General features: G+C 41.9%; 2 protein-coding genes across 4 annotated transcripts; both read right to left on the reverse strand.

The window, feature by feature from the left end:
- Positions 1–29937: 29937 nt before the first annotated feature.
- On the reverse strand, positions 29938–116498 carry elfn2b (extracellular leucine-rich repeat and fibronectin type III domain containing 2b). 3 transcript variants are annotated; one of them, XR_012596819.1, is made up of 5 exons: positions 116376–116498; positions 88512–88754; positions 40839–41541; positions 33892–38651; positions 29938–33753 (listed from the first exon to the last, which is right to left on the reverse strand). XR_012596819.1 is itself a non-coding variant. In XM_074656965.1 (4 exons), the coding sequence occupies exons 3-4, from the start codon at positions 41178–41180 to the stop codon at positions 36138–36140; spliced, it is 2856 nt and encodes a 951-aa protein (XP_074513066.1). In that variant the 5' UTR covers positions 41181–41541; positions 88512–88754; positions 94554–94723; the 3' UTR covers positions 29938–36137. The 3 variants fall into 3 exon arrangements, 2 of the variants coding, with proteins under 2 accessions (XP_074513066.1, XP_074513067.1); XM_074656965.1 differs by lacking the exon at positions 116376–116498 and adding an exon at positions 94554–94723 and having other exon boundaries at positions 29938–38651; XM_074656966.1 differs by lacking the exons at positions 88512–88754; positions 116376–116498 and adding an exon at positions 74733–75412 and having other exon boundaries at positions 29938–38651.
- Positions 116499–129516: 13018 nt separating this feature from the next.
- On the reverse strand, positions 129517–142703 carry LOC141781564 (adhesion G protein-coupled receptor E3-like). Its single transcript, XM_074657379.1, has 16 exons — positions 142683–142703; positions 137631–137709; positions 136362–136505; positions 135735–135881; positions 135518–135639; positions 134764–134932; positions 134560–134673; positions 134304–134479; positions 133999–134211; positions 132931–133134; positions 132602–132843; positions 132445–132511; positions 131156–131247; positions 130914–131073; positions 130694–130750; positions 129517–130577 (listed from the first exon to the last, which is right to left on the reverse strand). Exons 1-16 carry the CDS (start codon positions 142701–142703, stop codon positions 130497–130499), a joined length of 2088 nt encoding a protein of 695 aa, XP_074513480.1. The 3' UTR covers positions 129517–130496.
- Positions 142704–144179: the final 1476 nt, after the last annotated feature.

The raw sequence follows: 144179 nt of genomic DNA on the forward strand, positions 1-144179 counted from the left end.
ACCTCCAGACATGTGAATGAAAATGGGTTCTATGGGTACCCACGAGTCTCCCCTTTACAGACATGCCCAATTTATGATAATCACATGCAGTGACTTGAGCCCAACTGTGTTCATGTGTGATGATATTAGTCCCCATAGGAGACATTTCATTGTAGTGAGACCATTTTTTTTTTTTAAACTTGACCTCTCTGTATAAAATGACCTGTGGTGACCTCTAGGATAATCACAGCCTCATGAAACTTTACAGCCACAAAATAGAGACCTAGAGCATTCCGAGGATGGATGGATCAGACTAGAGACCTAGAGCATTCAGAGGATGGATGGATCAGACTAGAGACCTAGAGCATTCAGAGGATGGATGGTTTTCCTAGCTAGATTGACAATAAGGGGGTTTCTGAGCAGTTTTACAAAACAGAAGTGCTCGCCATCCAAATCGCCGAAAAATGCAATTCTTGCAGAAATCTCTAAAATTCAAATAGTTTTTGATCCCAAATCACAGCATGGCTTTTTCTATGGTGTTCCTCAAGGTCTTGGTGTCTTAATGTGGTATTTTGGAGGGATTATTGATCATTTTTATCAATTCTCCAGTGGTAAAAAAAAATGGTTAAATTTAGCACCAAATCTGTGTAACAAATGGTATCAACCCAAAAAATGCTGCAACAATTTATGAGACATAATAGAGCATGAGGATGGACATCATATACTTCTATCATAACGTTCTAAACCCCTATACACTTTTAAAATTCATTTTAAATTATTAATTAATTCATGTTTATTTCTGATGCATGACACACAGTGCTGAGCAGCATCTCAAATTAGTTTTCATGTTCCCAGCTTTCAGATGATGTACACCACTTCTATGAAACACACATTCCCCGCAATGTTTGGTTATTTTTATTGAGCATCTAAATTAAATATTAAGAAAATCTAATAAGAAAATGTAACATTTTCATAATATAAATAAATTATATAAAAGTCCCTCATTGCAAAACTTAATATCTCCCATTTGATTTATTAAAAGGTGTATGAATACAGCTCTACTTTGTTTGTGACTCTGATGCATATTTTCTATTTGTAGTGAAACTGTTGAGAGCTAAAATGCATAAAAAGGATTTAGTTAGAAAGAGGATTATTTTTTTTAAACACCTTCATGTCCTTCTAAGAGGACAGCGAGGTCTGCGGCCACGACAGCCTGTCAGCTGGGGTCCGTGGCGTGATGAGCCTCAAGTGGAGCATGACAGGCCTGGCGGTGGGCTGATGGTGCACGGCCTTCTGGGAAGGTCAGTTCTCCAGGCAGGGGGAGAGAGGTAAAGGTTAGTCACGATGCAACAGGGAGCAGTAGCGCCAGGACGGGGAGGTTAAATCAGCCCGTGTGATGCATAATACATAACTACTGAATCCTGGGTAGTAAGTTAAGAACATCAGGAACTAACTACTAATTAATGAAGGAGCATTTCAACTCTTAATTAATGAATATATTCGATAATTTAAGTTACTTTGGTTCTACAATAAGATTAGTACTGAGATATCTGTAAAGACTACTTTCTTCATGAATCGTTCCTGATTATTTTTAATATAATATTAATAATATTGACATAACTTGATTAAAGCTGAATTTGTTGCTATGGCTCTTTAAGTCCTCGTACTGAAATATTTATAACTTTCCAAGAAAATCATTATTTAAAGTGGCAGTAGGCAGTATATATTTTTGGCATAATTGGGCAAACAATTCCTTAATAACCTTTCAATGTATTGTGATTCAAGTGTTCTGAGAGATAACTAGACTTCTGCACCTCCTCATGGCTCTGTTTTCAGGCTGATTTTTGACTAGAACAACTTGACACACAGTGCTGAGCAGTATCTCATATTAATCTTCAGGTTCTCAGCTTTCAGATGATGTACACCACTTCTATGTGACATCTACTGTTGACCTGCTATCTCCCCCTAAAGACCCACTGTACCCCCCTAAAAACGGGTGTATTGTGGGTCTAAGAGGGTTAAAGAGTGAATTTCCCCATTAATTCCCATAAATATTACACAGGTAGATCATAGCTTGGTATCATACGCCACCACCTTAGTTTAATGGCTGTAATAGGATTTATTTAATGGTTTTCAACAACGTGGTAATGGCTGAAGCACTTTTTTTTTTTTTTTTGCGCACGTCATTGAACTTAATCCGGTGTTGTGCTACAACCTGATGACCACCAAGAAAGTGCAGACATCCATCAACATTCCCCAGGATTGGTAAAAGGCCTAAGTAAAGTAAGTAAGTGCTACAACCTCTTATCGGTGTGGAGGGGGTTGGGAAAAAAGTCCAGCAGTGGATGCAGCCAAAGGCTGACAGAGAGGGACATTTTTGTCCTCAAATTTACGGTTGTTAATGTAAACATGGCCTGTTATATACGGAGCACAACTCAGAGAAGCGGGTACAATATAAGGCCTACCGAGGACTTGTTGAAAGCATCCTCACCAGCGGCATCACGGTGTGGTTTGGGAACGCTGCAGCGAGTCATAAAAACTGCAGAGAAAATCATCGGCTCTAACCTCCCCCTCCACGGACACGATATCCACCCAGCGCTACAGGAGGAGGGCACAGAGACACCACCCAGCTCTCTCTCTCTGTTCAGGTGGAGGGAATCAGGATACAACCTGAGGCACCGCAGGCCAGAGAGCATCTCCACTCACAGAGCACCTCTGCTTTCACAACAGCTTCTTCCCAGCTACAAAGAGACTGCAAAGGACATTAAAGAGGGACACAAATACCCCACACCTCACCTCCATACCATTACTGACACGCAGTGAACCAAAATGGACTGAAATGCAGTGCAATATGCTGCATTCCACTGTGCAATCCTCTCTATTATCTTTAAAAAATATATATTTTTATGAGAGCTACAAGTTCTTTTTAATATGGTCATGGAGCATATATATATATATATATATTTTTATTCTGGGGGTATCGTTCCTATGCAGAGGTTAGTTTAGTTTATTTACTGACTACACTGAGAGCGTTTTATGCTTTAATTAATTATTTATTTATTGTGTTGAGTTGAATGTGCTACTTATTTTACTGTAATTACCTTCTACTTTTTCTTTTCTTAAAGCTGACTCGGTGTAAACTGCTCAGAATTCCCGATATACTTGCTGTCGGTGCAAATGGCAAATAAAACTCTTGAATCTTGATGGTCACATGCACGCGCACACGCACACACGCGCACGCGCACACACAAACACACACACACACACACACACACACACACACACACACACACACACACACACAACCAGGAAGACAGTAAACTGGCTGTACAAAATGATCTATCCACACAAGTAAAAAGACATTAAACCTTCAATTCTTAACACGTTATGAAATAAATCTTTCAGCACCGCCACAATACTCTGCAGTATTACAGATCAGTGGTTTGTTACGTGCATTTGTGTTCCATAGCGGCATAAAAATGACATGAAATCAACAGTCCACAAAGCCAGTTTCTCCTGTTGATATCTCACACGTCTATGAGTGAAGTAATGCTGCACACAATACTTTTAATAAAATCTAAACATACATTCTTCACATGTGCAAATAAACATGCATGCACAAACAAACACATAGCCTACACACAGTAGCACACACACGGACAATGTAATGGATCAACTGCAGCTGGAGGATGTTTCACACAACGATAACCCATGTGGGGATTAATGGTATCAGATAGATCAGATCTGGCAGTATAGTGGTGTGTTGTGTGAGTATATTAGCTTACTTGACTGCACATATATATAAAAGAATGCATGAAAGAAAATGATGTAAAGAAAGTAAAAATCCAATAAAGGCGAGTGAGTGAAAGGGGAGATGAAAAACTCATGCAAATATTTGGAGTCTGATTTTAATGCAAATCACCCTTCGAATTAACATCCATCTCTGTTTGAGTTCTGGAGCAGACGAGCTCAAAAAGAGAGATTTGAAACCACAATAACACATTATATTACTGTTTAATACTTGAGTGTGATTTGCATTATTTGTATTTTATGAAATTACACTTAAATATGAATAAAACTGCTCCAGTGTTTGGTTTATTTATACCTAATTTGAGATGTTACCGGTGTCGGGAGGATTGTTGTTATTGCTCGGCAGAGAATCATTGCAGGGTCAGAGGTGAAATGTGTTTTAGTGGATATGTAATTATAGCAGAGGCACGCAAAGGCGCCTTACTGTCAGAGAGAAGAAAGTCACTGACTGATGTTAATGTTTTTTTATTTTTAACACTGGCAGCTCGATAGAGTCGACGTTCTATATTTGGAGAATGCATCATCTTCTTGCCATTGTTGTTGTTGATGTTGTTGTTGTGTGCGTCTTGATTTTGTTTGAACGAGAAAATGATCAAAACCAGTAAATGTTTCAGAGACAAAGTCAAGTAAGACCGCTCACGACCCAAAACGTGTTTCTGTAATGTTGAAAAATGTCTCACTGAAGTGCACAAAAACCAGGTTGTTGTTGAAAAAAAAAAACTCACAGGGACGAATGCAGACTTTGATCTCTTACATCTTTTATATCATTACAGGAATCTACTCATTATTACATCATCACACAGCAGGTGCTAGGTTTAAGGGTCAGTTCATCCAACTCATCTAAGTATGAAGCACGGACCAGAATGTGATGCAATGTGACCAGATGGTGGCGTTATAACAAGGAGCTTTACGTTTTGGCCTGTAACTTTTTAACCAGAAGTGTCAGAAACAAAATTCTTGTATTTTTCCTGGATGTTGTGGATCCAATCTATCCATATAAGCCACGCCCATTTGCGTCAAGATTGATTTTCCGCCATGTTGAATCGGGTCCAAATGTTACGCTCTGTCCACACGTGGAATGTCAGCAGAGCGTGCATGGCGGCTGCCTCGCTGAACGGCTGCGTGTTTCACAAGCGGCAGCGTTTCTGCTGCTGCCAGCTCTTTCTTTCTACATAGAGTTTGTCTTTCATGATGGCCATTTCATTATAAATGTATTTTATATTTATTTTAGACAGAGAAAGGTTAAGAAGCGTACGTGTGCTCTATTATTGTAAATAATAGTAATAATTCACAATTAAAAACCCCCGTACTTTATTCATTCATGGAGCCCTGCAAGTCACTGCATGTTCTACAAAACTGTCCTGCAAATATTTCAGAATAAAAGCCTCGGGTTTACAAAATTAAATGAAAGCAGGAAGTGTTGATTTAACAATAAATCTTTACTTTTTTTCATGTCCGTGACATATTCTACAGATACAGACATTGAAACTGTAGTAATGTTGCTGGTATGATGTCAATATATTGTCAATAGATCACTGACATGCAGCCGAGCCATGCTGTGTGGCTGCTCTAACCTGTCGACATCGACGCTGAAATAAAAAAACAACAGGTTCTGCCACCAGCTGCTGACGTTCCCAGTGTGGACAGAGCGTTATTTTTTTGCTATTTCTCCCACACATTTTGAGCAATGGACACAAAATTTGGTACAAAACATCTCTGGAGCAAGCTAGGTGTTCCATACAGTTTTGCTATAGCTGGCCCTCAAAGTTTGCTTAAGTGCTATGGGCAAGGCTACAAAAAATGTCATATCTCCTGAACGCTTTGTTCTATTGGAAGCACATTTGGTGGACTTGTGTAGATATGATGCTTGAGTGACCATGGCAAATTTGGTGCCATTTGGCCAATAGGTGGCGCTGTAGCAGCATCATCTAACTAGAACTTGAACTATATGCCCTTCACATATCTCGAGAACCGTTCATCCAATCAACTTCACAGTTGGCGGGTGACAAGCAGCCATACCGCGGTCCTCCGCAACGCTGCGAGCAGCACTCCTGGGGGTCAAGAAATCGGCCTTTCGGGATGGGCATGTGCTCCGAACTCTGGATAATCACAGAGGTCCTGTGAACACATTTTTAGAAGTAGATCCAGTTAAATGTGTTGTGTATCTGTCTTTAGATCAAATACAGTATAGCAATGAAAATTAAGACCTACAAGCATTACTGGTTTGCACAAAATACTTTAAATATGCAAAATAAGTTGAAGCGGTACAAAAACCACTATAACATTCAGGTACCGCTGACTCTAAGCTTGCTTTTCACACACTATAGTGCTGCTTGTAGCTCCCTGCTGGTGGCAAAGAGACTAATGCCCGAATCATTACTTCCTGCTCATGGCTGAAATTACTTTTAATGTGCATTATATTATTATGGTGTGACAATTCGCCCAAAGGTTTGACATGAAATGCACTTAAGTGAGCAGATATCTGCAGAACGCCGGGTTCCTCTGAGCATCAAAGAGGTTGTGCTATAGTGGATATATATGTGTTAAGCTCTGCAGTATTGATCTAGTATTTTCTTAGTCCTGAGAGCCAGCGCTGAAGATTACTTGTTAAGGATCTCACAGGTACAATTATGTGCTTGCCTTTGCTAATGGCCTCCGAGTGCATCGCTGTAACAACAACAGCTGCTACTGGCTAAACATAAACAAGGTTTCAAGCAAAGCTCCTGGGTATGTGAAAGGCTTTTGGTTATTACTTAGGGCCCCAGTGTTCATAAGCCTGGTTGTTTAGAGGCTGAGCTGAGGTCTGACACCGCTACGCTTGAGTTAACACCTCTGATATATGTTTGTGTATGTGTGCTTTTTATGCGCTTGCTCATATTCTGTGGCTACAATAAAAAGCGACCGTGTAGGCACTGACAGAGAGTGCGACTGCAGTTATTTGGCCTCCGAATCTGATGGATCACTGCGGAACAATAATGTCACTGAAGCCGGGGGTGAACAGGTCTCCAACCACCAAAACACACAAACACCCACATGCTGAATCATACTGTAGTCCCCCTCTCTTCCATTCATCCCCTTTTGTGCTCCTCATCCTCTCTCTCATCCACACGGGAGTTCAGCAAATGTTATTTCAGAAAAGTAGGAAGCCGAGGAGCTCATGCTTTTATTCTCTCATAACGTAACTGCAGGCTACAGCGAGGGTTGTCATATAAAAAGTACCGTATTAAATAGTTTTACTCTCCCTCAGAGCAACCTGTAATATAATTCAAATACACATAGACGTGCTGGAGCTCACAGAAAATGATGCCTGAACCATAGACTGCATAAAAGAAGTGGATTTACAGTATGGTCACCATGATGTCACCTATTGGTTTGTGGACTTTTTTTTTGCAACCAGAAGTGTCGCGAGAGAGTGGAGATTCAGTAAGTACAATCCAACACTGAATGAGACAGTTTTAGGTGACCAAAATGTTAACTTTCATGACCTGAAAACACACGTTCGAGGTCAAAAACCCAGACTGGACAAAGCCGTGGTAGCAACCTGTCAATCACAAGGTAGCCCCGCCCTAAAGTATCCCCTGCTTTATGGTCTATCTGACTCTACATGGGACCATAATTTACTAAATGAACATCATGCTGTATTGAAGAAGACTTGAAACTAGAGATTGAGACCATAAACTCATGTTTACAATGTTTACTGAGGTAATAAATCAAGAGAGAAGTAGGATCATTTTCTCATAGACTTCTATACAATCAGACTTCTTTTAGCAACCAGAGGAGTCGCCCCCTGCTGGCTGGTAGAAAGAATGCAGGTTTAAGGTACTTTGGCTTCAGGAGGTTGCCGCTTGGCCTGGACATACAGTATTTTACCGTGCATGTCAAATAACACGAGAGTCACAGGCTCATCCTGCACTACTGTTCTGTTTTCATATCAGTGTTGGTAGACCAGCCTTTAAGGCCTTTACCAAGGCATCAACCAATCAAGTTGTGCAGAACAGGTTGAGTTGCGCCTATATTTATGAAACAACAACACGAAGGCTCCGTACTCCTTTCAACCTCGACAAAGGCAGCGCAGACCAGATCCATTTCTTCTGTTCTGACCTATCACAATAAAAGCCCCCAGACATATAATATCCGCAGGCGTGTATTTTGCATTTTGGTGTATAGTTTATTCGTCACATCCCCGGTGTGTAAAGGCCTTTACTGTATCACGAGACAAGAAAGTTCACTTAGGACAATTCTGCCTGCCAGCTGCTGTCAATCAAACACAGACACCGACAGATCCCTCCGGCTGGCTGATAAAAACTAATAACAATTTAAAAAAACACGTTGACATTATTTTTAACAACAAAAAGGGATGACTAAATTTGATTTTAGATGGACTTTAAGGTTAGGCAACGACTGTAGTTGTTGCAAATAAACTATGTTAGGGGTTAGACAACTAAAACCCAACGTCATGGACGGATCATGGTTTAAATTTCAGGTCTGTGACAGACGCCAACTCTGATCTCCTGCAGGACAGGTTGATGCATGATATGCCGTAAGTTCTGACCCTTACACACTATATACTGGGCACAGGATACTGGGCCGGGTACACCCACTACTGGTTTGTGCTATACGGATGGTCAGCCTGCTCCTGACTGCCAATATCAATGCAGGTATTCGTCAGAATCACAATAAAAGTGGAGTTGAAAGGCTTCAGTTAGTTGGCTTCATCGTCTACTTTGTACTTTTCACCAGTCAAATCATTTGGAAAATGGAAAGCTAACGATAAAAAGCAGATAAATAATTATATAACACTGACATTCATTAACGGGAGGCTAAGGGTAATATCAAAAGAAATCCTAAGAAAGTTTTATCCCCGAATGAATTATGACTCCCAGTGTCCTTACTAATGTTAATACCAGTGAGTGCATTAGCTCACTATTTGAAAAGCAGCCAACTCTAGTGGAAATCTGGCACAGAAACACACGTGCAGGCACACACAGTATATTAACTTCCTCATGCCTTACTACGTCCTATCCATCTGTGCACACACACACACGTGCACATTACTCTTGCATAATCAACGGAGCAAATACGTCTAGAAACACATTCAACATTCATTACTGTGCCATTTATATTTAAGCACAATGAATAAAACATCTGGCAGAATCCTGAATGCTCACTCTGCATTAAAAATGCAGAGGAGCCCTTCCAACAGGTTTTTAATGAGCCTGATTGGTCGGAGGAGCCGAGTGAGTGAGTGAGTGAGTGAGTGAGTGAGTGAGTGAGCGAGTTAGCGGCGTTCGTCTCTTCTGTGATGTTGTGATTACACCTTGGCTCTATTTCATGATTTTATTCAAGCACTGCCTCCACCGCTGCACAGTTCATACCTTTGTTGCTCCGATAATTACAATAAGTAGAGCCGTAGAATTGAAGCTGCTATTCTTGCTCGTATGAATAAAGTGACACAGCTGTATAGATTGGTGATTATCTCTGGTTGTACATTTCTTATTAATATATTTTAAAATTGTATGCTTAAGTAGACTTAGTACTTAACTAAGTAGTTCAGCAACACCTATACCTGGAGCGGTCGTCATGTAGGCTACTAGACATCCACACATTAGAGGGTGAAACCACTTCGAGGGGGATTTACTTGTGCAGTGAGTGCATATGGAATTGCTTGCATTGGAAAAACAGCAGAATGTAATGTTAAGATAGAGTACATGAGATGGTGGTTGACTGGTTGACTCCAGTTCCCTGAGGGAGTTTCCACACCAATCTAAAACCAGATGGATCGTAATGTTAGGTCATGTAGAGAGAGAGAGAGAGAGAGAGAGAGAGCGAGAGAGAGAGGCTGAGCAAGGTCAAGTCCCAGGCTGACGCTGTCGACGCTGGTGAGATTGAAACATGACTAAGAGTCTACGGCCATGTGGGGTGAGTGTGAGGCTGTACTTGTAGATGCAGCAGCAGCGCTATGAGCTAAACATCAACAATCTGACATACAATGTTACCCAGCAGACATGTGACGGCAGGAAGACATTCAGATCATGACTGTATAACATCCGTCAGTCCAGACCCCTTTTGGACATCTGGTGGACGAGCAAAACAGGTTCAATATCTAGACGTCTGACTAGGACACCTTTTGGACGTCTGTGGACGTGCGACTCAGGTTGACATCAATAGTTGAACGTTAAAAAGACGTTTAAAAAAAGACGTCACAAAAACTTTGATTCTGGCTCCTCAGTGGACATCTTTTGGACGGTCGACAGAGACGTTAAATTGATGTCTTTTGGACGTGTCTTTGCTCAGTGGGTAAGATAACAATAATATGACCTTAGCTTTGACCTTATGCAGCATTTTTGAGTTTGTTCCATTTACGGTTTTATCTCCCGACTTCTGCCAGGGACGTCAAGTGAAAATATACCTTTCTGGTTCACAGCCGACTAATCTTTACTTTTTAATTTTATTTTTGAGGGGGTCTTATGGCTTGACATCATCACATCCACTACAGATATTGGATTAAAAGGACGATCATATTAGTGTGTAGCTGGAGAGGTGCCGGTTCACCTCCTGGGCACTACCGACGTGCCCTTTAGGAAGGCACAAACCCCCCCAACTGCTCGGGCCTGTCCATGGGTATCCCCCCCATGTGTACAGGTCCTGTTGGTGCATGTGTGTATGTATTTTGGGCCAGTGAAAAATGTATTTTCCCCTCGGGGATCAATAAAGTATGTCTTCTTCTGTAATTTGTAATAATTAGCTGACTGCAGTGTAACGTCGTGACTAAAACCAAATGAGTCTCCGCTGCCCGCTGGGTTTTGGATGAATTCATATTGTATTAGCACATGTCTTGAATGGCAATACTCAGACAACTTCTGTTATATCATATTGCTAAATGCACATAATAATAATAAAAATACAAATGCAAACAAATTCTGACCACCAGTCTGTCTCCATGCCTATAACACATCTGGGGGTGACATTTGACAGCTGTTTGAAATTTGATAAACAGATTGACTGCAGCTTCGTCTTCTGGCTGAAGTAAAAATCTTTACTCAAACGGCACGATCTCGAGAACGCAATAATTCATGCCTTTCTTAGCTCCAGACTTGACTATTGTAATGCACTGTATGTTGGTCTCAACCAGTCTTCCCTCACGCTTCCAACTTGTGCAAAATGCTGCTGTTCACCTTTTTAACTAACACTTCCAGAAAGGAATACATTACCCACCGTACTTTACTCACTCCGTTGGCTTCCAGTTCGCTTTAGAATCCATTTTATGCTCTTGATGTTTGTTTTTAAAACCATTAACGGCCTCCTTATCGGTCCGAGATTTTAACTCTCCACGAGCATAACGGGGCTTTGCGGTCATCTGATGTCGAGGTGTAAGCTGTGGGGTGATCGTGCTTTTGCTGTCGCTGCTCCTAAACTATGGAACAGGTTCCCCCTGATATACGCACCATCACTGACCTAGTACTTTTTAAATCTAAGCTCAAGACATTTTTATTTAGATTGGCTTTTAATACCTCGTAGCGCTGTGACATTTTCCTTATGCTTTTAATGATATGTTGTGTTTTTATTCCTGTTATTTCTTGATGTTAATGTAAAGCACTTTGGGTACCTCTTGGTTGTTTTAAAGGGCTATACAAAGAAATGTTGATTGATTGGTTGATAACAGTGAGATGACCAGCTGACAGCGGACATAAAGTGACACGGGAAGCTGAAAGACAAGAACATGGAGTTGGAGCACTTCCTTCTCACTTAAATGCATAAAGTCAATAACATTTACCATGTTCACAATCTTTAGTGAAGCTTGTTTTGCAGAGTTCAGACAATGTTTTTGTCTGTTACGATTTGTCAATTTGATAGGACACGAGGTGCTCTATAGGAACCGACTTCCAGGAACAACAGTGTAAACGAACAATGATGGTGTGTATGATGCTCATGATGCAAAAATAACCAACTCCTGCTAGTGTTTCTGTCGGGACGTTGTGAGGCGTCCCAGATGCGGTGTCGGCTGGCGTCCACTATGACGCACTACACTGGATAAAACAATTGATTGTCGTGCCCAACGACCACCGCCGCTCCCTATCCAGCCCTACACCCTACGTATGCCGGGTCGGGCTGTAATCGGGCTGATATTGTGTCATCTAAACACAAAGGCACTGGACACAAAATACAGATGAGACTGATGGGAAAATGAATATTTGACCCGATGATAGTGTGAGATGAAAAAGTAATTTATCTTGCAACCATGAATGTCCAAACTATCCCAATCCAGCTGCTAGATGTTGAGATATTTCGCAGCATTAAAACAGCATGAAAAGAGACAAACTCACTTATGATGGCATGGATCCCCCCCCCATTAGCTGCACGTTGCTCAACAGCCGAACGTATGGAGACCGAACAAGGAGTGATGAACTAAAAGAGAGATAAGAAAGGATTATGGGATGCGGGAAGGTTTAAAAACGTAAAAAAGAGGGTGGAAAGGAGGGATGAAGAGAGACATTCAAATGAGCGTTAATAGTTTTATAACTGCACAGGGTGACTCCTGACATGCTTTTAATGCCGGAGTTAGGATGACACGTAATATTCAGAGTAATTACATGGTGCCATGGTGGGCTTTTAAATCCTTACCAGCGGTAGCTGCCAGTGCTGTATGTGTGTTAGAAGAGCTAGATAGGCCTGCTGTTAATCTACACTCTTTACTACAGGAAAGGAGGAGTAGCAGGATTTTAACAGTTTGTGTGCAGTTGAATTATAAAAAAAAAAAAGGTATTTCAAGGTCTCAGGAGATGCAGATCAACAGATGAGGAGGCAGCAGGAAGAGCTCAATGACTTACTGACAAAGAAACAGGAAGTCCAGTAGGTAGGTAAATCCAAAACCAGGTAGCAGGGAATAAATACCAGGAACACCAAGCACTAACTTACTAGACACTAGGCCAACTCCAGGAAGACGGGCTGGAACGCAACAGGAACAAAGTGGGCAGCTGGTATATGTAGTGAATGACTGATTGGGGAAGTGAGAGCAGGTGAGCAGGAAGTGAGGTGACAGCAGCACCAAACGAGGGACAGGTTCAACTATTCAGGGCGGGAAAACACCCAAAGGCAGGAAGTGAAGTGATCTGAAGCAAAGAAAAGCCACAAGAGCGGGCTGGATCAGGACAAGGTCTGCATTAAAGCAGCAGTGGGTGGAATTGGAGAAAATATGATTCAAATAGAAAAGTTATTTTTCCCAGCCCCACTGCCTCAGCCTGCGCTGAGGCAGGAAAAGCCAACACTAGGATCAGCATTGATTCATGGAGAGACCTTGGTCTGGTCAGCTAACATTACTGCCAAGCAGCTGAAATATAGAGTGATATTGTGCTTTTAGCTGACGTGTGTCGCCTCACTGTTTTGAGCGATGCTCGTTCATGTCTATTTAGAGCGAGCAAGCGCGAGCCCGACGCTGACTTTCATTGACTTCACAGCCACAGGTGTCGCTGTTAACAAGCATTTCTGAAAGTTACAAATAGTCACTATATCCTGACAGTAGAGCACGAGAAAGGAAATGTGATTGCTGGAGAGTGTGCCCCAAAGCTGGTGTTTGTATCCTCTCCCTCCTTTATACCGTTCTATGTAAACACTTATGTTACTGACTAAGATTTATTAAGATGCACGTTTCATTCTGAAATTCATCACTGTGTGATAGAGGAACACGATGCACTGTACAGTCTGCCAGCACAAAGACGACTCGATCAGTGAACGCAGCCACTGATCCTGGATCATCAAAGGGTTGGAGATATTTATAGCACCACTTTCCCCCACACAACCTTTTGTGTTCTTTGAAGCTGTATTATCATCAGTCTCTCGGTAATAAGTAACGTATGAAGCACGTTTAGTTCTCACCGAACAAAACGTCATATTCATTATAGGGAAATATTTAGTGTATATAATCCTACAGGCAGTTTATTTGGTGAGATGTGGCGACGTTTAGCGGATTAGACTGTTGTTATAAGCCCCATAGATGTGGGTCAGTAGGGGCCTACTACACAGAATAGTAGGTTTTATCATCTATTCACATGGTAGCTCACCGAAAGAAGGTATAAAAGAACACAACAGTGACCTCTAGCGACCGTATTAAATATGACAGGAGCAGAAGAGGAAGTCAGGTGCTTTTTTTTCAAGTTGTTGTTTTGTTGACTAAACATAAAGAAACCTTTTTGTTTGTGTTCAAAACGTACCGTAGACCCCTACTGACCCACATCTACGGTGCTCATAGCGACTGATAACGCCTATTTAATGGCCTGATAACAGTTAAATCGGGTGCGATGTTGATGCTAATAACTAATGCTAATATCCATATAGAGATATCCTCAATATTTACAGCCACATCTAATGAAACTTCCTCTTCTTCTATTTGCATATACCTCTGACATTTCACTGTGATGGATGTGTGAGCAACAGAAAAGGTGACAGCACTCTGAATCTTCGGTGTGAGTTCAGGGTTGCTGACATCGCCAGTAAGCCCGGCAGCAAGGACCCTGCTCATGTTCTCCTCCCGGCTGTCATCACAGAGCCTTCGCTGCTTTCTCTAAAAGATACTTCAAGGGAGTGAACATTTTCCACACACCTGCAAGATTTCTCATCGTCACCCATCACAAGAACTCTTCTAAAACAGAAAGACAAATTGCTTGATGAACTACTGATGCAGAGTGTTTTAGATTTTAGGAATCCAGGAAGATGTACAGTATGGGCTCTTCTTGTAAACATGGAAAACACAACATGCTAGAGTTGTTCTGATACCGATACCAGTATCGGAAACGCGTCCGATACTGCCCAAAATCCAGGATCAGCGAGTACGCCAGTCTGTGCACCGATCTGATAAACCCATAAATTATTAACCTAGAAAAAAAATCTACTTGTTTAACCGAAAATACGTTTTTCTTTGCCACTCCAAAACAGTAGGGCCTCGTCCGAAATTACATACTCAATAGGTGTACTATCGTTCAACATGCTTTTGTGTGTATAAACAATAGTTCGCATCTTTTCGGATGCACTGAGCAGTAATTGTCGTCATCACTTCCTGAGAGCATTCTCGTCGGAGAGAGACGTGTAACCATGGTAACCCGTACCAACCTCATGTGACCAAAACGATGGTTTGGGAGAATCAAAGTTTGAACTGATTTAAATAATACAGTATATTACGCCTAGCAAAGTGAAATCTTATACTTACAGTTAAAGTGTCATATCCACCATTGTCTGTTACTACCGCATTGCATTGTGGGATATTTATGCCGCTGTAATGTTTAGTGTTGCATACTGTAATATTTCACCGTAAACAGTATGCAATTTGCGTACTAATGGTTTCATACTAAGGTTTCGGACATTTGAAAATATCTCACATAGTGTCTTAGCGTACTAAATAGCATGTTAGGACGGAATTTAGGACGCAACCAAGCCTTCACTGTGCTGTCACCCTGGAGGTATCATGGCACTAGTGTTTCCAAGTTCTATTGCATTCATTCTCTGTATGTATTAGTTCATGTTTTACATCCATACATGGTCAGTAATAAACAGATGTCAAATTAATAATGAAATTGATAACTATATACACTCACCGGCCACTTTATTAGGTACACCTTGCTAGTACCGGGTGGTCTTCATCTGCTTCAAGGTTGGACGTGTTGTGCGTTCAGAGATGGTATTCTGCATACCTTGGTTGTAACGAGTGGTTATTTGAGTTACTGTTGCCTTTCTATCATCTCCAAGCACTCTGCCCATTCTCCTCTGACCTCTGACATCAACAAGGCATTTCCGTCCACACAACTGCCGCTCACTGGATCTGTTCTCTTGTTGGGACCATTCTCTGTAAACCCTAGAGATGGTTGTGCGTGAAAATCCCAGTAGATCAGCAGTTTAATACTCAGACCAGCCCGTCTGGCACCAACAACCATGCCATGTTCAAAGTCACTTAAATCCCCTTTCTTCCCCATTCTGATGCTCGGTTTGAACTTCAGCAAGTCGTCTTCACCACGTCTAGATGCCTAAATGCATTGAGTTGCTGCCATGTGATTGGCTGATTAGCTATTTGTGTTAACAAGCAATTGAACAGGTGTGCCTAATAAAGTGGCCGGTGAGTGTATATATTCTTTATCACGCAAAATGGTATTGGAACATCTCTATTAATTGCACTCATTAATTATTTCTCATGCAAAACCAATTCTGTTATGAAGTCTGAGGCCGTGCACTGAAAACTGTTCCCATTTTGCAAACATTAAAGCAGCAGAAAAACAAAGCAATGTGCCAGTTCCCTTCTGAGAGAAGTCTTTGTTCTAAATTACACAACCAATTTCACTTTGGCATTCTTTGAGTTCAGATAAATAAACAGAAGGAAATAGCTGTTAAACTGCTTTTAAAGGCTCTTTGAAGCGAGCACTGAGAGGAAAAATTTAATCTCATACTTTCTTTTCCAAACCTCCGTCTCTCCAACCTTTGGAAGGAACCGTCTGAGACTCCAAATACAGAGAGGTTCCCAGGGAAAGAGCAATGGATAGAATGAATTATTAATAAGTCTTTTTTTGCTTATTGTTTGTGCACACACCTCATGCCTTGTTTACATGTGCAATGCATAAAACTTTCAAAGGCAGTAGGACGGTATTTGCAGAGATTTTGATGTGCCTGGAGAACATGTTTCGGCTCTCAGTGTAGCCGTGGTTGTATCTTCCTCTGTTGTTATTCCATTAGAATAATGCACCTTGAATCCAAACATCATTTAGTGGATGACCTAAATAACTACTTTAGGTGTCTCTACCTCTGGACTCAAGCAGCGTTGGATAGTTTATGAGCACAATTATTATTTTGTATACAGTATTGATTTGCCGTTGTTATCTAAATGAAATGATTTTTCCTAAAGTGAGATTCGCTTTATGTCTTTAATTCAAACCACCTTTTATTTCCTCCTCTAAGAAACTAAAATCAGTCTCAGACTGTCAGACTCGTGGACTCCCTGCAGCGTTTTAGTTTTCGGAGAAGATAGTTTTGCTGTTTGAAGTCATTTTCTGATCAATTCGGGCTTTTTGAAACTCCATAGAACACATGCAGCTCCCAGTCACTTCTGTTATTTTGGGGAAGGCTGCTCGTTTTCTGTGACTATTGACCTCCAAACTTCACCTTCAGTGTTCCACCTGACACAGAGATGTATAATTAAATATTGTTAAAGGTCCCATATTGTAAAAAGTGAGATTTTCAGGTCTTTTTTTATTATATTTTATATTTATATTTTATATTAAAGCCGGTTTAAGTGCTATATAAATACTGTTAAACTATGAAAACGCTCAATACACGGAGAAATACACACAGCCCGTATTCAGAAATTGTGCGTTTAAAACAAGCCGTTAGAATTTCTGTTCATTTGTGATGTCACAAATTTACAATATTTAGACCATTACGCGGTTTTAAACGTAAACATTCTAAATGTGTCCCAGTTTATTTCCTGTTGCAGTGTATGTAAATAACATAAGCTGACAGAAAGTAAACATGGACCCAAACTGTTGCATAGCAACGCAATTCCGTTGAAATGCACTAAAACGGAGCGTTTCAGACAGAGGGTAAATAAAATTCAGGCAGACAGTATGAGGAAAATAAATGTTTTTTTGAACATTACAGCATGTAAACATGTTCTAGTAGAAACACAAAATGCAAGTGTGAACCTGAAAATGATATGGGACCTTTAAAGGGACTGTATGTACGTTTTAAAAACATTTTTTATCAGGTTTCAGGTGACTTTATTTGTACCAGTAGGTAGATTTGTTTTGCAGCAAAAATAGAGGATGACATCCGCATTGATAATAAATTAAGCAGTAGAGCACAGACAAAAGACAGACACACAAAAAAACATGACAAAGAGTACTCAAAGGCTTACTGGGATCAGGACCCAGCAAAAAGGAGGGCACAAGAACAATATAAAAAAAACAGTGAAATATTAGGACAAAAGACGATAGGAGAAACTTTCCATAAATATGTGCAAATGTTGCTAAGACTTATTTAAATTAACATTTGCAGCTGGAACAAAGCTGTAGCGCTTTGTTCTACACCTTGCAGGGACCCTAAACCTCCGACCATTAACTGTATAAGACCACAGTGCCACATTAGAAGATTTAAATGATTAATGACGTTACCTCTGCTGGGCCACCTGCTGCTGTGTGATCGGCCACAGCTATTCAACAAAGTCAAAGAAAAAGGAGCAAAACATTAGTTTGGTCAGCAGGAGACGGCGTCAGACTATTTTTATATACTGGAAAGTAGCTGTAAATTACAGCGGAGTTACATCACTTATTCCCAATAAGCTCCCCTTTAATAAAGAAGGAACTTTAATATGTTGAACTTCAACTCTCACTTAACCCCCGTAACATTCAATATGTGCTGATTAAAGCTCGGTGGGTTTTGAAGAGTCCAATTAAAACAGACTAATAACTAGAAGTCTCTCATAAAGATGAATATCACTAAAGATACTATAATGTGACACACACACTCTCACACACACACGTTTCTGTTCATCCTCTTAACTTTGATTGATCACTTTGGATTCACAGCGTTCTGACGCTCATATTCTTGTGGACTTTGAGTTCCTTGCATCGAGGGGGTTACGGACATTTTCTCCCAGCAGTGAGACTGTGTGTGAGTGAGAGAGGTCAAAGGGAGATTATAGTAAGTCTCACATTCTCTGGTCAATAAAAGTTGTGGAGTTCCCACCGAATTTTGGAGGTCAACGTCTGCTCTTTTATTTCCTTTGTGTCCGTCTCTTTTTAACAAAAACACAATAAGAGATATGGGCATGAAAGAGCACTCACAAATACATAGCAGTCAGGATTTACTGTTATAGTTTAAAATGCAGAATGGATAGTCAAGGGTTAAACCTTCTAATCCTCAGGCGATAAAGAGCTTAACATGGATGGTTGGGGAGTTATGGATATTTAGAAATATAAATGTGGGATATTTTTCTATAGCTGCTGAGTTTGGCTTACACAACTCAGCGGGGAGGTTTGAGGCAACAATGGGAAGAGGAGGACGTCAGTGTGGGGAGGAAGAACAGGGTCAGAGGGAGGGAGGGAGGGAGGGAGCGAATGATGTAAAAACAGAAGGCTACCAGACACAGAGGGGACTTGTTAAATCTGAGATGGACACACTGAGAGAGAGAAGTAAGATACAGAAGGAAAAGATGATGAATGACGTCAAAAATAGAGACGGATATCCAGGAATATTTGAAAGGTGCGAGACTTTCTGCGTCTAAAGTGAGATTTTATTGGATTAATCACGTCAAATTTACATAATAAATGTATCTCCACTTGTATTGACAATTTTTATTTTTCAATAGAGGCACTTCTATCTTTTCAGATGCACACTAAATATTTCACATACGATGGATGGAACTCTTGGATGGAAACCCAGCTGTCATGATGGCACATCCATTTTTAATAATTTCACCTGCGTCAGGTTAGAAAAGTAGAGCAGACAGGCAGCCTTCCTTCTGCCGGCTCACACTGTCCTTGTTGAAACAGAAAGACAGACAAGAGACAAGACATTCACTGACCTTGTCCTCTCAAGGAGGTGTCGAATGCGCAGATATGTAAACATAAATGAACACTTACAGAATAGTTTTTAAGTCATATTTAGTACTGTATATCTTAAATAAAGTTACCTTTTTTTGTTTAGAAAACGGTGGGATACGAAACAACATTCATTGCTACTCTCACCTCTGGTCATGAGGGTTGGGTCATGACCGAAAGAACAAGATCGCGGGTACAAGCGGCTGAAATGGGTTTCCTCAGGAGGGTGGCTGGCGTCTCCCTTAGAGATAGGGTGAGAAGCTCAGTCATCTGTGAGGGACTCGGAGTAGAGCCGCTGCTCCTTTGCGTCGAAAGGAGCCAGTTGAGGTGGTTCGGGCATCTAGTACGGATGCCCCCTGAGCGCCTCCCTAGGGAGGTGTTCCAGGCACGACAAGCTGGGAGGAGGCCACGGGGAAGACCCAGGACTAGATGGAGAGATTATATCTCCACACTGGCCTGGGAACACCTCGGGATCCCCCAGTCAGAGCTGGTTAATGTGGCCCGGGAAAGGGAAGTTTGGGGTCCCCTGCTGGAGCTGTTGCCCCCGCGACCCGACCCCGGATAAGCGGTTGAAGATGCATGGATGGATGGGATACGAAACAAAATGTTGACTGTTATTGAGGCACATTTTGCCCAACGCGACTAATCTACATATGCACAATTCAAACTTTACCAACATTCGCTGCAAACTAGTTTCGCCCAATTAAGGCCCGAGCACTGACCGACGGTCGGCGAGGCCCTTTTGTAATGCTTCGTTTCTTCTTCTTCTTATTTTTAGAACAATGTAATCACATTTTTAAGAGGCTTCAGGTGCTCAGAAACCGAGCAAATTTTGCACATGTACCAGGACTGGTGACAAATTTGATATTTTCTGCGTCTCTTGCTCGGATGTGACAAAATGGTTCGATAGCGCCCCCCTAAAAAACTTGCTAAAATTTAGCCCCTCATTGTGGTTTCACCTAGAAGTATGAAATTTGGCAGGTATACGCAACATATTGAGACGTACAAAAAAGCCTTTTAGAGGTATACCGTAAACCCAACAGGAAGTTGGCCATTTCGAATTAAATGTGTTATTTTAGGTATTTTTTTTGCCATTTCCAGGCACTATACTTTAACGAACTCCTCCTAGAGATTTAACCCGATCGACTTCAAATTTGGTCAGTACAGTCTTAAGACTTTTGTGATGAAAAGTTGTTCAAAGCTTCCATTTTTATTTGCATGTTTTTTTTTTTTTTTTTTACGACATTTCAAAACGTTGCATAAAATTCTCCTGATAATTGAAAGGAACCACGGCTAGTGGGAGGGAATAGCAGCGTGATTGAAAGTTTCCACCTCTAATCATAGAACTACAGTTACAACGACTGTTATCTTTCACTTTAAATTGGGCAAAGTCAAATGACTACACTCCCTCTCATGACACGCAGACATGACTAACAGTTTAACCCCTTATGTAACAGGTTCCCCTGAGAGAACCAACCACCCTTCCCTCCCGTTCCGGTTTCCCGTGTTGTGGAGTTTAGCTGAGCTGATGCCACAGTCTGCAACACGCTGGAGAGACTGCGACGGGTCACCGCTGAATCACGAACAAATCCCCACAAGTCCTTTCTTTGCAAAGCAGAAGGTGGGAGTAGCATAATCAACTGATCCATAAATAGCAGAGCTTATACAATCTCACACAATATGTCTGATAATTTGTGAAGAGCCACACGATTTGTAGGGATGTGTTTTTGGGGGTTTGAGTGAGTCAGCGGTAAGGATTTTTGTGTGTGTCATTACAACAGAAAAAAAACGTGACGAGAATTTTAGCGAGCAAAAACTGTGCATGGCCATTTTCAAAGGGGTACCTTGACCTCTGACCTCCAGATTATGTGACTAAAAATGGGTTCTCTGGGTACCCACGAGTCTCCCCTTTACAGACATGCCCACTTTATGATAATCACATGCAGTTTTTCGCCTATTCTAAAATGGTGTGTTTGAATATTTCTGCATTCTGGGGTCCCTAAACAGTCTTGAATTACATAAATTGGGTCTCACTGTAAAGCTGAGACTCTGGTGGATCCAATGAGCCCAACTGTATTCATGTGTGATGATGTTAGTCCCCATAGGAGACATTTCATTGTAGTGAGACCATTTTTTTTAAAACTTGACCTCACTGTATAAAATGACCTGTGGTGACCTCTAGGATAATCACAGCCTCATGAAACTTTACAGCCACAAACTAGAGACCTAGAGCATTCAGAGGATGGATGGATCAAACCAGAGACCTAGAGCATTCAGAGGATGGATGGATCAAACTAGAGACCTAGAGCATTCAGAGGATGGATGGATCAAACTAGAGACTTAGAGCATTCAGAGGATGGATGGCTTTCCTAACTAGATTGACAATAAGGGGGTTTCTGAGCAGTTTACACAACACAAGTGCTCGCCATCCAATCGCCGAAAAATGCAGAAATCTCCAAATGTCAGCATGGCTTTTTCTATGGTGTTCCTCAAGGTCTTGGTGTCTTAATGTGGTATTTTGGAAGGATAATTGATCATTTTTATTAATTCTCCAGTGGTAAAAAAATTGTTAAATTTAGCACCAAATCTGTGTAACAAATGGTATCAACCCCAAAACTGCTGCAACAACTTATGAGACATTATAGAGCATGGGGATGGACATCATATACTTCTATCATAATGTTCTAAGCTGAAATTAATCTTAATTTTCCAGCTTTCAGATGATGTACACCACTTCTATGTGACATCTACTGGTGACCTGCTATCTCCCCCTAAAGACCCCCTGGACCCCCCCTAAAAACGACTAAAACAGCTCTACTGTGGGTCTCAGAGGGTAAAGATAATCAGTGTATATCTTCATTTTCTGTCTGGTTTAAAACATCTTTAAAAAAAGACCTCTTTCCCGCCTTTGTACGTCAAATTTAGATATTTTGCAGAGTAAATCCTGACGATTCGTCTGTAGTCAAAACGTGTCCGAGCAGCACTTTGAAAGCTACCAGCAGAGCTGCTCCCCCCCCCTCTCAGCCTTAGGTTGTTCTCTGTCATCCAACTCATTAAATTTGTATGTTCAGCAAAGCGTTTCCTCACACTAGACTTAAACATCCGAGTCTCTATGGAACCGTGACTGAGGTGGACATGTTTGTCATTTCCATGAGTCATCAAGTTTCGATTTTTTTTGTTTTGTTTCTCCTCCTCCTCTTCGAGTACCCATCTGTGCCCGTGTACCAGGGCCCTGAATACACTGAGAGGTTCTAATGGAGGGAACAAGTGGCCGCTGGTATGTGTGTGTGTGTTTGTGTATGTGTTGTAATTCCCACAATAGACAGTCCAGGTGCTTTGCAGCCCTCAATGCATAAATAATTGAATTACAGTCAGGACTCAGTCAAGGGTGGAGAAGCACATACTGTATATACAGTAGTATAGTAGTACACCAGGCAGACACACAGTGCTACGTGTCTTGGCAAACTAGTGAATCAAGAGTGATAATTATTTATAATTAAAGCAGCAGCGGGTAGAAATGGAGAAAATCTGATTGAAAAAAAAGTTATTTTTATAAAGCGGTCACTATATCCTGACAATAGTGCATGAGACAGGTAATCTGAAATCTGAATCCGGTGTCCTCCGGTGCTCCTAATAGCATCTGCAAGATTTCACAGACCGGAGGAAAACAACCACTCAGAGCCGAACTGGAGCCTTGCCGTCTCTGAGCAGCTGTCAATCACTCGCCAACTCTGACCAAACGGTCAAACTAGGCAGCACTGATCAAATATGAATCAATATTCTGTTACTGTAATGTCTATTTCTCTCCTCAGATGTTCTCAGAATCATCTTTTAGTGTGCTGTTTAGCTGTGAAATGAGAAAGTTTGTGACCCGGCAGCCAAGTTGAGGAAATACTAAGCAGCGCCCACCAATCGGAGCACAGCCAATAGGAACGCTCTCTCTCTCTGAAATGACCTGTGATTGGTCAAAGTCTCCCGTCATGGGCTAGATATTTTTAAAGCCTGAAAACAGAGCCATGAGGAGGTGCAGAAGTCTTTTTACTCAGAAGTCCTTCTTCATCGTGGAGTTAACTGTTGCCATGGGAGGCAGCAGATGATGGAGCGTAAAACAACGCGGCTGGAGTACCCGGGTGCTCCCGGTAAGAGGTATAGGGTGTCGAGGGTTTGTAGACAACCAGGCTTCTGAAGGGGATGGGAGTATGAGGTCGTTATCAGAAGCTGCCGAGCGAAGCGGCGACTGGATTTGGCTGAAGGGAAAGGATCCCTGCTGGGCTGCAAAATGACAAGCAAGAGGGTATTTGTGGAGGGGAGCAACACCTGGGACGCCGGGATGAAGGAGGGTGCACACCTGATTACCCCTATCCCCACTCACGACATCAAGAAAAGTGCCGATTAAACTTGGGATTGTAATATCAAGTCCTACAAGCTCAACTAGTTTTGTCTCAGAACTCTTGAATTATAACATGCTGAAAGTGTTATTATGGAACTTTTGTCCAATGATGCCAAAAATATATACTGCCTACTGCAGTTTTAAAAGAAAGAAATATTCCAGTTAATCAAAGAGACACATTTTTCATTTTTAATTACAAATTTATTGCAAATATAGAAATAGATCTTTTGTACAGGGAAAAAAAAAATGTCAATATCAGCAACAAATAATTAAAGAAAGAAAGAAAGAAAGAAAAAAGCCAAGAATTGTTCATCCATCATCCAAACCTTTGTTTTGTCTTTCCCTTTTGGTCTCGAAACGTTTAGTGAAGCAGAGCTGAAACCAGAGGGGAGAGTCACGTTGGATTTGAATAGAATATGACTGCGGGACATTTGATTTGATTAACAGTGACGGTCAAAAGACCCCCCCCCACCCTTGATACTGTCAACCTGGCACGAGCCCTGTATATTGACACACATGTCACATAAATGGCCCAATAGGAACTAAAATCACATGATGCTGAATTATCTCTGGCCCCTTGGCCTTATGGGGGATCACACAGATGGTGGTTATAGCACTTCAGTGATTATATTGTATATTAGATGGTTGTGTTGTTATTTTTTAAGGGGCTATTCATACTATTTATACCTATTTTCACCTGTAAGAAAACCTCTACTCTCAGCTCCTTTTGAGTAATGAAAAACATGCTTTTGCAAAGGGAAAAGAATATGCCACTAAAATGGCACTACAGCAAAATAAATGCAATGGTTCAACCACTGAAACGCTTTCTGGTACGTCTGACCGGGCAGTGACGTGTGTGTGAAGTTGTATTCGAGCTGACGGACTGAATAGTTTGATTTGAGTTCTGCATCGTGTCCATTTAAAAAGGTCTTATTGATAACATTTTTTATTCAGACGAATATTTTTCAAAAAAAATGTATTCATACACCTTTAGAAAGGTGCTGAATAATAGTGTGGCATTTCCTGAGAAAAAAAACAAACTATTATGATGATGGTGAATTAATCATCATCATTAATGAATGTTTTGTTTATCTCTGTGGGAGATATCAGACGTTTGGTTCCCACTGCTAACAAGGCTTGTGAGCCAATAGTTTAACGACGTTGGGATCATCTCTGGGTCGTCGGTTAGTGCGGAAAAAACGGATAAAAGACTGAGATTGACGGTAAGTGTCTGGCAACGACTTGTTGTGAAGTGATTGCAATAGAACGGGGAGGCAGAATGTGGCTGAATGTTATCAACATACTTGCCACAAAAATGAGAGCTTCAGAGACTTTGTCTCCTGCATTCTGGTGACTTTAAAAGAGTGAAAATAACAAAATAATAAGAACACTGCAGCAGCAAAATTCTCCCAGGAAGGAAAACTGAATAATTCGTCCCTCTGGTGTGAACTTGGCGAGTGAATCTCTGGCATGAATTCATCCGTTTGCTCCTGCTTGAGTATTTCTTTCTCTTAGTAATCTCCATTTCTCTCTCCTTCTCTCACTAACTGAAGGTCCGTTCAGACACAACGGGAAAACGCCACCACTGCGCTCTGAAACCCGTTATTACCAACGGCTTTGCGCCGCGCCACGACGGCTTTGCACTGCGTTGAGCAAAGCTCAACTTTTGGGCGCTGCACACTGTGGCGAGCGCAGTTTTAAAATGAGCTCAAACTGCGCTGTGACTGCTCTCGACAGTCGGCGTAGCATTATTGTCGTCCGGGTGGAAACAGTAGGGATTATACACGCTGTTTAGTTCCAGAAACAGGCTGAGATGACGAAAAGGAAATAACGTGTGCCATAAATCGGGAGAAATACGGGAGAGTTGTGACCCCGGGAGGAAACAGGGAGAGCGCGATGAAAAACGGGAGCCTCCAGGTAAATTCAATGTTATCAATAGCACCTTTAATAGGACACGTTTCTGCATCACGTGTACATAAACATTGAATACTTTTGACACTATTAGCTTTTGAAGCGATCAATCCACAGACATTTAATGTCCTCGATGAGTGGAGTGCCTTCTCTCTGGGAACTGACAGACATTTTTTTTGGGAAGCCGCTGAGTTTTCAACCTCTGGTGCTGACAAGGCCGATCATTCTGACTCTGGGAGTACCATGGCACTGGACTGTGTGTGTTCGGAATAGCAAATGAGTGCCCATGGCCTCTGCTGAAAACATTAACGCTGATCAGAGCGACAGGCGTTTGACACTGACACTGCTCTCACTGCGACGGGAACCTTAAGTTTCACCGCTCTGGTGAGAAACCGGAGTTACAGATTAGCCTCCAGTACCAATAAAACCAACCCCCATCAGATTACACTGCAATTAAAACATCACTCTACAAAATAATAATGTGACACGGCGTCGCCATGTTGACAAGCTGAGGGGAAGACTTAGCTCGGAGGTTAATAATGCATCTCATCTCTCTCTGTAATTGCCGCGTGGAGGCCTCTTTAGGTTCTGGCTGAGGACGCCATACATCTCATCCCAGAGAGTCTGCAGAATGTAAACATGGCTATGACTTATGGCTTGCTGTCATTGCAGGGACTCTTATGCAATAAGTAATGTATCAGCGGAGCCGCGGTAGGTGTTACCGACGTGTTACTGGAAGGGTGCCAAATGAGATGTACTCATCAAGTCTCCTTTAAAGGCTCGACTTTGTCCACTGGAACCAATTAGATACTTCATTTGTTTCTCTCCTGAATTTAATTTCTCTGATAACAGATGAATATTGGATGGTTGTTTTTTAGTGCTGTGGAATATAAATGTTCATCTTGACTATATTCATGTTTATAAGGACTTCACTGTAAGACGTGACATAGCTTTTAGTTTCTACGGCGGCAACAGCAGCAGCTATCGATTCTTTATGAATCAAGTCGAGACTCTTCCGCGCACACGAAAAGCTATTCAGCAGACGAGAGAGAGAGTATAATAATATAGCGTATAATAAAAATGATAAAAGGCTGATTTACAACTGGCCGGATAGAAGAAAAATTCAATTAACTAGTTGGATAGAAAAGCAGCAGGCTGTGAGAGCAGAGGACGGGGGAATGAGAATCAACCGATTTAGCGAACAGCGAGTGGGCCGAGGGCCGACGGGGAAGCTGCTGATGCTGCATTGATTTGCCGGTGACTTCTAACTGATGGATCGGGATTAGGTTACGACTATTAGACGATCACAGTGTGTGAGCGAGCTTGCGTCACACACACTCTTTTTTTTTTTTACATATATTTAGTTTTTTAACTGGAAAACTTTAACGCAGACGGCTGAGTTAAAACACAACCACAGACTGTGACGGGGCCTCGCCTCCAGCCAAACACTTTGCACGTCTGCCGTGGAGAATAATCTTTGTAATGTAGAAGAACAAGAAGTGCAGTTTCTCAGAACAGATGGATGTAAACACCCAGACATTTTACCCACCAGCCTGTGGCTAAAAGAGAAGTAATGGTAACCGCAGTGTCAGCATATCATACAATCCACCCCAAATCAAAACCGACAGGTAAGAAAGTAAAAAGAAAACGTCACAGAGAATCAAAAAAAACCTAAATGTTCAAATCAAAATGTACTTGACAATATTTCAGCCCCTATAGTTTTTGTTTTCAATGTACGTCCACTCATTGTACACAACAATATATTTTTGTCTCTCAAAAAAATACAGGGAATCATGCAAATATAACAACTTGTTCTTTTATGTAGTACACTATGTTAAGCTTTCTCTGCTCTTAAACCTTTAGAACATATATCATTGCAAAAGTCAATCCCCTTGGTTCCCGATAACCCCCCACCCCCCACCAACCGGAAAAAAACCCTTAAACAAAATAAACAAAGACAAAACTGAAAATAGAGAAACACACAGACATATCAAGAGATCAGGCCGAGTAGAAAACATCCATAGAAGCAGTTTTTTTTTTTTTTTTAAACCTTAACATTTTTTTTTATCTAGTGTACAAAATTCACAGATATTTCACAGATTCTTTAAGTCCTTTTGTCCGTCTCTTTGGAAACTAAACCTTGCAGAGTTAATGCATAAGTGTAACTAAATGTGTTTTTGTGTGTGTGAGTGTAAAAAGTGTTGAAAAACGGGGTCCGGTCAGGATCTCAAATGCTCTTCTGCTCAGAAAACTTTTTTTTGTTAAGAATCACCAGAGGTTTCTCGATAGGGATGCACCGATACTGAATACAGTATCGGGTCCGATACGGTGCTCATTTACTCGTACTCGCAAAACGGCACCGATACCACTTTACGGCGGCGTGACGTTAACCTCTCGCCACCATCTTTCGGGTCCTATCCCATGGCTCACGCTCCACCTCCCCGACGGTGCGGGCGAGACGGGCCAGTGGTGCGCCCAACACCGCGGGGCCGGGATCCCACTTCAGGCGGCGCGCGCCGGCCCTCACTTTCTTTGCGCCACGGGGTTTTGCTTGCACCCTCTGACTCACACGTGCGTTAGACTCCTTGGTCCGTGTTTCAAGATGGGTCAGGTGGGTTGCAGACATCGCCGCAGACAACTGGCGCCTTTTACGTGGGCCGATCCCCGCCCTGGTGGCACGACGCGGTCGGACACTGAGGACAGTCTGCCCCGGTGACGCTTTGACCACGGCCGCGGGAAGCACCTTCGCCGCGAGGCTAGAGCCGGTCGCGGTGCACCGCCTCGTATGCGGGACTCCCCAGCCTGCCGTGTGTCGCTCACACCCTCCAGCTGGCTGTTAACGAGGGTCTTTTGGCACAGAGAAGTACTCGTATCGGTACTCGGTATCAGCGATTACCCAAAATGTAAGTACTTGTACTCGGTCTGAAAAAAAGTGGCATCGGTGCGTCCCTACTTCTCAACCTTAACAAAGCCAACAAAGAAATTAAAAATCCATCTCTGTGAGTGTTTGTGTTTAGAATAGCTCGCAGCTTCAGCAGCACGGATGTTAAATTAGAGATGAGTTGGACATGTGTAGTCTGATGAAGACTTGTCAGTGAATGCTTTCAACATAATAAAACTGGTTTTCAGAGTGCTTGGCAGTTGAAAAGGCAGCGTTGGCAGTGCTCAGCCCGTCGGAGCCGCCTCGTTGGAAGAGTGACCGAGAAATCGGTCACGCCGAGACATATTTCATTTGTCTCAACTGACTTTTAGTACAATTAGAGCGACATTTAAAAAATGGCATGCGTTTAATGTTTATCACATTGGGCCTTCTGTGGCTATCATGACGGGGGACACACTTTCCCATTTATCAGAATTTGGCACATTATCCAGACACAGGCTACATCTCCCCCACACAGTCAGCTAATGATCTTAATAGACTATTAGACAAAAAGAAAGGTGTAAAGAAATGAAAGGATTTGCAAACCGCTGTCAGTGTTACGGGTAATACCTGTCTGTCACCTGCCGTGAAATTAAGCTGTTCCCCCTCGTGGCTTTAAAGGTTGTGTAAAGCAAAAAATAAATATGCATTCTGGGTTTGTAACACCACAGAAACATGTGTTACTAATCGCCAAGTATATAAAATTAGCTTTCAAAATCTTGTAAAAATCAGCAGTATTCTCTGCTCTGAGAGGCTGGGGGCGTGAAACCTCAAACCTCTCTTCATACATCCATGGCTGAAACCACACCCACAAGCGGGGAAGGTGCAGCCTGTCAGGATTCCCTCAGTAGCAGCGAGCGAAGAGGGAAGAACGCAGAGCCGAATCGCCGTCCGAGTGGGGAAATGTGGCGTACGGAAGAGCTCTTGCCCGGTGTTGCTCGGAGGGCCTGAGTCCTTCTGATCGAGACTCAGCCCGTGGACGGTGTGAGGCCGGTAACGGCCCCCGTCGCGCAGTCTGCTCGGGGGATTCAACTCGGCTCGGTGTGGGAGGATTTCCTCGTCGGACCTCTCCCCCAGCGCAGGGTGGCCCCCGAAGGGCGCATTTCATCCGAGGCGTTCAGTCGGAAAGGCCAAATCCACGACCCTGGGAGTATAGGTTTCATGCTCTACCGACTGAGCTAACCAAGATAACGCGTGATGTTATCACGGGTTTCTGTTTTGTCTCTGCAAAACCAGGTCTGTGAAGACGGGTGGGGTCATGTTAAGTCATTATTTTCCAACATTTATAACGTGTTTAGAAACAGATCTCTTCCTTTACACGGCCTTTAAGTTGTCCGAATTGCTGAAGTTTCTGAATATTTTGTCAGACCTGTTCCCACAATATGCTTCTGTTATGTCTGTGTGTGTGTGTGTGTGTCTGTGCGTGTGTGTGTGTGTATGTGTGTGCGTTATGGTTGATTTGCAGCAGCACGCTGAATCATGCACGGTGAGCTCTCGTGCTTCCACATCTTTTATCCCAGATGTCGGCCTGCATTCAGCCAGAGCCGCTTTCTCTTTATTGCTCTCTTCTCTTTGAAGACCTTGCCCATTACCTGCCTTTCAGTCATTCTAGTTGAGTCAGACTGTGACTCATTCTGACTCACTTTTCTTTTTGTTTTTTTTGTTTGTGCCATGTACTCTTGTTGTGTGTATGTGTTGGAGAGGGGACGGGGTCAGAGAAAGAAAATTGTTTCAAAATCACTCCAATATGCCACGTCGAAATGAAAAGAATAAGGTTGCTGTTGATGTGAACGAGTCGACGGAGTTATACAACGTAATTATTCAGCATAACACTTCATTTTAAAAGGTCCGCAAATTTCACGGTAATTAGGTGATAATTAGTAAGTATTTTAAATGTCTTTGGAATTACTGCCAAATTACCCCACTCAAAAATTACTTTATTATAAACATGATTTAATATTTAGCATATGTTTTTTTCTGTAATGTGGTAATAAGAATAATGTGCATTATCAGGATTTTTTCAAACACTACTCGTAGCTATACTCTACCTTCAACAAGTAATGCACTATAATGTTTTGTATAAGCGACAAACACCATGCAAGGAGGTCGAGGAGGATGGGTGGGTCCAAAACCACCAGACTTTCGCCAAGGAAACTGTTTTTCGTACCCCGTGAGAAACCAGAAGATAATTTATTTGTCACGTATAACTTCCGTACTTAAAGGAACGGTGTGTAGGACGCAAGTCGTCGACGCAAAAACAGGAATGTCCGTCTCTAAAGACGGTCGTTGTGTAACAAGTTATTTGGAGCAGAGCCAGTGCTTATAGAGTGTATGTGGGAAATGAGTGGTGAAGCAAGAGAGAGAGAGCGGCGGCGACAGAAGTGAATAACGTTATCGACTCCGGCCCAAGCAGGAAAAGTTAACAGAGTTTGGTTGTCCGTTCTGGGCTACTGTAGAAACATGGCGGTGCAACATAGCGGACTCAGATAAACAGATATGAACGACAGGTTGATTACACACTAAAGAAAACATACCTATTAATATTATATTCCATTTCTGCCAATAGATCCCCTTAACTGTTACGCACTGGTCCTTTAAATTTTCTTTTCCTAAACCTAACAAAGTAGTTTTGTAGCCTAAACCTAACCAAGTTGCTTCCTGTGAAGACGGAAGTTTATTTTGAAAAGACTGTATGCATGTAATGAACGGAAACTGACACGTGTTGTTGGACATTTGTAGGAAAACGCATACAAAATTAGGCATAACTTTTTGTAAAATAAGATGAAGATGATCCAGTGAATGATCAAGCAAAGGTTTAGTAATTAGTATTGCCCCCTCAGATTAATGATGATGATCGCTCATAAAAGCAATGAGATTGCTTCAATGACGGAGCACACGGGTAAAAAGCGCACCGTGCCGAGGGAGGACTGAAGTGTGCTCTTTGATAATGGAAGCATTTAATCAATTTTGGGTTCCGATTCATTATTAAAGATAGCAGTTTAATTGGAGGCCGGGCTTTATATATAAAGAGAGCATCAAAGGATGAACATGTTAGGAAGTGAAAGCATCTTTTTCTGGTGGTATACACAGATGGGGGAGGAGGGGGAGCAACCGAGAGAGCCAGCCTCTCCCACACACAAAAAAAAGGATTAAACATTAATAGCACATTAGATGTCTTTCTCACGTCTGGCTGTCCTGTGGCTCCGAGACAAACAACAAGGACGGTGCTACAAAAAGGACCATTGATCACTGAGTGAGCCACCCTGCAGGCGCTCAACGAGGATATGAGCAGCATGAGAAGGAAGAGAAGGGTTTTTTGTTTGCTGCTGGCTTTAAGGTGAAAAAAACAACAGGTACATGGTTAATATTTAGAGAAATATTTGCTTGAGATTTTAATAATTGAGCTGGTAAGGTGTTTGAGCTGGCTAAGAGTGTTTTATGAAAAGATCCAATCCTGGAGAATCGTAAATATAATCAAATTAGAATTATGTGTGAACTTGTCTTCATTTCCTTTTACATGACGATCTTTTTTGGCAGCAGGCTTTCAAGTAATTATTAATGATGAGAAACACAATATCGCCTCCAACGATAACGGTGAAAACTAAATCATTAGAAACGATTGGCACTTCTTCTCCCTCCAGCATTGACTATATTATGTTCTCTGTTGACTGAAATGTGAGCAGAAGAGCACTTGAACATACATCTGTCCCCCCCCCCACCATTGGTGTGTTAAATATGTTCATTAAAATAGAAAAATGTATAAAATAAAAATAAAAAATCATCCATGAAAACAGTAATAATCAGGATTTTTCTGTCACATTACATCTCGTCAGATAGATGAACGTTACATGGCAGCTAAAACGATGAGCAATCCTGATGTTTACTGCTGTTATCCTCAGTGTCCATTTCTGTAAACTTGTTATGGCAGTTGAGGATCTTGGGGAGTTAAAAACCCACCATGTTCCTTCTGTGGGAAAGAAAGAAAGAAAGAAAGAAAATCCTTTCCTCTCGTTGGTCTCAGTCCATCACAGTAACAAGTTCCTTTGGAAACGTACTCATGTCAGATAATAGGGGATCATTTCCAAGACTGTATATGTTCATCACATGGTGCTTTATCATATAAAGAAGGCGGATGAGGCGGTGCATCCAGAACTATTACTAAAAAGGTGACAGTGAGGTCCATTCACTTGTAAACACTCGCTGCAGATCACTGCCTCCGATGGCAATGACCTCTGACCCCAACTGTATGCACACATCTTAATAAAACAAGCCCAAGGAGACAGAGAGAGAGATGAGAGGAAGAAACATATAGATCAATATGGAGACACCATTACACAACCACCCTCTCATATTTGCATACTCAGTCCTGTTCAACCTGCATTTATTCAGAGCAGTCAGGTGCATGCTAAAAAACAAAACAACTGAAGAAGAAAAGCAGTGTTGATATGTGTTGTGCAGACTCAATAAGTCCAACCCGCAAGAACAGCCCTGACTCCGAAAAATGACGTTCCCATACAACTAAAATTAATTCTTAATTACGTTTGGAGGGAATTGTATTTTGACGCGTGAGATAACAAAACGTGTCGTTATGTGTGGTTCTCTCTCACATTTCCAACATCTGTTAAGATTTGAAAAATCTTTTCGTATTGGCCAACCTTAAAGGGACTATTTGTAACTTTCTAAGCGTATAAATGTACCGGGTCGGGACACATGCGCGCTCTCATGTGCGCACTCGCGTGTGGCCGGAGCCTCGTCTCCGCTGCCTGCTCTCCTTCACTCAGACAGAGCGCGCGTTCTTGCGTACTCGCTCCACCTCTAGACGTGAACGCACGCTCACTCCACACTGCAGAAGAGTTAGTTTAGCTCTGAGAATATCTAGTGACGTTTGGGCAGAAATAACTGCTGCAGCTCCTCCAGACAGAAACGTTACCGTCTCCCTCCTGCGCCCGCAGGGAGACACCGGGTGCCGGTGTCACGGTTTACGTCTCTCTCTGTGGAGCCCCGTCACTTCACAAGACAAGGAAAACCTCTGTTGGTGCGCGCTGTGTCAGTGAAGGCAAGCAGGCAGCGGAGGAGAGGCTCCGGTTGCCGGTGTCTCCCTGCGGGCGCAGGAGGGTGAGGCAGGAAAAGCCAACACTGGGATCAGATCTAAATCATGTTCATGGAGAGACCTTCGTCTGGTCAGCTAACATTACTGCCAAGCAGCTGAAATATAGAGTGATATTGTGGTTTTAGCTGACGTGTGTCGCCTCACTGTTTTGAGCGATGCTCGTTCAGGTATATTTAGAGCGAGCAAGCGCGAGCTCGACGCTGACTTTCGCTGACTTCACGGCCACAGGTGTCGCTGTTAAGCAGCAATTCTGAAAGTTACAAATAGTCCCTTTAAATCTAACAAAGTAGTTTTGTTGTATATTTTGTTTTGTTTCAATTTACAACGTTAACCACGTGATTAAAACTGTTTAAAACTGCGACCGTGATCCGGGAGAAGTAAGGTTTCCCTCAAAACATAATTGAGAATGCAGTTTAGTTGTATGGGAATGTAATTTTTGTAGGACACTGGGTTGGCGAGAAAGGCAATTTCTCACTTTTCTCATTTAATAAAACATGACAGGACATGTTCACGTCTCATGCCAAACCCATAACCCATTGGACCTGTGGGAGCTGGGAAGGTAGTGGGCAAAATGAACATCATCCACAGTAAAGAAGAGAGGATCAAAAGAGAGATAGAAATGTTCCTAAAATTGAACTTGTCACTAGAACTTCTTTTCTCTCCAATATATAGCCCTGAACAAAAAAAAAAAAAATGTGGAGCAAGGACCACTGATTCAGTTTTCACATTTTAAGGGTAGGGGTGTCTCAGATTGTGGATGTTATAGCTGATGATGCAAAAAAAAGAAATTCAAAGGCTACACAGCACTTTGGGTAAGCAGGATGCCTTTTGTCAGAATGCCACGACACTTTCATTTAGGAAAATCATTTCAATAGAAAAGGCCAGGTGGACGGATAATACTATACAAGAATGGGGATTAGATTATGGCTGTGTTAGCAAGAGGCACTGCACTACTGTGGTACATCATGTGATGCATGTCTGGGAAAACACAATGAACATCGTTGATATTTGTACATTTTTGTCCATGCCATTAATAATCTAGTATTGTTTTAGACTCAAACAACCAGCCAATGGGAAAGATATGACAACTATTCATAATTAAAAGTCGATTTTGGGCACATACAAATATAATCTGACAAGGCATGCCAACACCCACTTACACTGACCACTGTGTACCACACAGCCACACAACAATCATGAGGCGTAAAGTGCAAGCGAACATGCCCGTCACAAGTCGGCTAATTAAGTTATCAATAGACAACAACAGCAATAATTTCCAGAGCAGAACAGACATGTTGGCAGTAATTAGAAGTGTCCTTTCCCTCTCTGTGCCTCGTCCCGTTTTTAATGTTAAGAGAAAGGATTTAGGAATGTACTGTGGTGCTCACATTGAATGACGCAAATAGATTTCACCGTAACCTGCTTGTAATCTACTTACATTCACAGTGGCTGCAGGAAAAACAGATTTATATCCTCTTCCCTTATTTCTTCTTCTAACGCTTTCAATTTCTCTTGGTGTCTTGTCACATCTCTCATGCCTTTTTGTAAGGGGGATTGTGAGGGCTCATCTTGCACATTAAATTTCCCCTTTTGTGCAGGTAAGTAGCATCTAATTGCCTTCACCAAGGGAACATTAATTTGCCCTCTGTACTCAAATTACGCTCACAATTCTGATCATTACTTGGACATCTATGGGATAACGTTCTTCACTCACTGAACCATGCACGAGTGTTAGTTTGGAAAGATCAGGGTGCAATCGCAGCAATATTTACGGCCACTTTAATCTCTCTCTCTCTCGTGACCTTCAAGCCCACTTGAACGTTTTCTCATTTGTTCATTTCTTTCCAATTTCTCCTTTCGGTCTGTGTGACAGAGGCTATTGACATGCAAATACTTCAGCTGCGTGAATGATATCATGGAAGAGAGATAAGGTCTGTGTTGTCACAGATCTCCGTCCGTCATAGTCTCCCTTCACTTCACTGCAAATTGACACGGCACCCAACACCAAACAGCAAAAATCTTGGATCACACATTTGCCTCCTGTGATTACCCATAGATGAAAACATGGCACTGATAAAGACGGTCCATATGATCACAAAACATGATCAACTCGAACAGTACTAAATTACACGGTTGGCATTTGATCCCTGTGCTATAAATAAAACACTAAATGAGAATGATCCAGAAATGGTGCTACAATGACGTGTAAAATAAAACACCATAATGACTCTCATATCCCAGGCACAGTTTCACAGTCCTCGCTTTAGCACAATATTCTATACACCTAGCATGCCAAAAAAAACGAAAAACAAAACCCAAAGGCAAAATTTTGTCCTACATTTTTCTCCCCGTGATCTTCAAATCGTTTCTCTGGCCCACGGGCCAATCAGGAAAAGAAAGTCTTCAAAACTCTTCTTCCCACAATGCCCTTGCCTGGTCCCCGAGTCACAGCTTCTGCTGTGCTGACACCCCCTTCCAGTAATCAAGGATGTCATGCAGGTCCTCGCCTTTAGCGAACTGCACCTTTTTTCTAAGGGCGTTCCCGGCCGTCACATAACACGCCTCGTCGCGCTGGCCTTTCCGGTAGGGACGAAAGCGCTCCCAGATCCGCAGTGAGCTCTCCGAGGAGTACTCTGGGCTGGAGGAGTAGCCGGAGTAACTGGAATGGTGGCGGGCAGGCGAAAGCTGGGAGTAAGAGGCTGCATCCCTGCGGGAGCGCGTCAGGGGCTTCAGGAAGGAAACCCTCTGGGCAGGGGAGCCTTGGTGGGAGCCTTCATAATACAGAGCTGGGACGGAGTGGCGGTGCTCCGAGCAGTGGTAGTCCTGCTGCACCTCCAGCTGCTGCTGCTGCTGCTGCTGCTGCTGCTGCTGCTGTTGCATTTGTTGCTGTTGATGGTAATGGTGCTGCTTCTGGCTGTCCTGATGTTGGGCACCAACACCACCACTGTCGCAACCACCACCACCCCCTCCACCGCAGCTCCCACTCCCCACTAAAGGCAGCCTCTCTAGGGGCTCCCCACAGCCCACGGGACTGGCCCGGTCTGGGTACTGCTGCTGCTGTTGTTGATTACAGCCATCTGGGCTCCGTGGCTCAGAAACATCCAGGCTATACACCCTCGCTCCTCCACGATCCCTGTCCCGACCCATGGAGCCGCAAGAGGTGGTGCTGCACTGTTTCTTGACAGCATTTACAATAACCACAGCCGCGTCAGCACTCATCTGCCGCTGGATGGGACGTACAGCGGTGGCTGGCGGAGGGGGCCTGTAGGGGGGAGAGATGACGAAGCCACCACCACTGATCCCCGGGCGCTCAGAGAGAGGGGTGTTCAAGGCAGGGAGTGGAGGCGGAGGGGGTATTTTGTTGGGAGCCATGATTTGGCATGTCTCTGTCACCCCTGGGGAGAGTGGGATTAGGCCACGAGTAAGGGCGGACGCGCTGGTGGGGGGAGGGGAGGTGTGATTGGAGCAGGATGTAGGGTTATTAGAGGCCCCTGAAGCAGCAACTGCTGCTGCATCCAGTTTCAGAGCATCAATGCAGTTGTTAATGATCTGGTTAACCTTGTCCACCTCCATGGCGATGGTGGAAATCTCTGACGCGGAGCCGTGTCCGTCATCATCGGAGTCATCCCCGACATCGGTCCCATCGTCGTCCCTTAAGTCCATCCCTCCTAGCCCACCATCTCCCATCCTCTCCATCCCTGCCCCTCCAGTTCTGACATCCATGTAGTTTCCCTTACTCGTAGACATGGCCTCTGAAAAGGCGGTGGCCATCTTTTCCACTTGTGGGATAGAGGAAAGCCTGGAGGAACTGGTGTTGGCCGAGTGGAGCATTCCCAAGCTCGAGGATGCGGACATGGGAAGTTTTCCTCCGTGGTGGTGCTGATACTGGTGATGCTCTCTGGACTGCTCCTGAAGCTTGTGGACCGCCATCGGATCATTCGCCACCGCTGCCGCCACCTCCGGTCCATAGCGCATTTCCAGTATAGTTTTCTTGACGCAGATGGACTTCCTCTTCTCATCGTGCATCCGTTTCTTGCGTAGACAATAGTAGACAATGCCTAACACAATGAGCATGCCGAAAAGGCAGCCCACGATGGTCATTATGTAGTGACTAGTGGTGGAAGGTGTGGGGAGCATGTCGTCTTGGTCTTGAGCCCGAGTGGCAAACTGGAGGCAGGTGTGGTTGTAACGTTGAGAGTTACGGATGGATGCTACGCAGAAGGTGTAATTGGTGTGCGGCTTGAGCTTGTTGAGGGTGATCATCTCCTTCTTGTTCTTCAGATTCATGACATCAGACACGAACGTGTGGTTGTATTGTGTTAGAATATACATCTTGCTGTAGGGCCTTGGGATCTGCACAAGGAGAGAGGCTGAGGACAAAGAGACGTGATGGAGCTTGATGCTGGGAATGAAGCTGTGCTCAGTGGATGAGGAGGAGGTGGTGGGCTGGTGGTACGGCCCAAACATCTCCGGTCCGATCCCTGAGGGACCGTCCAGATCTGGCGGGAGGGACGTTATTCCCGGCATCATCACTCCATCTCGGCAGTGATGGTACAAAATGCTTTTGGCGTTCCGACCGGCGTGACCAGCAGCGATAAGCAACGGGTAGCCAAACATCTCCCGCGGCGTCTCACACTGGAGGCGGTCGTAGGTGTGCGTCACGTTGTTGAAGGACTCCAACCAGGCAATGAAGCTGTAAAGATCGCAGCCGCAGTGGAACGGATTCGCCGCCAGTTCACACACCATCAGCCGACTGAGAACCTGGAAAGTGGACGGATCGATGCGGCCGAGTTTGTTGGACGACAGGTCGATGCTGCTGAGGCTGGGGCACTCCCAAAATGCATTGCTGGAAATGACCTCGATGAGGTTGTGCTGGAGGAAGAGGCATTGCATGCGGCCGAGCCCTCTCATCATACCCTCAGTCAAGTTCATCAACTTGTTGTAGCCCAGCTGAAGAACCTGAGGAAAAGACAAAAGTAGGCATTTTGGGCATTTTTTATTTCTTTTTACACTGCGGGCCAGTTTTAGTCATAATTTGTACTCATTATAATACAATTTGAATTAATGAGATTCAGTCATGCTGCAGCATTTTCTAGAACAGAGTTCATAATACTATTTAATTGATTTAATTATGGTCTAACATAGAGAAATACAACTGAAATGTAGTTCAGTGGCAAGAATTAAGCATTGAAGTACCTTTTCATAATAAATCTAAATCTTAGCTGTCGCCAAATGAAAGTCCTAGGCTGTATCCGAGAGCTCATACTATACTAGTAGTACAACCTCATTCTATACTAGTAGTACAACCTCCTACTATACTAGTAGTACAACCTCATACTATACTAGTAGTACTACCTCATACTATACTAGTAGTACTACCTCATACTATACTAGTAGTACAACCTCATACTAGACTAGTAGTACAACCTCATACTATACTAGTAGTACTACCTCATTCTATACTAGTAGTACAACCTCATACTATACTAGTAGTACAACCTCATTCTATACTAGTAGTACAACCTCATACTATACTAGTAGTACTACCTCATACTATACTAGTAGTACAACCTCATACTAGACTAGTAGTACTACCTCATACTATACTAGTAGTACAACCTCATACTAGACTAGTAGTACTACCTCATACTATACTAGTAGTACAACCTCATTCTATACTAGTAGTACAACCTCATTCTATACTAGTAGTACAACCTCATACTATACTAGTAGTACTACCTCATACTATACTAGTAGTACAACCTCATACTAGACTAGTAGTACTACCTCATACTATACTAGTAGTACAACCTCATACTAGACTAGTAGTACTACCTCATACTATACTAGTAGTACAACCTCATTCTATACTAGTAGTACAACCTCATTCTATACTAGTAGTACAACCTCATACTATACTAGTAGTACAACCTCATTCTATACTAGTAGTACAACCTCATTCTATACTAGTAGTACAACCTCATACTATACTAGTAGTACAACCTCATTCTATACTAGTAGTACTACCTCATACTATACTAGTAGTACAACCTCATACTAGACTAGTAGTACTACCTCATACTATACTAGTAGTACAACCTCATACTATACTAGTAGTACAACCTCATTCTATACTAGTAGTACAACCTCATACTATACTAGTAGTACTACCTCATACTATACTAGTAGTACAACCTCATTCTATACTAGTAGTACAACCTCATACTATACTAGTAGTACAACCTCATTCTATACTAGTAGTACAACCTCATACTATACTAGTAGTACTACCTCATACTATACTAGTAGTACAACCTCATTCTATACTAGTAGTACAACCTCATACTATACTAGTAGTACAACCTCATTCTATACTAGTAGTACAACCTCATACTATACTAGTAGTATAACCTCATACTATACTAGTAGTATAACCTCATACTATACTAGTAGTACTACCTCATACTATACTAGTAGTACAACCTCATTCTATACTAGTAGTACAACCTCATACTATACTATTAGTACAACCTCATTCTATACTAGTAGTACAACCTCATACTATACTAGTAGTACAACCTCATACTATACTAGTAGTACAACCTCATACTATACTAGTAGTACAACCTCATTCTATACTAGTAGTACTACCTCATACTATACTAGTAGTACAACCTCATTCTATACTAGTAGTACAACCTCATACTATACTAGTAGTACAACCTCATTCTATACTAGTAGTACAACCTCATACTATACTAGTAGTACTACCTCATACTATACTAGTAGTACAACCTCATTCTATACTAGTAGTACAACCTCATACTATACTAGTAGTACAACCTCATACTATACTAGTAGTACAACCTCATTCTATACTAGTAGTACAACCTCATACTATACTAGTAGTACAACCTCGTGGTTTTTGTATTTTTCAGTAATATTGTAATAGTGTTACCAGTAGTTTGTCCAGTGCTTTAAGAGCTGGTTTAAAGGCTAAAGCCTGGTCTAACATACTGTTAAATACATCACTTTAACTGTTTTGTAGTGTATACTGCATACTCACACTAATGTCTAATGCATTGTGAACTATATTATTGTGTTAAGTTCAAAGCTTTTTTTTTTATCATCCATTCCCCCTTTCACCTGTAGGTTGGCTTGTCCTGCAAAGGCTCCATCCTCGACATAGCTGATTTCGTTCTTAGTGAGGTTGAGGTCCGTCAGGTTGGTGAAGCGATACATGGAGCTGAAGAGCACAGCCTTCAGCTTGTTCTCATTCAACCTCAAGTCGTGGACGGTGTTGTTGATGTGCTGGGGGATCGTCTCGTACGGCGGCTGGTTCTGACTGCAGATAGCCAGCCACACATAGCCTTTGTCCCCCTCAATGAGCCAGCAGTCCCCATTTACCATGCCGGGGAAGTAGGAGAAGAATAGCAGGGAGGGGAGAATAAGAAAAAGGAGAGCGGAGGTGGTAGAAGCACCCTGCATGATGCACGTTGAAAAAGGAATTTAGAAAGAGGGGAAGCTGTAATTATTAAGGAGAAAAACGTCGGGACAGGCAGGAGAGGAGGTTGTGTTTGCAGGAGAAAGGGAAGCAACACGGGGCGCTGTAGGAAGGATCTCCAAAGAGGAGAAGGGTCTGAGAGGGTTGGGTGCTGAAAAAAGGGGGTGAAGGCTTCACAATGCCAGTCACAGCTTTATGGTCATCATGGTGATTAGCAGGGGACCCGTGTGAATTCATATCTCGTTGGGCTGCAATGCGGGGTGACACAGCTCGTCTTCATAATCTCTCCTTTGGCGTCAGCTGGGACTCGCTCAAATGGATGGATCCCTCGGAATAATGGAGAATCTGTAGAGGAGAATACAAAAAAGAAACATTATTTGTATCGCAGTGTTATATATATATATGCACTGTATATATATTATATTGCCTGTACTCTGCCTCTATTGCCTACACTTTTTTTGCACAATGCACTGAAGCATGCATGAATAAACAATCTTGAATCATGAATCTAAATGAACGGTAAATTAATTCAGACTCCACAAAAATATCCTGTAACATTTCATTGTCTCAGAACGATTCTATTCGGGGAAGCTGCAGGCATCCCAAAAATCAATCTCAATTTTCCTCGGGGCTTTTTCCACACTTTTTTTTTTCTTTCCTTCAGCTGGTGTTCTTTCTCATCATGTTAATATACGCATGCTGCATTGCCCCAGCAGCTCCCCTTGTAGCCATCTGCACTTAGTCATCCCCCCCTCTTGCCCCCACACCTTGTAAGGCTATGAGGTCATCAGGCTTTATCCGATACCTACGTGCACGCACCTGCCAATCTCTCCCCGGTCCCTCCAGGGAGGAGATCTTTTTTTAAACGCAAAGTGCAGCATTAATCACCCAAATGTGTACGACAGCACATTGTCTCCACAGACATTCCTTGTTATGACACTATCCTGCCAAAACCTAAGCTCTCTATCCCATCTGCATGTCATTTGAATAGCAGTCAAGCGTTTACATAAGGAGGGGATTAGCTGCCTGTTGCATCATGACAGACATTGTCCTCTTGCCGGCTCCATCGGCAGCTGGGGAAAACATACTTAGAATTACACACACATTAAACAAACACTGGAAATGCACACACATGGCCTCAGACGTACATGTGCATGCGTGTTCTCATGTAATAGTATGCGTGCATGCTACAAGTCCAAACCCTCCAGATGGTTTCAATACAAACACACTAATGGTATGCTGTCTGTGACATTATACAGTCGGTCCGTCTCCGTGTAGTTTCTCTCTCATCTGACGCCTTTCATCCCACATCTCCTCTGTTTTATATTCTCTCGATTTCCATCATTATTCCAAGAAAACAACAAAGAAAAGCCTCCCTCTCTCTCTCTCTATCTCTCTGAGGAACAGGCAGATTTCTTCCTCGCGCTCCAAATTCAGACTTCTTTCTAATTCCGACAGAGAATTGAACTCATTCCAGTCTATTCCGGTGCATGATCCCCGGAGGTGCTACAGCAGAGAATCAGGTCCATCCTCTTTTTTACATCAGAAAATGGTCATACCTAAACCACGTGTGACATGGCACATTATCATGTAGCTCTATAATGATCTACTAGATTACATGTCTCCTCTTATTAATGCAGACAGCGCAAAGGAGATACAACACGTGTTTGTCAGATTGATATAACAGATGAATAGAAAGACCAAGCTGCATCAAAATACGGTCACAAGTAGACAGGTAGAAAACAGGTGTGAGTACACCCTCAAATCACTATGGATGCGTTAAGTTTCCATCACTCAAGCCACCCTCAACAGTGATCTATTTCATTTGAGTTGAACAAGGGCTGTCAATCGATTAGAATATTCAATCGCAAATTTATTTGTCAAGTATTTCATTTTCTTATCAACATGGGAGTGGACATATAAGCTGATTTATGCAAATGTATGTATATATTTATTATTGGAAATCAATTAACAACACAAAACAATGAAAGATATTGATCCAGAAACCCTCACAGGTACTGCATTTAGCATAAAACAATATGCTCCAATCATAACATGGCAAACTGCAGCCCAACAGGCAACAACAGCTGTCAGTGTGTCAGTGTGCTGACTTGACTATGACTTGCCCCAAACTGCATGTGATTATCATAAAGTGGGCATGTCTGTAAAGGGGAGACTCGTGGTAACTTTCGCAGCGTAACTTCGCAGTGCTTCGTAGCGTTATTTAGACTCCTTCTCAACAAGCTAGTATAAAGTGGTTGATACCGATTCCTTAGGTTCTCTAGTTTCATATGATGCCAGTATCTTTCTCTCTCGCTGAGCCCACTACAACCTCTGGAAGATCGATTGCGTTGATGCGGTAGTGGCATTGAAACGAATTATCGTTAACGTGTTATTATTGCATTAACTTTGAAATCCCGAATTTGAACACACATTTGTCCCTCATTGTGCTAAAAGGACCACTTCAGTCAACTTTGTAGTAAGTCATAGCACAACAAGCATCCCAATCACGGTTGATTTTCCTTGGTTAAACAAGGTGTCAAATAGTTGTTCTCTTTTAGCTGTTCAGGGCAGTTGTGAGAATTTAGCCTAAACATTACAAATCAGAATAAAACTTTGCTAGTTCAGTCGGGACAGATGTGTTTCTCACCTGCACACATTATAGATATTCCAATTTTGCACAGTGCTATTCCTGTACGAGTCTCTATACACATGCATGCATTGGGACACTCCCCTTGCAATTGATTGTTTCGCTCTCGCTCTGTTGTCTGAGGCTTATCCCCCCCGACACGAGACGTGATCTCATTTTGGTGCTCCACATTGGGAAGCCCAGAGGGTTCACATGAGGGAGGCAGGAAGCACAGCAGGACTGTGTGTGTGTGTGTGTGTGTGTGTGTGTGTGTGTGTGTGTGTGTGTGTGTGTGTGTGTGTGTTTGGGGATACGATTATATAATTAGGAATATGGGACATGCAGAACACCTGTCTCGAAGGGAAAGGGCATGACTCAGAACACTGATCCATTTGTGACTATATGGAAATGTAGGACAGATCAAACTTTTTCCTTCACTGCTGCTGCGGGTTGTAAGATTATGCATCCACATTATACGGCTTCTTTTCATGCCGGTTATTTTTGACTTGTGGAGCACAGTGTTATCTGGCTGAATAGGTCACAGCGGCAGCAGAAACGAAGGGAAGTAACAGGTGAACAGGTGGTACGAGGGTAGCTGCAGGTGTCTCTGACTGTCCTACTTCCTACCTTTTCCAGAAAAAAAACATCTGATAACACAAATCCTCTTTTTTTTTCATCTTGTTATTGAATTACTGCCAAAGAGGATACAATTTATACAGTTACTAATGAGTGATACAACTGGAGTTAATTAAATATTGAACATCATTCATTGGCATACTGTAACCACCGACTGTAAGTAGAGGTCTGTAAACTGGCAGTCCCAGACTCAAAGCAAGCACATTCAAGTGCTCAGACAGTGTGTATCACATAGAGCTAAAGTGCAGAGGCAGACAAACCATTTCACCATCTTTCTTTCCTCAACCCCTTGTTGGAAACACTGCACTTAAGCCTAATAGATTATCTAAGGCAGAACTCAGAGATTGCTTTACATTCAACAGATTTAGCATATTCCATTTTCCCAAAGAGCAGTTTTCTTCCGTCTTCGGAACAAAGTTTTTGAAACAAAATTGATTGTGTGAAGGACAAGATTTCCGATGAGGCTGCGAGAGGGTCACAGATTCAAACACGGCTGTGTGGAGTTTGCATGTTCTCCCCGTGTTAGTGTGGGTTTTCTCCGGGTTCTCAGGTTCCCTCCCACAGTCAAAAGACATGCAGGTTCATTGTTGACTCTAAATGTCCCGTAGGTGTGAATGTGAGCGAGAATGGTTGTCTGTCTCTATGTGTCAGCCCTGTGATAGTCTGGAGACCAGTCCAGGGGTGTACCCCGCCTTTGCCCAATCAATCAATCAATCAATCAATCAATCAATCAAACTTTATTTATATAGCACCTTTCAAACAAGTCAAATGCAATTCAAAGTGCTGGACAGATGATTGACAAGATAAAAGTTAATTGAATAAGAAAGCAATAAGAGATGGGTATTTAAGATAATAAAAGATAAATAAAATACAAATGAGATAAAAACAATAAAATTAAATAAATAAAAATTATGAAACTACACAAAATAAGTATTAAAAATAATACAATTTTAATAAAATGAAATAGAATAAAAGAGATAATGATCAGCAATAAAATGTTGATTAAATTAAATAGAGTAAAATAAACACTAAAATAAGTATTAAAAATAAAACGCATACAATTATAAAACACTACATAAATAGATGTTTTTTTTTAGTTTACATTTCAAAATATCAATGTGAGCTGGGTTCAGCTCCAGCGCCCCTGAACAGGATAAGCGGTTACAGATAATGGAAGGATGGATGGAAGGTTTCCGATGCCATACAGTTTAAACACATACATCATACTTCATCAGATCCATCCTCCTCATGTGATACAGAATCTGGGTTACTCAATGCTCATATTGATCCTCGCTGTTGCCACGGAAACACACACTTATGATTGACAGTAGCAATTAAGCCCGATGCTAACAGAATAGGATGTTGTTGGCATTCGCATCAAATCAGCGCGTCTCTTCCGCTTCATTAACCCCAACGATGAATTCTAACAGCAATCCAACAAGCGCCGCCTGTGACAGGTGGTGTTGGAGATGGAGAGGATTTCTATTAACCAACATTGGAGCCGGGCCACCGTCAGTCCAAATGTAAATGTATTTACTGGAACCCCCCCCCCACCCTCCTTGTGTGCCGCTCGCTGGCTGCATCTGATGCTGTCATTTTGAGTTGTGTCACCTGGCTGTGAATTATATATACACTGTAGTATGTACCCATTGAGCTGACACGCCAAAGCAAAGAGAGAGGCAGATTTATGCATATGAAAGTGCGGGGGCAAATTTGCAGTGCACCTTTCATTCAATTTGTGCTCACAATCTGTGTGTAATTAGCGTCAGGCAGCAGCTCATTACGCAATAGACCTTTTTCGAAGGCAGACAGTTTGACGTGTCAGGAGGAGGAAAAGCACAGGTGTATTTAATAATGTTCATGATAGCTGGATTCCACTTAGGGGGAGAACCTGGCTCACTGGAGTAGCTCGCTGGGACACTTAATGGAACTGAGCCATTGTTAATGTGATCAATTTCACCTGTGCTTTACCTTCTATAACAAGTCAAACATGTGGGCTGTCATAAAGGTCCATTGGAGGTCCCTCTAGGTGCATTCTGAGAGCAGCTTTGTGGTGGTGTCATTAATAAAATAATGACATTACTGCTCAAATTATGATAATATCCGTTCACAGAGAAGCTTGTAACACTAATGTGGTGGGACTGAACAGTGTAGTGTCAAACTGCTGATGGCAGACTGAATTATACAACAATTTTATGAAGCATTACATACAAATAAACTGGACATATTTCTATATGTTCTTTTGGAGAATGGGAACTCATGTTTTATTTGCGAGTGTTCACACTCTGCACACAAGCGCAGTGACATTTCCCCAGGCGGTGGCAGCCACAGCATCCCAGTGTTTTTTTCTGTCGCTGGTGTTTGATTTAGAAAAAACTAAATAAAAAACATACACAGGGCTGGAATATTGTAACTAAAAAAAAAGAGGAAAGAAAGGAAAGACACGATAGCGTTACACCTGTTGCTAAACTGGGGAAACTAAGTTAGTTTAATCACTTTGTAGCTCTCAACACTGAGTTCCTGCCAGGGAATCTTACATAATGTTTGACTCTCTCATTGGACTAAATGATAATAAATATAGCTGTTGAAGATTGATATAGTTTTTCATCAATGCCAGTATGCAAATGATTATTTTGGCAGGTACTGGGGATCTTATTCTCCACCCATTACTCTGCGACTGACTGCAGTGGGATGTTTAAAACCATAGACTGTATGTCAAAAGTGGACATAGTCATGGTGACGTCACCCTTTGGTTTGTGGACTGTCATTTTGAAGCCTCAATTTCAGCATTTTGGCCGTTGCCATCTTGGTTCTTTGCAACCAGAAGTGACAGAAGAGGGTGGAGCTAAGTACAACCAAACTGGGTTTTAAAGGCAACAAAAAAGGTTATAATTAACTTCCATGAAGTGAAAACACAGACTGTGAAAGGGTTAAAGTTGTAAGACGAAAACACGGACAATGCCGTGGTAGCGACCTGTCAATCACACAGTAGCCCCGCCCTAAAGCGTCCCCTGCTTTATGGTCTGTTTGACTCTAAATGGGACCATAATTTAGTGATTGAGAACATAAACTCATGTTTACAATGTTTACTGAGGTAATAAATCAAGTGAGAAGTAGGCTCATTTTCTCATAGACTTCTATACAATCAGACTTCTTTTAGCAACCAGAGGAGTCGCCCCCTGCTGGCTGTTAGAGAGAATGCAGGTTCAGCATTGGCTTCACTTTTCAGACCGGGAGGTTGCCAAAAGAATGAAGCATAGAAACAATCACAGCATAGTGCCTGAAAGGAAATGTTCCATTACACATGTAAACCTTTTTTTGTGTACGTTTGGAGCGTTTTTAGCCTCCCTCTCCAACCTAAAAATTGCAAGTTGAGTTAATGCGTTAAAGAAATTAATGGCGTTAAAATGAATTTGCGTTAATTTTGACAGCCCTAATTCCACCATGAGTCAGAAGACCTCATGCAGACTTAAAAGACTGATTTAATGCAGGTGCAGCTCGCTATTCAAGTGCTGATTCCATGCAAAGGAAAGCAAAAAGGAAGATAAAAAAAATAAACATGTCTATGAGCACACAGTTATTCACACCCAGCATGTTTCTATTGTAAGGCCAGACCTTTCTTCAACCTACTGAAGTCAGAGATATAACCCCTCTGAGTGTCCACAGCAGGCTGATGTCATCAATGAATTCAATGAATCCTATTTTTACACAGTGATTTGGGGCAGGCTCAGGTCACTATGGTAACGGTTATGCCAAAGTAGCATAATGGGGTCTTTAGCTAATGGCTCAATGATTTTTATGACAGAGGAAGAATACGGTATGTAGCTGTCAATCAACCGCCTGCACACACACACACACACACACACACACACACACACGCACACACATATACACACACACACACACACACACACACACACACATATACACACACACACACACATATACACACACACACACACGGCCTTTATCTAACCCCTGCTCTCCACCATCTGTAACCACAACATCAGATCCCTGTTCAGCACTTCTTGGGCAGATTTACTACGTGATGTAAGCTATAAATAGGTGGTAGTACACACACAGAAACACATGGGCTGTGTTCGAAACCTTATACTATACTAGTAGTACAACCTCATACTATACTAGTAGTACAACCTCATACTATACTAGTAGTACAACCTCATACTATACTAGTAGTACAACCTCATACTATACTAGTAGTACAACCTCATACTATACTAGTAGTACAACCTCATACTATACTAGTAGTATGTACTGATTTGGCCAAATAGTAGCATGTAGTATGCAGTATGTGAACAAAAGCAAAATCTATAGTATGCCAAAAATACCCGGATGTCGTACTGATTTGGAAAAAATCTCCAGTCTGCATCGGACCAGTCTACCTCGCCTACTGTATCCCACAATGCAAAGCGCTGGAACGCTACAGGCTACGGGTAAAACAACAACTGCAGCCAAAAACAGCTCGTTTTTTTACATTTTTCGTATCTATTTCATCACTAAATTCACTTCTGAAAGTTTTTGAGGCGAGTAATTAACTGTGTAGATTTAGAAAATTGACAGTTTTACGGTATTAGATGTTGAACCGAACATTTGCTCCGACGTTTTCAGAGTTTAGAAGCTTCACAAACTGCCGTGACAGCTAGCTATAGCGCCTGCCGGGGTCGCTACCTCTCCAGCCAGCCGGGCGGTCACGCTCACAGACCGCTATGAGCTGGAGCTCTCTAGAGACCGGTCTGTAGACGAGGGGCTTTTATTTCCTTGATAGTTTGTTTAAATATCACAACACTAATGTTCCATTATAAATGAACAGGAACCTGTTTATCTGCCTTTATGGAGTTGAAAAGCTCCACATCGCCCGCGGGCGTAGCTCGCTCGCCAGCCGGCCGGTGACGCTCACAGAGCGGCTACAGAGCAGCAGAGTGGCGAGGAGAGAGGAGAGAGGAGAGGTAAAGAGCAGCCTCTGACGGGGCAGAGAGATACCTGCTGAGACAACATATTACTCTAATATCTGGAGGAGATCAGTCCACTGTTTATTTGCTGGAACTGAAAAAGCAGTTCGAGTAAATGTTGTGGATCAATGTTTTATATTTCCCGTCTCCCCTCGTTGATGATCCTGTTTGTCTGACTTCACTATGAGCTGTCAGAATAAATAGTTTAAACCTGCAGTATCTTATAAAGTAAACTAACAGAACATAAAAAAACATCAAAGTTGTATTGTTAGATAATATTGTAATAGTGGTACGAGTTTGTTTTTTTGTCCAGTGCTTTAAGAGCTGGTTTAAAGGCTAAAGTCTGGTCTAGCATACTGCTAAATACATCACTTTAACTGTTTCTTACTGAGGAACGCAGTCTGCAGTATGTTCTGTACATTGCATACTGTGTTCGCCAGTAGTATGTAGGCGGTTTCGAATACAGCCTAGATCTCTCTGTCAACTCCTCTAATCCCTCCACTAGCCTTGATATTTGTTCCCATCTCTCCAGTTTGTCTCTTTTTCACCTCTTCCTGTATCGCTCTCTCTCTCTATCTATCTATCAGTCTGCACCGTTGTTATGCTTCCTCCTCGTCCATGCAGGCCGGTTCCCCACGGAGTACAGTCGGTGTGGTGCGGAGAAGTTGGGTCTGCGAGCAAAACACTCTTTCCTCTCCACTTCACACGGGGCATAGAGATGAGACAAACACAACTACAGACAGATGAGGCTCCTCTGAGAGCTCCGCCATGTGTACGTGTGAGTGGAACAGATCATTCCTCAGTGGCCATAAGAGGAACCCGCTAAAAGCAGCAGTTCTACTTTGTTAAGCACCGCTGAACAAAACGCTGCTTGTTCTCTCTCGGTAGGGCTTAAAGATATGCATATACAATACTGTACCTTGTCTATACATCCACATAAATCAATGTTTGGACCCTCTCGCCCTTTATTCACATATATTGAGCAGCTATTCATTGCTCAAGTAGGATAGATATAAATAAATGAGGACGCTGAGAAAGAAAAAGGCAGAAATAGAGGAGGGAGGGAGAAGAGAGAGAGAGAGGGCAGTGAGCGATGAGACGCTCGCGTTTGATCTTTGATTCCTCTGCAATCTTATTTTTCACAGCCGCAAAGAACAGAGACAAAGTCACAGACGCTGAAACACAAATCACCTTGTGTCACTGTGTTATGATGAAGATGATCCAGGCTGCAAAAAAAGCCCAAATTTGGAGAGCGAGGCAGCAGCAGAGGCACTCAGAGAGGAGGAAAGGGAAGAAATGGGATAGTAGGCTTCTACCTCCCTGAGGTTTGATCTATAATTCATCGTCATGTACGCCTTGAGAAGATCTTTTTAAACTTCCCTCTAAGCCCGTCTCACTTTTTCCCTCCGTCCTTCCTGACCTTCTCCGTGTGTTTGTGTCTTTATCTGTTTGCCTGTGTTTGACTTTTAGACCACTGTCATCTATGGCCGCTCATGCATGACATCATATCCATTTCCTGGATGCCTCACAGGAAGAAGAACAGGCGCAACGGAGCGTGACAGAAAAAAAGGCCCAAAGGTCTGGGGCTAAATGGAGCGGAGCACCTAAGCCCCCCCAACTGACCACTATTTCACCACCTCCCCCACCTATAGTCTATTTTCTACCCCAAACGACTGGGCACGAGGCCAGGGGACGTGGTCGCACGGGGAGGCTTGGACGCCGTGTGAGACGACGGGGGGGCGCTTGAAGAGTTTCTAGTAGAGAATCAGGCACCACCCAGAGCTGAGGTTAAAGCCAGAGAGAGTCAGGGTTGAAACTCAAGAGCGGTTCTTGCGACCATGCGGAAAGAAGCAGATTGTTTTTTTGCTAGAAGTCAGGGCAGGATATTTGGGGAATAGCAGCGGAGAGAAGCAGGACATGTGGCTTGGACCCAGGCAACACAGGCAGGCGACGAGGGAAAACAGAAATTGGATGATGTGAACTACAAAGGGTAGTGGGGATAACTCAGTGATTGAGGTCAGTGAAATGTCAGATTGCAGCCTGGGCAATAATGCCATTGAGGGCAGAATGGAATCACGGTCCTGCGGTGGAAAATGATAAAATGTTCCACCGTATAAACATGTATATTGACATGCAGGTGTGGGTTATGGTGAGGAAAGGCCTTTCAGAAGCCTCCTATAGCTGGCTCTCAAAACCAGCAGAGGTGAATGCAGCCTGAATGTTGGGGATTTACTAAGATTTAAACTTGTCTGTTACGGATTCAAACCTTCAAATCAACAGGTTCAAATCCATCAAAATCATAGTCAGAAAAGTGAATAAATAATCGGCAATGATCAGAGTCCAATGATGTTGACAATAGAAGAAGAGGTTGTATGCCTCCGCCAACCAGTTTATGATGCAGTTTACATCCATCTCTGTCCAAATTGTCATCGCTACATTATTTTATCCTATTTGACATCTCTGTGAAATGTCATAATTATTAGTAAATTAATTCTTGAGTTATGGCCAAAAAACGTGTTTTCGGCGTTCCTGAGATATCATAAGAATGGGACGGACGCAAGGTCACAGTGACCTTTAATCACCAAAATCTAATCAGTTCATCTGTGATTACAAGTGAACGTTTGTACCAAATATGAAGAAATTTCCTCCAGGCGTTCCTCAGATGTTTTGTTGGACCGGAGAATGGACCGGACGGATGGACGGACAACACAATAATGGTGCTAGTTTGACCCACGATTGACTCAAATTGGGTTAAAATTGACACAGTATTTTTTTCATTACTTATCTCAGTGAGACTACATATACTGTAGAGCAATAAAAAAAACAATCTGGTAATAGTTAACCAGCATCGATTGACAGAAAGTCCAATAAGTCCATATATCTCAATGTGGTTTCAGTGAATATAATCGACAAACAGCCATTAAGGTACAGTAAGCCAAAGGGGTTTGAATTCCATGACACATTTATATGACTACAGGGTCAATAGAGATGATGAAATGAATCAATAGGAAACTCAATGCTTTTCTTCTCTGGCTCAATTTCTGGATCAACAAATCAAACAACAGCTAACTAAAGAGGGCGGGGCTTAAAATGGATGAAGTAAAGCCCCAATCAGACAGGATTTGTGTCTCCAGGGGAGGTTGGAACGATTTCAATATTGCATGTGCTGATCAGTAATCCCATAAGAATCCCATAGACGTGCATAATGTGTGTGATTGTCTCTCCCTATACCATGGTATTAATTACAGTGTGTCTTGAGGGTTTAAGAGCCCCCCGCTGATAAAAGGAGGGGTCACTCTGCTGCAGAATATTCTTGTGTATTACAAACCGCCATGGGTATTTTAAGTTGTCAAGGTTTTCTGGCAAATATTCCAACTGGTTTGTTTTACCCAGCGAGTAACCTCCAGGGTCTGAGAAGTGAAGCCAATGCTGAAGTGCCTTAAACCTGCATTCTTTCTAACAGCCAGCAGGGGGCGACTCCTCTGGTTGTAATCACAGCCACCTGCGCCGTTCATCTCCGGCAGCTCTTTTATCCGGTTCAAATGCCTTTTACCATTTTATATCTACAGACGGAGCGGGTCCTCTTCACGGATCCGGCCGCCATGTTTTTAAAGAAGCCCAGAATGGACAAACCAAACACTGGCTCTAGATAGGGACATTTGCATTTTCACGTTGGCCACCGTAGTTCTCCTACACGCTTGGCAGACGGGAGAAGTTTCAGTTGGTTGCAATCTGCAACCTCAACGGTAGATACGGCCAAATCCTACCCACTGTACCTCTAACTTAATCTTATCCACCCAGTGGGCAACCTTCGGGTCTAAAAAGTGAAGCCAATGCTGAAGTGCCTTAAACCTGCATTCTTTCTAACAGCCAGCAGGGGGCGACTCCTCTGGTTGTAATCACAGATAATCACACAAATAAATAAATTGATTAATTAATTAAATGTAGAATAAAAGAAAAAGCACAGAAAATAATAATTATTAATTAAATACATAAAATAGAAAGGTTATGTTAAGTAGATTCTATTTAAGTAATCCATGGATCCCATATCCTATAGAACAACGGTGGGCCACCTCTTATAGCATAGGTTATTTTTTCCCAAGGTAGCACATGAATTTACCTCATTAATCCACTAAGTAATATTGGGGGCATCATCTCCACTTGTTATATACAGTCTATTATTTTACTTCTTTTTATTTACAATGAAAATTCAGCAAGTATGTGTTGGACAGAATTTGAGAGGCTACAATGACATATTAGAAAAGTTGCAATTATTTAATTGTATTTTATTAATGATCTTTTTGTTTGCACAGAGAAAAAAAATGAACATTCTAGCAATTTTCTTTGCAAAATTCAAACATTGAGGGAGATGTTACTCAGAATAAAATGAAACGTAGAGAAACAAATGCACTGCATACTGCAGCTCTGAGCTCATACTAATCAGAAAGCGTCTGTTATTGATCATAACTCACCTCTCTGAGCTTTATGTACAGTAATATAGTGCCTTGGCATCATATACCTATTGGTTACAGCTTATAGAGAGTCTATTGATTTCCCTGTGGCTAGAATGTCTTGGAGGTTTTTCATTTGTGTAAACTTAATAGATTCATGTTTCTAACATGAACTCTGACAAACACTCTCAGAATCTACTACATCAATAGCACACATGCATATATTGTGGGGGCAGCTGTGGGTTTAACATTTACTGCTCCTCACATACGAGAGAGACCGCAAGTTGAGCTCGATCAAAGCACAATACATTCTGCCGCTATCAATGCATCCGTTATCCTTCGACCTACACGCTCGCACCGATGCTGTCAATGCTGGAGGCGCGGAAGGTACAATCACTTCCCGATCACAGAGCGGCATGGGGAGCCAACGATGCATAAAACATGGCAGAGGGAGAGAAATGAGGGCCAGATATAGAGATATTAGTAAGTTTGAAGTTTAGAATAGAGTGATAAAAAGATGGTACGGAGAGCAAAAGCACCACAGGAGAGATGGATGTGCAGAGAGAATAAATGGGTAATAAACAGGGAACATGGGGTGTCAAGAGGAAGGCTGAAGGATGACGGCGCTGGCGGTGATGAATCAGCAGTATAACCTGCATGCAGCGAACTGCTGCGCTCACAAAATATCAGCCTCACAATCATATTCATATCTCTTTCTGCGGTGATTCTCACAACCCGGAGATGGAGGCAGTAATTATTTGGCACACGCTCCTCAGGACTTGATATGGGTGGAGTGGTGCGGCGCTGCCATTGAGATGTGCGAGTGCACCGCCAGGCATAATGTGTTCAATAACTTCTGATATTAGATTTTGATTAGTTTGGCCTTCCCCGTGATAAACTGGCGCCCCTTCAGCTAGGGTGTACCCCGCCTCTTGTCCAATGTGTGCTGGGATAGACTCCAGCCCTCCCCACAGCCCTGAACAGGATTAGTAGTTTGGAAAATGGATGGATGGATGGTGATCAGTTTTGCTTCCACAAATCAAAGAAGGGCTGGAATTATTCTGCCTGAAGGGACACGAAAAAAGGTCACCAACTGTGTTCGTAATCACAGAAATCATTCTTGATTTTTGTGTGGCTGTAATGATATGGCAGCTCATAGGGATGAACAAGACAAGGTTATTTCTGGTATATAACACCCTCATCAGGATGCACTTTCTACGTGCATGTGTGTGCATTTCCATGAAGGCGAACTCGCTTGGGAGACGAATGTGCTGCGCTGACTATTTATGTGCGAGTCATAAATATTCTAGATGCCTAATCGCATCTCTTGTTGAGGGATTCCGTCGGCAAGCCTGAAGGTAAACCGCCACGCTGAAAGAAATTCAGAGAAAGAGAGAGAGAGATAGAGAGAGGGAGGAAGAGTGGGGATGCAGTTTGTACTTTCCAACAAATAAAAAAAATTGCTTTGTTTTTGGAGAAGCTTAACAACCTCCCCTTTCCTCTTGCACCGCTCTGCAGATGTGAATTATTGGGTTGACTTGTTTAGCCCTGTGGGTTGAAAATGCGGCACTTTGCATTGCCAAGGCTGGAATTTTGTGGAAATTGGATGCTCTCGATGAGCTCCAACATCGCATTCACCAAATGGCACACTGTGGCATCACTTCATGTTATATTCAAATTAAGAGGCGCAGGCGAATCAAAGAGCTGATGTCGCTCTTCTCGTCTTACAGCCCTCCACAATTCTCTGATCACTCGTTTTCAGTCGGAGGCACTTATGTTGAGGAACTGAGCATTTATTGCAAATGGTTAAACAGTTACATCCAGTGCAAAAAAGGCTCCACTCTGAAAGGATGCGAGCAGCAACAAGGATTCTGCGGGGAGCACTAATCCCCCAGAATAATAAGCACATTCACTTTAGTATGCAGGAATCAGAGATAGCTGTAAACAGATATCAGATCTTTGCAAAGTCAACAATATTTAAAAAGCTTTAACACAAAAAGGGAGGAGGAAGAGGAGGAGGAGGAGGAGGAGGAGGAGGAGGCGGTTAGGGTGGTGGAAGGTGCTGCAGAAGCAGGAATGAGACGTGAGGATAAAGGAAACACCCAAAACATGGAGCAAAATGACATTACAAAAGAGCATTCCTACAATAACTTATAGCTTATTCATGTATTAAACTCTGCTTGCATAATGACCACGTTACACGCTGTAGCACCATGTGTACCTGCTGCTTCTTGTATATGTCTGCTCCTGTATGAGTTTATGTTCTCCTACACCGTTCATAGCTATATCTACGAAATGTAATGCACTGTAATTCGTATGTATCCCACTAATCAATGTGTATGTAATGCACGGAATTGTGAACCAGGAAGTATAAAGAGCCACAAATGCCATTTAGGGAGGAGGTCAGGTTGGATGGGTGGGTCAAAAAATACCGGACTTTCGCCCAGGAGACCGGTGTTCGTACTCCGTGTGAAACCAGAGGTCAACGTTGATTTGTTTTTGTCACCTAACCTCCGTACATACAGTATGTTATGCCACTTCTGCAGTTCTTTTAACCCAAACCACATCTTTTCCTAAACCTAACTAAGCAGTTTTGTAATGCAACTTCCATACTTAAGTTACGTCACTCCCAGAGTTATTTGAACCCAAACCACGATCTTTTCCTAAACCTAACTAATGCCGGGTACACACTATACAAGAATCAAGTCGATTTCGGGCCCCATTCCCCCCTCCCGACAATTGTCATTAAAGTCCCGATCTTTCCAGATGTTCCTGTGGTGTTAGGTATGTTAAGAGCGTTTTTAAATCTACCGATCGCCTCGTAAGTCCATCCTGGCCGCACCGATTTCAAATATTAAATATTAAACATGTTCAGTATTTACGATCGGATATCCTGTTTTCCGATGATGCAGTCACGTGGGAAAGAACGACAGCCAATAGAGAACCAAGCTGACTGAAGAAGGAAGGACAACCACCGTCGTCTGTGGCCAATGCACGAGCTAATGCTAAACGTGAAGCATAAAGTAGTAGTAAGATGGAGCTCAGAAATGGAGGACAGACTTGTTGATTAGTGTTTATTTAACGTGTCTCCATGACTTCATCCATCCGTCCTTCATGAATTTTCAGTACAAAGTAAAAGCTAACATCACTAATTCTTCCTGCCTGTCGTCCGTCATGTTTGTTTACACTAAAGTCACGTTTGATTACAAGAGACTTTGTGAGATTTCAGTTGTTTTTTTTAGTCATGTGTGGTGTGCTGTTTTGGCTAAAAACATTGCTCAACACACACTACAGGAACAAAACTGATAAATTTACATAACATGTCGTTATGTGTGGGCTCTCTCACATATTGAAAATCTGCTAAGATTTCAAAATCTATTAGTGTGGGCCAGCCTTAAATATCTTCCATACTTAGTTATGTCACTTCCGGAGTTAGTTAAATCTAAACCACAACCTTTTCCTAAATCTAACTAAGTAGTTTTGTTGCTTAAACCTAACCAAGTTGTCTCCTTGGAAGTTTATTTTGAGAAGACTGGAGCGGAATGTGTTGCTGGACAATCGTAAGAAAATGCACGAAAAATAAGGAATCATTTCCATAAGATATCATACAAACCAATGTATGAGGATACGTTGTTTATGTTCATGCATGTGTGCATGTATGTAACAGTCTGTCATAAATTAAAAGGGGAAGAGAGACTGAGAGGGTTAAAACAGTTCTGTGTTTACAGATAAATCGAGGCTTGATTCCCAACGGAGCTTCATATGATTAAAATACAGAAAGAAAAGTAAGAACAGAGCAGAACTGGATGGAACATAATGTAATGACGATGGCTTTAGTTCAGCTGGTCAAAACCCCACTCCGCGCCATTCAGATTAAAAACATTGATCATTTTAATGTTGATAAAATGCTTTCCAGTCATATTTTCCAATTCAAATGAAAAAGGGTATAAACAGTGAGACGCGTTTAACCAGAATAACTCAACTTGACCCGGTTCTTTCCAAGCTTTTGCAGCGCTCCTTTGCTGTATTACTTTTGGGAGCTTTCACAACGTACTGTAGTCTAATGTTATGAAGCCCCTCCAGTGGAACATAACTTGTATTATTATGCCTTTTAAAATCATTTTAATTCTTCAGCACCGCAGTGGCTGATTTCCTGCGGTAGGCAAAGTGGGAGGTGAAATTTGCTGCGCTGCCTGAATGGGATACAACCACTACTACGAGATCCCAAAGTTGCTCCGGGGGGGCACTGAGAGTACAAGACAGTTTCTGCCATCAAATATTCAATTTGACATCGTGAGGAACAGCACTTTGTATGTTTTTTTTCTCCACTCGTCGTTACTCTGACAGACACGGTAACCACACAGAAACTTTTGCAGGCCTACTTTTGGTTTTTACGGATAAAAGAAAAAAACAAAACCCCGTTCTTTCACTCTTCTTAGACACAGATATTGAAATGCACGCCTCAAGGTCTGTAAAACATTACAATTAAATGTCTCTATATTTGATTCATTTCCTTCTCTTGAATTGTTTGCTCACGGAGGAACATGTTTTCAGGGTGGCCCTTTTTCTCATAGTAACTCAAATATGTCAGAATCATCATCTGGTTGTTAATGTTGGGATATTAGAAGCCTTGAGCTTAAAGAGGAGGAATATTAAATGTTATGTTTAATACATCCTATAGCGCTATATTGCTTAATGCAATATGTGTTTCAATAAAAAGGGCCGTTTATTACTATTGTTCTATTGTTGACAACACCAATAATGATGATAAGAAGCAATGCAATATCAAATAAAACATTAAAAAATGGATTAAAGTTTTAGTGTGTGGCTTGACGGCTGCAAATCTGCTACTGGCACTACTTACTTCTACGTTTTCCCTCATATTTCTCCTCTGTGATTGTTCATTGGTCTTACTGTATAATACACAAGTGTGTATGATTATTTTTTTTCATGGGAAGATAGTTGAGCATTGTATAAAGTTGGGGTAGGCAGTATTCTTTTGGCACAATAATAACCTTTCAGCATATTGTATTTCAAGTGTTCTGAGAGATAACTAGACTCCTGCTCCTCCTCATGGCTCTGTTTTCAGGCTTTAAACAATGATGGGAGTCTTTCACAGGTCATTTCAGAGAGGGAACGTTTTCCTGTTCTACGAATACAAACGTGCACGTCCCTTTGGTGAAAGCCAGATTTAACGGCGAAATATCCTGCAGGAAAAGCTGCTATTCCAGCATTGCCAACAACTGCCTACACTGCAAAGCAACCCAAAGAAGGAAGACAGACTTATCAAAAAGAGTCTTGACAGCATCGGAGAAGTGTTTCAGAGACGGAGAGAAAATGTTTGCCCAACGATGCCAAAAATATGCCGCTTTAAGTATTGACACGGAGGTTCACAACTGGCCCCATCCAATGAGAGGTCCCTGTAGATGACTCCGGGTGTTGCAGTTAAAGGACTAGTCCACCGTCCCCTTGTATCCAGTGTGCTCATACTGTATGGTGGGTGGAGTACAACTAAGGCTGATCGAGGGTGGAGGGGTTCTGAGTCGTTGTGCCGTTTTTCCATCGCCCTCTCCAGGTTTCCTCCCGGGGTCACAATTATCCCGTATTTCTCCCGATTTATGACAAATTTTCACACTTTTTTTCCCTTTCGTTATCTTAGCCTGTTTCAGGAACTGAACAGTGAGTATAATCCCTACTGTTTTCAGAGCGTAGTGGTGGCTTTGTCGCGTTGTGTCTGAAAGGACCTTCGGTGAGTGAGAGACGGAGAGAGAAATGGAGAGAACTAAGAGAAAGAAATACTCAAACAGGAGCAAAAAATAAATAAAAAAAAATGCATATTAGTTTATACCAGAGATTCACACCAGAAGAGAGAATTATTCAGTTGTCTTTCCTGGGAGTTAAAGGTAAAATCAAACATTTAACATAAAAATGCTGCTGCAGTGTACTTCTTATCATGTTATTTTAACTCTTTTAAAGTCACCAGAATGCAGGAAACAAATTCTCTGAAACTCTAATTTTTAAGGTCTCAAGGTTGGCAAGTTGTGCTAAGCTAAGCTAACCGGCTGCTGGGTGTAAATATAAAGATATTTACCGTACAGACATGAGAGGAGCATCAATCATTTTCTCATTTCAATCTGGGTAAGGAAACAAACTAATGTAAATATGAAAAGGTCAATCTATTCATTTAAAGGGACTGTGTGTGAGATTTTACACGTATATCCGTGGAGTTTGTGTTGGAGTCGGAGTTGTGGTGGGGACTTGTCGTTAGCGGACTCTATTTCTAACCAAACGTTAGCTATAGTTGCAAACTGTTAGCCCTGTAAGCGGAGCTGAAATTAAAAGGCACTCACGAGAGTGCATGACGTCACATCCGTTGAATTTTACAGGAAAAAAAAATATCCCCCATTCTTCACATTAAAAGCCGTCGACAGGCTGACGGAGGAAACTCAGACGGTTGAGTTACAACCTGTTCACACATTATGCCAATATGGCAATGGCATTCAGTCCTGTAATTGCACTCTCCATGTCATACATTATCAACACACTGGATGTAAGGGGAACAGTTTAATCTTTAATATCAGTGGGCACAATAATCACGTCCAAAGATAATAACCAACCAACCACTCATCTGGATAGTTATGGGGGCATGAAGTATACAGTATATCGTGTTATTCTCATTATATTGAATCATTTCATTAACTCTGAGTCAACAGTGAATCCAGGCAATGAGTCATGGTTATTAATAATAATAATGGAGATGGCAATGACTGTCTGTGTGTCTGTCTGTCTAGGGCCCCAGATGGATGGCCTCTCATACTGTACAATATAGCCTGCGGGCCAGCATCCTACACTGACTGCAACAGATCACAACACGGTTCAACTGAAGCCCAACACTGGTTCACAGACAACACGTGCTCACACATGTGACACATGTTAACGTATACAAATAAGGACATTTTCATTTCTTTTCTTCCCTCTAACTGTATTTACATATATATATCCGCCCTTCTACTGTTACAATAAATGAGATAAGTCTAATTGGGAGAGGATGATTTGATGAAACGATGAGCCAAAGATACTTTTTTTCAAATTTTTTTCTTCATTTATCAGATTTAAAGTTTGATTCAAAGGATATGAATGTGATTTTTACACATAACAAACACACTTCCTTTTTCCATTTGCTCCGCTTTCCTCACTCCCTCTGATTTAGTACAATTCACTTCATTGTAACTTGCTACACAAACGATTGTTTACACTGATGGCGGTCAAAAAGCCTTTGTTTTTAACCACAATATGGTGAGGCTACTTCTTACCTTGGTGAATGTACAGTATGTCAGTGGCTTATTCTCATAAGTGTACAGTAAGCAAGCAGCATCCTCTGTGTCAGGGAGCAGGTGTGCTTTCCTCAAAGCCAAATGTTATATATATGCTCCAAAGAGAATAAACTGTCGGTCATGCAACGATGCCAGAGAAGCAGTGTGCATGTGTGTGTGCATGTGTGTGAGTGGGGGTGTATTTGTGCATGTGTTTGTTCTCCTAAACAGTATGCATGAGCATCTGAGCATCTGCACAACATCTAAATGGAGGCATATATGCAGTATATGTGTCCGTGTGTGGTGCATAGATTTCAAACCCCTCCGTGTTTCTCCATTCATTCTACATTATTTTTTGTTTCGTTGTTTTGGGGGGTTGGGGAGGTGATGCTAACAAACCTTCTGCACTGCTAAACTAGGCCACTGCCTGGCTGCCGGCAAAAAAAAAAAAGATGGAGAGACAGAGAAGGGGAGAGAAATGGAGAGAGAGTGAGAGGAGAAAAGGAGGTAATGAAGAAATTACATAACAGCGTAAAATAGCGCGGATAGCGAGTCATTCTCTGTCCTTGCCTAAACGGAGCTCCTTACGTGTCACGGTGACCCGCAGATTGCTGGTGTCGTCACGACACATCAGACGGGGACAGCAGGTTGGACGACAAAATACAAAAACGGATGGATGGATGGATGGATGGATGGAAAGATAGATAGATAGACAGGCTAGGAAAGGATGACATATGAATGTTTTTGTACTCGTAAGCTGCTAACAGTTAAGAACATCAGCTCAGTGTCTGAGAATCTGAAATGTAATGATCTTAACGCTAAAAGACATAAGAGGCTTTCATCCATTGTTTCATGTTAGTAGCTGCAGATACAACTTAAATCCTTCTTTATTTTGACCCTGGCGCTGATTAAATTAATGATGTTCTTTGATACTGTGGGCTCTAGCGTGTACCAGGGCTGTAGTCAAGTCCAACTTAATCCAGTCCAAGACCAAGTCCCAAGGCAGAGTCCAGAGCAATACGAGGTCTGTTCAAGACCACAATAGTGACATAGAGTGTGACATGAAGCAGTGACTGTCACTAAATGCTGTCCGTCATTTAAATGAAGGTAAAACTGAATGCATTATGTTTGGTACTTCGTGCATGACTAATGTCGCAGTCTCAAGCTTCTTATTTCAAACCAACTGTAAGACAGCTGTTTGAAATTTGATAAACAAATCGACAAAACAAGCTTTTTCCAGCTTCGTCTTCTGGCTGAAGTAAAGCCCTTTACTCAATCGGCACGATCTGGAGAAGGCACTAATTCACGTCTTTATTAGCTCCAGACTTGACTATTGTAATGCACTGTATGTTGGTCTCAACCAGTCTTCCCTCGCGCGCCTCCAACTGGTGCAAAAATGCTGCTGCTCGCTTTTTAACTAACACTTCCAGATGTGAACACATCACCCACCGTACTTTACTCACTCTGTTGGCTTCCAGATCGCTTTAGAATCCATTTTAAGCTCTTGATGTTTGTTTTTAAAGACATTAACGGCCTCGCTCCACCTGATTTGTCTGAGATTTTAACTCTCCGTGAGCATAACGGGGCTTCGCGGTCATCTGGTCAACTTTTTTTTAGAAGTCCCGAGGTCGAGGTATAAGCTTTGGGGTGATCGTGCTAAACTATGGAATAAGTTCCCCCTGATATACGCACCATCACTGACATAGTACTCTTTAAATCTAAGCTCAAGACTTTTTTATTTAGATTGGCTTTTAATACCTAGTAGCGCTGTGATTGTTGTAAAGGGCTATACAAATAAATGTTGATTGTTGATTGATAATAGGCAATAGTGTCTTTCCAATGCTAGTATGGCGATTAATGAGTTAGGATGGACGTCAAACTAATCAGACTTTAGGTTTAAGGATCATTACAGTCTAACGTTACACTCATAAACCTTCAATTAGAGCCGGTATTTGCTACTGACGTTTTGTAGCTCGGGACCGACCCCAATTTGCCCACAAGCAGGGACATTTTCATTACATTTTCAGTTTATTTATTTATGCAAATAACATGGATGAGGAAGTCTGTGTGCTGCAGCAGCTCCTACAGCAACCATCAATTGATAAAGTTTAAACTTTAAACGTGTTTTCCCCTTTCTTCCTGGAATGTGCAGTACACGAGTAGGCTATTAGTGGTGGGAAAGAGGATTGTTTTTTATCTGTTTGTCATCATATGCATTAGTCCATTATTCCTTGTGATGCAGACTGCAGAATGAGGGAACGTTCTGTACAACTGATCTTAAATCAGCAGCCAGGAGCAGCTTGACCAGTTCTCAACAGCCGAGTCCAACAAGGCACGAGTCCAAGACAAGTGCAAGACTTCAAGTCGAGACCGAGTCCAGACTTGAGTACTACAGCCCTGGCATGTACAGCTTATTGCTGGGACTTTATAGCATCCGTCCCTTATCTGTAACCAGGGGTCACGGTGGGGGGCGGGGGGCTGAAGCCAATCCCAACTGTCATTGGATGAAGGCGGGGTACACCCTGGACAGGTCACCAGACTATCACAGAGACAGGCAACCATTCACACTCACACCTACGGGCACTTTAGAGTCAACAATGAACCTAAACTGCATGTCTTTGGACTGTGGGAGGAAACCTGAGAACCCGGAGAAAACCCACGCAAACACGGGGAGAACATGCAAACTCCAAGCCGGGTTTGAACCTGCAACCCTCTTGCTGTGAGGCGACGGTGCTAACCACTGCATTATTCTTGTTTTTATTTCAGACCTAAAGAAGGGCGAGGAACCTCAAACAAATCCACACTAGCTGTTCTAGTAAGACCAGAGTGGAAACATTCCCATGAAAAGAAGATGAAGTCCCTGCTGCTGCTGTTTTGCAGGGAGCAGCCGAGGTGGTACCCGAGGTCGTTCATTAGCGGCCCGGTTGGTGGTTCAGTCCCCGTCTCTTCCTGTCAGCACTGCTGGTGGTGAAAGGCAATAAAGGGAGAACCCAATGTTTATTCTTTATGCTTCCTTTGGTTACACTCACGGAGGGCCAAATCTGCATATGTGGCTAGGTATCGCTGTGTGATACCCAGCGTGGTGTTAATGACTCATTCTCGGATGTTGCCAGTTTTTTTTTTTTCAGCGGCTTCGAATTTTTAATTGCCGATGGATAAACGATAGCAGATGATGATGCATATCAATAAAATCTGAGTCACTGTAAATATAGCGTTGGCGAAAGCTCAATAAGGAAGGTCTTTCTCTCTTGTTTGCACAATTTTTGCCAACAATTGCATAATTTTTCATAGACTTGACCTGAAGTTGCACCATTTCATCTCGTAATTATTTAGCTCCTCTTGACTATTTGCTGTGATGCCTGAATGGAGTCTAACAAGCGAATGAAAAGCCACAAAAGTCAAACCTGCCTCTGTATTAAATTTTCTTTCTGTAAAGCACTCTTGGTGTAAGGAAATCTTTAATTGAAAATGAATAGTTAATTAACTGATCTCTCCTTTTTGATCCGTTATCCACTAATAACCCTTGACACAGCACTGCTGCACATCTTAGTGGTGCTCTATGTTAGCAGCTCTACATGCCTTCGGAGATTATCAACCCTTGGGACTTTGTGCAGGTCTTACTTGGTGTTAAGAACAGCACATGCAAAAATCCCATCAGTATCAACTGTCAACGGAGATTTAAAGTTATGAATGTGCTAGAGATGGGAATGTGGAAGGACATGAAGAGGGAGAAAATGGAGGCAGAGAGAGAAGGGGAGAAACCAAGACATGGGAACTGAGGAGAGGGGCTGATAGAGAGAACAAAGGGGCTCGACACCAGATAGAAGACAAGCTGTGACAGATCATGTTATGAAACTCTCCCTTGAGAGATGGCGAATGTGTGCGAGAGAGAGAGAGAGAGAGAGAGAGAGAGAGAGAGAGAGAGAGAGAGAGAGAGAGAGAGAGAGAGTGAGAGACAGAATTAAAGATAGCGAGAAAGAACTTTCTGGTCTGGGGGTTGAGAACATCGGTCCTCAAAAAGAGCCAGAAAAAGATAAAAAGTTTACATAAAACACGTAGCGGAGGTATACAAGCAAAAGATGTAGAAAGTAGAAAGACAGAAGAGAGCGCGTGGAGAGGGAGGAGGAGAGGTGAGGACTGGAGTATGCCGGGAGGGAGAGATGAGAGAGATCTTCTCGCTCATGGCAATGACTAAACTCTGCGTCTCTCATTGTTTGATTCTCTTAGAAGACCACAGAAAAAGAGGAGGGGGCAAGGCAGACAAGGACAGAAAAAGCAGCAGAGAGTGGAAGTGATGAAGTGAGAGGAAGCGAGAGGAAGAGGAACAGAAGAGAGCATCGAGGAAGACGTGTAATTAGAGAAGGAAGTAGAGAAAATGAGGCTCTGATAAACAACACGCAGACAGGAGGAAGAGACAGAGAGAGGAAGGAAAGGAACAACACATTTAGAATAACAAATGCAAGAAATACAAAAATAAAGAAGAGATTTCAACAGGCCAAGAGTGCAAGAGATCTCTTTAAAGAGATGCAAACACGAAGCTGGCACCTCGATAGTCGCAGCTTGGCTATTTGCATCTGTGGAAAAAATAATTGCAGAAGGTGTGTTGGCGCTTTTAGATGTATTACCACTGGACCAACTCCGGTGACAGCTGATGTCAAAGGCACACAAACACCACACACACACACACACACACACACACACACACACACACACACACACACACACACACACACACACACACACACACACACACACACACACACACACACACACACACACACACACACACACACACACACACACACACACACACACACACACACACACACACACCTTTGGAGAAGGAAAGAAAAAAGCAAATTTGTAATGGTTTGTGCTCATGTGACGGAGAAAAGTTCACACATATATAAAGATTCTCACACATGCACGGACTCAAACATGTTGTGCAGGAGGCTTGTAACGGGCTCTCGCCAGCATACACAGTAACAGAGTGTAGGTGAGCACCCTATAAATCATCCAGAGTGTGCAGCTGCAGGACGCTGACCTGCGTGGACTCAGGAGTCATTTCAGCATGTTTTAATTAGAAAAAAAAATGGTGGAAAAGTTCAATTATGGTGCGGTTCTGTCTGCATGTACAGTCCAGTTTGTCTGTTAACTGGGGTTAAGTAATTTGTGTGGTCATAATGCACACCTGCATAACCAGATGTGCATGCCAAAATCTCAACATGAGATGCTAGAAGTCAGTCTGCCGTCACTTTTAGTGAGTTCTTTGGATATTTCGCTGACCCCATTACTCTTTCAGAGGCCGTACATGTTGGGAAAAGCCACTCCATTTGTCTTCCACGATGTAGGACATGAGATGTATAAAATAAAAGTGAAAAGTACTTTGCATCTCAGCTGCCTCTTGAAAGGTTACCCATGCCATCTCTCTCCTTCTCTCTTTCCTAAAACCCAGATTCCCCGCTTGCTCTCCCCTCCTGCTGTCTCCCCCTGATGTCCCTGAAGCACAGCCCCCCTACGGTGAAGTGTATTATCTCACACTGGGGAGTTTTAACTAACTGCCACTTCCCCCAATTAACATTCTTAAAACGATGAGATTTGTCAGCCACAATTGCAGTCCTTTGGAAGACGGCAGGCAGGCAGGCACGGACTGGAACGAGACCAAGATTAGATGAGAGTCCGCATGCATCAGTGCTCTTTCAGCACCTGTCTCTCCCTCCCCCCCCCCGAGGAACAACAAGCAGCGCTTCGTTTGCTCTCTCATGTCAAGAGCCAAGATCGTTCAGCGCTTTCTACGCAGCCAATCCCAAACTCTCAGTCCAACAGTGCTGGGGGTTTCAAATCATTTGTATGTGTCATGTAATGCTGCACCTGATTTGACTGTCATAAGCTCATTAAATGTGTGATATCAGTCTTTATAAGCCTCATGGATGTGGGTCAGTAGGGGCCTACTATGTTGTAAAAGTGAGTGCAAAACTTAGGCCCTGTTTAGACCTGGTATTAGCGTCCTCAGTGATCGGATCACAAGTGGACAGCTTTAAGTACAGATGTGGATGCACTCAAGACGCATTGAGGATCTCATCTGACATCCTGCTGGGATCAGCGGGATCTCTATGCGTCCTCAGGTGAATAGATAGACAGACGCGAGCGCTTGTCTTCCTCGCGGCATGGAGACGGCCTCTGTGCTCTACTTTATCCTGTCTGTATTTTTTATCTTGTTTATAGGCTACATATCTAAAGACTATCAGACTAGGCATGGGAAGTGTATTATTATCAATCTGTCAGAGATGTGTCGGTGTTTTTGTTCCGCTGCTTTGCGCGGAGCTGACATCGGCCAGCCCAAACTCTCACATCCCTGCGCCCCGCTGTTGTCTGGAAAAGGCAGCGGTGTCGGCGGCGCGGAGGTCCCCGGGGACCGCCGGTACAATAACCTTTTATTGCGATGTTAATAAAATGTACCTGAATTCACAAATATGTAGGATATTACTACGGACATTCATGTAATATTACGTCACAACGGCTGCTGTATCAGCCGTGTGTTTACTACGTGTTCATTTGCATATAGAGCGGGGAAGTGAGATCCGATCACAAGTGGCCACTGAAGACGCATGTGGAGACGTATTCTAACGCCAGGTGTGAACAGACGTACTTCAAGCTGTCCACTTGTGATTGGATCACTCAGGACGCATGTTAATACCAGGTCTGAACAGGGCCTTAGTCAAATAGTACCCGGGGTTTCAAATAATTTGTTCATACCATGTAATTCTGCACCTGATTTGACTGTTATCAGCTCATTAAATGTGTGATATCAGTCATTATAAGCCTCATAGATGTGGGGCAGTAGGGGCCTACTCTGCCTACTATGTTTTAACTGTTTGTGTCCTGTGTTCACAGCGTTCAGTTTCATTTTCACTTCACAAACGGAGCAGTTTTAAACCCAACCATGTAATTTTTTCCTCAACTTAACTAAGTGGGCTTAGCTATTGCGAGCTGCAATGATTTATACGTGTATGAAGTTACAAACAGTCCCTTTAAGTCTCGTTTACACAGACGTTGAAGGTCCTAACACTTGCCTTGTTTGACAACCACAATGTAGCAGCCATTAGAGGAGCTGCACTGGATGCCTGCATGTAACACGGTACTAGTGTTTCTGCAAATGTTGTCATGTTTGAAATGAAGAAACATTTCCAGTAAACTCAACGACTTACTGCTTTTGCATTAAGACAACAAAGACCACAGAGACAATGGTGATTGCCCCTTTATTACTCTGTGTTTGTGTCTGAAATGTCCCTCGGTGCTGGAAAGACAGACCCACATAGGCCATTTAGAGTCAAATTGCAGGGTATACGAGGCTATAGCAGAGGGTGCCAGTCATTTATGGTTTTGTTTGTTTGTGGTTATTATTGCAATGTCTCGAATTTAATACAGTAAAATGACAAAAGTGAAATGCTTCAAAACAAGCACAATGTGATCCTATAATTGCAGCTCAAATCTGTCACATAGCGTCTGAAATGTGAGCAATAAACTGACGGGGAGGACGATAAAATCTAAAAGACACATTGTTAAAATGTGTATTTCTATGTCTGCTATTGTCACATCACATGCAAATGATACGCTGTGTGTGCACATTAAGTTATGCTCATAAAAACACATCCTACTGTACGTGCGCAGTCACGTACACACAAGGGAGTTAAACTACATGTAGAGCGGGTACGCTTTGTTAGTCGGTAGATGTTATAATGAACTCACTGCTCTCCGAAGCGAGACACACACAGTCAGTGCAGTGAAACACATTTACTGGCACTCACTTTATACTGGCAAACACACACACAGTCGTCTTGCTTTCTAAGAAATCACATGGACTTCTCTTGGCACATCACTGTACTCACAGATTATATTTGTTTCTGTACTTAAGTATTATGGCAGTTTATGAAAAGTAAGCTGCAACAATGTATCAGCAATGTATTCCCAAATCATGCAAAAGCTCCTATAAACCGATTGCAATTCAAAAAAACTTGGCAAAATGATTATAGTTTGATTTTTCCCGACATAGCTTGGAAAACCATATGGAATAACAATCAAACAAGCTTCCAAAAAAATCCTAATTACCAAAGCATTCCCCTAAGATTCAACACCGGATCAAGTTAGCTCCGTCTCGTCTTTCTTGTACCTATAGGTACTTTAACGCATATGTTTTGGGAATGCTCTGAGGTACAGTCTTTATCAGAAATTCTCAACAAGGAGATGTTGCCCCTTATTATGCTTACTAAATAACAATCCTCAGGTCCCTATGTCTGTCCATTGTGGCGACCCCTGCTGTCGCCTATATACAGTAGTAGTGTTCCTGTTAACCTGCCATCAGGGCCTTCTTGGAACACCTGGGCCCAGTGCTCACAGCCTATAAAGCCTAGGCTCATGACTCATTCTCTCTCTCTCTCTCTCTTTCCCCGCAGACCACATCGCTGGGCTTGTGGCATCCTTAGGTTCTCCTTGGTTAATCTTTTGCTTGTTTTATACATTTTACAAAATACACACGCCATTTACACTCTCCATGCACACCTAACACTACTGATACTACTGATATTCACACTCCATACCTTTTGATCCTTTTGTTCTGCATAATTTACTCTACTTTTGTTAAATCAATTAATTGATTTAATCGTTACCACGGTGTATCTCCCTACTTGTCATGGCTTTTGAGAGCCAGGTTGTGACACCATGAAAAAAAGAATTTGGCTGTCTGGCCTAACTGCTGCAAAGTAAATCCTAAAGTAGTACAGTGGAGACCGCCACACATACTGTCATTAAACCATTGGTGGTACTTGTTGTTAGATAGTTTGACTCTAGAACTCTCTATTGCACGATCTCGTGGTGTGGTGCTAAGGAAAACACCATAATGTCTTGGTCAGAAGCTCTAGCTGTTGAATCTCTCACCAGAGGAAGGGAGGGTTCCCTGGGGGGGTAGATCACTCAGGGAAATGGGGGGTTAAATATAATTATAAAACAAATTGCTGACATTTAGACACGTGTGTGTGTGTGTGTATGTGCGTGCATATGTAAGTGTGTGTGCATACATACAGTACACATAAGTATATGAATTTAGGTCATGTGTACGTAGGTACATTGTACGTCTGTATCTGTTTGTGCAGACATACCAATTCATGTGTATATCAATATGCATGTTTCCATATTATTAATTGCACGCTAGGTATTGTTATGTGCATGCACAATATACCATGAATCAATTTAAGTTTAATTGTTTTGGAACTACATCTGAACTGTATATGTACACAAGTTCTTTTCTGTGAACATGAACTAATAAAAAGTTGTTCATAAAAAAATAAAAAAGCTACAAGAATCTGTGACAGAGTGAAGAACTTTTAAATCCAGAGCCAGGCCAGCGTGCATCCTGCTATCCTGGCACCAAGATCTGGGTTAAGAACTGCAAATACTCGACCTGCGACTACACTCACAAGATTCATCATCCTTTCACCCTCTCTCTCTCTCTCCTTCTCTCACCCCAAACTTGTGTTTGCTCACCTCCGGTCTCGCAGTAAAACATTCCTCCTCTCTCTCTCTTCCATCCCGACTACACTCCATCCATCCTCGACCTCCACTCTCAACCCTGCCCCCCCCATCTTAATTGATGGCCTCACCTTTCTGTCACTCCCTCACTTTATCTCCCTCCCTTCATTCCTCACTGTAGTTGCTCTCCTCTGAACCAGGACCCATTAGTTTCCCTCTTGAAAAGCAAACTCTTCGGTCTGAGATGCGAGCAGCCAAACATATAGGCTTCTACTCAAGAAAAAGCGCTCCATTGAAAGTGTATTCTACCAAAATGCTTAAACAAAAATGTATGACAAATTATGAATTATCTGTGTCAAAATGTCTTTTCCTAAATAAACTAGTAGAGTAAAGAGACGTTTACACCTTTACCCATTATCTATACCTGCCTTATATTTTTAGAAATACAATACTAACTGTTACAAAGCTCCTTTCAGGAGATTAGAAGATACACAATAAAATCCAAGACTATAAATCCCAGAACAAACCATAGCTGATTAGGAGGAAGCAGATAAACCAAGCAAAATTACACCAAGGTAAGGTTAAAACATTGGTTGTAAGAAGTTGGTTGTATCTTTCTACAATCTAGAAATGCTCTGACTTAACAAAGACTTAAAGTGGTCCAGGTTGGATAATATAATATATAAAAAGGCACGTATGACAGTATGAGGACCAATAATTATTACTTCATACTTCTCATTCTTTAAATGTAAGAAATTGTGTCGTATCCAAGCAATTTAAGTGAATCGTGTTAATACAGAGGTATATAAAGCACATCCACATAACAGAAGAGGAACTGAAATTACTGGAAGACACACACATGCACACAAATCACAAATAGTTATTATAATTTGATTCAAGAAAAAAAAAAAAAATCAGCTACAGTTTGCATTTTGAAAAACAAATTTTTTGGGGTTCGCGATTTCAGGCGGTTTTCTGTAAAAAACACACCAGACTTTCACCCAGGAGACCGGTGTTCGTCAATGTTGATGTGTCACATAACTTCGGAACTTAAGTCAACACCACTTCCAGAGTTATTTTAACCCAAAACATGAGTTTTATTTTGAAAAGACTGGAGCGGAAATTGATAAGTGCGTCACGTGTTGCTGGACATTCGTAGGAAAAATGCACCAAAAATGAGGAATAACTTTTCGTAAGGAATCATACGAACCGTTGTATGAGGACACATTGTCTCTTTAGAGGTGATTTATTTAAAAAAATAAAAGCATAATGCAAATGTATGATTATCTAATTAGCAAACACAACTGATTGCTATTGATGGACACCTATCCACTCATACTGTATCTTGAAATTAACTTTTTTTCTTTGTTTTGCAGTTCAACTTTCTCAAATTTCCTTTGCCAGTCAAAAGTCACATTTGGGAAACAGTTTTTTTCCCCTCTCTCAGAAGTCTGTCAGTTTTCTCTGACAGTCAGTCACAGAGATGGGGGACGGAGAAAGACAGTGTGAGGGAGAGAAGTAGCTATACTGTGTACACAAAGGGGTGTTGATATGAATTATAGATTAAAAGTGAATGGAAGGTAGTCTGCCGTGCATCACTGAGGTGATGAGGTCACATGGTGAGAAGTGGCTTGTGGGTGGAGGTAGAAAAGAAGCAGTGAAAGACAAGTAGTGCAGGATGAAAGAGACAAGGATAGAGGGAAGAAATAACGTGGGAGAGATGGGACGAGTTTGTGATTAGGAGAAAAAGTGCAAGAAGAAAGAGAGAGAGTGGCTGAGAACGTGAGAAGGTGATAAAGAGAGGGAGGTGAAGAGACAGGGAGAGCATGAAATGACAAAGAACAATGTTGAGGAAGGTAAACAGCTGTTTCTGAGTTGACACTGGAAGACAGATAATAAAAACAAGCCTCATTATAACTCCCATCGTCCTCTGGGCTGCTTTAGAGAAGTTTAGATGCCATCATTATCAGTTTACCTGCTATTCTCTACCTCTCTCGACCCCTCTCTCTCTCCCTCTTGCTCACCTTTCTGACAGCTTGGCGGGGGTAAGACTATGCTCCCGTAATTATGTCTGGGTTTTTCTCTGTCGCTCTCTTTTCTACCTGACACCCTCCAGCAAGCCACAGCAGGATCCAATTTAAAAAAACAGGGCAATCAATGTGTACCTTTCCTCGGAGTGGTAACAATGTCCAGCACCCACTCTCGGTGGGATGTTGATGGGTAAACATGAGGTGGAGAGCTAGCAGTTGTCCGTCTGTCTATCTGTCTGTCTATTTTTTTCCTGTCCACTCTCTCTCTACCTCTGTCCGTGGGCGACAGTATTTCTGTCTTCCCTGCGATGATACGTGCATGTAGGCATATCAGCATATGGCCTGTGATCGTAAGCTGGTTGGAAGAACAATGGCGTTGATTGCGAGAACAATGGTTTCACACAGTGCTGACTGCAACGGTAATGATCACTGCCACATTCTCTCCGTTTTGAAAGCCAAGTGTGCCTCCGTTGCGTGCACATAAATCACAATTCTAGCAAAAGCAAAAAGCAACAACAAGAAGCACATTTGGTGCAATTAATATGGATGCATTTCACTAATTTTCTTATATAAGAAACATGTCTAGCGTTGACTGTGAGACCATTCGGTTTTATCATCTATTCACATAGTGAATCACTGAAAGAACATATAAAAGAGATAGCGAACTCTAGCGTCCGTAGTAATTATGACAGAAGCAAAAGCGGAAGTCAGGCACAGCGTTAAGTTGCACTTTTGAGAGGTAGTTATTTTAAGCCAAATCACAAAGTTTACCCCAAACTTAAGCAAGGGCTTTTGTTGCCTAAACCTAAAGAAGTTGTAGTTTTGTTGCCGAAATCTAAAGAAGTTGTACTTTGTTCCCTAAATCTAAAGAAGTTGTAGTTTTGTTGCCTGAACCTAAAGTAGTTGTAGTTTTGTTGTCTAAACCTAAAGAAGTTGTAATTTTGTTCCCTAAACCTAAAGTAGTTGTAGTTTTGTTGTCTAAACCTAAAGAGGATGTAGCCAAAAACCTAAAGAAGTTGTAGTTTTGTTGCCTAAACCTGAAGCAGTTGTAGTTTTGTTGTCTAAACCTAAAGAAGTTGCAGTTTTTTGCTGCCTAAACCTAAAAAAGTTGTAATTTTGTTCCCTAAACCTAAAGAAGTTGTAGTTTTGTTGCCTAAACCTGAAGAAGTTGTAGTTTTGTTGCCTAAACCTAAATAAGTTGTAGTTTTGTTGCAGAAACCTAAATAACTTATAGTTTTGTTGCCTATACCTAAAGAAGTTGTAGTTTTAGAAGTTGTAGCTTTGTTGCCTATGTTTTGCTTTCACTTTTACGACATAGTACACCCCTAATGACTCACACCTACGGTGCTCATAGCGACCAATAATACCCATTTAATGGCCTGATAACAGTCAAATCAGTGAATTTACAGACACAACAACAAGGTTTTGAAGTATGAATGAAGTGTTTTTAGCGAGCTACTACCTTTTGCAGACATGCAATAGAGTTCTGATGCTCCATGAAACAGTTGTAACTCTCTCTCTGTGTGATTTTATTAGTGGTGGCTACGTTTATGAGTTTGATTGTCTTTGGAGTAACCTTTAGGGCTTTGCACCTATTTACCGACCCGTACAGTGTGCAGCATGTGCTGAGCAGCTAACAGGTCGCTCTCATTCGAGGCTACCTAGATAGTATAACCCTGACATGCTTCCCAAGTTTAAAATAACACAGGGCTAGGTCTCAGACGACACACTGTTCCTCATTTAGTGCTCCAGTTTCATCTTCTTGGCCATGTATGTGTGTATGTGGTGGTGATAGGTGTGTATGTGTGTGAGCGTCTTAATGACCACAGTAGTGGCCCAGTAATAACTTCCTGAAACGATCCTAAAAATACCATACAGTAACTTTTTAAAAGCACATATGCTTATTTGAGTAGAAGAACTTGGATGAAATGCGGCACCGCTTGGGAGCTGAGCTCAAAAATCAGTAAGTTCACAGAGCTCACCACGTCCTTGTCATCATCTGTGAGTCTGGTCTGTGTACACTGAGCTGAGTCGCTTGTTTGTTTACTGAGCCCATCAGTACAGCCGTCCTGCGTCTTGTATTATTTAAGATTCTGCAAGAATCTACTGTAATCCTTCACAGAAATAATGCAGAACAGACATCCATTAGTTCAAAGGAGTTATTCTTTATTCAAATAGCGCTACAGTTTGTTTCATAAAGTCATCTTATTGTAGGCTGTAGACTAAGTCTATTTGTATAGAAAGATCAAATCAAAATGGAATAACATGAATAAATAAAAAACTAAATACAGTGCATGTGAAAGTGAAGTCTGACTCATTGCCACTAGTGTCATAAAAAGGGTAAAAAGCTCTTCAGAACTGTGAGACTGTGCGGTGGTTTCTGTTCAAACAGATGCATAACCAAAGCTGCTGGGCCAAACAAAAACACATTGTTGCTATAGCACCACTTCACAGCAGTTTGTCACACACAGAGAGACAAACACAGCCAAACTATTGTCATCACATTGACAGTAGAAAATAAAGTTGAACAGTTGTTGTGGCCTTTTTGAGTTGAAAAAGTTTAGCATGATATCAAAGTTGCTTCTTAAAAGGAACAGTGAGTAACATTTAAAGGGGATCAACTGGCCAAAATGGAATTTAATATTAATAAGTATGTTTTATTTAGTGTATAATCACATGGAAATAATGAATTGTTGTGTTTTAGGACTACCCAATTACTGTATGTTACGTCCCAGTACGGTCGGGAAGAAACATAAGCCGATGTAGTCAGTGTGAAGTGGCCATTTATTGTAAAATTGACAATCAGCTGAGACAACAAGGGCTGCAGACAATCAAGTATAATGTTGCAGCAAACTAAAGCGAACACAAGTGTGTTGATATAAAATATAAAACTAGGAACTCAATAAAATAAAAACGTCTGCAAACTAGAAATAAAGATCACAGCTGAGCTGGAAAGCAACTAGATATGAACAATAAATAAAACTTCTTAAACTATTCTCAATCTAACAAACAAAACGCATCTATACAGAGGAAAGACTAGCCAAAATGCACAGTAATATGTGACCTAACAATAAACTAATCCCTAACCCAGTTCCAACCAAATCACAAAATGCTTCTGTACTTCTAAGGTAACATCAAACAAGGCACTCAATACCATCAAGTTAGTTAGTTAGTTTGTTACAGAATCACACAACAAAGAAGCAACGAGGTGGACTGGTCAAGGGTAATCACAGCCACCCGTGCCGTTCATCTCCGGCAGCGCTTTTATCTGGTTCAAATGCCTTTTACCATTTTAAAATTTGTCTGGTCTCCCATTTTTGTTGCTGCCTTTGAGCCGGGTTGTAACAAATGGGGGGCTCGTCCGGGATGTAGAATGAGCCGTTTATATCTACATACGGAGCGGGTCCTCTTCACGGATCTGGCCGCCATGTTTCTACAGAAGCCCAGAACGGACAAACCAAACACTGGCTCTAGATAAGGACATTTGCATTTTCGCGCTGGCCACCGTAGTTCTCCTACACGCTTGGCAGACGGGAGAAGTTTCAGTTGGTTGCAATTTGCAATCTGCAACCTCAACGGTAGATACGGCCAAATCCTACCCACTGTACCTCTAACTTAATCTTATCCACCCAGTGGGCAACCTCTGGGTCTAAAAAGTGAAGCCAATGCTGAAGTGCCTTAAACCAGCAGGGGGCGACTCCTCTGGTTGCTAAAAGAAGTCTGATTGTATAGAAGTCTATGAGAAAATGAGCCTACTTCTCACTTGATTTATTACCTCAGTAAACATTGTAAACATGAGTTTATGGTCTCAATCACTAATTTCAAGTCTTCTTCAATACAGCATGATGTTCATTTAGTAAATTATGGTCCCATTTAGAGTCAAATAGACCATAAAGCAGGAGATGCTTTAGGGCGGGGCTACCTTGTGATTGACAGGTTGCTACCACGGCGTTGTCCGGTCTGGGAGTTGTTGTTTTCGTCTTACAACTTTAACCCTTTCACAGTGTGTTAAAACTTCATCGAAGTTAAATTTAACCTATTTTGGTCGCCAAAAAATGTCTTATTCAGCGTTGGGTTGTACTTAGCTCCTCCCTCTTGTGTCACTCCAAAAACCAGTGGGTGACATCACGGTGACAACGTCCAGTTCTTATATATACAGTCTATGTATCTACCATATCATTCATCATTACACCACAGCGTGTCAATCCCAGTAGTAGTGTCAAGTTGCTGTACCTGGTCTCGAGAGGAAGGAAGAACCTCCATTAACACTTAACAGAAGTTAAAACTGCCATCAAAGGAAATCAGCACATTCAATTTAAACTCGCCATGTAAAACAGTTGGATCCCCTCACAGTTATCAGCGTTGGACCGCTCTCTAAACTGCCTTCTTATAACAGTAATAGTTTCAAGTGGAGTAGAAGTGGCCTCTCAGTCGATATCTTATTAATACCCTCATCTTTTATTTAATTTCAGTCAGATTTCCCATCACTCCACAGGGCAGGTAATGGACTGTTTCTAGTGTCCTCATTTTTGCTGATGCTGTTGATGTTCTCTTTATTCTAACACTTTCATTCGAGGCGTTAGGAAATCAGCACGGGAGGCTAAAAAAAAAAAATCGCCTGTATCTTCTAAGAAGAAAGTGTAACGGCCAGCAGCTAAATGCAGGTTTTTACGTGAATGACACCTGAGTTTACCAGCTGACTTGATATGAGTGATACTGTACGATGGTAACGACGTCTTGCCTGTAGAGATGTCGGTGCTGTGGGTTGGTGCAGTGAGACGTGACTGTTATTCCGCCCATAGAGCGCCTGGAGAAAGTGAAGGCCTCTTTGAGACAAGTTTTAACAGCCTGTTTTTCTTCTGATCCCTGGAAGCTGTTGGTCTGAACAGTCCTGCAACTTGTGCACGTGTAAATCATGCTACAGTATGCAGGCTGTCCACATTCTGCGCCAGTGGACAAATATGGTCATAATCTCCGAGCGTACACCCCCCATCCCCATCCCCCCACCCACCTCCCTCTTTCTCTGAGAATAGAGAACATTAGAGACTACGCGGACCTAGAAATATCATGGCGCTCATAAAATATACATGATAGATACACAGAGAAAAAAAACACGGTTCCCTGCTGCGTGAAGTATCTGCTCATAAAACGAACTCAAAGAAAGCTGGGTGTGGATGCACAAAAATCACCAAGGGAGGATTGTCTGAATGATGCTTCATTCTGTCTTTGATCATATTTCTCTTTCTTCCTTCCTCCGCTTCAACCTCTGACTGTCAGTTATTATCATTTTTTTTATGCTGTTGTATAGCAGTCGCTTCTGGATTAGGTTTTTGCAAGCATACTGATCTGATTACAGCACTAGATAGGTCAGCTTATGCAACATGTATGGCTCGCTGCATATGGGGGATGTCTCTTTCGCTCTCATGCTCTCCGACTTGTTCCTTCTCCTGTGTTCTCCCACTCTCTTGATTTGTTGGTTATATCCATAGTGAATTAGATCTTATTTAAAAAAAAGGTCCAGCATAACGAGAACCACATAGTCCAAGTGTTGTTTGGCAGAGGACATTGTCTTCAAAGTGCTTCTAAAAGATTTTGGAAGCGTGCACATCTGGCTGCAGATGTTTTTAATGCTGATGAATGTTTTTTTGATACCTTGTGATTCTGTAATTTGCTCTTTGTTTTCGTTTTCAATTGTTATGTTTGTTTTATGTCTGCAACCATGTAACTGTGCTGCTGCCTATCTTGGCCACGACACTCTTGGAAAAGAGATTTTTAATCTCGATGAGTTTTTACTCCTGGTTAAATAAAAGCACCAGAAAATGTTCTGTGGAGAGCCGGGCCGTAAAGTGAAAGTCAGAGTAGATTAGTAACCTCCTACTCTTCTCTCAGATAAATACACACTGCTCTCTTTCTTTCTTAAACTTATATGTCTAATTCTCATGAATCAGATCGTCCTCATTTCCCCTTCTCCCCACGCTCATTACGTAATGTCTCTTCTCTAATTGAGGGTACTACACAGACGATGTGTGTGTGTGCATGTATCCTACAGCATGTGTGAGTTTATAAGTAGATTAGTTGGTGTCCTCTACTACATTTCTTTTCTGCAGAAATATAATTGCACTTTCTCTTTAGTTCCTTTTCTGTCACTGGCACTCTTACGTCACGGTTTGTTTCTTTGTCCCTCCTCTTCAGCCACATCCCCACCTCCTCAGAGACTACCCGTTGCCATTTTCCTTCAATCCACCAGATGTCCTCGGACCGTCCTTCCTTTCCCCGTCACCTGACTGCCACACCCATCCACACACCTGCTTCCACTTCCCTCATCTCTGTAACTGGAGCTGCGGTTGTGCGTTGTGATTGGTTCAATTTTGGGGAGCGTAGACCAGATTTTACTGCGCATGTGTTGTACCCCAAAGATATGATGTGTTGATGACGCGTGACGTCTCCTCTTTGCACTCTCGTTGCATCATGCTCTGCAATAACCTGGCCTTTCCTCACCGAACTCTTCACCTGCATCTCAATAGGCTTGACGTCATGCACACGTGGACGACGATAACCTCACGAGAGCGAGGCGGCCACAGATTTTAGAGCCAGGCGCCACAGCTGCTCTCCACCGACTTCAAGACCCAGGGCATTATGGGAAACGCCTGGCTGTTGCCTGATCAAAGAGCGGATGGCTCTTAGTTTTGACAACAAACACCACGTGTTGTAGAAAGTCACAACTTTCCGTGTGATTGTAATATTTAACGCTAGATTGTAGGATGTTAGTCTCATGTTGTGCAATGAAGGTTTCATCTGTTAACAAACACATCTTGTGTGGTTGATAATATTAATAATGAAGGTTATTTATATAGCACTTATTAAAAGGAGTGATCTAACAGGATGTCACTTTTCCTGTGACTTCCCGTATATTCTTTGAAGGCTGCTGGAAACGGCTGGAAACTGTCCGACTGCATTGAGTTTTGCTACCCGCTCTCTGATTCTATAAGCTCATTCCTGCATTAAATCATTGAAGTGCACAAGGCTGCCTGTCTCTTCTGCGTTTGGGTCCTTCCCCCGCTCCCTGCGTTACCGACGGTGACACGAGGCACTGATAATTACTTCAAGGTTGCAGCTCCGTTTGCCAACAGACCTGGCGAGTGGATTAACACTACAGAGAGTGGAAGGACAGAAAGATTGAGGGGAGGATGTTGGGAGCCAGAAAAAATCTGAGGCAACGTTAAAAAGAGTATATATATATATATAGAGAGAGAGAGAGAGTATATATCTATGTCTCTGGGCCTATCTGTGTACGTGTGCATCTGTGTGTACCATCTGTTCTGTGACTCTGAATGCACCCATGCAAATAAGAATATACATTGAAGGATGAAATAACACAAACAACTATAAATACAGAGACAGAGCGACACATGGATCGGGAGGAACTGAGAAAGAGACACACTAACAGATTGCATCTTTTTTTACCCTCTCTCTGCATGGCAGCTAAGCATAAGCTCAGCGAGGGTGAAAAAATACTATATCAAAAGGAGGAAAGGGCCGATGATGCAACCCAATGTAAACAGGATTAGTAAATGCTAGACGCAGCATATACTGGCACACTACTGCCACGTACGGCAACACCACAAACAGGACTAGGCCAGGCAGGCAGGCAGGCAGGCAGGCAGGCAGGCAGGCAGGCAGAAAGGCAGCGAGGGATACATACATGAGAGAAGAGATGAGGAGGAACAGAAAGAACCTAAGAAGGATTTGTTTATTTTTGTACATAATAGAAGACCAGCCGTGTGTCTTGCACAAACAGATGTAGGAATATATGCAGCCTAAAAGCAAGAGAGAAAGAAAGGGGGCCAGCTGTGCACAACTGAAAGACAGACTACAGAGGTATGAGTGCTGATAATATAGATTTGTCTATGTGCATATGTCACAGTCATAGTGTCTTCCCTTACTGTTGGAAGTTTAAAAGCTGAGACCTGCATGATGGTGAATGAAAGACGAGAGGAACAGTTGGGAGAAGTATGTTTCACGCTGCACGCCTCATTACATACACGCAGGCAGCGGGGGAAAGTCATGATTTAAGTGCAGGCCTCCGCTAACGTCCAATAATATCACCAGGTTGCTGCTATTTTTACTGTTTCTTCGTGCTAGCCATGACACAGCAGTTATACAAGGGAAGCCGAAGCATGGGCGTACACGCCACATATTGTGCGCCTATGACTAATGACTCAGAAAACTGATTTAAAAATCCAAATAATGTGGAGCGATAGTGACACAACATCATCCCATTCATCAGAATCTGTAGGATTATTCCACCTGGGAGCATAAAACATGCACATGCATGCTCAGAAACACACAGATGGAGCGCATAACCTCCTCGGCTAAGGTTGGGGTTATTGTGCCGTCTAGAAACTTGACAGGCAGCTGTGAAACAGCAATCGAATTTATAGGGAGAATATAAATCTGTATATGCAAATGATATGGCGAACAAAAAAACCCGACAGAAATGGGAGTCTCAAGTGAGGTAAAAATAAACTGGGTATCAAAAAGATAATTGACAAGTGCCATTTTGGTTCCCAGCTGCATCGAAATGTGTTTGTGGTGGCAATCAAATGTAAACCTGGTGGCAGTAACCCTTACCCATCTGCTTTGCCAAGACAAACAAGTGCCCACAAAAGGACGATTTGCAGCCACTTTGACATCTGAGATAATGGGGAAAGGCAAAGTGATGAAAGTCTCGGTGGCTATCAGTCAAAAACAAGCTCAGAACTCATCAGTAAAACATGTCACACACTTGATGAGACTCAAACTGTGAGGTCATTTAATGCTTTGTTCCTTCAGCACCAACACACACAGACACACACTCTCTCTCTCTCATCACACACACAAAAATGTCTTTCTATTTATCACTTCCGGACACACACACACACACATAAATAGAAATACATGCAGCTTAGTTGTGTCATACACACACGCACACACACACACACACACAGCCAGACACAAACATACTCAAAGTCTCAGTTCTAGGCTGCCACCCAATCGATAATCCCATTATAGCTGAAAAGGCTCTTTTATTTGTTCTGATTGAGTTTGGTGAGGGAGTGGGGGGGGTGGGAGAGGGTGGGGGAGGGGAAGAGGGGCATGGCTCATAATTAAAGCAGGATTTGCTAGATTGATGGTTAAATGGGGCGGATCTCAATGTAAGCAAACACACTTGCTGTGCTGTGTCACATGCAAAAATATGACAAAAGCCTCTTTTCCTCCCTCGACCCGTCCCTCTTCTCAACAACAGCATGTCGATCACTGGATGTGGTGAAGATGTGTGTGCATCAGTATGGATGAAGAGGAGTCACAACTTTGACCTGAAGTGAAATGTGCTGATCTCCAGAGTCTGAACAACTGGCCTTTGATATCTACAGTAGCAGTTCCACGTGTATATGAACCTTGACAGCCTTGACAAAGACACACAAGCGTGCACGCACCAACCTGGAGGTGTCTAGAAGGTAACCCGCAAATTGCAAAATCTGATCTGAAATTTGCAAAAACTCTCGCGAGACTCGCTGCCCGAAAACCTATCCTAACCTTAACTATTCAAGATCAATACCTAACCTTAACCAATCGAGATCAATACCTAACCTTAACCAATCGAGATCAACGCCTAACCTTAACTATTCAAGATCAACACCTAACCTTAACTATTCAAGATCAATACTTAACTATATCCCCGAATCGTGGGTTACCTTCTAGACACGACCCACCACATTCCTGCTTGTGAGGATGAACAAACATTAAATCAAGTGAATTTCCCTCAACACACATCACAAAGAAACACATCTTACTTTCACAGCCCCTCATAGATTTGATTATTTGTTGTCTGTGATGAAGCACGTTCACCGAGTCAAAATTGGTTTGAAGTGCCTTTAAGCAAGGCTCTAAACCTAGAATGCATCTCTACTGGTAAACTGTGGTTATACTGGACTCTTATCAGAGTAAATGTACAATGTGAGTGCTGTGTGCTGCGCTGCGTCCCAGTGCAACCGTTCCCTCAGGCTGTTGCTGTAACAGTCTGGTCTTCATTGGCATTCATGCCGCTGGCAATCACAATGTTTCAGGTACTCGTCTGCCAAGTAGTGTGGCACCACGGATTCAAGCGATACAGTACACGGAACACACACTGAAAGCTAGCAGCTCCTTAGCAAAAGTCAGTTTACAGTGCACGCAAATTAAAAAGGGACCTATTGTGCTTTTTTCCCCTTTCCTTAATGCCAGGATCAGACTACAGAATATTATTGCAATGGTCATTACGTCAGATTAGACGATTGAGGGTCATAAATTCTTGTCGTGACTGTCTGACGGACTACACATCCATCTGTCCCCTGTTCCAGCAATACACACTCTCCCTGCACCGCCGTCTTAATAATAATATATACGGGCTTACCGGGGCTCAAGCCACCGGGCCCGACCATGTAAAGGGACCCACGAGGCTCCACAATAAAAATATAATTCACTGGGAGAAGCGAAAGCGGGCGTGCAATGGGATGCTCCATGCGCAAAGATGCAACGACGGTGGTGTTTTTTTACTCCGACACAACCTAGATTGAATATCCTACGGTGAGGTTCTGGCTGCAGTTACTGCTGGGAAGGTCCGATGACATCATTCTGCATAATAAGTAGCCATGTGCTTCTGTTTACAGCTGTGTCAAATTCACGGCTGTCCACAGAACACTTCGTGAAAGCAAATAAAAAAAAATCAAACATACTAGACTTTCTGTCCAGACGTCGTGAGGCGACGACACTCATGTATCGTTCCTGATCCCCTACGACGGCCGTGTCGGGCTATAATCGGGCTGATATCTGTTTAGTCTGAACCAGGCATTAGGGTGTTATATAGTTTTTTGTGCTCGTAAACGGTCTGCAGTTACAAAGCCCAAAGTCCACGCCAAAGAGAGTTACTCTCCCCCCACAGAAAAACTTCTCCTGAACTGCCTCGCTAGAAGTCCCACCTTTTTTTTTTTTTATCTGTAACGTGGTAATGTCACCAAGTAAAACACTTTGCTTATAGCGGCTAGTTTGGCACTGAGTCTGAAGAGTTTGGTTCGGTTGACCAATCGTAACAGCATGTTTTAGTGGAAACCCAAAACATAATAATGCACCTGAAAATGAGCACAATAAAGTCCTCTTTAAGAAATGCTGCAGTCGTCACTTGCATGACCTTCCTCAAATTGCGTACAGCATTAATGCAAAGGTGCGTTACCTGCTTGATAAAGGCTTACAGAGCACATAATTACACAAGTATTGCTTTCTAAATGGCTCTCTAGCATGCAGGATAAACCTCTGAGAATGCCACACCGTGTTATGTGCCAAGATGTAGATAAGCTTTCCACCATTAGATGGATTTCAAACCAGACTCTCATTATTCATGGCTAAAGCTGGAAGGCACCGTCTTAGTTTTATTTTGCATGTCAAGATATCCCTCACCTGTCCTCTCCACTTCTACCGCTGCTTCTGAAAAACGCTGCCACCAATAGCACCTTCAACAATCAAGAAGCCTGCAACATTCAAACCTATTTCCCCGTCTCCTCAATCTCCTGCCTTGTTTGTGGAAAGTGGAGGCACAATCTCTCTCACCGAGAAACAATAGCGCGTGAAACATCTGACACATGGCGACGGGAAAAGGCTGCAGTGATCCAGGAGCAAAGCAGCAGCAGCCGACATGTGACTGGAAGGCGCCGTACGCAAACCACCTGAAGCGTTAACAGAATTATAACAATGCTGTTAATGGCTCTGAGATGTTGGAGTGACAGGCTTAATGTCTTCCTCAGTCTCATCAAGTAAGTCAATAATTGCCTCCCTTAATAGCCTATAACAGTTAATAGTTTCTCTGTTGGTTAACTGAAACAACGTTAATGTCTAAATATTCTCTCCTTGCCACGCCTGGAGTGCTTTTGGCTCGCTGCAATCATCACTACAATAGCAGTTTTTACACGACATGCATCACGTCTCTTTAATGCTCCCTGTATCACCTAGACCAGGGGTCAGCAACCTGCATCTCTTCAGCTCCTCTCCAGTGGCTCCCTGTGGACTTTTAAAAATGGAAATGAATAACTGTTCTTTGTTTACATTTTCATTTTTATTTCTCATTTTTGTAGGTCTATGGTACGACGGTACGACGGAGTATTAGGGCCACATTGAGGAAAAAAAATAGTCATAACATTATGAAAATAAAGTCATAATATTATAAAGTAGTAATTTTACATGTTATTTTCTTTTTTTCTCGTAAAGTTATGAATTTATTCTCGTAATATTGCGACTTTTTTTCTCTGGTAATATGACTATTCTTGTAATATGACAACTTTTTTTTCCTCGTACAGTTATGACTTTATTCTGAAATTCACATTTTATTTTTTTTCCCTCAATGTGGCCCTAATACTCCGTAGTACATTGTCTCTTTGGCCCTCACTGCATTAGACTTATATACTATATACTTAGACTATAAACTAATAACCTTCATCACAATACTCAAATGTTTTGCGGCTCCAGACAGATTATTTTTCTTTATTTTTTTGCCTTAAAATGTCTCTTTTGATAGTAAAGGTTGCTGACCCCTGACCCCTGACCTAGAAGGCCGGCGTTTTAGCCTTGACTTTTATGAATAGTACTCACCCTTTAAAAACAATTGTTTGCCTTCAAAGGGCATCAATTTGTGTCTTGAAATACAAACTAATTAATTTCATTAAATATACAAGAGAGCCGAGGATGCACTCTGTAACTGCTGTTTGTGAATCAGAAGCTGTTTTATGTTTTGCTGTACTGTTGGGTACACAAAGGCATCAGGATGTTTTATTAGTTCTCCTGTCAGGCTTAAGAAGCCCTTTACAGTTAAGGAGCCCCTGGAGGCCACTCCGCTTCTATACCTGTCTGGACCAAAGTGATGTGAAGTGACTGACTAACTGACAGTGCCATCCTCCGAGGGTTTCGACGAGTGGGCTAAAATGCGGGCTAAAGAGCCTTCGAATACAAAAGGACAGGGGGATTCACTCATATAGGCGATTATATCACTGTGTGACGAAGCAAACAGTACACATCTCACAGGGTCACAGCTACTCATTTAGCAGGTCACAGCTGATTATATAGGCAGCATGAGTTCACATTGCATCCCACATGAAGTAGCATGTGATTCCTTCATGTAGTCTATGGCTGTATCCAAAACCTCATATACTAGGAGTACGTACTGATTTGGCCAAAATGTAGTATGTAGTATGCAAAACAAAAACAAAATCTCCAGTATGCATCGGACCAGTCTACCTCGCCTACTGTATCCCACAAAGCAAAGCGCTGGAACGGTACAGGCTACAGTTACAACAACAACAGCAGCCAAAAACGGCTCATTTTCATCACTAAATTCACTTCTGAACATTTTTGAGGCCCGAAATCAACTGTGTAGATTTTGAATATTGACAGTTTTACAATATTAGATGGAGAATTGAACATTTGCTTTGATGTTTTCGGAGTTTAGAAGCTCCACAAACTGCCTTGACAGCTAGTTATATTGCCTGCCGGGGTCGCTACCTCTCCAGCCAGCCGGGCGGTCACGCTCACAGACCGCTATGAGCTGGAGCTCTCTAGAGACCGGTCTTTTATTTCCTAGCTGACGGATAGTTTTGTTTAAATATCACGACACAAATGTTCCATTAGTGATGCTCAGAGAGCAGCTAAAGAGCAGCAGAGTGGCGAGGAAAGAGGAGAGGGAAAGAGCTGCAATGCAGTATGTACTGTATACTGTATACTGTATACTGTGTTTGTCAGTAGTATGTAGTAGGCGGTTTCAAAAACAGCCATTGTGTATGCACTGTATTTTTGTTTTTTATTAAAATGTTAGGGGTTGGCTTTGGGTTTTCCTTTTTTCCTCTTTCATGACTAGACGGTTTTGAACAGCATATCAGCCTCTTAGCTACGGAACTCTGCTGACTTTCAGAAGCTGATGTAACGAAGAGGCCATTCCTGCATTTACTGCCGAGGATGTTTTATTTGTAAAGACAGAAGAATGAGCTGTTTCTGTGATTCAAGGGGGTTTCCCCCGTGAGGAGACAACACTGTGTCCGACAGAGACGCTCACGCTCACAGTGATAGTCATGACGGTGCATGTGAGGTCACTGTAGTCATGCAACACACGGCCTTTCCTTGCAAAACCATGTCTGACATTGACAGATCATTGTGGGCATGTTATTATATATTAGAAAATGCCACTGCACAAGGAAACTGAATAAACAGCAGAATGAGAAGTTAAAAAAACATACAGATTACAGATGAGCAATAACATATATATATTTTTTTTAAAACAATTTTGTGTTTGTGTAGAGTGTTCAATCTCTACCAAGAGTTATATTTCATATCATACATTATGTCGAACGAATCGAACTAAAATAAATGCCCGTAAGTGAAAGCTACATTCTACATAACGTCAAACAATATTTTGTATTCTTATAGCAAAGCCATACTCGTCACTAAAGCTGCAATTAATTGAATTTCAATAACAATTTGGGCTTCATCTTTGGCAAGATAATCAAAATAAAACAATTATTGTGCCACATTCCTTTTCGCTCGCGTTATAAATCTGCCCGCATGGCACTGCTTGTTTACAAGGGTACAAAGTTCTAGATTCAGCCTCTTTATTTGGCACTCAAAATGCACCAGATTGATGCATTTAACTCTAAAATGTAGGCTACAACATGTTCTTTCTAAATGCATGATGTTTCCAAAGTCAATGAGTAAAAATGTTAAATAATCGTGATATCAATATTGACCAAAAATAATAATGATTTTTGCCGTAAGCGAGCTCTACTGGTCCCCTTGATCTCTCAAAGTTGTTGTTGTCGCTGTTTGTTTTTTTTTAGAAAATAATACTCGAAAGTACAAGTCAGGATTTGAAGTATTAATACTTGCATGTATTTAAAAAACAATATAAAATACTAATAATTATATATAGTGTTTGTGGTAACACTTTCACCACCGATGGCACTGCTCACACTCAACATGTCTTTCATACATTTTATATAATAATAATAATAATAATAATAATAATAATAATAATGACGACTAATGATCACCACAAAATGAACATGAAGGTGGCAGTTCACTCTGCGTTACATCCTTCTGAGAGGAGCAAGTGTTTTCCTCGACGCTCAAGCGCAGAAAGGCAGGAAGAGAACAGAGACAAAATAATTACAACAATTACTTCTTTTACTTTATCTCCGCCCGACACGCACGGCGCTCTCACGTACGCCTCACACAGACACAGAATATAATAGCCGTGGTAAGTGAAGTGCTGTCTGCACTAATGACAGTGTTGCCAGTAAAATAAGTGCAATAAAAGCAGGGGGAGATGGCATAATACATACCTGTGAAGACACTAACTAATGCTTTCACCCCCGGCGCTAAACTGGAGGCCAAAAGCTTCACACACACACTGCAACATACATGGCACACACATGGCACACATATGCAACACGGGCAAGACGATTCAGGCTGTTGCAAAGCAGAGCACACGTGAGATTACATCATCACTGGTTTGCGCTTGTGTGACTCTACAGGTAGAGAAAGGTCAGACATGATGGGTATATTGGGAACAGACACAGTCATGTGGTGAATGACTTAAAGAAATACAGATTTGAAGCCATCAGTCAAACAAAGGAGTCCAGAGAAATCCCATCTTAATACACAAAAGGACATAAAAGGACTTTTTATAAAAAAAAAAAGTAATGTCCAACCTGTTTCCTGTCTTTGTGGCCTCCTCTCACTCTTCAACCGTCTTTATCGAGAGACAAAAAGCGCTCCTTTCTTTGCCGTGCGTCCTTCTCCTGGTGAGGAAAGCTGTTCCCGAGGTCGGCAGCCAGGTGGCGGAGGAGGTCGTACACCAAAATGAGTCGGTTCTTTTTGCTCTTCTTGTACTTGGTACAACTCCTCTGTGGTTCTACCGGCGTTATGGAAGAGACTGAACTGGGCCTTTGGAGCTGAAATTAAGAAAAATACAAATAAAGTTTAACAAAGCTAGAAGAATTTAACGTCTCTGGTTATTTTGCAATCAAAAGAAAGACGACTCAATTCAAATCATTTCTAATGTACAACGATTATGTGCAGTCACTTAAAATCACCAGTAAATCTGCATCTGCGACTTTCTGGGTTTCCTCTGTGAAGAATGCTGGACCTTTTTTTCCAGGATAATCCAACAGATGTGACGTCATGCGCGCTCGCTAGAACCTTTACTCTCTTCAACTCCGCTACAGGGCTAACGGTGTGCAACGATAAGCTTACATTCGGTTAGAAATGGAGTCCTTTAACGCCAACAAACGACCAGCCCCCGACCACAACTCAGACTCCAACGCAAACTCTACAGAAGCACAAAAAACAACAGAGTTATATCTAGTGAAGCTAAAGTCTGGCAAAACAGGAATGTGACCGACGTCAATCACACCAAGATGGTTTTGGGTCAAAACGGACCCCGAGCTGGCAAAAGTCTTAGCGCACAGGTAAGCAAACATTACAAGCATGTGAAATATATAGTGATATTGTGGTTTTAGCTTTCAATCACGTTCAGTCTCGTATGTGTCGCCTCACTGTTTCGACCGATGCTCGCTTGCGTCTACGTAATGCGAGCACAAGCGCGAGCAGCAGGACGCTGAATGTCGTTGACCTAACTGCCACAGGTGTCACTGTTAACAAGCAATTTCTGATTCTTACACAGAGCCCCTTTAATTTACTGTAAAACTGAGTTTCATAATAAGTCATTCAGCATGAAAAAGCATTAAAAACGACTAGTCGACTAAAGAAAATCTTAATCAACCGAGTCCAAATCGACTGATTAGTCGACTAATCGACTCGAAGGGTGCAGCCCTAATTAGTGTTATCTTAAGAAATACCTTCTGGTAAAATATATATCTATCTTTAATAGAGACACATAGAAAAATAACGTTAAATAATGCATCACTCAGCAGTAAAGGATTTCAAAAGAAAATGGAAAGGCAATGTGGATGAATAGAGCTGAGACTACAGTCAGACAGAGAGAGAAAGGTGAGAAAGGAGGTGAGGATTTTCAGAAGCATACTGATTTTTCTCTGCATCAAGACCGTGAAGAAACGGACACATGACAAGCATGAGAAATAATACTCCTGAGAGCATGGGAGAGGGATGACACAACAGAGGAAGAATCTATCCATCCATCTATCCATCTATGCCCATATAGTCATTCTCTCTCTCTCTGTCCTCTCTCCTACTCACTTTCTCTCACTTCATTTCAGCTGCTGTGGTTCACTTAAATTAACATTACCAGGGCAGACAAGCAGGATAACAATAATGATGACAATAATGGCTGATGATGCATCAGAAGGGAACAAGGTGACAGATGGCTGGGTCTGTAAGTGCTACTATATATAATGGGATGCTACCTATCTTCCCCGTTTCAGTCGCCGAGCAGGACACCTGTCACATCGCACCTCGAGCCATCAGCACACAACACGCCGCCTATCTGTGAATAATTTGTGCAGATAACTGTCAGAGAATCTGACATACACAGCTCCCTTTTTTCTATCTCTCTCCCTCTACTGGTTTTCCTCTCTTTATCTGTCTTTTCTCTCTCTCTCCTTCCAGCACTTTCACCCTCTCTCCCTGACACACATACCCACACACAGACAGCCTAAATCAGTTAGGGAGAGCCCGGCCGGCTGCCCCGAAGTGAGCGGAGCGTGACATCTCATTTTCAGCAGTAATACTAGGCTGATCCTGCTCCTCCCTTACAAGTTAAATGGAGAAAGAGAGCCGCATTAAACTCGATCATGACTAGGCACAGTAAGCAGGCATATGCATGTGAAAAAACACTTCCTATGAGCTTTCACTCAAAGTGAAATATACTCACGCTGAGCATGTTTTGAGTTGAGAGGGGGAAAAAAATACATCTATGTATCGCAATTTTTTTTATTTACAATTTTGAAACAGATGTTTGAATGCCAGAATCGATATATTTACTTCATTTGAGTCTCTGTGGAGGTGAAAGGAAGTTAGTAGCGTGATGTCATATCCGTTCCGTATCCGTCAACTAAAACAAACCTCAGCGAGCCGAGATGAGAAAGTAGAAAACATCGGAGGGGTCAGCGTGGATACGACCTGCACCCTCACATGTTAAATCCAGCGTGGTAAACACTACACATCCAGTAAAGGATGGAAACACTTTGGGTTTCACACATTGACAGGAAAAGCAGAGATAGACATCACGGCTAAAGCTGCATGCTAACTTCTAAAAAAGGCCATATATGTCTTAAAGTATGTCCGACAAGTAAGAAAAAAGTAAGAAAAAAAAGGCGAAAATATGACCGAAAAAAAATCGAAAAAAAGGCCGAACGATGTTCAAAAAATATCTGAAATATAGCAGAAAAAAGCAGAAAAAATGCAAAAGTATGTCCAAAATATGGCCCAAAAAATGTCCAGAAAAAGGCAGAAATATGTTCAAACAAAAGTCTGAAATATGTCAAAAAAAGGCAGAAAAATGCCTGCAAAATATTTTTTTAAAAAGTGCGAAAAAGGGAGCAGGAAACGTTATTGTATGGCGGTAAAAAACGCAATAAATCCTTATATACTTAAAAATCACAATACATATCGAATCGGCACCCAAGTATCGTGATAGTATGGAATCGGTAGGTAGGCGTATCGTCCCAGCCCTAGTTTTGCGTGCACCCTAGCGCTTGTTATCGTGGACACACAAACACACAAGGTTTCCAGCTGAAACAGAAACAGATTAGAGGCGTCTCCCCGGTGTGCTCTCACAACAAAAACTAAATACATTGAAGACTAAAAAAAAAAAAAAAGACGCACAGATTGGGACCTCATTGAAGACGTGCATCTTCCGGTGTTTAGTGTTTGCTCAGCAAAAATAAGCTTCACAAGAATCAAAGAGCAGATAAAAGTGGAGCACACTTGAGGCCCACTTTGTTTGTGGTGTTGCTTATTTTCTAGACTTCATAGCACGACTATAAAAAGATTAAAGAAAATGAATGTCATTCCTCAAATATGCTGTGTAATCCTGATTTTATATTCATGTTACTTTCTAACCCTCTGGGGTTTTTGCTCTGCCTGGTCTCCCTTTTGTAAAATTTACTCTAGAATCTCAACACTAACTGGGCTATCAGATTATGCATGCTGCAGTGATGTCACATGAATGTATAAATCATTAAAATGACCATAAAGACAAGAGAAAAAAAACAAAAAACGGAAATTGAATCTCACAGAAATGTATTGAAACCACACAGGGAACAATAAGGAACAAGGTTTTGGGGCTTTTGGAAAATGTTCTCCCAAGTCTTGGGAATCAGGGGGAGGAAAAATTATTATTCTAACCAACACACATCAAAAGATATTTAAACATTTTTACAGAGAAGTCCTGGCGTTTTTCTGCCCATTTTTCTACAAAAAGTTAGCTCACAGAAGACTTTCATTGTTGGATTTATTACTTTTATGAAGTCTTTGAAACAACCCTGTTGTTCCAAGCTGGATAACAACCCGTCTGAAAGGAATATGAGTATGTTTAAGTTAAAGTTATTCTCTACACTGCAGCGTTCTGGAGATATTCTAAAAATAGTAACTAGAGTAATTATCTGTCATATACGACAGCGTTGACCTCAGGGGGTTAGGGATATGTTTTTGTACTAGCAGGCCGACTAGTGTTTCCATACCACGGGTCAGAAATGGATTTCCAAGGAGAAATTTCATCTTAAAAAAGGACCATACCAGGGCTGTCAGTTGAGTTCTGAATAAACATTGCCCCAAATGTACTGCACAGTCACGCTTGAACCATTTCCATTTAAAGAAAAACTCCAAGAAGCTGTCCTCTGGGGGATACCCTCGGGTCAAAAACGTCATCTCTCTACCCAAGATGTTGAAATCTAATGGCCAGATTTCCATTCAATTTGCAGGGGATATATTCACGTTCCCTGGAGGAGGAATTCTCGCATTTCGGGTGAACCCCTCTCTGACCTTTAATGTCGAGGCAGCAATTTCCAGCTGCGCTCAAGAAATCTGTTCTGAAATCTGCCGACAGCAAAAGTACGCACTCCGGAGAGAATAAAGTCTTTTACACTTTGGACTCTGGCTCTGTTTGATTTGATGTTGGAACTGTAGTGACCCAGTCTGGACAAACTTTCATTTTTAACCTAACTGATGCAGCTCTAAGAACAGCAAATATGTATTCTGTTCAACAGTCACACAACAGGCTTTACGCTCTATTTGTGGTCTTTGTTTTTCCTCACAGTTATTTGCAGTATTTGATGGCCCTAGACTTCCCACTTCATCAGCATGTGTTGCTCCCTCACCAGGAAATGAAGTATGTTTTCTATCTAGTCTCAATAATGGATGGACGCCATGTCTGACTCCTCTCTCAGCTTCCAGTGCATGTTTATAATAGACAAATTAGACAAAGTCGACACCGTATTGAAACTAGCTCAAACACATTACCATCACTAAAGCCACGGTCACACTAAGAGACTGTCAAAGTCGTCAGATCGCAGTACAGTACACACGACGCAACTCGCTGTCACACTACATGACTGACCGGAGACAGGAGGTCACACACTACAACATCTTTCATAGGAAGAATCCCTGATGAGGAATCCAAACTACATTCTGTCTCAAAAACACACGTGAGAAATACACGGTAAAGGACGTGACACATTGCTGATGTTGTTGTTGGTGCATGTGTTTGCAAAATAGTCTGTTTACACACTCTTTTTTTACTATTTATTCCTCAAGGTGCAACAACAGCTTTGCTCCCTGTTGCAAATGCAACACACGTAGTAAGCTCCTGTTCCTGTTGTTATAGGCGACCACTCCTCGCTCAGGTTTACCGTCAACCCGTGTCTCTATGCTATGCCTAATTGACATAACACGACCTTAGCCCTGATGTTCCGCTCCCAGACACTTTTTGGAGGTCCCCGATAAAAGCCCCAGATCAGATCGGCATTAATTGGCTCGCCGCTCGGCACATCTGCGGAAAAATTGAGGCCTAAAGTCGTGTAGTGTGAACTAGGCATTATCGGTGCCCTCAAATGAAGCTGGTGAGCACGTGTTTACAACATGGGAAGTCATGTACACGATATGCTTTACGTTCAAGTCGTGTGAACACCTCTGCTAAGCAACGGCAATGTTAACATTACTGTCGACGTCTAGAACCTCACAGAGGCTAACGGCAGGAAATTGACAGAGGAAGAAGATGAGGCCGTCGGGAATATCAATATATTCCTCAGACATATTATTCATATGGTTCATATGGACTCTTCTCGTGAAACCGGTAAACATTAAGGCGCCATATACAACGTTAGTCGGACACTAGCTTGAGCAACATGGGCCCCCCGACTTGGAGCTGGTCGGCTCTCTAGCTTACGTTTTCTGAAGTGACACCTGTGTAACAATTCTCCCTCTCTTACAGATGTTCACTGTCTCTCTCTCCTTCTCCTTCTCCATCCTGCTCTCCCACTCATCATTACATCAAAGAGAAGCAGCTGCTGACTCAATGAGAGGAAGTGAATCAGTCCTTTTTTCCTCTTGTTCAGCTGTATACACTCACAAACAGACAGAAGCCTTAATCATAGCCGGGCGCAGTCAGCATTTCTATAGCCTCCACACCTTCTCCTGGGTCCATGGTGGGTGACACTAATAATCTCATGTGTGTGTGTGTGTGTGTGTGTGGGTGGCTGTGTCTCTGCACATTATGTGTTATTCCAGACTTTGTTAATTGCAGCATGTCATCAAGGTGAGCAGTGAAAACTAACCTCTGGTTTCAGTTCAAAAGGTGGACTCAAACACAAGACAGGCAGGCAGGTGAAATGAACAAAAGGTGACAAAAAGAAACAGAGGGAGCAGGCTGAGGGAACACAGCATCAAATATACACTGAGGACAAACCATGGCACGAGGAACACCAGCAGGAAACCTGCCACTGGAAGAGCTCAGCACACAGACTTTAAATCAGCAGGGTGATGAGAAACAGGTGGAACAAATCAGGGCGGGGCAGACAATCACAAAAAGACCAGAAAACTCACAAAGATAGGAAGTAAAAGCAGACATGACACATGAGGAGAGTTAACTTTCAAAATAAAACAGGAAACAGACTAGGCACAAAGACGGGAAGGAGTCATCACAGGTAGATTAACAGTAGCAAGAAGGATTAGAAGAGGGAAAGTGAGCATGCAGATATGGTGCACCTCGTTTAGTCTGACAGCCTGTTGAGTCAAGAGCATCTGAAATGAAGCACTTTGTGCTGGGTATGTGATTATGTGTCAAAGAAAGGACAAAGTGACAGTATACCAGTCTGAACTTCACGCAGCTCAGAGCAGCAATTAGAGAGAAAATGACTGTCAGAGTCAGAGCCGGACAATCAAAGCATCATTTACAGTAAAATGATCTTTTAAACATTCAATCCTGTTCTTTGCATGACTGTCAAAACTGCTGCATTAAAATGGGTCCTCAGAGTGACTGGTTGAATATTCAGCCCGTCAACGTCTGAAAAAAATAATTCTACACAGCTTGTCTAGATGTCAGATGTTTTAATGGACCGTCGATGTCAAGGGTGTGAGTTGGAGTAATAATATTAATCAACTGGAGCTCAACTGGAGTTCAACTAATGCATAAAAAGTTAAACTCCCTCTGCAGAGTTACAGTCCATCTAACTTAATTCTTGCATCCACAACTTCACCTAACTTCTGGATGGCCTTTTTCTACAGAATATTACAGTTATTATAGATTAGACATGAGATGATCTGAAAATATCATGTAAAGATGATCCTGGACAAAGTCATTGTCATTCAAAATATGTTTAAAACGCCTGATCTCGTCTATTTTCCAGCAGAGGCACAGTTGATCTCGAAAGAGCCTATTGTGAGTGTTTTTTATTGTGATCCGTGATATATATATATATTGTCCCATCCCAATTATATATATAAAATGTATGTGTTTACTACTCAACATTTAATTGTGTGCCATATGGTTGGTGGCGTATCTCCAGGTGGGTTCCTGACCGAGTCCGTCCCCTAATGGCTCTGACATCTTTATCTTTAGAGTCCACATACTGCTCACTTCAGCAGTCTGACACAGAGCGACACAAGGAAGTCTCCTGCATGCATACTGTATGCTTACTCTTCCTCACAGCAAGAAATAGAATGAGAGGATGAAGTAATTAGAGAGGAGGAACCAGCATCATGTATGATCAAATGTCAAACGGACTCTATAGTGAGCTCCAGGCCGGCCTGCTGTTACACAACTAGCAGTGCTTCCCTTTAGCCAGATGCACAGTGGTCATTAGGTTTTATTCTTATTACTTGTGTCAGGTGTGCAATGTGCACAACTATTACATGAATATGAAGAACTCATAAAATATGAAGCAGGCCTTTTTCCCCCCCATCTCTCATGTTCAAAATCTTGTGAGTAATTTGATGTGTGCGTAGCCAGCTGCATGTTCGGAGCCTCTTACGTCTGCTCCGCTCTGCTGCACTCCTGACAAATCATTTCTTGAGCATGAGAAAGTCTTGACCTCTTCATCTGTATCTGATGCATGCAAACAGCTCTTAATTATCCTGACCCCATGCCTATAACACGATGGGACACATGCCAGATCTCACTGTATATGTGGTTTCTGGGTGTGTTGGAAGAGCGATGAAAAAACATCTAATTATGCCTGAAATGCTTCCACTTTGCTGCATACACATTTATAATATAATCTGTAACTCAGCGGGCAAATAATGCAGGAGGAAGTCTGCTTTACACATGGATAAATAACGATAGCAGTCAGTCGCGCCGTGTTCATGTGGACAATTCCCATTTGTAATTTGATTATGCAAACATCCGGTTCTAATGCGTCGTGCTGCTTGATGTTTGTGAGATCATCGGGACAGGAAGACGTTTCAGAATGAATCATATATTTGCTTCTTATTGCATGCGATGAAGCAGACTGTATGCCAACATACTGTGTGCCCTGTTCTAAATAAAAACATATGTAATGAGTCTTTTACAAAATGTGTGCAGCAACTGACAGGATGGTTCCCTCCATCCGTTCAACACAGTCGTTTGTGAGTGTGCACCCGTGCCTCATCACAAGGCCCTATGAGGCAAAAACACCAAACGCTACTTAAATGTTTTAATAAACACCCTGTAAGGCAAGACATGGAGGCTGCCGTTACAAAGATTTAACAATCTGAGGAGAGCAGGTGTGTGAAGTTGATGTCACAAAGTCGGGGGGGAAGCAGGTGGGCCGACGGTTTTAGAAGGAAGGAGCCCCCATCTGGTGAATGTGTCACTGTTGGTTAGATAACCACGCAAAAGGCTCAAATCGAGCATGCAGCAGATATTCTGGAGAACTTCCTGTCTCGCTCTTGCACGTTTCATAAACTCAGGCCCAATCCTAATACCCCCCCCCCCCCAGGGCCTTCAGCCCTGAACCCTCGGGGACTTGATTGACGTCACCTGGTAAATGGTTGAGATGGTGTGAGAGGCTGCGAAGGCTTGAAATGGTAGAAATATGAATGGGACGGTACTTTGCTGCGACATATCACGTTCCTGTTTTTATTTTATGTTTTATACTTCCTATTTGAACGTCTTCCAGACTCTTGCCTTACGAGAAAAGAGGTAACGTTGAGTGATGCTTGTTCATGTCTATGTAGAGCGAGCACAAGCGCCAGCAACAGGATGCTGACTTTTGTTGACTTAACGGCCACAGGTGTCGCTGTTAACAAGACATTTCTGATTCTTACATAGAGTCCCTTTAAGCAAAATTAAAAGAACTGTCTGATGAATAAACCAGGTGAGTATTAATATAGTCTAATATATAATATACTATATAATATAGTATAATATAGTCTAAAGCTGCGTTCCTCTGATTTCATGTGTTTTTTATCTACCATCTTAAATCCTGAATGTTTCTGTGTAAATGTAAATATGAACACCCGTGTGCCGTCCTCTTTGTCTACTTTTGTTTTAGGCTACGGGGCTTCCCCTGGTAACCGTGGTAACCCTGCGTTTAACGTCACAATGCTATGAATTGTGGGTTAAGTCTGCAGAAATGTGGATTTACGGAAAGTGTTCATAAAGGGCTCAAAAGGTCTGCGAGCTGAGCCCTCAAGGACTTGACGATTTGACGGTGGGACAGCCCTACTAACCCTCACGGACTTGGTGGGAACTCGCCTCAAAGTTTGTGAGTCTGTGAGCGTGGACGTTGGGATTGGGCCTCAGTCGTAGTTAGTCAGAATTGAAATGAGGCTAAATTTCCTCAAAGAAAGCATGAAAGAAAGCACGAAGAACAGCATACCAAAGACCCTCAACATTACTGTACAAGTAAGTCACCAACTACACTACTAAATTTCCATTTCTTCATAATTTGGGAGCAGGGAGATGGTAAATTAACAGCAATGCCCACAGCTGACGGAGTGGAAGAACTGGAAAGGAGGGACGACTGAAATTGGGCTTCTAACAAACGCCATCTATCTCCATCGCACCACCCATCCGTCTGTCTGTCTCTGTCTTTCCTTCAAGGTGCATGTGTCCTCAGTACTGCCAGGCAAAATCTGCCACTGAGGCTCCCGACTGCACAGCTTCAGGCGGGTGAGAGAGGGAGGAAGAGAGGGAGAAAGACAGACATAGCGACAGAGAGAGAGAGAGGAAGACAAGAAGAGCATCAGCGACAAAAAAAATAACAGCCAAAAGATAAAAGATAGACATCAGAAACGTCTGTGAACCTATAGTGTTTGAATGCCTTTTGCATGCTTGTGTGTGTATGTGCATGAACCTGTCCTCCCTCAAGGTAGTCTGCTGAATCATGAGTCTGATTCATGTGGAAACCCTTCAGGTTATGCGTCAGTGTATGTAGTACAGTGTTGGACATGTGGATGTTAATGTATGTGTGTCTATATGTGTTTAAAGCCGCAGTAGGCAGAATATTTTTGGCATCATTGGGCAAAAATTCCATAATAACCTTTCAGCATATTTTAATTCAAATGTTCTGAGAGACTTCTGCTCCTCCTCATGGCTCTGTTTTCAGGCTTTAGAAAATCTACCCCGTGACGGGAGACTTTGACCAATCACAGGTCATTTCAAAGAGAGAGAGCGTTCCTATTGGCTGTGCTCCGGCTGGTGGGCGGGGCTTGGTATTTCCTCAAAAGATCTCAACATGGCTGCTTGTTTTACAGCTAAATAGTACACTACAAGATGTTTCAGAATATGAATTCATATTTGATCAGCGCTGACTAGTTTGACCGTTTGATATTGGAGTTGACGAGTGATTGACAGCTGCTCAGAGACGGCAAGGCTCCAGCTCGGCTCTGATTGGTTGTTTTCCTCCGGTCTGTGAAATCATGCTGATGCCGTTAGGAGCACTGGAGGACACAGGATTATTTTCAGATTACCTGTCTCATGCACTACTGTCAGGACAGTTTTATAAAAATAACTTTTTCAAATCATATTTGCTCCGTTTCTCCCCACTGCTGCTTTAATGTGGGTGGGCTATATAGTACTGCTGGAGTGTGATGCATGCTGGGATATGCCTTAAATATATCCAGAGCACAATGCAGCCTCCGACTGGGGCCAGCGGTACTTTGGACAAACACATGATAACATCCTCCTCACACACACTTGGAGTAATCCCTCTGGCATAATGAACTCTTTTACCTCCAGAGATGTCCACGTCAGCTCTTTGCTTTTTGCTGTTGATGGTGGCATGTTTACACTGACGCACCATTTTAGAAGGTAAACAGGCTCAGTCTTCCATTTTCATCCCAACACCCTCCCGAGCTGCATATATGAGCAGTAACCTTTCATGTTGTCAGTGAACATTTCAACCAAAGGGCTTTCCAGTCTGCCAACAGCCACAATGCAAGCCCTATGTTTTAACCAAACCGTTGGCAGAAGGGTTTAGGTTTTTGCCACCCTCTCTGGTAGAACATTGTGGATTAGAGGGAGGATGTGGACTTTGATAATCCTCCCCCCTTCTCTCTCTCTCTCTCTCTCTCTCTCTCTCTCTCTCTCTGCCTCCACCTCTCTCGGGTGATGAATAACAAATCTCTGAGGGGTGGGGATGCCGTCAGAATAATGTTAAGATAATGTCAGGCTACCGTCAGGACAAGGTTTCATTGTTTTGTTTTGTTTTCCTAATTTTATTATCACCCCAAAAACAGAACAAAAATATATAAACAAAGGGCGTCGTCATGTGATATTGTGGCAGCTCCACTTAAATAGCTATATACTTATTAGCGTCAATGAGTAACTAATTACTTTTGCTTTTTTTCCTCAAAAGCAAAAGTAATTAGTTACTCATTGACGCTAATAAGTGCCTTTAGACAATCCTCCACACCCACAAACAGTATTCTGTATTTAACAAGTGTAGAAATAGAAAACAAGATATGATGGTTTTACAAGCAGCCAGCGTACTTTTTGATGTTTTTTAATGACCGCTAGCCTACTGCAGCACCCGATTCCACTGTTATCAGGCCATTAAATAGGCGTTATCAGTCGCTATAAGCACCATAGATGTGGGTCAGTAGGGGCCTACTACACCTACTGTGTTGTAAAAGTGAAAGTGAAACTTAAAAGCAACACGTTCTACCATGTTGAAAAACACAAACAAAAAGGCTTCCTTAGATTTAGACAAAAAAAAAAACTTCTTTAGGTTTAGGCAACAAAACTACAACTTCAGCTAACAGGAGACTCAATAGAGTGCTGCCGGGATGATGTATTTTTGTAGGCCAACCAAGAAGTTTTCATCGCCCTGAGTTCCCTCAAGTAAAAAGCTAACGTTAGGCTATAAACTAACTACACCACGGTCATGAGCGTGAGTATACACAATGAGGCTGTAAAGGCGGACGAGTCGGTGTGATGGTCACTAGAAAGTCACAAGTGGGGTATTTACTGATATATTTTATATTGTAGAACAAAACATTAAAACCACAGACCTTATTTCACGCATCCAACTAAAAACCCATCGACTGCCAGATGAGGGAACAGGAAGTGCTAAAATGCTAACTCATTTTCTGTGTTTTAGGACTCATTCCTGTAGCACTCTATTACCGTCTGTACATCCCCACACAGTCCTGAGCAGAGGTCTAATCAGCCCGATTAACTGAGAACACCTGTGTGGGTGTTCAGAGGCTTTAAACTAATTTCAGGCAAAGAGAAATACATGTTAGCTCCATGCATTCACATCTGGAAGCTGTGTGATATTTTGGGAAGTGTTGCATGCACATCCAAAGTTATGTACACAGTATATTGTAATCGCTTTAAAAAACAGGCCTCTGTGTCAACACATTATAGAACACAACATCATGATAATCTCTAAATAAGATGTTAGCGTAGATCAGAGACATAATCTTGATCATAATGTTTGTCTCTGTTGTTGAATCCATCACGTAACAAAGGAAGCTGTGGCTTATAGTTTCCATTCTTCTAAAATAACTAAGGCCAATTTCTTTGTGCCTGAAAAGATCAAATCTATAATAATAAATCTTAAGAAGAGATTTCTCCTGCTGCAACATTCATTTATTTTAGATTATCTGCTTTGGACTGCTGCTACCAGGTGTGGGCTGTTTGCTGATACAGTGGTTGAGTCATCCTCTGTGTTACAGTTCTGTTGCTGTAATCGTCCTTCACAACAGATTTTAATTTCTCATTCATTCAAGCAAATTGCACGTGTTTTGTCACATGTGCAAAAGAGTCAGCACAATAACCACCTGCACATGTCTTGCCGATCAAAACTGATCTCAGGGAAACTGTCGTCCTCTTCACAACTTCTAGACATTCTCTCATCGTTTGAGCCGTCACTGCAAAATGATCCATTCAATTATCAAAATCTGTCAGACATGCATGTATATTCCATAAATATCTGTGACGAGGAGGTACAATTTGTTGTTTTTTAACTGAACTACCACAGTTTTGTTCATTGTTGCAGAGTTGTTGTTGTGTTTTTTGGCATAGATGTTCCCTGTATATGACCTTACTACACGGATACATTTACTGTTATTACTTTTACTTACTTACTTACTTGTATTGTTTATACTTATTTCATGTATCATCATCATTATAGTGTTTATTTTACTCTATTTTGTTTAATCAACATTTTTATTGCTGATTTTTATTATCTCTTTTATTCTATTTTATTTTATTAAAATTATAATTTTAATACAATCTGCTTATTTTGTGTAGTTTCATAATTGTTATTTACTTATTTATTTTTATTGTTATTTTTATTTCCTTGTATTTTATTTATCTTTTATCATCTTAAATACCCATCTCTTCTTGCTTTCTTATTCAATGAACTTTTATAGTTGTTGTTTTGGTGTGCATTAGTCTCTAAATCCATTTTTAAAACTCTATATTTTTGTCAATCATCTGTACAGCACTTCGAATTGCATTTGACTTGTTTGAAAGGCGCTTTATAAATAAAGTTTGATTGATTGTATACAGACAAATGTGCATCCCTTTTTCTGTGTAGCTACAGCATTGACTTTTTCCCAGTAAACTTTGACCTCCTGTTCAAATGGGAATGTAAAAATCTCATTGCGATCCACATTCAGCTGGACAAAACTGACATCCTGGTATCGTAGAGTAATATAAATAGTCAATGTGCAAAAAAAAGGAAGAACAAAACAGAGATTTTTATACTAGAAACATTTCCAGGGTTGATGGTGAAGAAATATCTAAACCCTTTGGTGGCCGACTTTCTGACACATAACTGATGTTTTGCAGCGTGACTGCAGTGTTTTGGGGGAGTTACTACCTTTTGCAGACATGCAATAGAGTTGTGATGTCCCATAAAACAGTTGTGACAGTTGTGCTTAACGTTTAGAGAAAGGTAAGATGTAAGATGGTGATGTGTAATACTAAAGAAAAGCTCTTCATACACTGTATGTACACTGACTAGCTCGTTCCCTCAGGCCAATCTGACAAAGTACAGACACAGATATATGCTCACTGTCCTCATCAACTCATGCATGCAGTGGATGTTTTTATGAGAACAGAATCACTCTTGTATAGAAGACTGTGAAATAAAATGAACAACATGTTCATTCCTCAGAACATCATCGCCTTCCCACCTCTGAGAGTCCCTCAACTACGACACATTCACATCTCCATTACCATCCACTTTATGTTTAGCTGTAAAGGTTTACAGTTGCAGGAAGTAAATCATCACAACCGTTTTACTTTGGTGAATAAAAGTGTGCTCATTTGGGTATATGAACCAGAGCACAGCACAGCACAGCGCCACATGCACGTTATATCACGCACACTCGTCTAAGCTTTTGTCGCCTGGCTGGTGGATTAAGTGTGAGCATTTGTGAAATCATTTGAACCCCTAGGGGTGCGAAGAGGAGCGTGTGTGCATGTGTGTGTCACTGTGTTTGTGCATTTGGCTTGTGCACGTTATAGAGCATATGTCTGTTAGTGTTCGGGGCCTACAGTGTGTCAGCGTGTTCAGCTCCGCTGTGACTACACACCAGAAAAACTGCAGTAAAAGTACTTTTAAAGAATGAAAAAAAGAAGAAGAAATGAACTTCCCTTGGCTTGTTTTAACAGAGGATGTACAGCAATCAATATTATTATTGACCGCGGGGAGAGGTAGCATTTGTTTGACTATCGATTACTTCAAGCCAACAGCGTATTTCTACATTTTAGCCTCCGTGAGTCTCCGTCTGAGAAGCTGACTAAGCACCACAGAGCATCAGAAGGAACCTGAACGGGGAAAGTTTTGTTTTTTATTTGTTGGATATGAATGAAGCTGCACACATACAGTATAAACCACGTCAAGGTTTAGTCAGTGAGCGTACTAAAAGCAGCTTCTGAGTGCAGATGTGTGTCTGCAGGCTGTAGGTTAGGGTGAGAGATGTGTTTCTAATCTCTAATCCCCTGGAACAAACTGAATTATTCTGCCCTCCGACCACCTGTCTGTCCATCAGTGCTGCATCTACTCCAGCACTGTACTCACTTAAGTACGAACGCTAGTCAACAGAGAGAGACAAATAGATTTATTTGATCCTGTTTGAATTGCTCCACGAATCACACAGATTATGTTTATCAATTTAAAAGATAATTTTGCAAGTCTAGACAGTCTCAGTTTGTCGTAAAACTGTTGAAGTATCAGGACTGTGAAAATACGTCATTAGAAAGACGACACACCCAAAAGAGTCGTAGTGACGTCTCTCTCTCTCTGAAGCTACGATGTCTGTGTGTTTCCTACTGGGATACGGTGACCAGACGTCACGGATTTTCCGGAACTGTCCCGGTTTCAAGCTGTCCCGAGTCCCGTGACATATCTGTAAAACACTCAAATGTCCCGGTTTTCAACAGTCACTAACAAATTGTCCCGGTTTTCACTACAATTAAAATAACAATATTATGCTGATGTAGACGTTTATCATGTTCCACTCATTAATTGATGTGTGGGCATGAGATAAGTATAAAGAAGCAGCGCAGCGCTGCAATAGAGAGTGATGTTGCGCGCTGTCAAGCCACAATTACAAACAGACGCAACAGATATCCACTGATTACATTGAGTGTAGATTTGAACCACAGAACCCTCCGTGCTTATGTGCACATCAAAAGTGTCGTTTTGATGAATTATTCTACACAGTTCCTTCTGAGCATCAACAGGCATTTCGTTCCTCTTATTACTCCGTCAGGACCGGCCGTTCCTGTCAGTCTTTCACCCGGACAGTGTCTCCATCCTGGACAAAATTTCGTCTGAGCACCACCATCTTACATTATAACAGCCTGAGACAAAACAAGTTGAAAAATAATGTAAGTATGCCCAGACAACAATATGTTTCCACTGAGGAAAACTCTCTACAGGACTCCCAGACTGTCAGCGTGTCATGACGGGGATAGCCCTGTGATTAAAGGGGGTGAAAGTAGTGAATGTGATAATATAATATATAATATAATAATGCCTTCTTTCTGATCCTACTCCGTGCTCAAATGTGCCACAGGTGTGCCAAGTCAGCCATCCTCATGAAAACACCTACGGTGCGTGCATATTTGAAAATATGGTCACCGTATACTGGGATGACCTCACACCAGCAACGGCTCTGATCCTTCTTTCTCTTTCGAGCTAGCTAGCGTTGGTGACGTATATTGTCCGAGACGAGAGATGTAGTTCACTGAGCGGCTTCACACAATAATACTACGACTAACTGAGACTTTCTTGACTTCAAATGGAATCAAAAGAATATTTGCCCTCTCCGTTGACTATGGTTCATATTTTTTCCCAAATAAGCTCCCATGGAATCCACCAGAAGGGGCGGGACTTATACTCTCTCTCTATATATATATATATATATATATATATACACTAAGGCAAAGATAAGGTTAGGTTAGTGTGAACATTGTTTTGCTTTCTGTGCTATTAAAAGACCCTCTGCTTCAAAAGTACTACATTTTAAATCAGGTTGGTTCTGGACACGTTCTGCAGGCCGAGACATTGAAGCATTCAGGTTCTATATACGTTCGTGGCTCAGCTAGAAATGCAAACAGATGCTTCAGTAGAACACACCGTCGTGTATTCTCATCCAGCTAAACTGTGCCGAGACAGACACACACACACACACCCCCCCCCCCCCCCCACACACACACACACACACACACAGGGGCAATAGAGATACTGTCTCTCTGCAAGTGGTTGACAAGGCTAAAATATTTATACCCAGATCTTAGCAGTCTGTACTAAAAGAGGGAGAGAGAGAGGGAGAGAGGGAGAGATTCAAGAGGAGAGGCAGGCTGTGTGTGTGTGTGTGTGTGTGTGTGTGTGTGTGTGTTTGTGAGTAAGAGGAAAAGCAGAGTGATAACAACATAGAGAGAGAGAGAGAGAGAGAGAGAGAGAGAGAGAGAGAGAGAGAGAGAGAGATGAGTGTGCAGCACAGATGCCAAATGAATCTAGGGCAGTCCAGAAAAAAAACAAGGCATTATTCCAAAATCCACTTTGTGTGTGTGTGTGTGTGTGTGTGCAAGTATGTACGTAATTGTATTTCTATATTTGTGTGCGTGTCTGAAATACAAGTAGAAATACCACAATTTCCTTTTATGCTTGTGCTTTTTAGTCATCACCCTTTAACAATTACAGTGCTCTCTGCATCACACCCACTCCTCTTCCAGCATTCTCTCTCTCTCTCTCTCTCTCTCTCTCTCTCTCTCACACACATATCCACAGCGAGATTTTTATTTTTTTTCTTCATCAAACTTGAACGCTGAAGGATTTTGTGTATGTGAGCATGGGTGTGGGTTAACAGGGTTGGGGGGGGGTTGGCACACGGCAGAGATGATGGCAGATGGTGTCCTTACTTAACGCACATAGAGTACACACACTGAGCACTAACTAAACAGATACACCCTCATACATGCATCGCTCTGAATATAACAGCTTTCTGCAAACGCTTTGTCACGTTTTCCTCAGTTTGTATCTGACAGTTTCCAAAGATGGTGCATCACGTCATTGTGCTGTTTACATACTATACTGTACCTTGCTTAGTTTGCTGCTGCTAATTTCACACCACTATGTCGATTTCACCTTGTAATTTAGATCCTCTTGTATAGTTTCTATTTTCATTTCGACCCGTGCAGATCATGCCTGTTTGGAACGGGCCGAATGTGTGGCCTTTACTGGAGAACCGCTCATCCAAACAACTTCACAATCGACACTGCGCTTCCTTTGGGTCCTGAACAATACACCTGCCGTTACATACTGTAGGTGCGTCACACAGCCAAGTCACGGCAAGTCACATTCAGAAACACCAGTGAAATACACTCTGGTTCACGGGAAAAACACCCGTTTTAATGTTAAACTAGAATGGCACTCGGAGAGCGCAGACCTCCGCCAAGGTGCCTGAGTACGATTGTCCCCCCTCTCCTTTCAGCTTGCACCATCACCCACATGTATTTGTGTTTCTGTTGAGATCAGCTGTACGTAGCGGAGCATCGTAAAACACTTCATTCAAACTGGACAGAAACAAAATAAAACTCACCTAAGCCGTCATCGTTACTCTTTCCAACAATCACCAAGTGTGCTTTGGTCGAACTCTACTGTAATTTCATGGCTCTATCTCGGCCCGGGATTGCCTCCCCACACAGCTCTCAACATGGCGACGGCTGAGCCGGCGGCTAGCAGCTAACGAACGGTGGCATTACAACTTCTGTGTCCGTCACGTGATGCCATTTGGCCCCAAAACACTTTTTCCCATAGACTTACATTGGAAAAGAGACGTCTGTAAGACTTATTTTCCTTCCTCCGTTCAAGCGAATGAGACCCAGACCGAGGCTGGAGCGAGGGCTGGAAGGCGGGGTTAAAGAGAACGCTAACAATCACGAAGGAAGATCGCCGAAAATCCGGGTACTTTATCACTCGGCAGTCGAGACATTTTGGCATCATGCGCCGCCACTGAGCAACTCTCATAGGAATGAACGGGAGTGTCCAATGCTGTATCCTGTTCTCTTTATACATCCATGGTGCAAACAACAGTACAGTGCTGAAAGAGCTAAAAGTTTTAATCAGGGTGGAACCGGAGGATGGCCAACGACGCCGTGGCGCAGTGCAGAGTGGGACACACACAGGGGGACTCATAACATGCAGGTATATGTGAAGGACATACCCACAGACAGACAGACAGACAGACAGACAGACTGCCTGTATTTTTATTATAAATACCTATAATTATTTATTTCTTTAGATTTTATTTCTTTATTTATCTGTCGGCTAGTTTTTTGTTTCCCTGTGCTGCTGCAATTCCCCCCTCTGGGGATCAATAAATAATAATCAATACTCTTATCTCATCTCATGGACATGTTGTGATTGAGTTTTAATTCTTTGGCTCACAACTCAGTTCAAAATCGATTCTGGATTAAATAAGATGCTGCCACTTTTATCTGCTTTTATTTTTGTATGCAAAAATGTTGTTTTGCCGTCAGATGATAATTTTGATTAAGACTTAGGGAGTTAAACAGTTTCATCCCGCTGTGCACTGAAAACATGAGTAAATCCATTCAGTGTAGTAAGTGCATAGATCACTGCAGGAAACAGGCTGAAAATAGCACCCCTACCAGTAACAGCTGCATGTTCTATGAGTCATGTCAAGCTCCTTGTTGTTCAGGAGATTATTAAAACAAAATGCGTCCGAACGTTTGGTTTCATCGGAGCTCAGACTGTAGTTGAATTGACTAGTTTCCTCCTTTATAGCATCATAGAAGCACTTGACTGCACTATATGATCGCAGCACAGAGCTCCAGCTGTATTGAAGTGCTTATTCAGCATTATTTAGAGGAAAAACTAAAATAATATTGATATTGAAATTGCGAGTTGATCCAGAATTGGAGAGTTTCAGACCAGTGTGAAGAATCAAGAGTGCATATGTGTGTGGGTTTGTGGGTTTGTTTCTTGTGGCTGATAAACACACAGATACTGCAGATATTCACAGACTTGAGTCAACAACAACAACATGATGTACCGAACCAAACACACATCTAAGCACTCGCATCCACGATGCTTTGCTATGTCACCACAAGAGAACCAACACCTTCCCTCCAACAGACACACATCGCTGCACCCCCCCTTCTTTCTGTTCAACAGCTTTTCCCCGTCAAAAACATTTTGTCAATGCCAGGTCACTTTGCACCACTTTGTCACTCCAATTACAGCCATGAAGCGCAGAGTCTGGAATCTATTAACGTGATAGAAGGAATACGGTATCGTCGGATGACTGCCCTCAACATAAAGACTGCTGCTGCTGCTGCTGCTGCTCGGGGTTCATTGAACAGTGGTTGTTCACTGCCTACAGTAGTTTCCATGGATCTACCTGTGGCTATGAAGGTAATGAAAAAGAGTACGATCATGCAACCGGCTGATTCAATTTGAATGAATGAACCACCAGTTGTGAAGTTGGATTCAAGCTGGATTGAGGTGGCGCTTGTTGAGTCAACGCGGTCTCACTCCCAACTCGTCAGATACCGCCGATCGGTCAGCAGCAGTTTCGGAAACCGATGCACGGAGGCGCCCTTTAGTGACAGTATGCGACGAACCGGGCTTTTTAACTAACTCCAATGTAAACCCACCTGTCAGAGCAAGTGATGTAGTATTAATATCGTGAGAGTCAGCTAATGGCGGGTGGGAGGAGAGGTGGATGGGTCAAACAAACACAAGACTTAACGTCAACCACGATCGTTTCCTAACCCTACAGAAGTTTATTTTGAAAGGACACTATGCATGTAATGAGCGTATGTAGTGGGTCTGATTCTGCATTGTGTTGTGTATAAGGTGAGGACACACTTCCTGGGACGGACTTTGAGCAATTCATTTTCCCACCAGCATCAAAAGCAACTGTAGTTGTACGCTCTCAGCGCCTTCCTCCTTAATAAATAAACTGCAAATGATATAATTAAATTAATCTAAAATACGGCATTTTCCATTTGGAAAAATAACAAAAGAAAATAGCCATGCATAAACGGACATATCTGTAGTCAGTCCTCGACACACTTCTCCTTTAATTATCGGACTAATGCATGAAACCACATAAAATGGTGACTCTAAAGCTTGACAATGCTAATGCAATGACTTTAAGTGTGTTTTTAACTAGTTTAACCTCATATTTACAACATAAACAGAGAGCCGAGAACATGCGTACCTTCCCGGAGCAAAGAGGAAGTAAAGTCAACGGAAGTGCCATTTGTAAAATAAGATGCTCGCTATACGTCCACCGATGACCCCCCGACATTTCTCTTTATGACCTTAACATGAGACCCAACCTACTTATGCACACAATATCATAAGAACATACGAACACAAATATCAACAATACATAAGAATCAAAGGAAAAGTCATAACGGAAATGCCACCCTGCATCTTTCAAAATAAAAGTCTTTGTTGTTTTGATCCACATCGAATTTTTGTAAAATATATAATGCCCTGTTCATAATATAGCGCAACAACATCACACTACTGCACGTATATTGACACGCACGTCCAAAAGAAATGCAGGAGGGGGATCCCGTGCGTCGGTCTCCAACGGGGCGTCTGGGGGCCCTGACCAACCGGTGGGATTTAACCAGTTGGGAGGGACAATATGTTGAGTCTGTGCTACTCTGTACATGCAACACTGGGCTGAAAGCACTGGGTTGCACTGGTTTCTACAGATCACACTTCTCCCTATTTATATCACAGTTAGGTTGACAAGTATTAGACTTGGCCGTAGCTGCCAACCAGACCTGCCATTCAAGGGGTTAAGGTGGTGAAGATTGATCTGTATGACTTGCCATATATACTGTAATATTCATTATCTGTTTCATGTTTCCTCCTCTTTAATCCTCCCCTGATGTCTCCTCTCTCCAAGCCCTCCGGCAGTCCACTCTCTCTCTCACACATCTCATCCTCCCACGGAACGGAAAACAGCGGTTTCCCCCCGATCAACACTTTCACGCCCCACAAATGTACACAGCTAATGAACAAAACGCGCCGTCCGCTGCTGCATTTTCTGAAACCTCGTCAGCCAGCGAATCACTGTCTACCATGTCTCTCAGTCTCTCTCGCCCAAGGGGGACCTCCCACAGGTTCCTGGCAGTGAAGGAGTGACGGTTGTTGTGAAACATGACTGTCGTATTGATTGCACAGAGCAGCGCTAACAGCTGTTAGGCTGAAAGAGGAGCGCAGTGTGCTACGGCCAAGGATGTGTGATGTGGAGGAGTGAGCAAGTGTGAATGCCTCCCAAGGGTTATCCCTCTCAGGATCTTTGCATAATCCTTCCTGATGGGTACGGAAATCAATGTGGAGGGCGTGGCTGGGGAAAGGGAGGCCAGGGGGAAAGGTGGAGCTGGTGGGGAATGCTAAAGATTTGAGCTTGTCAGTTGTGGGCCAGAGAACTGACAGTCCTCATTCCTCTGGAATATAAGGAACATATGAGCAGACAGCTGCACGGTACTGACATTTGCATCCTTTTTTTGTACAAAATTGTCCAGAGGTTTCTATTTGTCTTGCTGTCCTTATATCTCATGTTATATGTGTGGATAAAAAAAAGAAGCTGAAGTACAGGAGGTAAGTCAGAGGCCCAATCAGCATTTAATGACCTTAGTAAATTGCATATTAGTAATTAAAGAAGTTGTTTTGGGTTTGTTGAAGACCAGTCGCACTGCTGCATTCTGGATCATCTGCAGAGGTGTGAATGTGCATGCAGGGAGGTCTGCCAGTAGGGAATTACAAGATATTACAAGTGATATTACAAGAGCCTGTACCAGGAGTTGTGCTGCAGGCTCTGACAGGTATACGGTCTGATCTTCCTGATGTTGTACACGGCAAATCAACACGGCTGAGCAATAGAGGCCCCGTATTGGTTGATAGTGAGACAGAACGTGGTTTAGTGATACTGAATGACTGTCAACTAGTCAGCTCAGCAGCCGAGCACCATCTGCTCTAGTAGTCCATTAGTAGTCGTAAAACTACACACATTACTACGCACATTACTATTGCATGACTATTGCATTTTGCATAGATCGGATCAATTTAACATTTCTCTGAAGGTGCATGCTGTCACACGGATAAATATATGTACATAAGTGTACTGTAGTAGCATTCCACCACTGCATGCAATCCACCACATCAGGACTGTCAGCCACTTGACCTGCATCCGAGAGCCAGGCGAATTCATTAGGAGCGCCCTAAGTGTCTCGGCCTCTCCGTGCACCGAGGTCAGGAATATATAATGGCACTAATGGCTCGACTTATCAACTATTCAATGAGTACCCAAGCTCCAGCACATTTGGCTCACCATTGGCCCAGACAATCGGTAGATATTCCAGATCATTCTGGAGTTGAGAGGAGAGAGAAAAAAATAGTTTCATCCATCCTAACTGCCATATCATCCATCAGACTAAATGATGCTGTTGATATTTGTAATGTTATTTGTAATGTTATGTTGCTATTTGTAATAACTGTATCCTGTTTTTATGTTGCTGCAGTAACCCGGTCTTTCTTTTTTTCTTATTTGGTCACCAAGTGAGCTCGGTTAGCATGTCTTGGTTTCGAGCAGAAAGAAAATTGCACTTCAGGTTCCTTCCAGCGTAACATCCATCACCTCTCGAGAGCAACCCCAACAGACAGCGCTATGGATTCCCTGAGATATGGCCAACGTAGCTCAATAGTATTCTGATGAACCGAAGATTACATAGCAACAGGGCAGTGGGTTTTGGTCGCTGGGTGGTCATTATTCAGGTCTCCCAGGCCTTGCCTCCACCTCTACTGATTTCTTCACCCATTTTTTTCCTGGTACGCCACTGATCTGTGATTGCAATTGATCGGGGGATTGCTCGTCATTCCTCCGAGGGGGGCAACATCATCAGGGATCATCGACATCGGGAGGGAATGGATTTAGGGGACATAAGCAGAATGGGACGAATGGATGCAGCCGGTGGAGAGAGAGGATGGAGCAATGTGTGGAAACTAAAAGGGGCGTGATAAAATAGGACATGCAGTAATGTGCTGCGTCGGAGCTCGACACGTTTTTCCTCATGTATTTCTCCGTAATTTAAGCGGGTGCGACCCATGATTGATGAGGTCAGGCTTAGAGGCATGGATGGTGAAGCCGCTAGGAGGTGTTCCTTATTGACTGTAGCGAAAGCTAATTTACTACACTGTATAAGAAGGAATCCACCTACTTAGCAAACCGATAGACCCCTCCGTCATTTTAGAGCAGAGCCTGTCGGAGCACTTATTAACTATTGATCAGCCACTGATTAAAGAAACACCTCGTCCTTATCCTTATTGACATTTATTTCTTTTGTTTAAAGACCAGCATCAACTGACTGTTTCTTGACATCTATATTGAATTAAAAGCTATTTTCAAGCTATAGAAATATAAAGGCATTTTATTTCTAATAATTTGCACTAAATTGTCGACATCTTTAATCTCAAATATCCCATTTGTGCCTGCAACTGAAATGTTTAATTTCTTGCCTCTGTCAAGGTTTGGTTTTAAGGTGGACCCAAACGCAGAGAAAGGAATGAGAAGGCAGCAGACAGAGTTCAATGATTTAATCAAAGCCAACTTACTGGGACAAAAAGCAGCTAGTCCGGCAGGCAGGTTCACAAAACAATCCAACAGAATAAACTTGAAATACAAACAAACACATGGGAATAACTCTCACAAGAGACAGACAACACTTGAGGAGCGACGACGAACTGACAAAGAAACACAGAGACTAAATACACCTGGATATCAGGGTGATTGAACACAGGTGGAACCAATCAGGGCGGGGCAGACAATCATAAAAGGCGGGAAAACAAACAAAGGTCAGGAGTTAAAACTAAACATGAAACAAGAGGTGAGTAACTTTCAAAATAAAACAGGAAACAAACTATAACAAAAAACCCAGGACCATGACAGGAAATAAAACTAGACATGACACAACAGGTGAATTTAAAATAAAACAGGAAACACTACAATGCAGACAATATAGCAGAAAGCCCAAATCACTACTACAGAACTAATAGACTAAGAGGAGGAACATAAGATCTAAACAAAAAGGAAAAAAATCCAATGTTGTCTGGTACAGTGCCAGACCTGGACAGCCTCAGCACAAATCTGAAGACATTGTGAAGCTGAGTTTTTATTGTTATACTTTATCTACTCTTTGGCCACATGATGGGACTACTGTTTTTGCAATAGACAGTCGTAAACAGTCGTCCCATGTTCTTAAATCCTAGATATAGTATGATAACAACATGGCTGTATATCTCAGAAACTACAAGGAGCACAATCAAGTATTTGTTATCTATGAACTCATAACAAGATGAATATCAAAGATATGCACTAGCTCTGTCAAAGTTAACGCGATAATAACACATTAACGCAAATTTGTTTTAACGCCACTAATTTCTTTAATGCGTTAACACAGTCGATCCTTCGGAGGTTGCCATGTCATTCTAGCTTGTAGTGAAGGAGGTTAAATAACGCTCCAAACTTGCGCTAAATTTTGTCGAAGGAAAAACTGTCATGTCCATTTTCAAAGGGGTCCCTTGACCTCTGACCTGTAAATGGGTTCTATGGGTACCCACGAGTCTCCCCTTTACAGACATACCCACTTTATGATAATCACATGCAGTTTGGGACAAGTCATAGTCAAGTCAGCACACTGACACACTGACAGCTGTTGTTGCCTGTTTTACTGCCCTTAAAGACAGTTTATAGCTGTTGCTTTGTATAGTGCCCTATATTTATAGACTGTCTTTTAATGCATCAATTTCGTTGTAACTGTACAATGACAATAAAAGGAAATCTAATCTAATCTAATTTCATATGGAAAACATTTAATAAACACAATGTTAGTGTTTTCCTATTTTTTATCCTGACTTTGACTATTAATAAAAGTGGGATTTTTCAGATGATCTAAAAATGCCAAAGTTGTCCTATTAGATATTCGCCCAAAGTATGTTCATACCAAATTTAAAGATTTTTGACCAAACAGAACAAATATTGTGGCATTTTTTTCCTTATCATACTAAATAAAGTCTTTGAGCACAAATGGGATACACTGAGTCATAAGTGGCATTTCAATAAAATTTATTTTAATGCTGTTTTTTCAAACACTCAACAATTGAAGTGCGCTGTGAACAATTGCTATTAATTTACAGCAGGATTTCACCAGTATTAACCTGTTATTAACCTGTTTATTGCTTTACTGTTAATACAAAAGAAAACCTGTTAAATTACGCTCATAGGCCGTTTTTTAACTGAACTATAATGCATTCTTAAAAAACAACACTTCACTGCTGATCAACTGTCTAAAGTATCATCAGTAACAGTATTTGTTGAATTCTGGGACCTGATCTGCTCATGTGAGGTTTGTTCATTGTACATGATTGTAAAATCAGTGAATTAGCTTTATTGTTCTTCATCACATGTTGTTCTGGTTGCATTCTGTGCTTGTAGCCAGCTAGAGACACACATTTTTGGGAAAAGTGTCAACAAGTCTATTACAGCCTTTTCCCCAACAAGTGCCTTTAATTGTAATTAGTGTGACTATTCCTATGTCTGTAACCTGCTAAATCTATTCATCTAGGCAAAGAATAATGTTTATTAAAATGTATGTAAAAAATAAATAGTGCATTAAAACAAATCAGTAAGATAATGTAAAAGAAAGGTGGAAAAACAAGCTATATAATGTATCTTTAAACAGTAAATTAACTGTAAAATACTGTGAAATTAATAAAGTTCAAACTGTATTTTTTATTAACAGTACAAAGCTGTAAATTTCAGCGACAGTATAATAATGTTAATTTTACAGTAACATAAAGAGCAACCCTGCTGCCAGTTCTTTACTGTTATTTTACTGGGACATTCTTAACAGTGTGCCCACATCTAGATTATGCATGCGGATCATGTTTGAGCATATACTTTGTCACATCTTAGACCATTCAATCCCTCCAATATGTGGTGCTTTACAGCTCCAGCACCAGAGAGAGCCCTGTGTGTGTCAGCACTATGCACTGTCCATGGTGCTGAAGCACTTGCACTGTCCATGGTGCTGAATCACTATGCGCTGTCCATGGTGCTGAAGCGCTGTCTGTGGTGCTGAAACACTGCGCGCAACATACTGGGCTGATAGTTACACCTTTAAATCAAACTGTCTACTCTACAGACACTAAACCAACAGCAGTGATGGATCATTTTTAGAAATGTTGTTCACAGTTTTTTTTCCCTACGTGTTCATATCTCGTGCCGCCTGGCAGTCGAAAATGTGTGGGCGAAGGAATCTGTGTGGTCCATCGGTCAGTAGTCGGACACTGTTGCTGCTGCTGCTGCTGGCAGGAAATCTCTCTCTCTCTCATTCTCTCTCTCTCTCTCTCTCTCTCTGTGTCTCTCTGTCTCACTCGCACGCGCGCACGAGCACGGGAGAACTAAAGGCAGCTGACACCGAAGAGCCCTCATTGCAGGTATAAAGTGATGCTCCCTTGTCGTGCGACAGAGTAGAGTCAACACTGCTGGAAAGAGCTGGGCCATTCACCCTCAAAAACACAAGCTAGAACACGCACACACACACACACACACACACACACACACACACAAACACACACGCACACGCACACGCATGCATTGCCAGTTTTATCCCCTGCGTGATTCCTCCCTCGATACTAAATCCCTTCTCGCACATCTGTCCATGGCGCGCATATCTTCTGCCCGTCCATCCCATCTATCTCTATATCTCTCTATATCCCCCCCTGCAGAAGACAGCAATAAATACCAGCCTGGCTTCATGTGACACTTTAAATCTGCGGCCACACATTTTAACCACTTCTGTCTGCAACAACTGTAGCAATATAGACCCTTTTATCCATCACAAGTCTGCTCAAAACATCGCACTTCTACTGCCAAACCCCGAACAGAAAAACATGCCCTCATAAAAATCCACCATATGGAGCTTCTGTTGCACCAACAGGACTCAACCCAGCAGAGCGTTGGAGTCTGGATAGTGCAGGTGCATGCTCGCTCCAACGTCGCTTTGCTTGCATCCATCCGCACATCATTTATCATATACAATGCATATACATAACATATATATATATTTATGGAAACGTGCATTTTTCTTTGTACAGTACCTTCACTTATTTCCTTTCCCAAAATGTGTATGCGTCCGTTGGCTGAAGCGAAGAGAGAGAGCGTTTTTTTCTTTGCTTTTCATCCACTGCTATAACGTCGCAGGCTCAGCAGCGCGGCGGGAGAGGATGACTGAGAGAGAGAGAGAGAGAGAGAGAGAGAGAGGGGGAGAGAGAGAGAGAGAGAGAGAGAGAGAGAGAGGAGGATGCACACAGACCTCCTCTGCTGTAGAGTAATATGGTTGAACTGCAGTGGGCATCTGCCTCTACAGCTGGCTTTCTCTTTCCAGTGAGGTGAATACCTGCAGATACACTTTGTGGCAGCATTCATCTTCATTAAGGGGGTTTAAAATAGCAAATAGTATTGATATAATATTGATTATGAATGGGGCATACTCATGCATACAGCAGTAGGATATGGGAGAGTGGACAGAGACTCTACTAATGTTTAACAGACATTTAAAGGGGCTCTGTGTAAGAATCACAAATAGCTTGTTAACTGTGACACCTGCATGTGTCCGCCAAGTCAACGACTATATACGCAGAATCGAACGAGCATCGGTCAAAACAGTGAGGCGACACGCACGAGACTGAACGTGATTTACAGCTAAAAGCACAATATCACTATATATTACACGGCTTTGTTGAATACTCGATTCTGATTGGTCAATCACAGCGTTCTACGGTCTGTTATTTCTTTATAACAGACCGTTGCTACGTATAACAGACCGTTGCTATGTATAACAGATTGTTGCTATGTATAACAGACCGTTGCTATGTATAACAGACCGTTGCTACGTATAACAGATTGTTGCTATGTATAACAGACCGTTGTTACGTAAAACAGACCGTTGCTACGTATAACAGATTGTTGCTACGTATAACAGACCGTTGCTATGTATAACAGACCGTTGCTATGTAAAGCAGATCGTTGCTATGTATAGCAGACCGTTGCTATATATAGCAGACCGTTGCTATGTATAGCAGACCATTGCAATATATAACAGACCGTTGCTACGTATAGCAGACCGTTGCTATGTATAGCAGACTGTTGCTATGTATAACAGACCATTGCTAAGTATAACAGACCATTGCTATTTATAGCAGACCGTTGCTACGTATAGCAGACCGTTGCTACGTATAGCAGACTGTTGCTATGTATAACAGACCGTTGCAACGTATAACAGACCATTGCTATGTATAGCAGACCGTTGCTATGTATAACAGACCGTTGCTATGTATAACAGACCGTTGCTACCTATAACAGACAGTTGCTACCTATAACAGAATGTTGCTATGTATAACAGACCATTGTTACATAAAACAGACCGTTGCTACGCATAACAGATTGTTGCTACGTATAACAGATCGTTGCTCTGTATAGCAAACCGTTGCTATGTATAGCAGACCGTTGCTATGTATAGCAAACCGTTGCTATGTATAACAGACCGTTGCTATGTATAGCAGACCGTTGCTATGTATAGCAGACCGTTGCTATGTATAGCAAACCGTTGCTATGTATAACAGACCGTTGCTATGTATAGCAGACCGTTGCTATGTATAACAGACCGTTACTATGTATAGCAGACCGTTGCTATGTATAGCAAACTGTTGCTATGTATAACAGACCATTGCTATGTATAGCAGACCGTTGCTATGTATAACAGACCGTTACTATGTATAGCAGACCGTTGCTATGTATAGCAAACCATTGCTATGTATAACAAACCGTTGCTATGTATAGCAGACCGTTGCTATGTATAACAGACCGTTGCTAACAGACCGTTGCTATGTATAACAGGCCGTTGCTATGGGCGCAGTTCTGATGTTTTTGTGTCTAATCATTTCTTTCTTCAGTAAGTAGCCGTGTAAGAAGCGGGATAATGTACAGCTAGCGGGTCATTGTGGTGAAATAAACGTCTTCGGGGCGATGCTAGACCTCTCCGCTGAATCATTCGATTTTCCCATAAAAAAAAAAAGGGGCGTCATTCTTCACATTAAAAGCCGTCTACAGGCTGATAGAGGAAACCCTGAAAGTCACAGAAGGTCTCATTTTTTAGGTTAGATTACAACCTGTTCACACATTGACAATAAAAAAATGATTAAAAAAAAAACGGGTAAAAACGTAGTCCCTTAAAGACAAAAAACAGACGCACATGCACAATGATTAGCCGTTGTAAATCTCCATTGGTAATTACAGCAACAGAGATGAACAGATGCTGTTGTAAAAAGTGAAAAAAAAGGGTGGGAGGGAGCAGAGGAAGCGATGAAGGAAGCAGGATTTTACTCCTTCATATAAACAATTCTAACTTGACAGATTTAGTCAACAAACTATTATTGGCTAAAAACATGCAAAAGGCATCACGTTTCCATCCTATATCAGCTCCTTCTCCCCTTTTATAGCAACATAGATTTTGTATCTCTGCTTTCTCCACCTTTCAGGGGTGGGATGTAAATAAGTCTCCAGCAGTTTGTGAATCAAGCTGTTGCAAACTATATACCAGAGCTATATAGGAATGAGAAGGACCCTGGTGATGATCTGCACGCCTGTGTGGGCGGCAGGAAGGTTGATTCTGCCTGTTTCACATGAAGGAATAATGTTGGAGGTGTGATCATACACAATTAACACTCTTCCCCTCCTCATTTCTCACTCGCTTTTTCTCTCACTCACAAAAGCAAGTGCACACAGAGACACATGCAAACACACGTGTACACTTCAGCTCATTAACTCTCTCTTGCTCTCTCTCTCCGTCTCTATATCGCTGCCTCTTTTTCTCCGTCAGTGGAGGACTATTAGCTCCAGAGACTGATGCGGCACTGAGACTCTCATTAATATTTTCTCATTATCAGTGCCTGTAGTGTTAAGCAAGAGCACAATGGCTTGTCTTGGCATGTCGCTTAACAAATCTGTTATCTGTTGCTGCTGGGAGGATGTGTAGTAGTCATGTGTTTTGAGCTAGTTGATGCCTATGCTTCCACACACAATCTCACCCCTTTACGAAAAATGTCACATGTGAAATTTACCTTTTCACATGTGAAAACCACAATTTCACATGTGAATTGAATATGTTCACAGGTGAACTAAAATTTTAACATGTGTAAACTGGACATTTTCACAAGTGAAAGAAGAAAATGAATACATACATTTACATATGTTCATATGTGATAGGCTTTTTTTCACATGTGGATTAGAATTTCCACAAACAATGGCATCAAACATACCAGTTCACATGTGACATTATTTTCTTTTCACATGTTAAAATTTTAGTTCACATGTGAAAACAGTCAGTTGCATGTGGAAATGTGGAATTCACATGTGAAGAAGCAAATTTCACATGATTTCATGTGCCATGTTTTGTTTCAACATGTGGAAATTTTGATTCACATGTGAAAAAAAGCCAATCACTTGTGAAAATCTCCAGTTCACATTATTTTCTTTTCACATGTAAAAATTTTAGTTCAGATGTGAAAACAGCCAGTTGCATGTGAAAAATGTGTTCAAATGTGGGATTGACATGTGAAGAAGGAACTTTCGTCGCATGTGAACTGGACATTTTCACATGTGGCTTTTTTCACATACGATTAAGAATTTCCACATGTGAAATTTATATTGACCCATGTGAATTTCATACATTTAGATGCGATATGCATTTTTTCACATGTGGAAACAAAACATGGCTCAATAAATCACGTGAAATTTGCTTCTTCACATATGAATTCCACATTTTCACACATTTTCTCATGAAATTGGCTATTTTCACATGTGAACTTAAATTTTAACATGTAAAAAAAAATTAATGACACGTGAACTTGACATTTTCACAAGTGATTGGCTTTTTTCACACATGAATGAAAATTTCCGCATGTGAAATTTACATTGTCACATGTGAATTACATACATTCATATGCTATATGCTTTTATTCACATGTGGATTAGAATTTCCACATGTGGAAACAAAACATGTCACATGAAATCAACATAATATGAATGTTGCTTCTTCACATGTGAATACCAAGCGAGCAAAAATACATCTGTGCCACCATACATACCAATAACAGATAATGATGATTTCTTGCATCAAAAGTAATTTCTTTCTGCAGAAAGCACACCATTATTCCACACCATCTGGGAGGTACCTATGCAGCCTCAATAGATTGGAGGAGAAAAACAAGAACAGAAGGCGAAAAATCAGAGAGAGAAACGAGCAGGAGAGCGTGCTTCCTGACGCTAAGAAGGTTTTATTCCATCTTTATACCTTTGCACATCTGACACAATTAATGGGCTCAAACTAACCGCTGGAGCTGTGTGCACGAGTTGAACTGTGGGAAAACAGAGACTTAGAGGACTGGTCATGAAGGTGGACCATTAATATCAACAGCAAATTGTATGTAAATGATATCAAATTATTAGTTTTTGAGATACCTCTAGATGAATGAGCAGTTGCGTCACCAACATCAATAGGAATCTATCTGTAACAAACAACATACCTCTCTAGCTAAGATTTGATGATTAGCATGGCAGACTGATGTCATTCGTGAGCCAATATGAAGGTAAAGAGATGGCTCATATTTCATAAGCATCATTCAGTCTGACCACAGACTGTCAGGTTTCAGGCTAGTGCTGATTGTCTTACAGGACTCAAAGATGCGGGCCCGTCTGCCTGCATTTCCTAATAGCCTCATCCAGCTGTCACGTCATGAATAATTCTTTCCTAACTTCGCTCTCACGTACAGCGACACTTTGATGCATGGGACTCTTTCCCTGACAGCCAAACAATTAATAGCAGCTCTTATATTTTCAAGTTACTGCCAGGGACTTTATATTTTTGGATCACTCGTGAGGCTAACTATTAGTGTGAAGACAAGTCGGGTTGCAATGAGCCACTACTTCAGGTTTTGGGGGGGGCTATGACATCAGCTGCCCCGTTAATGAATCTAATTTGAGATGCCTTCCTCCTTTCCAGAAGTCTTCCCAGCTGAGTGCATTCCTCGACTTGATTTGTTTTTTTTCCCTGAGAAACTGCTTCGGTGTCAGCTCCATCTGTTTATGTGTTTCCTCCACTTAAAGTCCAGCTGAAGCCGCATTTAGTCATTCCCTTTTTTTGTTGTAAATGTTAATAGTGTTTGTGAGTTAGATAAGGAGGAGACTTAAGCAGGAAAGCTAATGTGGGTAGTTGTTCAAAGTCTGTGACTTTTGTGTTGTGTCGGCTGCTGGCTGTCTCAGTGTGACTGTTTATGATAGAGCGCTGACTTCTTTTAGCGAGATCTGATTGGCTCTATCAATATAAGGTATTAATATGCGTAGGCCTATACCTGAGGGTATTACATTGAATTACTGCAAAACTAGGGGGCACCATCATGAAACCAAAACATATAAGATAAAAATGTTTCCCTTTTGGTGCCGATTAGACTGTTATCAGGCTATTAAATAGACGTTATCAGTTGCTATAAACCCCATAGATGTGGATCAATAAAACATGATGTTGTTCCCTAAACTTAACTTAGTGTTTATTGTTGCTTAAACTTAACTAAGTGGGTTTTTGTTTATTGTCTAAACCTAAAGAAGTTGTAGTTTTGTTGTCTAAACCTAAAGAAGTTGTAGTTTTGTTGCCTAAACCTAAAGAAATTGTAGTTTTGTTGTCTAAACCTAAAGAAGTTTTAGTTGTATTGCCTAAACCTAAAGAAGTTGTAGTTTATTGTCTTAACCTAAAGAAGTTGTAGTTTTGTTGCCTAAACCTAAAGAAGTTTTAGTTGTATTGCCTAAACCTAAAGAAGTTGTAGTTTATTGTCTTAACCTAAAGAAGTTATAGTTTATTGTCTAAACCTAAATAAGTTGTAGTTTTATTGCCTAAACCTAAATAAGTTGTAGTTTTGTTGTCTAAACCTAAAGAAGTTGTAGTTTTGTTGCCTAAACCTAAAGAAGTTGTAGTTTTGTTGCCTGGTCTAAATATTGTATATTTGTGACATCACAAATGCACAGAAATCCAAAACGTGACGTTTTATTCAGTTTTACATGTTAGAACGTGTTGCTTTTAAGTTTCACTTGAACAACGTAGTAGGTGTAGTAGGCCCCTAATGACCCACATCTATGGTGCTTGTACCGACTAATAATGCCTATTTAATGGACTTATAACAGTCAAATCAGCTGCACCTTTCAATGATTTACAGCGCAGATATCTATGAAAGTCAATTTCATTTCATTTGCACTTTAAAGCTTACTCTTCTTCTTCAACGACGTTGATCCATACAAAGCTTTCCTATTGGTGAGTCAAGGTGTTTCATGACTTTGTTCCACTTACCAAACAACTATCCTTTTACTTATCCTTTGTTTAGGGGCCGGTTACATGACACCCTGCATTTTAAGCATTGCTACCAGTCTTTCTTTTACACAAATGTTCCTTTCCTGCAGTGCATCCAAACATTGTGAGGCAATATCTATTTCAAACACCACTACATATATCGTTTGTGTGTGTTTTGCCTGTAATTGTGGTTGCTGGGTGATAAATGGCTCATGTCATTGGCATTAGGGACTGTTGTAGTAATAATAAAGCGGTGGTTTTAGTGCTGATGATGTAACTCATTGTCATGTTATTACAGGACAACAGAACAAACGCAGGTAAGAATGAGGAGATGACAGCAGGGTTCAAATTATTTTAATAATGAAAAAACGTACAGAGGTTGATCCAGGCAGGTAGGTTACAAAAAAACAATCCACAGGAGTCAACTAGAAATATAAAATACCTGGAAAAAGGAGAACAGGCTGAATGAACACAGGTGGAACAAATCAGGGCGGGACAGACAATCACTAAAGACAGGAAGTAAAACCAGACAAGACACAAGACGGGTGAACTTACCAAAATAAAACAGGAAACACTAGAATGACTGAATATAACAGATTATCCAAGAAAACCAAACTCCTCTAAACATGTACAGAACTAATAATCCACTAAAAAGATGAACACAAGGATAAATTCCACAGTGCCAGACCGTGACACTCGATGTGTTTCACACATTACAACAGGTTGTCTTCAGAGACAATAAAGACCTCATGAGGCCTATCTTATATAAATAGAGTCTTAGTTAGGTTGCTATGATTATAATGATGATTACAAGCATGAAATGACTGCTCTAAAGATCTGCAGACAAGACTTTGAAATTAAGACGTAGGAGGCACGGTGTACCATGAAATTATACTAACTTTATTAATAGATATGGAAAGTGATGCATGACATTAATGATTCTCTGTTTATCTTTATTTTCCTTTACAAAATTTGCCTCATCACACGTGAATTCCACATTTTCACATGCAATTGTCTATTTTCACATGTGAAAATAAATTAATGTCACATGTGAACTGGAGATTTTCACAGGTGATTGTTTTTTTTCACATATAAATTTAAATTTCCACGTTAAATTTACAGACACATGTGAATTAAATATGCACGTGGATTATAATTTCCATATGTGGAAACAAAACGTGGCACATGAAATTATGTGAAAGTTGCTTCTTCACATTTGAATTCCACATTTTCACATGCAGTTGGCTAGTTTCACATGTGAACTAAAATGTTCACATGTGAAAATAAAATAATGTCACATGTGAACTTGAAATTTCCACAAGTGATTGTTTTTTTCACATATACATGTAAATTTCCACATGTTAAATTTACAGTACATTGTCACATGTGAATTACATACAGTACGTTCATATGTGAAAGGCTTTTTTCACATGTGGATTAGAATTTCCACAAGTGAACTTAAATTTTAACATGTGAAAATGAAATAATGTCACATGTGAACTAGACATTTTCACAAGTGATTGTTTTTTTCATATATGAATGAAAATTTTCATATGTGAAATTTACATTTTCACATGTGGAATTACATACATTCTAATGCAATACGCTGTATTTCACATGTGGATTAAAATTTCCACATGTGGAAACGAAACAAGGCTCAATAAATCACGTGAAATTTGCTTCTTCACATCTGAATTCCACATTTTCACATGTGAACTAAAATGTTCACATGTGAAATTAAAATAACGTTACATGTGAACTAGACATTTTCACAAGTGATTGGCTTTTTCACATGTAAATTAAAATTTCCACATGTTAAATTTCCATTTTCACATGTGAATTACGTATACAGTACATCGTATGAGGCATGAAATGACTGCTCTAAAGATCTGCAGACAAGACTATGAAATGAAGACGTAGGAAGCACGGTGTACCATGAAATTATACTAACTTTATTAATAGATATGGAGGTGATGTATGACATGTCCTACTAATTCTCTGTTTATCTCTATTTTCTTTATAGTGACAATCATTAGGCTTTGACTGCCGTTTGTGTCAGCTCACTATTGTAATTTAAAGGCTCAATCTGTTTATTAAATATCAGGGAAATAAAACATCAAAAACTCATATGAGAAGTTGTCACAGCTGCTGTGTCCTGCCACCTCTCTGGCTCCCTTTACCTTTAGCTGACATCTACCATCATTTGACAAACTCAGACACCGAGGTACCGAACACATTTCAGTTCAGATTGCAGGATTGTTTACTAGACGAAGGTATCTCAGCTGACTGGCCTCACGACTCCAGCTCGCTGCTGCTGCAAGTGTGTTTCCATGGTAACCAAGTGTAGTATTGAGAAGATGGAGCAAAGAGTGAGAGACACTGAAGCTAACCCTGAGCACTGTATTCTCTCCTTTTTTTTCACTCCTCTCCCCTGTCTGTTATTTTTCCTTTCTGTGGCTGGAACATCACGTCAGAGCCGTAATAGCATGACTGTTCCATTTGTTAGAGACTTTAAAAAAATGTGTCTTGACAATAATTGTGCTTATGCAAGACTGTTTTCAATCCATTAACATTATCGCCTTTTACAGCTCCAGCTCAGCGAAAGATGCACAAATTATTGATTTATATATCACATTTTCTGGTCTGTTGGGTTGTTAGAAATGAAGGTACATTGCTTACACACACAGAGCCTAAACAACATCCAGTCGGAGGCAGCGGTGATTACACCCGGTTTTAAAATAAGGGCCTAAGCCAGGGGTCAGCAACCTGCGTCTCTTCAGCTCCTCTCCAGTGGCTCCCTGTGGAGTTTTAAAAATGGAAATGAATAACTGTTTTTTGTTTACATTTTCATTTTTATTTATCATTATTGTAGGTCTATGGTACGACGGTACGACGGAGTATTAGGGCCACATTGTGGAAAAAAAAGAAATCTGAGATTTAGAGAATGAAGTCATAATATTATAAAGTAGAAATTTAATGTAGTGTTATTTTTTTTCTTGTAAAGTTATGACTTTATTCTCGTAATGTTACGATTTTATTTTCTCGTTAAGTTATGACTTTATTCTCGTAATATTCCGACTTTTTTTCTCGTTAAGTTATGACTTTATTCTCGTAATATTATGACTTTTTTTCTCGTAAAGTTATGACTTAATTCTCGTAATGTTACGATTTTATTTTCTCGTAAAGTTATGACTTAATTCTCGTAATATTATGACTTTTTTTCTCGTAAAGTTATGACTTAATTCTCGTAATATTATGACTTTTTTTCTCGTTAAGTTATGACTTTATTCTCGTAATATTATGACTTTTTTTCTCGTAAAGTTATGACTTAATTCTCGTAATGTTACGATTTTATTTTCTCGTAAAGTTATGACTTAATTCTCGTAATGTTACAACTTTTTTCTTGTGAATTTTGTACCAGATGATGCCAAAAATATTCTGCCTACTGCAGATTTAAATTCAATCAGATATCAAAATGGGCCTTGTGAATGTGACCTTTGAAGCTCACATGATAACACTGTTTTTTTTATATTTCTCACTTGTGGTGCACGCCTGTGAAAAGCTGTCAGAATGTATGTTAAATAGATTCAGTGTTTAGACACTCTGGATAAATGGTGTGTGTGTGTGTGTGTGTGTGTGTGTGTGTGTGTGTGTGCGTGTGCGTGTGCGTGTGCGTGTGCGTGTGTGCGTGTGTGCGTGTGTGTGTGCGTGTGTGCGTGTGTGCGTGTGTGTGTGTGTGTTTTGGGAGTGCGAGTGTTGGCTGTGTGACCTCATGCCTGGACGGAGTTGAGGGCATCGTCACTGGACTCAACTGGGACGCAATCAGCACTCGAGCAGACAGAACGCAGAGTTCCAGCTGATCCTTGCAGACGCCGCGCATAATTAAACATGAAATTTTGAATGCACAAAGTTTCTCTTACAATTCACATGCACGCATGCACACACATCCTTTCAATTATTAAAGAACAACAAGTCTGCTGTTTAACCTTCCTGTTTTCCTCGGGTCAAATTTGACCCGTTTTCAAACTTCATTATATCATAAATATATTGGGTTCTTTCATATAATTACCCAAAAAACAACATGGATAAAAGTCATTTTATAATTTCTGGGGGGTTTTCTTACTCAAACATGAGGTATAATGTTATTTAAATGAGGTTTATTGACCATAGATTACAGGGAAAAAAAGTATAAAACGTGTGGTAATGAAGTAGGAATGAAGTTAGCTTAAAAGGTGTCATTATGTGCTGCCATTGGAAATGTTTTATATTATAATATTTATAATATTCTGACTAAACTTTGACATATATTCATCTGTGATAATCCATCAACATTATGTTCCTCTGATACTAACTATAGTCCACATAATTAATAATTTCTGCCTTTTTTTTTACTCAAAAATGAGGTTTAATTTCATGTAAATGAGGTTTATTGACCGTAAAATTACAAAAGAAAAGTGTAAAAGTTGTGGTACTGGAGGGTGGAGGGTTAAATAACAGTTCAGGATCTCACACACACTGATGTGCACCCCTAGTCACACTGTGTTTATTCTACACACTCAATATAATAAACTAAGCAATATTATTGCATTATAAACATTTGTACAGAAAGCAGATTAATAAACTTGTGATCCTGCTGTGTACATAGCAGACAACTAATATTATTTGCATATAAGGGGGAGCGAAAGGTGGTGAAAAACAAAGAATAGCTCAACTTCCATTGCTTTAATGTTTATGAATAAAACAACAGCACAGAGTGAACTTGCACTGCTTACATTTTATTTCCAGGGATTCAGAGGTGCTTGTTGTTGTTATATGCTGGGGGTTCTTACATTAATGCAGCTGATGCAGAACACCAGCTGCAGATAACAGCCACTGTGTCAGGTAGTCAGCAGGGAATCAGATTCACAGCAGGAGCAGTTTGAGGAACATTAGAGCCAGTTAAAGGTGTAATCAGTCAAATATGGCGCTTTGGTAGCATCTAGTGGCCGTCATAGAACATTACATCAGCTCTTGATTCACAAATTTCAAGCTCGGCCCTGTTGGCTAACTGGTGCTAAAGATAAGACCAGAGACCTGCGGAAACACTGTTAAACCTGCAGTAGGCAGAATGTTTTTGGCATCATTCGGCAAAAAGTTCCATAATAACCTTTCAGCATATTGTAATTCAAGTTGTTCTGAGAGACTTCTGCATCTCCTCATGGCTCTGTTTTCACGCTTTGTCCAATCCCAGGTCATTTCAGTGGAGGCAGTCAAACTACTGTAGCCAGCGCTGATCAAATATGAATCAATATTCTGTTACTGTAATGCCTATTTTTCTCTCCTCAAATCTCCTCACTACTGTCAGGATATAGTGACCGTTTTATAAAAACAAGGCATCATGGCTCACGACTTTTGGGAAACTCCCCATCACATACACGATGCATTAAAAGACAGTCTATAAATATACGGTACTATATAAAGACAGCTATAAGGTTAGTGACCAGTGTCGTATGTGCAAACTGTCATAAAGGGCAGTAAAAGGTAAGTAGACAATCTAAAACAATATAAAAGACAATGATTATAATATATTGTTTTAGATTGTCTACTTACTTTGAATGCCCTTTATGACAGTTTGCACATTCGACACTGGTCACTGGTCACTGGTCACTGGTCACAGCTTGACCCCTACTAAAGCAGGGCGAAACGTTTTGCCCTTTCAGAACTAATGGAATTGATGGGCATTAACTAATTAACTAAAGGGCACCCTGGACTTCTAACCCCCTAAAAGGCACAACTAGACCACTCTCTCAACAATCATACCAAATTAGAAGTTCCTAAGTTAAATAGTTTCTGAGTTCTGCTCCGGAAACGAAAGTGTGACACGCGAAACAACGGACGGACACGCAGAGCGCTACATACCCCCGACTACGTTGTCATATTTGCTCCAATTCTGTCTGAAAAACTTACCAAACTGTCCTCACACTGCTTCCTAAGCGTCATCCGTGTCAAAAAGTTCATCAACTGTCATTATATGTGATTAAAAGCTGCACCATTGAGGCAGACATATGCATTGTACCGCAGACAATGCAAGCGAAAGTGTCTGTGTAAAGTATTTCTGAAATGTATACACAAATAAAAAGTGTGCCTCTTTGTATTGTATGTATACGTAATCTTTAATAAATCATTGCCACTCTCTATACATCTACTGACAGACAGTTAATTCCACCAATTCCATTAACTATTTAACATTTACTGGTCTAAACTTGTGGTGCAAACAGTATGATGAGCAGTGATTCATTTATTTTCATGATCTATGAGAACAGGCAAAGAGCAACACAAACAGAAATCCAGATGTCAACGAGAAAAACTCCAAAGAAAGACTTGCCAGTTGGCTAATACTGCCACAGTAACGTTAAATAATGCGCATTATCCCTTTAAAAATAGCGTTTATTTTATGCATGTCTGATAGAGACCTGCTTGATGTAAAGTAAACTGGGTGGAACTAGTTTGATCCTTGTATTCCTGGGTGTTTTTACCAATTAATAAAATTTGGGTTTGACATTTTGGAGATTTCTGCAAGAATTGCATTTTTTCAGCGATTGGCTGGCGAGCGCTTCTGTTGTGTAAACTACTCAGAAACCCCCTTATTGTCAATCTAGCTAGGAAAGCCATCCATCCTCTGAATGCTCTAGGTCTCTAGTTCCTGGCTGTAGAGTTTAGATTATCCTAGAGGTCACCACAGGTCATTTTATACAGGGAGGTCAAGTTTAAATAAAATGGTCTCACTACAGTGAAATGGCTCCTATGGGGACTAACTTCATCACACATGAATACAGTTGGGCTCAAGTCATCGCATGTGATTATCATAAAGTGGGCATGTCTGTAAAGGGGAGACTCGTGGGTACCCATAGAGCCCATTTTCATTCACATATCTTGAGGTCAGAGGTCAAGGGACCCCTTTGAAAATGGCCATGCCAGTTTTTCCTCGCTAAAATTTAGCCCAACTTTGGAGCGTTATTTAGCCTCCTTCCCGAAAAGCAAGCATGACCTGGTTGGGACCAATGGATTCCTCTAGTAGGTTTTTGAACCTACTCGAGCCTCTGAAAGACAGTAAAGCCAGTCGGGATTGCGGGTCTCACGGGGTTAACATGCTCTTGCGACCACTATATGATATTCTGTATCAATGCGTGAGGTAAATATAATTTTTAAGTGCACACAATGAGACAATTTGACTTGAATTTGTCTTGTAAATTCTGACACACCTGGAAGTGTCCCAGCTCTCATGTAAATACAACACAAATGGAGAGAGAAGGAAACAACTGGGACATGACTGTTTTTACTCTGGAGACAGTTTGTTTTTTTTAGACTGAGGGTGAGGTCGGTAACGTGTTTGTGGAAGCAAATGAATCAGGTGGAGAGATGGTGACAAGTTCAACAAGTCCTCCCGGTGTTTCAGCCCTCGTTTTATAAAAACACCCACTGTGAGTTACATTAATCTCTTGTATGCTAGAAATGACAACAAAACTGCAGATTTCTAAAAGCATGACTGTGCAAACATTAAAAATCCGTCAGCTACATCTACAATGTATTAAGCAGAATAATATTAATTGATGCAATTATTGCATTCACAACTAAATAAACCTGACGATAGTAAGAAAGAGTAGCACTTTCAAACATTTTACTTCCTGTCCTTTCACAATGAAAATGGCTAAAACCCCTAAGAGACAGACAATGATCCATTCAAGATGTAGACATTCATATTGAAATATTGAAATCCAATATATGTCACCTTTTTGCATTCATTAAACTAGAATTTATAAAAACATAAATCATACAGATCATTTTGTCAGGATCTATCTTTTCTCCCCTCATCTGTCTGTCCCTCAGGCTTGTCCAAATCCTCAGAGACCGAAACTGCATCTTTCTGCTGAAATAAATTATTATAAATCAGTATTAGTGTTTAGATTATTAGATCTACATTACAGAAAACTTGGTGGACTGCTTGAGATCACGTGTTGTACCGTATTTCCCGGGTATACTCACCACAGATCTGTCTTTTCCACAAGAGCATGTCAGCCATCTGATGTACTCCTCTCGCACCTGGAACATACAAATCAACTATTCAAATACTAGACAAAATATACAAAAACACACAAAGACTGCAAACCAAACCATTACACAAAAAGTAATCTACATTACTCACCATTAAATATCATCAAACATTATAGGTTATATATCAATTACAGATCTAGTTGAAGTCTACCTCCTTGTTGAGCAGGCAGTGGACGATGAAGAGGAAGGTGCCCTGCTGGGAGTTAAAAACTATGAAGAGGAACCGGAAGAAAACGTTTGTCTGGTACAGACCCAGAATCCAGGTACAGCCCAGGATGACGAACTGGGCCACGATCTTGAACACAATCAACCTGTAAACGACGTATAATTTACTTTCAGAAAAGAGTTCTCACTTCTGTGCAAAGACTGTCTCAAAGTCTTGAACACTCCTACCTGGTGTCTTTGGATTGGGAAGCACCACTTTTCATGTTGACCAGGGTGGGTCTCAGACTCCAGAGAGTAGCACAGAACAATATCCAATTAAGCTTAAAGAGGGGGGGAAAAAAGACACAGAGGCTGAGCTGAACATGTGACTGACGGGTGTTTTTCCTATGACATTGATTATTCAAACAATAAACAGCACTGAATGTCTACTCCCAGTTTCAGCTTTGCCTGTGCAGACTGCATTTATAGTTAAAAAGGTGTAACCAACACGAAGACCAGAGAGCATGTTTATGGGAGAAAAGCAAGCAATATTGAAGCTGAGAGAAGATGGAAAATCAATCAGAGCCATTGGTCATAGCCAGTAAAACCATTTGGAATGCCAAAAAGTACAGAGACGAGGCTCAAACGTTGTGGGACAAAAATGTTTGGGCTGATGAGACAAAGATGAACCTTTACCAAAGTTATGGAAAGGCTTAATGTGTGGAGAAAGCTCATCTGTGAAACACGGTGGAGGGTAATGTCATGGCTTCTTCTGGCCTCGCTGTTCCAATAGTTTTCGAGGGGACTGTGTGTGCCTTTGTTTGACATTAGTCAAAAGTAGGAAAGCCTAGTCCTCTCTGTAGCGTGTGCTAGCGGTAAGAGGTGCTTGTCGATGATGGAAAACAAAGAGGGTAATGCGTCTTCATGAGAATATCTTTGATATGACTGGAGGGTTAACGGTGAAGAAACACTGGAAGGGAACCAATCGGGCAACATTGCCTGTAGGCGTGTCAGTCAACAACAAGCTTTTTCATTATGTCGTAAATAAGCAACCTACGACTTTCTCCAACAATTTACGTGACTCTGTGCCAAGCAGCACTTGTTTTTTGACTGGCATCTTCTTCTCCACACACATTCATCCTGGCCTACCACTGCAGAACTTTGGTCAGTTTTTTTTTAACAAATCACTATGCAGTGTCCAGGCATATTCCACCTTCATTTGCATTAAGTTAACACTTTTCAACTTCTCCCTTTTATCCCACAATGCTTTGAGAGGCAAATAAACCCCCCTAACCCACTCACGTCCTATAAAATAGGTTCAAATTTCTCAGTGGTTTGCAACACATTCAATAGGTCTTCACCATAAATCCAGCAGGGCATTGAGAGAGCTTATAGCCATACAACAAAATATTGTCAAAAATTTGTCTTAAAGTGCACCTTAGCTTGTTTTTTTGGTTAGCTAAACAAGTTAGAGAACACACCAGGATGAGCTGATAGACGGGATGCAACTGTTGATAATAAAAGTGCAATATACTCACTGCAAGGATACCAATCACAGGGCCTGTTAAAGCCCAGTTGAAATTGCGCTGTCTAGAGAGCCAGCACCTGCAACGGAATCACACAAACAATCCTTTCAACCTACATGCAGACTTACAGGAGAATATAAATGCTTGTAGAACTGTTTGTCTTACTCACACCTTGGCCTCAGTAGCACCATATCCATCAGAAAATACCAGTGCAGAAATACCCACAATCACAAATGGAACGCCGTAGCCAATCAGGCAGAGGACAGGCCTGGGGAGGCCGTCTCTCTGGATGACCTGCACCTTGGAGAGTCTCCGCACCAACAGGTGGAGCTGTAGCGCCTCCAGCAGCATCCACACAAAACCCGCTACGACTAAGAAGTGAAGGAGCCCCGCCATGACGGTGCAGGCCAGCTGTGGAGACAACAAAGATGTATCTTGAAAACCAAAAAAGAAAATAAAGCCTCAAACAAGAATGGTTCAATTTGGGTCCATTGGAACCTCTTGTTCAGCGTATTTGTCGTTCCACAGCAGCAGCAGATGGGAGAAGAAGAGGCAGAGGCAGAGATGAAGACGGGCCGTGTTGTTGATCTTGGGGTTCCAGCTACACAGGAGGAAGGTGAAGATGGCCAACGCGAAGAAGAACAGTCCGACAATCACGCACATTCGGTTCAGCCACTCCAGGAAATCATTCTGTGGTGGAGGCTGAGAGGGTCGAAGACAAGCAGAGATATACATACATTCATTGTGATCAAGCTGATCTTGGCTCAAGCAAGGGAGTTTAAATATCTCCCGGTCTTTTTCACGAGTGAGGGTGAAATGGAGCGGGAGATGGACAGGTGGTTCGGTTCGGCGTCTGCAGTTATGCGGGCGCTGTACCGGACCGTTGTGGTGAAGAGGGAGCTGAGCCAGAAGGCGAAGCTCTCGATTTAGCGGTCCATCTACGTTCCAACATTCACCTGTGGCTTATGAGCTTTGGGTAGCGACCGAAAGAATGAGATCTCGGATACAAGCGGCCGAAATGAGCTTCCTTCATATAGGGTGGCTGGGCTCAGCCTTAGAGATAGGGTGAGGAGCTCAGACATCCGGAGGGAGCTCGGAGTAGAGCCGCTGCTCCTTCGCTTCGAAAGGGGCAATCTGATAAGGATGCCTCCTGGACGCCTCCCTTTGGAGGTCTTCCGGGCACGGCCAACTGATAAGAGGCCCGGGGTCGACCCAGAACACGCTATAGAGATTATATATATCTGGTCTAGCCTGGGAACGCCTCGAGGTCCCCCAGGAAGAGCTGGAAAACGTTGCAGGTGAGAGGGACGTCTGGAATTCCCTGCTAAGCCTGCTGCCCCCGCGTCCCCGGCCCCGGATAAGCAGATTATCTTGGGCCTGCAACTCTGTCTTCCCCTGGGTACACACTAGAATATTTTAAAGGCTGCCAGACGTCTAAGTAAATTATTACAGGCCCCACCATCATGTGGTCTGAGCATAATCAAATCTGACTTCTGTTAAGTCCTCTATTTTGTCCCTGACCTCGACCAACACACGTGTACCATGTACATAGTAAATCTGATATACCTCCCCAATCTGCATGATGAGGGCAAAGGTAGAAAGGTGGGAGCAGCTGCACACCGTGTAGTTCTCATCAGAGTATGCAACCCAACAGCCCTCTACCGACCACTGCATCTTCTTATCATCATCTTTTCCTCCGTCATCCTCTTGTCCCTTTTCTTTCTTCTTGCTTTTGTCTTCCCAGTACACACACGTCACTATTCCAGATTCAGGTACTCTCTGAGAAACGGAGAATACAATAAGAGTTAATGTTTGTCTGGATGGATGGATGGATAGGTGTTGGATGGATTTTGTTGTCGATGCTGCTGCACCTTCTTATGTTGGATGGTGAAGTTGACGGGCTCGGTGAGGTTGGTGGTGTTTATTGACGGTACGATGGCAGTGAAAACATCAGAGTACATCTCTGTCTGGTTCTCTGTTTGAAAGTATTGATGACTAAGAAGATTCTCCATCCCGTTCAATGTCAGGAAGGCAACCGCTGCAGAACCTGGGAGTGTCCACATGATACAAGAAATAAGCAAACATCTATAAATGTTATAGTCATCATGGTCATTATAATCTACTCACCATTGTTGGCGCTAGCTAGAGCCTGCAAGTTGATCTCCATGGTCTGTCCTTTGGCAGAAAGGGAGACGTTGCTGTCATCGTGACTCCCCGGTCCGATGGCACGTAGGCTCAAATCTTACACATGGAAATGACAATTACAGCAATGTGTAGCTGATATGCAATTCAAAATGTAGCCCAAAATAAACTAAGAGGAACTACACTTACCCACTGTTGGAGTCTGCATAGCCTTTCTGGTTTGGTTCGGACTCTGAGGCAACATCGTAGAAACTAGACGGTCTGAGATGTCCAGGATCACACCGGCGGTCTCCCCGTCTCCTTCGCTACTCATCCGGGTTGGGCGGGCACTGCCACGTGGTCCGACACCTGACACTTCCTGCAAGAATTGAAATCATTGTAATGAATGAATAAAAGGCAAAATACAAACATAAGATATAAAGCTCTGATTTTGCTGGATTTTAAGTACCATGGATGCAGAAAAGCTGTTTGCCACCGTCTGCAAAGACACCAAGAAGGACAGATCGAGGGAAAGGTTAGAATGTCCTCTTACATGTCCTCTTTAGACTTACAGACAGGAACTGTGTGATCTGTCTCTACACTTAAAGAGTGTTTTCTACATACCGCGTCTGGTAAGATGACACCTGTGTTATTCTGAAGTTGTTGATCCATACTGTTAAGAAAGGCTCTTTCTTTTGTCTGACCCTGCAATAAAAGTGTGTGTTGAGTGCTTTGTACAAGTTGGTGATTCGACATCTTCTTCATTCATAAATTCTCAACCCTGAAATGGAAAAAAAAGCCATCTGGGCTTACCTCTGGAGGTTCTATTGCATCTAGAAGCTCTTCAAGATCTGTCAGTAATTTAGAAAATAATTGTGCATGAACATCTTTACATAGATTTAAATCTTAATCATCTTTAAAAACGTGACTTTTGCTCACTTTGACAAAACGAGACGCCCATCACCCACAAGATTCCAGTTGAAGGGTAGAAACCATCAGGACAAGAGCAATAGAAGGTCCCTGGTGCGTTGGTGCACACAGTTTGTCTGCCACATAAACCAGGCATCTCACTGCACTCATCTATATCTGTAGAGAGAGAGAGAACACACAGGACTATCTGTTCAAACACAGATACAAACAGCAGAGTGTACGTCACACATGTACCGAACAAGAGCACGCACCTGTACACGGGTTAGCGACGCTGGCTATCACATCTTGGTTGTTCAGCCGATAACCGGGGAAGCAGGTGCAGATGTAAGATCCAATAGAGTTGGTGCAGTTAGCATCAGGACCACAGACGGTAGCATCTTCGACACACTCATCAACATCTGTAAAATTAGATAAAAAAATACATCTCACAGCACAGCTTTTAATCCAGTCTCTTGATATAACCTGTTATATTATTGCACATTTGGTGCGCTCCATTTTGCTTTGCCATATTGGAGGGTGGGGTGACCTTTTTTTTAATGAAATGCAAGCTGCAGGTGAAGCATTACATTTAATATATATTAGCTGAGGATTAAACAATGGCAGGTTGTGCGGTTGAAGCTGTGGTAACAGTACTTTTTGGAGAATGTGCATACTGGCCAACCTTGAGATCTCAAAAAAAAAAAGGAGGACTTCAAAACCAAAGTTCTCCCCCCAAAGAATTTGAGTTTCAGAGACTTTGATTCCAACAGAAAATGTTGGCTATTTGCTTTACCTCTTAAATGTCTTCCTCTCTCTCACACTGAAGAAATGTACTCAAAATGGCTAACCATGTACAGATGTTTCAACTGATTTGCTATACTGTGGTGTGCTGCAAATACCGATACAGATGTTGGTCTCGCTGGGATCCTGGTCCGGTTCAGTCGGTGTGAACCCCAGCTGACATTCACAGGTGTGAGCTCCAGGCGTGTTGGTGCAAACAGAGTCAGGACCACAGACGGTTGAGTTGAAGCACTCATCGATATCTGAGAAAAGGGACAGTTACTGTAAGTGACAATATTCTCATATTGATTATGTATACCACTTCTTTGTGACATATACATATCAAACATAGACATATCTCCCCCTAAAGGCTCCCTGTCCCCCCTAAAAATGACAAAAATTGGTCTAACATGAGTTTTGGGCATTGGCATCCTGTCAAAACCTGTAGTTGTCTATTTGTGCATATAGTCCACTATACCTCCCAGCCTTTTGTTAGCATTGTAATATGACTGGCCTCCACAGTTAGGTGCAGTTTATTGCCCGTGGTGTGTTCCTCGCTGATGCTCCAACAGTTTTTAAGGGATTTTAATAATCATTATTTATGGTTTGCAGCCTTCAGTTATCCCTTGCTCACTGCATATTACACTAGTATACAGTATAGTATAGTATGGACCTTGGCAATGTGGGGTTTCAGTTACAAGTTGGTAGCCTGTATTGCATGAACACTCGTAAGTTCCTGGTTTGTTGGTACAGGTCCCATCATCACCACAGACATTGTCAAGACACTCGTCAATATCTGTAGAGGAGCAAAAAATTGACATTTTCAATTCACAACCTGCATATATGTGATGTACAGTAATTGCAAGGAGAGAGAGAGAGAGAGAGAGAGAGAGAGAGAGAGAGAGAGAGAGAGAGATATTATTAAATGGTACCTATGCATGGGTTGGTCTTTCCAGGTGGTAATGCTGGATCTGTTGCATTGAATCCATCCAAACAGGTGCAGAAGAACGCTCCAATGGTGTTATTACAAATGGTGTTAGGACCACAGATTCCTGCAGTACTCTCACACTCATCTATGTCTGCCAAGATAGAAGAAGAAGGTACACTATAAACAAACTTTGCATACTGGAGTTACCGTCTTGCATGACAGGTTTGTAGCAATAGCCGAATATTCTCATCCTAAAAAACACAATATAACCACAAATCATTTTGACATTTTGGGTGGCTATGCAGTCTATTTCTTATTTTATATATAAAAGAATGTCTATGTGTGCTTTCTCTGTGGAAAAAAAAAACCCCAATGTTGGTCATTTAAATGAAATAAAATGTACTTACCAACACAACCATATGAATCTGGAGTAGGTAGGTGTGTTGGGGGGATTTCATACCCGGATACACATGTGCAGCCTCCAGCAGTTGAACACTCAGCAAGCGGTCCACAGGAGTCTGGTTTACACTCGTAATGATCTACACAGAGATAGAATGATTAATACAATCATATCATTAATATTGGCAGCAACGAAAGCAACTTTGGTAACGTTTTATATGTGGGCCCAGATATGGGACATTTCATTTATTTGTCAGTTCTTTCTGCTCATTCAAAGTAAATTAAATTTAATATGACGCGTATGTTGGGGGGCTGCACGGTGGTGCAGTGGTTAGCACTGGCGCCTCACAGCTAGAGGGTTGCAGGTTCGAATCCGGCTTGGGACCCTTCTGTGTGGAGTTTGCATGTTCTCCCCGTGTGAGCGTGGGTTTTCTCCGGGTACTCCGGTTTCCTCCCACAGTCCAAAGACATGCAGGTTAGGTTAATTGTGGACTCTAAAATTGCCCGTAGGTGTGAATGTGAGCGTGAATGGTTGTCTGTCTCTATGTGTCAGCCCTGCGATGGACTGGCGACCTGTCCAATGTCGGCTGGGATCGGCTCCAGCCCCCCCGCGACCCCTAACGGGATAAGCGGTTGCAGATGGATGGCAGATGGATGGCGTATGTTGTCATAGTTATGAAGGTGTTTATCGTCATTGGTGATTGATGGTGCCTTCAAATGGGGTCGTGTTTACCGTGTTTACGAGTTGGGCCCATATGAACGCTCCCCCTCATGTCGTATTAACAACCTTGTAAGTGGAAAGTTTTCCGAGTTCACGACTTGTGACGTATTTTTTCATGTTGACAGAAATGGTGGAAGTTATGGGAGTTATTTTTTCGGTGCATAATAAGTTAATATATTGTAATTTTAGTCGCATATTGTTTTTCTTCGTAATTGTATAATATTAGTTACCGACAGTAACGTTAATATTACCATTGCTTAGCAGCGGTGTTCTTCACGACTTGATCACTTGATTGCCGAGCATATCGTGTACACGACTTCCCATGTTGTAAACGCAAACTCACCAGTTTCATTTGAAGGCACCAATATGCTCGACGTTCCAGTGGTCAAGTCGTGAAGAACACCGTTGCTAAGCAACAACAATATTAACGTCGCTGTTAGCGTCTAGAAGCCACAGAGGCTAACGATTTAGCAAGCGGGTAACGTAATGCAGGAAATGCAAAAGATATCAACATTTTTCTCAAAGCTAAAAGTGAAATTATGAATAAAACAATATACGACCAAATTAACAATATATTAAATTATTATGCACCGAAAAATGACCTTCCATGGCCTCCACTATTTCTGACAACGTCAACAAACAAGTCGCAACTCGCAAACTTAGAGCTTTGAGAAACTTTCCACTTACGAGGTCATGAATAGCACCAGAGGGCGGCGTTCATATGGACTCTTCTCGTGAACACGGTAAACACGACCCCATTTGAAGGCACCAATAACAACACTACTGATTATATCCACGCCCCACATCTTAACAATCCTTATCTGGCACTTTAATCTACTTAATTTTGTCCAATTTGGTTTGATAAAATGTCCTTTGTTAACATTTGATCATGGTATGTCTCCTTTTTGTTCGATTAATAAGTTGACATGAACGCAAAAAATATTGTAGCGGCAGACGGTCGAAGCTGCAGGTCTCAAAGACTTTCAACCCAACCATCTCAAACAGCTGTAAAACAAAAGAAGAAAACTCACTGAGCGTCACACACACACTTTGAGAAATTAATCTTTGTATTATTATTATTATTATTTGAGCCATGCAATCCTTGAATACAGTAGGCAGTTTTTACATCCATGGGGTGAAAAAAAACAATAATGCCCTCAAAGACGGGTGATGGGTGGTGGCTCAAAAAGGTATAGAAGGATAGTTCTATGAATGTGGATTAGGTGCGCTGAACAAGGAAATGACTGACTGCGGCAACCGGACAGCCGGCAGTCGAAGTTCTGTGACACCAAATTGCAGTCTCGATGTTGACTTGCTAGCACATCCCTTCCAGAGACAGGATGAAGTGGACAGCGTTGCCTGGGCCCAAATTATCGTGGAGGGGTTGCAGCATTCATTTGGGTGAGATATGATGCCAACAACTCAATGCCACTATTCTTGGGAAGGTTGAGATTGCTTTTAAAGGCTTGCATGGAGAGACAGATGATCCCGCCATCACATAAGGGGTTCATCAATCTCTTTGGCAAACTATTCTGTGGCTTCCTGGACTTCCAATATAAAAAGTTAACCATACACCTGAGGTTTCAAGTTTTAAATTCCTTAACTTTTTTCGTCTTGTTTTTTTTACTATGACATAATGATTTGACCATTAAGGATGCACCGATACCAGTATCGGGTATCGGGTGCGATACTGTGCTCATGTATTCGTACTCGCAAATCGCCTCCGATACAACAGCACCGATACCACTTTAAGGCAGCGTGACGTTAATCTCTCGTCAGCATCTTTCGGGTCCTATCGCACGCACTCACGCTCCACCTCCCCGACGGTGCGGGCGAGACGGGCCAGTGGTGCGCCTGACCCCACGGGGCCGGGATCCCACCTCAGCCGGCGAGCGCCGGCCCTCACTTCCATTGCGCCACGGGGTTTTGCTTGCACCCTCTGACTCGCACGGGCGTTAGACTCCTTAGTTCATGTTTCAAGACGGGTCGGGTGGGTTGCCGACATCGCCGCAGACCCCTGGCGCCTTTTACGTGGGCCGAGCCCCGCCCTGGGGGCACGACGCGGTTGGGGCGCACTGAGGACAGTCCGCCCCGGTGACACTTTGGCCACGGCCCCGGGAAGCACCTTCGCCCCGAGCCTTTCTCAGCCGACCTAGAGCCGGTCGCGGCGCACCACCTCATATGCAGGACTCCCCAGCCCTCCATGTGTCGCTCACACCCTCCAGCTGGCTGTTAACGAGGGCACGATGCGGTTGGGGCGCACTGAGGACCATCCGCACTGGGAGCACGGGCCCCCGTCTGTCCCCGGCGGGGAGAGAGGGCACAGCGAGCACTTTGGCCACGGCCCCGGGAAGCCACCTTCACCCCGAGCCTTTCCAAGCCGACCTAGAGCCGGTCGCGGCGCACCGCCTCATATGCGGGACTCCCCAGCTGGCTGTTAACGAGGGTCTTTTGGCACAGAGAAGTACTCGTATTGGTACTCGTATCGGTACTCAGTATCGGCGAGTACTCATATGTAAGTACTGGTACTTGTACTCGGTCTGAAAAAAAGTGGTATCGGTGCATCCCTACTTGTAATATACCTTTTTATATGTTGATGAAGAAATTGAAAACATATATAGGAGTACAACAATTAGCAGCAACTCACAGGTCACGTAACCAATAGGGCTAGTGGGGTGTCCTAATGGTTTGTACACGTAGAATCCTCCAGGACAAAGAGCCACACTCACGTGCATACTTGTGCTGTGACAGTGACCAATATAAGCATATGCTGTCCCTGTTGTTGGCGACACAGACTCAGTGGTTGGATGCCCAAATGGAAGATAAATCATATAATATGTGCCACCATGATTGTTTGATATACAGCTTATGGCAACTCTGTCTCCACCGATGCCTGTGAAGCGCCACCAATTGTTAACAAGATCTGCATCGTCTTCAGGAAAGCCGGGGAAAGAAGTAGACGTGAAGTCTAGGTTGCGCCACGGTTGGGTTATGTTGGCGTATCCGTCACAAGAACCTGCAAGGAAACGTTGGCAATTGAGATGATTTAATTCTTCATTGTTAGAAGCTCATTTTTGTGTGGTCTGTAAGTAAGTGGACATCATCCGTACCAGGAGGAAAATCACACGTGACATGGATGATAAGTACGCCTAACAAAAAGAGAAAGAGTGGAGAGTTAAGGAGAAGTTGTCTGTGCCTTGAAAAGGATCCAATATCAATAAAATAATTCCTTCATTTTTAAAATGTTGAGATGTAGCTTTAGAAAACATTTAACACAACCCCAGTTATAAATGGTACATTTAAGCTTTTCTTAATATCTTTGACTCAAAATAAATCAAAAAACAACCTAATCTTCAGTTTAACAATTAGCAGCATTGGCAGATTATGAATCAATTCATAGCCACTAGTCAAATATGCTACCTCAATTAATAAGTGCAGATTCTCAAACATCTACGATATGAAAACAGGAATTCACTTACCGAGGAGAAGTGACGAGGCGCAGTAGTTCATTATGACACGTCCGAGATTTGAAGTTGTAAAAATTTGCACCCAAAAGGTGCTTTTAAAAGGTTTGCAAAACCAAATGCAAAACATCATGTAAATTTGCTGACACAAGGCAATGTTGAGGGCCTCTTCCATTATGGAGGAAACAAAACATCTTTCCAAGTTGTTCTTTGTGTACGAAAGAGTTTTAGCATCTGGCTTCCTAAATGAAGGCCAGATGGTCGGATGGTTGGACGGCTGTGGCTCAGGAGATGGAACGTGTCGTCCACTATTCGGAAGTTTGACAGTTCGATCCCCGGTGTCCTTGGGCAAGATACGGAACCCCAAATTGTTCCCGAAAGGCTCTGCCATCGGTGTATGAATGCGTGCGTGAACGGGTGAATGCTGACATGGAGCGTAAAGCACTTTGAGTGGGCGGAAGACTAGAAAAGCGCTATATAAATGCAAGTCCATTTACCGTTTATGGTCACTTGAATATGAGTTTTTGCACAACTTTACAACGGTTGAATGAAAAATCATTTGAAATATATGTCCTCACTGCAATGTTAAGATTTGTTAGCTCCCATTATGTTTGACATCAGGGATGACATTATTAAATCCATAGTAACAATAAAACAGATCAGTAATGAAGGTCGTAGCCATCATCATCATCACCACCCAATGAAGCAGCTTTTTTTACACTTAGACTGAAACATATCAGAACTTTGACTTTCAGTGTTCTCTGAGAATTAACTGATCTTGAAATTGAAGAAGACAGCTGCCACTTCCTGTCTGAAAGGAACAATGTTCTGACCCTCAATGTCGGCGGTGATTTTAGACTCTTTTTAGGGGAGCTCAAGCACGCCTAAATTTTGATCTCAGCACCCCTAAAAAAAATAGTTATCAAACCTTCTGAGACTCGGCCGACATTGTCGTCTTCAGGAGGCTGTAGCGGGTCACTCTAAACACTGGAGTGAAGATACTAGTATCATATGAAACTAGAACCTGAGGAATCCATTGGTACCAACCATGTCGTGCTAGCTTGTCGGCATAGAGGCTAAATAACGCTCCCAGGTTAGGCTGAAAATTTCAGGGGGAAAACTGGCATGGCCATTTTCAAATAAAATGTTCAAATAAAACTGCAGAATGTTCTGACAGAGAACGTTGGGTAAAATTGGTCGTTATTACCATAGGTATTGGTTATAATGGAATAACATTAAATGAGAAAAGTTAATCTGCAGGAGAATAAATATTTGAAAGTAATACAGAATGACTGAGAGCCTTAGACTATAATACTGCATTATGTTCCATTAGCTATATTTACGAGGTATTGTTTTCACCGGCGTTTGCCTGTCTGTCCTTCTGTTAGCAGGATTACTCCAAAAGTCCGTGATGGATTTGAATGATATTTTTTGGAGGGATGGGGTGTAGCAAAATGCACAATCCATTAGTTTTTGTTGGCGATCTGTATAAATCAGCCTGAGCATTAAGACATAACAAGGCTGCTGAATGAGAGAGGTCTCCGCCGATACGTTACACGGAAACACACCGTGTTAATAACAAGCCGACCACCTCACGGTACCGCCAGCTGTGAGCTGTGATCTGTTTTTAAAGTCATGCACTTTGGTGGAGTTCTGCGCTTTCCGAGTGCCATTCTAGTTTTATATATATATTTTGGGATTGTAAACAGTCCGAATGTTGTTTGTATATTTACTTGTTTTGATGATTGATGTGTGTTCTATGTAGATTATTGCCTTGTCAATGACGAAAAACAATAAATCTAATACATTTTTTTTTTTAAATCACCAGACGGCAGAAAATAAAGTGTTTGACGCTAAGACGCTCCTGAGGGAGGACCCCCAATGCCCCCATTTAATATATGACCTGTGGGGCACGAACATGCACTAAAAGGCAAACGCGGCCGGCCCGGCTACGTCTACAAAGCAAGAAGAAGCTCAGATAAAAACACACACAAGAAGGAGAGCGATTTCATTCTCTGCTCAGGTAGACATTACTCCTCTACTGTATATCTTTACATTGCAAATAGTTGCTATATTAATGCCCTGAATATTGTATAGAGCACCTTTAATATCCATATGGCCATTATTGTAAGTTGGGAATTAAATCTATGTTGTCAGAATATGTGCATGTAATTTACCTTCTTATATGTTAACGAAGAAATTGAAAACATAGGAGTACAACAATTAGCAGCAACTCACAGGTCACGTAACCCATAGAGCTATAGGGGTGGCTTGTTGGTTTGTACACGTAGAATCCTCCAGGACACAGAGCCACACTCACGGATATATGGCTGGCTGTACAGTGACCAACTTGACCATATGCTGTCCCTGTTGTTGGGGTCACAGACTCAGCGGTTGGATATGCAAATGAAATATAAATTATATA

Source organism: Sebastes fasciatus, chromosome 13 (genome assembly GCF_043250625.1).
Source record: "Sebastes fasciatus isolate fSebFas1 chromosome 13, fSebFas1.pri, whole genome shotgun sequence".
NCBI lineage: Eukaryota > Metazoa > Chordata > Actinopteri > Perciformes > Sebastidae > Sebastes > Sebastes fasciatus.

What these genes read in the sequence shown, in the direction of transcription:
- elfn2b (XM_074656965.1), bottom strand. Translation starts at nt 41,180, where the DNA reads ATGCAGGGTGCTTCTACCACCTCCGCTCTCCTTTTTCTTATTCTCCCC. An exon ending in CAGGACAAGCCAACCTACAG is followed by an intron (nt 38,652 to 40,838) that starts GTGAAAGGGGGA and finishes TCTTTTCCTCAG; the next exon opens with GTTCTTCAGCTGGGCTACAA.
- LOC141781564 (XM_074657379.1), bottom strand. Translation starts at nt 142,703, where the DNA reads ATGTCGGCCGAGTCTCAGAAG. An exon ending in CTTCAACTGGAATCTTGTGG is followed by an intron (nt 134,933 to 135,517) that starts GTGATGGGCGTC and finishes CAATTCTTGCAG; the next exon opens with GAAGTGTCAGGTGTCGGACC. An exon ending in TCACCATCCAACATAAGAAG is followed by an intron (nt 134,212 to 134,303) that starts GTGCAGCAGCAT and finishes TCCGTTTCTCAG; the next exon opens with AGAGTACCTGAATCTGGAAT.